The 137,765-nt window shown below is 40.5% G+C and overlaps 3 protein-coding genes and 1 long non-coding RNA gene across 18 annotated transcripts; 2 read left to right on the plus strand and 2 right to left on the minus strand.

Moving 5' to 3' along the window:
• The first annotated feature begins 23,911 nt into the window (after positions 1–23,911).
• Positions 23,912–27,281, plus strand: CCR4 (CRINKLY4 related 4). Its single transcript, XM_010243749.3, has one exon. It carries the CDS (start codon positions 24,717–24,719, stop codon positions 27,054–27,056), a length of 2,340 nt encoding a protein of 779 aa, XP_010242051.1. The 5' UTR covers positions 23,912–24,716; the 3' UTR covers positions 27,057–27,281.
• Positions 27,282–53,891: 26,610 nt separating this feature from the next.
• ECT11 (evolutionarily conserved C-terminal region 11) lies at positions 53,892–76,295 on the plus strand. 15 transcript variants are annotated; one of them, XM_010243736.3, is made up of 10 exons: positions 53,892–54,242; positions 55,401–55,520; positions 56,369–56,433; positions 56,707–56,860; positions 56,993–57,099; positions 57,266–57,691; positions 59,125–59,634; positions 60,466–60,678; positions 69,945–70,121; positions 75,812–76,295. In XM_010243736.3, the coding sequence occupies exons 2-10, from the start codon at positions 55,493–55,495 to the stop codon at positions 75,953–75,955; spliced, it is 1,824 nt and encodes a 607-aa protein (XP_010242038.1). In that variant the 5' UTR covers positions 53,892–54,242; positions 55,401–55,492; the 3' UTR covers positions 75,956–76,295. The 15 variants fall into 15 exon arrangements, with proteins under 15 accessions (XP_010242038.1, XP_010242039.1, XP_010242040.1 ...); XM_010243737.2 differs by having other exon boundaries at positions 75,815–76,295; XM_010243738.3 differs by having other exon boundaries at positions 56,993–57,069.
• A 7,733-nt stretch (positions 76,296–84,028) lies between these two features.
• LOC148791711 (uncharacterized) lies at positions 84,029–91,496 on the minus strand. The gene is made up of 3 exons (XR_016076673.1): positions 89,750–91,496; positions 85,378–85,560; positions 84,029–85,078 (listed from the first exon to the last, which is right to left on the minus strand). It is a non-coding gene; the product is annotated as an uncharacterized LOC148791711 (long non-coding RNA).
• A 4,034-nt stretch (positions 91,497–95,530) lies between these two features.
• Positions 95,531–106,488, minus strand: AMK2 (adenosine monophosphate kinase). Its single transcript, XM_010243735.3, has 7 exons — positions 106,103–106,488; positions 105,846–105,941; positions 99,474–99,602; positions 99,224–99,358; positions 97,490–97,636; positions 96,864–96,938; positions 95,531–95,915 (listed from the first exon to the last, which is right to left on the minus strand). Exons 1-7 carry the CDS (start codon positions 106,319–106,321, stop codon positions 95,757–95,759), a joined length of 960 nt encoding a protein of 319 aa, XP_010242037.1. The 5' UTR covers positions 106,322–106,488; the 3' UTR covers positions 95,531–95,756.
• Positions 106,489–137,765: the final 31,277 nt, after the last annotated feature.

The following is a 137,765-nucleotide window of genomic DNA, read 5'->3' on the forward strand; positions in this document are numbered from 1 at the left end:
TTCCTTTCAGACATGGAGTCACTCTCTCCAAGAAAATGTCTCCTATGACTTCTGAGGAGATTGAGGGCATGAGAGACGTTCCCTATGCCTCAGCCGTAGGGAGCATCATGTATGCCATGCTGTGCACTCGCCTGGACATAGCTCAGGCGGTGAGTGTGGTAAGCAGATTCCAGGCCAACCCAGGGCAGGAGCATTAGACTGCTGTGAAGAACATACTTAAATACCTTCGAAGGACAAAAGAGTTTTGTCTGGTATTCGACAGTAGTTCACTACAGGTTCTAGGGTATACCGATGCCGATTTCCAGTCAGATCTAGATGACAGAAAGTCTACATCTGGGTATGTTTTCACGATAGGATCGTGTGCTGTTTGCTGGAAAAGCAGCAAACAGGGGTCCACTGCAGACTCCACAACCGAAGCGAGTACATTGCCGCAAGTGAAGCTGCCAAGGAAGCCGTGTGGATGAAATTCATACACAAATTGGGAGTGATTCCGTCCAGCACATCACCCATCCCGTTGTTGTGTGACAACAATGGAGCGATCGCCCAGGCTAAAGAACCTCGGGCCCACTCGAAGTCAAAGCACATCGAGAGGAAGTACCATGTACTACGGGAGATCGTTGGTAGAGGGGACGTCCTAATTCAGAAGGTAGCATCAGCGGATAATGTGGCAGACCCATTAGATAAGCCACTGACACAGAAGGTGTTTGAGAAACACGTGGAAAGTATGGGACTCCGGCCTGTACCGGATTAGACCTAAGTGCAAGTGGGAGCTGTTAGACAGTTTTGTATGCCCTTAGCTTCAATCCAATTTGATGTACTTTTGTTATTTAGTGGAAATAAATTAAAGTGCATGTTTGATTCATGTTGTTTGGTATAATTCTGTGTAAGACCCTAAAACTGGACACTTATAGAGACTCATGTTAGTTTTAAATGTTCATAGCCATTGGACAAGTCTGGGGAGATTTATCCTGCCAAGGCTGATACTAGTGTGCCACCAAGTGTTGGGATGGCCTGTCTCGGCCACCAGGGTAAGACTCGAGGCACATGCAGCATGGGATTACTCGAATCCTTGAACCGGACCAGATTTCCAGTATTGCCCTGGACCTTAGAGACAGATGGGCAAAACTGGAAAGTTACACTTGACCCCTAGACTCGATTATGACACTTCACTAGGTATCGGATCGGGTTGTCTTTGATATGCCAATCAGTGAGATCCTTAGCGGGGATCAAAACCTGGGTATGTTGGGACAGTCCGAGAATTCATCTGAGTGGGTGATCATAGTGACAGGACCAGCCCCTTTGTCGGACAAGGGTAATGATCGGGAAAGGCACTCTCTCTGATGGAAACCAAACTACTGGAAGTTGATTTCAATCGTTGGAATTTTGTTTTGCAAAATTAAAATATATATATATATATGTGTGTGTGTGTGTATATGTACGGTTTCGAAATATTTGCAAATGGTTTTAATTCCCGGGATCCATGTGAGTAGAGAGTGTGGCATTGTTCCTTGCAGTCGAGGGAGAGGTCCTCTCTTGTCGAGCAGTGCTTGATCATTAAGGGCTGAGAGGTTAAGTGTAAGACCATTTAGGATAGTACCTGATGGGCTAATCTTGTACCTGCCCACAGTCCCTGAGTTTTTATAAAATGGCTTGGCCCAGGGACCACTTAATGTAAGTGTTGGGCCCATGGGGTCCATATGATGGGCTCAGGGGTTTACTGAGTTTTTCAGTGAATTTGGCTGGGCCTTGTAATAAAGGTTGGGCCGAACCCATGTGGCTGGTGTGTATATCAATGCTTGGGTCCCACGCCATACAAAGAAGCCCAACTGGGCAGCAGATTGGAAACTAGTTAAACACTGAACACTTAATGGGCCAAAAGCCCATTTCGAGCTGGGCTGATATGATCACCCATCTATGGGGCGAATCTGAGATTAATGTTAGTAAAAGGATTGGGCCTTTAACCTTATCCACTCTGGGAGACCAAATTCAAATCAGATTTGAATTTGGTAACCTCCTGATAAGATTAGGAGTAAGCTAACTTAATCTACAGATAGGATTAAGATAATCCCCTATCCATATACTGATTTGGATTGGGATAACTCCTAATTAGGAGGTTTCTTAATCAAGAAGAAAAGAGGAGAAACCCTACTAAGAAAAATACATCAGATTTCGAACCAGGGTTTTTTTGTGTGCAAGGATACATCCTGCGAATAGAGATCAGATCTCATACAAACTCCAGATAGAAGAGAAGCAGTTCAACCATCTTCGTCCCTAGAGTTCTCCTCCAGCCGCCACCATTCCCTCTTGCAAGATTTGATCTTTGTAGCAATAGGAAGTCAAGAAATCATTTCTTGACATCAGTCTTGCAAGAAAGACTGAAAAAGATTCAGTGTTTAGAGTTTCCAGAGGATTCTTGTGAAGGATCCAGTGTGTAGGACGCACCCTGCTGGTTCCGCTCCACCCACAGTTGTATCATCTTCAGCAGGAGCGGATCTTGGTGTATTCTTTGGGCGTGAACACCAACTTTGGGAGATACTGCTTCTCGGGATCAGGTATAATCCTCCCTTTTTTCTTTTTGGTTTAGATCTGGTTCAATTATGGTTCAAGTAGGATCCCAGTTGGGAGAAGGTCGGAAAGTTTTTGAAATTCGCCCACCCATTCCACAACCTTTATGGCGTCCATTAGATGGATCCTACCATTCTTTCAGAAATACTACTACTCGTAATACTATTTTGACCCGACCCAACTCTGGTCTGATTAAAATTAATTTTGATGGTGCAACATCAACCTATTCTCGTGTGTTAGTTGCAGATCAAAATGTGGCGAGATGTATCTTTGAGGGAGATGCTCATGTTCTCATCCGAACTCTGTCGGACGAGCATTATATACATTCCTCCATCGACGGTCCGACCACAGTTAGGCAAATTGAATAGCTCGCTCTTCTTGCCCATATCCCTCGATGCTCGGTTCAGCTTGTCCTTAGATCAGCAAATAAAGCTGCTCACCATATATTTTTTTTGGGACTTATATTTTCCTCTATATGTCACTATCTGTTGGAGTAGGTTTGATTGATTAATTACATGAGAAATTGCACTTGTACATTTGTTTTAGAAAACGGTTTTTCTCTTACTAAAACTAGTTTTATACTTATTCCATATTGGATATTTATAAGTTTTGTTTTATGTTTTTTAATAGGATCTGATTTATACCCCTTAAAAATAGTAGAAGAGAGTATAGAGGTTTGATACAACTGTATGCGGCGCAATCAGGCCTAAAAAAAATTGAGACAAGGATAAAGTCAAAATACCCGTAATGCAAATACAATGACAAAAAACCCTCAAAACATTTAGACTTTTTTTTTCATTTTCTGGAAATCCATTTTGACTCTTTCAAGATAAGTTTTGCTAGATTGTTATTTTGGTAGATAAGCGGATTGTCGATTAGTATTAACATAAAGCATCGGACTTAAAAATCTACATGACGTATGAATTTTTAGCGACTCTGTCTTGCCTGCGACACTTGCCGTTGAAATCGACGGGGCAATTTACATGACGTCAGAATTGCAAGCCCATCTCACGACAGCATAAAAATCAATTTTGATGATTATGATGGTCCTTTTATGTATTGCCAATAATTATTTAGGTCGTGTCTTTGATGGCAAAGCTGTTAATAAGAGACCGAGAGACTAATTAACTTGGACTCCAATTAACTTGATTGATAAGGTAATGGCACTTTGGCGTTAGACATTTCTTTCATTTCTAACTTGACCATAAGGTACTCAACTGAATGGTTCATTTTGTTTGTTTCATAGTTTTAGCCAATAAGTAAAATGGGTTGGGAGTTGGCTGCTGGCTATAGCTGAAGTTGAAATTTGATTGATTGCTATGTTATTGATTATTTTATTATATATAATTATTTTATTTATTAAGGCTCTGTTGAGAAGAGTATAAATACAAATATATTCATTAAAAACCTTATAATCATTATTTGTTATTTTAAACCTTATATTTGCACTGACTCGTGGCAATTGGGCGGGTAGGGTTGGGTTTGGTTTGGGTTGATCTTCAATCCATTTCATGTAGCCCGTCAACCCATTAATGACTCAATTATATAAAATTAAATGGGCTGGATTCAAATCAAACCCGCTTTAACCCAATCCGACCTGCCTAAACCCATTAATCTTATATTTATGGACTTAAAAAATAAACTCTCTCTTAACAAACAAGTTGGTCAAAGCTTGGTGGTAATTGTAGTTATTATTTACATAAGTGGTGAAGGTTCAAATCACATTACATGTATTAAATTTTTACATAAGCGGCAAAGCCATTTGACTATGTTTGGATTTTGGATTTGATTGAACCACTTAGGTTCAAACCGGTCAGACCAACTTAAACCACTTAGGTTCAAGGGTGGTTGAACCGTTTAGATCTAGAACAGTCCGGTCAGACCTGATCGGATCGGCCAAGTCAATGGTGGATTGACTTGGACCGGACCATATCAGGTTTGTGCATGGGTTTGGGACCAAATCTGCTAACCCGAACCAGGTTGACGTAAGTAAATCGAGTCAATCGGGATTCGGGTCGGGTGTGTGGATATTTGTTGGGCGGACGGTCCAGGTCGTGCAAATCAAGCAGAGGCAAAATCATCCCGCCCGAAACTTTTTGGATTCGGATCGACCCGGATCGGCTTGTACCGGGTCAAGTCGAACTGTGTGAATATTGACTAGACCAGACGGCCCAAATCAGATAGAGCAAGCGGCACCAAATCATCCCGCCCGGGGTCTATGTCGGATTCGGGTCGACCTGGATCGGCCTGTACCGGGTCGGGTCGAACTGTGTGAATATTGGCTGGACCGGATGACCTAAATTTGACAAAGTAAGTGGAATCGAATCATCCCACCCGAGGTCTATGTCGGATTCAGGTCGACCCAAATCAGTATATGCTGGATTGGGTAGGACCACATTGAACTGGTCCGGACTAGAGTCAAATTGATTTGGATTTATGTTGGGTGAAGTGTATTGATTCAAGACAAAACTAAATTTAGTCAATAATTAATAGAAAATTAATGCATTAATTATAAATTATTTAATTCGAATGAAGAAAATTAAGAAAAAGGCTAAGGAATTAATACTTATGTCTATAATGGTTAATCCAATGGTTATCCACAACACAACCCAACCCATTTAAATGGGCAGATTGGGTGATGGGTTGATCACACAATCCGCCAAGTAAATGGGCGGGTTGGGTGGGTTAGATACTAGATGGGTTGGGTGGGTTCAGCGGGTTGGGTTAAAAATTGCCACCCCTACATAGGGATAGGGATGTGACTTCGGGCGGGTTAATCTGAACAAATTCGAAAAAAAGTTCAGTTGGGTTGAAATTTATTTTAGAGTTAGGCCGAATTTGGGAGTAATTAAAATACTTATTCTAATAATCACTTATTTTGTACTGGGACCACACCAATAAGGTCTATTGGCATTTGGAAAATAAGTTCAAAATAAGTGTTTATTTTGAAAATAAGTGTTAATTCGAGAAATCCAAAATTTGGGCTTATTTTTAAGTGTTTATCTCCTTTTTGGCATGTCTTGGCCCACCACATCATTTGGAAAATACCTATACTACCCCTTTTTGAAATAACTGTTTTTCCAGCAAACGCTCATGAGCACTTATTAGAAGTGCTTATTTTTCAAATAAGCACTCCCAAGCTTAGCCTTAGATTTGAAAAACATGAATGTGACACGACTTCAGGTTGGGTCAAGGATGAGTCTTGGGAAACCCATCCCAACTGAAACCTAATATGTGTTTATATTTGCTTGTATAAATCTCATATATGTACATATTGGATTTTACGTGTGAGTAGTGTATGGAATGAAGAGAGTCTCATATTGTAAAGGAATGAAAAGGGCAAAGAAACTTATATATAAGAATAACCCATAACCCAATAGGTTAAGCTTTTGGGTTATTAGTGTGCATCTCTTGTAAACCCTACGTGAGTGTGTGTATAAGCCCCCATTTTTGGCAACTCCCCTCAATGCACAATAGTGGTATCGGAGCCAAAATCTAGACGCAAGTGTTGACAAATGCACGCAGTGACTCCCATGACTTCACTGCCTTCTCCATGATAGAGTAGTTGGTAAAAGCGGTTGCTCTCCATGTTCCCCCCGCCCCTTCCGTTTGAGGGAGAATATAAAGTTTCCAATGTGGGAGAAATTCACTAGTGAAGGGGAGATTATTGGAATTCACGTGTGAATAATGTATGAAATGATGAGAGTCCCATGCACATTTGACAGGAATGAGAGGTGCAAGGGATTTATACAAGAGTGACCCAATAGCTTAGGCTTTTGGGTTATAAGTGGCGTGTATTTCTCTAAGTACACAATAGTACATATGTATGTATGTATATACTGTGTTTGTGTTCATACAACTAAGAGCATCCATGCATCAACCATGACTTAGGTGGGTTAGGGTTGAACATTTGCTAAATTTTGAATGGCCCTAGCTCAAAGGCCTTGTCTTGATGGTTTGTTAATTCAAGTGAGGTACCAAACATGTACATTACTCATATATAAAATCTATATACTACTATTAAAACTGTGAATGAGAATGTTGAGTTTCTATTTAACTAAAATACCCCGAATTTTGAATTTGGTTATTATCTAATTATAATGACAAAAATGTAAGTTGAACAACCAATTTTCTCTTCATTAAAATCCCTCTCATTAAGTCTTCTACATGATATTGACTCTCATTCTTTCATTGTCCTATATTAATTAATTATATTAAAGAAAAATCTATGTAATAAGAATAATTGTTTTTTTAAGGATATAAAATACAAATTATAACCAACACAAATGTTTTACTCTTTGGTGGCAACTTAATAATTCAACCTTTTGAATGAAATGGGTAAATCCATGATATTATAATAATAACAACAACAACAACAATAGATGCAAAATACAAAATTCAAAAATTTGGTAACACATTAGTTCTTATCATCATCACCATCATAAAAAATTGTTGTGTGCAAGGCACATGCACACTTACTAATAATGTTAAAGCAAATAGTTAATATTAACTCTAAGTGATACAAGAGTAATTACCTCTGAAATCCCTAATAAATGTGTGACACCCCTAGGGGGGAAGCCTTGTCATTTCACAGGCCTCAAAGGGCATCCTGGTATTTCGTATCTAATCTTAATGGCAGATAACTCTTAGGGAGTTACGATCTCAATCGTTGTCTCTGGGCAATCAATGCCAGGGTAACACAAATGGCATGACACAATGTTTAATGAGAACTCACCTATAAATAGGGGCTATAAGTTACATGTAATCTTCTTACACACTCTACACTCTAGCTCTCATACCTGCTCTTTCCTATCTCACATCAGAACCTCGACGCTTGATTACCTCGAATAATTTAACCATCAGAGTCCTCACCCTTGGGATCACACCACAAGACTTTTGACGTATTTTTGTGTTGATAGGTGGAACCCTCGGCCTAATCACCTCAGAAGTTCCCAAATCATCCTTGTTATAATCCTTAGTAGCATTAATTGGTATCGCCTGTGGGATCGACAACATTTAAGTCTCACCTCAAATCATCATGGCCAATCAGTAAGATGACTTAATGATGAGGAATCACTCACCCCCTCAAGCACCTCAAAACCCTATTACCTAGGAGTAGTTCCAACAACTAATAGTGTAAGAGGCTCTCCTCACCAACAAGGCGCATCATCTATGACAATCGTTGGGTGGTAAATGGCCACCTCAGTAGGATGCCAAATAACCATATACCTTTGAGCTAGTGCCTTAACAGCCGCACAAAGGCTGAACATAACTCAAAGGTGGAAAGTAGTAGCCATATGGGTAGCTATCAATGTTCTTGCAGATACACTAGTTGCCACACCAGTTATCATGCCTCCGACCATCAAAGAAGTTACGATTGTCACCCTACCCCGTCCGTCCTAGTGTAAGACCTACATGAATATCTCAATAGTTTTCGCATTTAGAGAGTTGCCAACACGACAATATTGGGACATCCTATAATGACTTAGATCTTTCATGGGTCAAGGTGACACCTGCAACCAAGGTCTCCCAAGGGAACTAGGATAGATGGATCGACGACTTAGAAGCCTAGTCAGTGCTATTCACATTGAAATCAAAGAAGTAAAGGATGGTAAAATAGATGCCTCTTTTATTCACTATAACTTGACAAGTAGAATGAAAGCCTTCATCAATGAGATTGTCTCAAAACCTCTCCCCCCAAACTTCATAGGTCCTAACTTGGAGACTTCTGATGGCACCACCAACCCGAAGGACCATATTGAGAGCTCCCATGCCATCATGTTCCTCTATGGATTATTCGATGCCTTGATATGTTAAGCCTTCTAAACTACACTTGAGAGTGTTGCCCAGTGGTAATTCTTAGGTCTCCCTCCTCGGTCCATCACCTCAAGGACCAATTGACGAATCTCTTCCTCTCCCACTTTGTAAGCAGAAGACATTACCAAAAGACCTCAATCGTGCTAATGGCAGTAAAACAAAAACCCAAGGAAACTCTTATAGACTATATCCAACACTTTAATGCTGAGTCCTTGGAGCTTAAAGACTTCGACCAAGTTGTTGTTGTAATTGCCACCAACAACCTAATGTGATAAGCTTTTAGCTTCTCTCTCACAAAGAAACCATCTTGGAACATGATAGAATTCCTATCCCAAGCCAAAAAGTATATAAACACAGAGGAGGCTGAAGTGAACAAGCGCCTAGTTGGAGATAAACTGGCTAATAGTAAGAGGAAAGGTATAGACGAGCCAAGGCCCAGCGACTCACATGGCAAGAAAGATAAGTCAAAGCAGGCTCTACCAACGTATGAGAGCTACAATCCTCCCATACCTCCCAAAGTCGCATAATTATGCAAGTTAGGAAGGAGTACATGTGATGGCTAGTAAAAATAAAGAAAAATGCCAAAAAGGGCAATTAAGACAAGTATGCAAGTACCAATAGCGTCAACCATGACATGAATGAATGTCATGAACTAAAGAACAAAATAGAAAGCCTCATAAGAAAGTGGTATCTAAAGGACTTTGACCAAAAATACCAGGCCACTAGGTTAGCCTTGGAGCCAATTCACCCCCAGCTAACAAACCCTTAGTTGAAGTCATCAACATAATCTCTGGTGACCCAATTGCAGGTAGAGAAAGTGTTGGATTTTAATCTCATAAGAGATTAAATCCAATGGGTTTGATTGGTCAATTACATGAGAAATTTCACCTACATACTTGGTTGAAAAATCAGTTTTTCTCTTACAAAAAACTCAGTTTTGAACTTGTCCCACATTGGATAATTACAAGGTTTGTTTTCAGTATTTCAATAGGAGCTGATTTACACTCCTTAGAATTAGTAGAGGAGAGTATGGGGATTCAATACCATGCAACACGCGCGCACGCGTGTGTGCGGCGCAATGAGGCGCTTTAGAGGCGCACTTTGCTCGCACCCGCGTGGCTCACGATGGACGGCTCTGATTTTGGTGCGTTGATAACCGTTGATCACCGTTTATGAGATCAACGGTCACGATTCGATCGGGTGTGATCAAGAGGCATAATTCAAAGTTAACAGTCACCAACTGTTAACTACTTTTTAAACAGTCACAATGTTTGAAATTGTGATTGTTCAAAGTGCCTTCTCTAAACCAGCACCCACCTTTTCCTCATACCTCTTCACAAATTATTTAAGGAGCATGAATCAGACTCAAAAACACACAATTTCGAAATTCACTCTCTCTCTCTCTCTCAGTCCGGTCTGCTACAGTCTCACAAAAGGTTTCTTTGGAGACTCTTCAACTTTGCTGGTTGCAGATTCTCGCCCAAGGCTCTGTTGTATCCTGGGAACGAATTTTCCTATAACCCAACAGCAAACTCAGTAAAACTGAGTGGGGGCAAATAACGTTCTAAAGACAGTGTCTTCAGACGCGCCTCAGAGCTTCTCCTCCAAAGTTACAGTGACCCCATCTTCCCCAACAGAAAGCTCATTAACCAAGAAGGCCTACACCCGACAACTACAGATTGGACACATGCCCCAGAAGAAGGCAAAATTGGAGGAGGCCATCACCTTCTCCGATGAAGACTTATAGGGAGCCATCACTCCCATGACGATGTGTTAGTGATCTCCCTCTTGATCGTCAATTACAAAAAAGAATACTCATCGATAAAATCTCTTTAGCCAATATCCTCTTTTATGGCGCATTCAAGATAATAAGGTTGACTCCAGGTCGACTTTAGCCTACCAAATCTCCTTGGTCGGTTTCTCCAAGGTAGCTATCAAGCCAGAAGGAAAGACCACCATACTAGTCATGACAGAAATAGAGCTTGACACACCACCCTTATGATTGAGTTCCTATTAGTTAAGGTCGGCATGCCTTACAATGCAATCATCGACCAACCAAGGTGATGGTATCTTTGTACCACCTAGTTATGAAATTCCCTACGAACCATAGCATCAGAGCGGTAAGGGGTAATCAATAGCTAGCTAGGTAGTGGCACGTAGAGGCACTTAAGGGGAAAACTAAAGAAGTACTACTTGTGGAAGGGCTCGACCTTAGAGATGAACAGAAGACCAGTTGAGGCCAACCTGTGAAGAACCTTGTAGTTGTTCCCTTGGATGAGGCTAAGCCCAAAAGGATTGTACAAATTGGGTCCCTCTTCCTAAAGGATATACATTCCAAACTGGTAACTTTCCTAAAGCCAACACTAACATATTTGTTTGGTTTGCCACTAATATGCTAGGAATTTACCCCTTAGTCATGACTTAGAGGAACGACCAATTTTCACTTCATTAAAATCCCTCTCATTAAGTCTTCTACATGGTATTGACTCTCATTCTTTCATTGAATCCTATATTAATTAACTATATTAAAGAAAAATCTATGTAATAAGAATAATTGTTTTTTTAAGGATATAAAATACAAATTATAACCAACACAAATGTTTTACTCTGTGCCAACTTAATAATTCAACCTTTTGGGTGAAATGGGTAAATCCATATGTTATAATAATAATAACAACAACAACAACAATAGATGCAAAATACAAAATTCAAAAATTTGGTAACACATTAGTTCTTATCATCATCACCATCATAAAAAATTGTTGTGTGCAAGGCACATGCACACTTACTAATAATGTTAAAGCAAATAGTTAATATTAACTCTAAGTAATACAAGAGTAATTACCTCTGAAATCCCTAATGAATGTGTGACACCCCTAGGGGGGAAGCCTTGTCATTTCACAGGCCTCAAAGGGCATCCCTGGTATTTCATATCTAATCTTAATGGCAGATAATTCTTAGGGAGTTACGATCTCAATCGTTGTCTCTGGGCCATCAATGCCAGGGTAACACAAATGGCATGACACAATGTTTAATGAGAACTCACCTATAAATAGGGGCTATAAGCTACATGTAACCATTTTACCCTTCTATCAAGAAAAATCCTGATTTGATAGCCCACATTGATCGACATACTCCAAATCATGATTTCTCACTTTGACATACCCCTTGAGGCCATTAAACCCCATCATTTCCCTTTTCAAACACCTTAAAACCCCCTTGGAAAATTTCATTACAAAATTCCCCACTTTACCCCTCAATCTACAAAGATTCCAATTCGTGTGATCTCGTTGGTTGAGAAAAACCCTAATATCTTGAATTTTAATCTCAGCCCTTGAATCCTCCACATTACACCCCTTGGACTTGCCCTCTCATTGCAAAAACCCCATTTTTTTGTTTTTTTACTCAAGTCCCTTCACATTTCTGGAAATCACCCCAAATCCCTCACTAAACCTAGAATCAATTCTAGCCTTAGATTTGAGCCCCCCTTGCTTCTCCACCCTAGGATCGGCCTAACCATAATTCAACACCCCAAAACCCTAGCCATCCTCCTTAAAAATTCGACTAAGTCATTTTCAATTCAAAATTTGAATTTAAATTTGAAAACTCCCCCCATTCTAAGCATTTAAGGGAAGGAGACAAGGAGGAGAAAATCAAGGGAAGTTGTCTCCTTGCCTTAAATTCGGTCAAAAGGCAAGAGATTAATAAAGAAAGAATCTAGGAAACCACCATACCTTAGATTAGGATCGAACCATCCTATCCTTCCATCTCTTTTGAAAACCAAGCCAAAAACCCAAACCTCTCGCACTTAAACCCTAACCAAACTCTCCAAATTCGGTCCAAGTTTAACCAAACCCTAAGCTAAACCCAATTCAGTTCTAATGGAACTAAACCACCCCCCCAAACCAAACTAGGACCCTTCCCACTTTTTTGAAACAAGAAAAACCAAAGAAAACTAAAAAAAAAATCAAAGAAAAAGAGGCCATAAGACCAAAATCTGAATCTAACATGGGGGATTTTTTTTTCGACTCTCTTTGATACTCTTCTCCTTTCTCTAACACTCTTACCATTCTCCCTTCTCCCTCTCAAGAACCAAACTATACTCTCCTCCTCTCTCTCTACCTCCTTCCTCCACCACCGAATTCTCTCTCACTCATCTCTTCTCCTTCACACCCAACAACCAAAAACCCTAGCCTCCTCCTTTCTCTCCACCACCAAACTGATCATCACCCTCCATCTTCACCCAAGAAATGAGAGAAGAGGAAGAAAGAGCACCACCATTTAGTCACACGGCCAAGGGAGAGAAAGAAGAAGAGGGAACAAGGAAGAAGATAGAACCCCCTCCCATTTGGCCAAAGGAAGCAAGGAAGAAGAAGAAGGAAGGAAGAGAAAGACCTACTCCATTTCGGCCAAGTCAAAGAAGAAAGGAAAGAACAAAACCCCCATTACATCCAATCAATTTCAGACTGTCATTGTTTTAGCATTTCAGCACCATCAATTTCAACTCATCCCATCCATCACTAATTGTTTGTCAAAAGGCCACAAAGAGGTGAGCTTCTCATCTCATTCTTGTTTTTACATTTTCTTCTTGAACTTTGTTGATATCCTAGGCATTCTCTAATTTTAGCATGTGACCCTTTTCATCTAAGTGACATTATGTAATTTTTTTGAATAGTTTTCATGGTGGTGAGATGTAGGAATCATTAGAACATTTTGTTAATCACTTTGAATGAATATGCCTTGTCTCATAGTTTTTATTTTGGGCTGAATTTGAATTTGTTTCAATGCTGAAATCTATTCACTTTTATGGCTTTTCAATTTGATTTAGTCTAGGTTAAATTTTTTTTCTCCAACTTTTTTATATTGGGAATAACAATTGGAAGGGATTTCCATAGGGGATTGAATAATTTGTGGCTTTCCCTTTCCCATTTGCTTTGTAGGAGTGAGGGGAACCTTGGATAAAGAAAGAGAGTGGCATGTAGTTGCCAACTCCTTTGCTCCTTTAAGAGTTTCCCACACCCGTAGTGGATATCCACATGGAAGACAACTGCTTTGCAGATGCTTTAGCTTCCCTTGGATCAGCCATGCATTTACCTCCCAACATGGCAATAGAATCAATTGATTTAAGTTGGGATAGTGAGCCCACCTACGTGAGTAGCATACTAGCAACCACAATAGAAGATGAAAAGTTAGATGGTAAACTGTGATTTTATGACATCAAAAATTTCTTGGAGCATCAAGCATTTCCAAAAGGGGCAGATCCCAAGGTAAGAAAACTATAACTAGGCTAGCAGGGCATTTCATCATAGCAGGAAGGATATTATATCGAAAGTCCCTAGGATTACCTTGGTCGAGATGTTTAGATGAAGAGGAAGCACAAAGAAAGATGAATGAGGTATGGTGGTGATGTTGTGCAATCTAACTGTTCCCTGCTGGAGGTGATCTGGCTTCCAGTAAATGGCGAATTTGGTCGATTCTGCAAAAGAAGAATCAAAGAACCTGGGGTTGTTTGCCCGATGAGGTCGCTCCAATGTTTAAGTCAGTATATTTGGTTGCGAGCTGAAAAGCTTTAGAATGTAGAGAGCTAGAGAGTAGAGAAATTACGCGTACCATGGGCCTCCGGGGGTAGAGCCTTTATATAGGGGAGTCCTCGCGGGTTTCACGGAGCGGTTCTGGGATCCTCATCACGATGAGATCCATTTTCGCGTTAATGGGGGATAACTGATAGGGCTTATCAATTCCGCTCGAACCGAGCAGGGAGGAGATAAGGCTTACCGTTACAAGGCATGATCCCGCGAGGCTCGGAATCTGACGGCGAGATCTTCGGGGTTGTCATGTAGTGGTATGTCAGTATTATCCAAGCTAGCGCTCTTTAGATCCAACCTGGGGTGAACGCCGAAGTGCCTTGGGACTGAGGTGGTCCTGATGTGACCTTACACCGAGGTGAACTCGTGCACTTACACCGAGGTGAACTCGTCCCAAGGTGGTTTGACTATTCGAACTCGATATATTGTGGACTTGGCATGTCAGGTTGAGCTGTCATCTTACGAGTTAGGTCGTGTCCACGTGTCCCCCTATTACTAGGTCGGGCCAAATCACCCTTCATCAATTTGCCCCCACTCCCCGAGCTGGGGGTCCCAACCCGATGCGGGGAGTTCACGATGGGTCCAGGTGGATTTGGCACAAGGCCTAGGCGGTCTATCAAGTGGATCAGTCGGTTGGACTTGTTTGAACTTCCGGTTTAACCAGCAATAGCCCAGGTCGCGTCAGGTGTACGTGCGGATGTCACGCTGTTTATGGACTCCGTGGACATCAAAAATGCGCTCAACCAATTTCGTCCTTGAGCGCCGTGCGATCGGTTTTCACGTGAACCATTAGATCAAGTAGGTCCCAACCGTTGACCACCTCGCGGAGAGCTATAAATAGAGGGCCCAGGGGCCCTTCTTCCCAGCCAGAAGTTGTAATTGAGCACTCCCTAAGGTCGCGTTGGAGTCTTTCAGCTCGCTACTTCTTTGTATTCCGAGGTCGTCCTTCTCTTGGTGAGTTCGTGTTTTCCTTAGTTTGTTATCCTTTGTTTTTTAATCATGTCTAGCTCTAGTCTAGATAGGCTCTTAGGTGACTCTAGTGAGGTTAAGGGTGCCGAGGTGCAGTCCACGGCCCCTATTGGGGAGGTCAGCTCATCGCTGGGCGACTCCCCTGTTCGCTCTTTTGAGGAAACTTTTGTACTTAAAGATGGGCAATCTCGGCCTGGGGAGCCCAAAGCTCGGGAGGAGGGACCGACCTCTAGAACGGAGGTCCCGTCTTCTTCCCGAGGTCGGGATCCAGACGACTTTGGTCCTTTTACCTTGACCTCGGATAGGTTAATGTATTTAGTAGCTCGCTATCGTCTTCCTGATAGCTTAGTCTTTAGTGTTCCTCTAGGTAAGTATCCTTGGGCTCACGATCCTTATGAGCTCGTGATTTTTGAGGAGTCGTTCGCTGTTGGGCTGCGCTTCCTACTCCACTCCTTCATTATAGAGATAGTCAAGTTTTTTAACATCACCATCGACCAACTACACCCAAACTCTATCCGAAACATAGTAGGCACCATCTCCCAATTCCATGAGTACAACCAACCTCTATCCCTAGACGTCTTCAGTTCGATCTGTTCGATCAAAAAGAATTCCGCTTGTCTATGTGGGGATGTCAGACAAAGTTACTACATCTCTCCTTGGCCTGGGTTTAAAATCCTATTCAGCAGTCCGAACAAGGTTCTGGCCTGGAAGAGGAGGGCTTTCCTTGTCCGAAATCCGGAGGGATAGTCTTTTCCAACTCATTGGAGGGTAGCTATCAAGGATCCCAGATGTGAGCTTAGATGCGGAGACTAGGGCAGTTATCAACTCTTGGAGGGACCTCGGCCTGGAGATAAAAAATTTCTTGGCCGAGGGGAAGCTTGTGCGAGCTGTACTGAACCCTCCTGGTTGGTCTCCACCTCGGTTTTTATTTTAAGGTTTTCTTTAGTTCGCGGCTAACCTTTTCTCTTACTCTTGCAGTTACCATGCCGGAGGTCGATGCTAAGGACCTTCTCGAGAGCTTTCAGAGAGGGAAGAAGAGGAAGGCTTCAAAGAAGTCTCGTCGGGAGGCCGGTCCTTCTGCCCCCGCCCCATCCAAAGTCCTTGCTTCGGAGCCGATTTCTGCCGAGCTTCCTGAGGAGGAGGTCCGCCCTCAACCCCCCATAGTGGACCTAGACGAAGACTAGGGGGAAGGTATTCAGCCTCATGAGCCAGAGAGCACTTTCGCACCCGAGCCCGAGTCCCCCAAAGAAAGCATAATGACCCCTCGGCTCGGACTGCTCAAGAGCAAGGATGCCGTCTTTCCTGCCGAGGTCGCAGAATGGGCTAACATGCCCACAAGCCAGCTCGGAGGCCGGGCTGCCAGCTACTGTATGGTGGTAAGTATCTTACTTTACATTTTATTTCCTTGTCAACCTTTCAAACGTACTTACCTTGGTTTTCTTTACTAGGTGAACTCCATCATTCATTCGTTGGTCTACCAGTCTGAGGCTCGATCTAGCAAACTGAACCAGACAAAGGTAGGAGTAGGTGTATAGGTTACCCCGAATTTTTGAGCTACCGAGTTGGACAACAAGTAAGGATAACCAAAAATAAAATTTTTCTAAGTGGAGGTCACGCCAAACTGTCTACCCAGACCACTAGTAAGGGTAACTTCACGTAATGTACGCCAAGGTGAGCGACATTGCAGGGTATATACCTGACCTATCCACGCACAGGCTACTCATTTAGATGTTGGTTGTCCCTAACGGGCCCAACCCATTGTTATATGCCGAAGTGGGATAGACATCGCAGGGCTTATACCCGAGTTGTCTATGCCTTAGGCATTAGAGGTACTTTGCCTATGCCGAAGAGGCGACTAGGACTTATCTGCCCATGCCGAGGAGGCGACTAGGATTTGTTCCCCATGCCGAAGAGGCGACTGGGACTTTTTTTCCTATGCCAAAGAGGCGACTGGGACTTGTTCGCCCATGCCGAAGAGGCGACTAGGACTTATGTGGTGCTGAGGTCTTTTATCAGCTTGGCGCTTTAGTCCTTGGACTTCTGCGAGTGACTCACAGTCCGCTCTCCAGTTCGGCAATCACAGGTAGTATCACCTTAAGTTGCTGATATTCCATGCTCGAGGTACATGTTTTCCTTCTAGGGTTTCGAGCTCGTACGTACCTTCCCCAAGTACCCGTCTTACTCGGTACGGGCCTTCCCAGTTCGGTCTGAGCTTACCGACACAGGGCTCAGGTACCATAACTTTTTGAAGAACCAGGTCACCGACACGGAAATGTCGTTTCTTGACCCGGGGGTTATAGTACCAAGCCACTCTCTGCTAGTAGGCTGCAGTTCGAATGTATGCTAGGTCCCGTACATCTTCCACCAAGTCGAGGTTGGTACGGAGCTCGTCGTCGTTTGCTTCTTCATTGTATGCCTCCAGGCGTAGTGTAGGCACCTCGATCTCGGGTGGGATCACCGCTTACGTGTCATAGGTGATGTTGAAGGGGGTTTCACTCGTGGCGGTCTTAACGGTAGTTCGATAGCCCATAATACACTAGGCAGCTCATCTACCCACAGTCCCTTAGCTCAGGCTACGTGGGCCTTTAGTCCACAGAGTATGGCTCTGTTCGTGACCTCTTTTTGCCTGTTTGCCTAAGGGTGAGCCACCAAAGTGAAGTTCTGTTGTATCCCCATCTTGGTGCACCAACTCTGGAACTTGATGTCCTCGAACTGCTTTCCGTTGTCAGAGATAAGTACCCGAGGTAGCCCGAAGCGACATACTATATTCTTCCAAAAGAAATTTTGTATGTTGCGGGTTGTGATCATTGTTAGGGGTTCCGCCTCCACCCACTTTGTGAAGTAATCTACTACTACCACCAAGAATCTCCTCTGTCCTATCGTTGGCGGGAATGGGCCAAGAATACCGATCCCCCACTACGCGAAGGGCCACAGGCTGGTGAGATATTTGAGGTCAGCAGCAGGTCAGTGGTGGATGTTAGTGTGCCTTTGACACTTGTCGTACTTCTTGACGAATTCGAGTGTGTCTGCCTTCATTGTGGGCCAATAGTACCTCTGTTGCAGCGCTTTCTGGGCAATAGCTCTGCCCCCCAAGTGACCGCCACACAAGCCTTCATGAGTGTCACGGAGAATGAACTCGACCTCTAAGGGTCGCAAGTAGCACAAGTAGGGGAGCATGAAAGATCTTCGGTACAACTGTCCGTCTATGATGACGTACTTCACTGACTGGCACTCTACCCTCCAGGCCGCATTACGATCTATAGGAAGGGTCCCGTAAAGCAGATAGCTCGCGAAATGGGTCAATCCAACTCGGCTCTACTTGTGGTACAAGAAAGACCTCTTCTGCCCTCCCCCCCCCCCCCGAGAATGCTAGGCCGAGGCAGGTCCTCATTGTGTTACTACTTGTGCTGGCTAACCGGGACTGGGTGTCGGCCACAACGTTCTCAGACCTTGGGATCTGCCTGATGAAGTAGGATAAGAAGCCGCGCAAAACTTCTCTAACCTTGGCTAAATAGGCAGCCATAGTGGGGTCGCGAGCTTCATACTCGTCGTTGATCTGGTTGACCATGAGCTGGGAGTCACTACAGATGATGAGTATACCTATTCATGGGTCGGGCCAGGCTGGGCTTTCACTCTGGATTAACAGAATTTTCTAAGGCCCGAGCTCGAGCCTGGCCCGACCATCGGGCCTACAACTTGGGCCCAAGCCCAGCCCTCATAAAAAGCCCAAAGCCCGGGCCTAGGCCCGAGCCCGAAATTTAGTCCATACTGTTAGCGGCTGAATAGAGAGAGAGAGATTATAAAGAAAAGAATAAAAATGTATATATTAAATTATAAATATATATATATTTTTTTAATAAATATTATATTATTTATATATTTTATATGATATATAAAATACGTATTATATATTTTATGAAATATATAATACTGAGTCGGGTCAGGCTCGAGCCGGGCTTTTTTGACAAATCCCGAGCCCGACCTGAAACACAGTCGGGCTTCCTGTGTTAGGCCCGATGTCAGGCCCGCGGGCCAAATAACATGACCAAGCCCGACCGAGGTGCGGGCCGGGTCGGGCCAGGCCATCGGGCTACCCGGCCCATGAACAGGTTTAATGATGAGGTGTTTGGCTTTTACTTCTTTGGCTAAGGTGAGCCCGACTATCAACGCCTCATACTCTGCTTCGTTGTTGGACACTGCAAATCCGAACCGGAGCGCGTATTCCAGTTTCACCCCGCTTGGTCCGTACAGAATTATGCCCGCTCCGCTTCCTTGTTGGTTAGACGAGTCGTCGATGTGCAGGATCCAGGGCTCCTCGTCCCAAGTTAGTCATGCTCGGACCAGGACTGGTGCCGCGCTGGTTGAAGCTTCCTCCGCAAGCCCGAAGTCGGCTAAAGCTTGGGCCTTATTATTATTATTATTATTATTATTATTATTATTATTATTATTATTATTATTATTATTATTATTATTATTAAAATCCAAAAAAATCAAATACCATCACCAAAGATCAAAATTATCAAATAATCAAATATCAAATCAAATCATCAAATACCAAGTATCAAATATCAAAATCAAATCATCAAATTCATCAAATATCAAATCAAAATCAAATCATCAAAATATCAAATATCAAAATTATCAAATTATCAAATCATCAGATAATCAAATATCAAATATCAAAATCAAATCAACAAATTCATCAAATATCAAATCACAATCAAATCATCAAATATCAAATGATCAAATTCCTCAAATATCAAAATTACCAAATCATCAAACAATCAAATATCAAATTCATCAAATGTCAAAGTCATCAAATTCATCAAATATCAAAATCAAAGCATCAAATATCAAATGTCAAAATCAAATCATCAAACTCATCAAATATCAAAATTATGAAATCATCAAATAATCAAATATCGAATTCATCAAATATCAAAGTCATCAAATTCATCAAATATCAAATTCATCTAATCAATATCAAATCCCAAAGTTATCAAACTCATCTAAGTTATCAAACAACAAATTCATCAAATATCAAAAATCAAAATTGAATCATCAAAATATCAAATTCATCAAATATCAAAGTTATCAAGTTCATCAAATTCATCAAATAAAAAACCTCAAAATTGTCGAGTTACCAAAAAATCGAGAATAAGACTCATCAAACATAAAAATTTTAAATTAGAATTATCAAATTCAGTCAACAAAGATTATCAAAAAAGCAAGAACAAAGAAGAAACAAATGAATCAATGACTTCTTCTGGGATGACACTACTTTATTGTTTGTGTGATGGTTACATTTGCCTGCTAAGGCCTCGGATGGTATTGTGCCTCTCAGGCAAGGGTATTGCACTATATCAACTTCAACCTTGATTTAAATTCCAGCAGCAAAGTTTCCTCCCCTAACCTCTTGTCCCTCACAAAAACCTCTAGGTGCTTCTTTCTTTTTTCTTTGTTGTTCAGCAGCTCGCTACCTCCAACAAGGAGGGGTAGCTGTTAGTACCCGATTTTTGTTTTGTCCCTTGTTTGACCCATATCCTACATTCCGAATGCCCAATCAAACCATGCCAGTCACTTTAAAACATGCCAAAACCCTAAAAAACTAAATTTTAGCCCAAATGCCCATAAATTCATCATTAGATCTACATGATTCCCTTTTGATGGTCTTGATTATGCCACATCACTATACTTGATCCCCGATCAAACTCTATCACGAGAAACAAAATCCTTAAACAATCAATCACACAAAATTTTGACCCTAAATTCATGGATTTAGCCAATCATCCATCACAGACTTCATTTCGATGTGTATAATACTATGACGCTCCTCGAACCTAAAATCTGTGATCTTCACATACCTAACATGATCAAACCCTTCCAACAGCCTCATTATCCCAATCCATACCTACCCACCAAATTTTATTCCAAAATTCCCTTGTTTGACCCAACCTCAAGCCTTGATTCCGTTTTGACGAATCTTATTGATCAAAAGCTCACTTGTCACGAATCTCCATCATCCAAGTTTTATTTGAGCAATCAGACCATGCCACCATGTTTAGAGACCCAAAGAACCCTAGCACATCAAATTTCATGACCAAACACTTGCATTTAACCGTTTAAAAAGTAAGATTTTATTTTGGGCCATCTTGTTGATTGGAAAACTATAAGCTAAAACCATGATATGAAATAAATCAGTCAATATACACCTCTAATCAAAGATCCATCAATCTATCAAATTCAGGATGATCAAAAATGCCTACCCACCAAATTTCATTCCAAAATTCCCCTGTTTGACCCTTCATCAAACAAAGATTCTATTTCAGCAAATCATTGATCCGAACTTGCCAGCCATAGATCTCAATCATCCTGACCCTATTTGTCCGATCATACCTCACCACTTCAGAGACTCAAAAAACCCCAACACGACAAATTTCACTTCCTAAATCACCCATTTAACTGTTAAACTAGGACGATGCCATTTCGGCGCACCAGATTAAATCGCCACATCATCCATCCAACTTAAGATCTTAAGAGGGTGGGGGCTGATGTCAGCTCCTTATTTGACCCCATTAAAACACCTGGACCAATGAATTTGAGCCTAATAGGCTTAAAGGGCTCAAAATACCAAACAAGCCCCACTTAAAAGTAAGAAAGGGAAAAACCTCAATTAAAAGTTCATCAAATTTATGTTTTTGCCACTTTCAGCCCCAAATATGGGGTTGCAACATCTGGCACGCCCCAATCCCTTATTGGATGCATGAAATCCATGAGAAGACATCCAAACTTGAGAAAATTTATTACACCAAGAATGAAGGGTCAACTACAAGCTCTTATCTCTCAAAATATTTGCCTTTTTCAGTGAAAGAGATTTGCTGAATCACAAACACTGTAGCTGGGCGAATTTCAGATCCATCTCTCTCCATTTTCTTTATAAATAGAGGCCCAACTCGAACTTGAGGAGGAATAGGGCAATTTTCTAACTTCTGTAACACACCCATTCTACTCAAAATCCTGAAATTCTTGAAGCCAAGCTCAAGCCCCTCATCTCCTTCCAAACATAACACCAGAAACGCTCAGCCATCTCCGTGCCTTACTCAAGTTTCACTTGAAGTCCTTTCAGTTGCAGGAATGTTTGTTTCAAGGTTGTACACAAGAGGTAAGCCTCCCATTCCACCATCTCTCTGCTTTTAATTTGGTTTCAGATTGCTTAAAGTCCTAAAGTCCTAGGAAACTTGCATTCCCAACTTCCTCCAGATTGAGAAAAAGAGGTAGAGAGGTGAGGGTCTTAGGGAAACCAGTACCTAAGACCCAATGACATCACCTTAAATCAATTCTAGATGAAGTTAGGGACGTTTTTGCCAGATTTCAAGAGCTTTGAACAATCCTGTTAATTAGTGTTTTACTAGAATTTGAGCCTGAATTACTCCCGTAGTGGGCTGCTATAGCAGCTTAGAAAGAAGGGTGCCTAACACCTTCCCTCTCCCAATCTTTTGGACCCAAAACCTCTCAGCTCAGTGTCTTTCCCATGGAAGACGGGAGTCACTATCAAAGACTTAGTTCGAATTTTTCAAATCTGAAAATGAGGGCCCATTTCCTCTAAAAATGAGTGGGGGCTCCATCTCTTTGAGCCGGCCATGATCTTCCCAGAGCTCACAACAGGTTCTGATATGAATATTCAAATAATAATCATCATCATTTTTATTTCAACCAATACCTTTTCATTAAGATCTATAATTAAAGTATTAATTCCTATTTTATCTTAGTAAATCGCATATTTAAGGCATTTTTGTTTCTCACCATTTGAATTCCACTAATTTTGTATAAAAGATTTGTTGATGAAATTTATATGAGTATATATACCACGTAATTTTATTAGTATAAAAAACTATATTTTTAAATCCAACAAAAAAATGAAACCATTCTTTCATTTGTGTAATAGGTTGATGGTTTAACCATCTCACCCAAATCACAAATAGTTACCAAAAAATATTAAACCACAAATGAGTTAATCCATGATGTCATAATTAAATAGAAATTAAAAAAAATAAAGAAATGGGTAGTTTAGTGGTTCAATTGTCTAGGTTAAATGGGTAAGTCAATCCATGATGTCATAATAAAGTAATATATAATATTTTTAAAGTAAATATAAATACAAAAGATTATAAAAAATTAGGCATGACTTTAATATCATATTCATCATAATAAACAAAACTTATTTTTATTAATGATCAAAATGAAATAAAAATTTACAATCAACCATAAATGAAACCACTTTTATGTTGGTGTGGTGGGTAATCGGTTTTAACATCCAAGCTAAACAAGACAACCCATCATATTATAATTAAATAATAAAAATTTAGAATATATAAAAGACAAAATTTATAAAAAAGTGTATAGAAAATCTTGGATAAATCTCCATTTCTTCATATTTATACGTATAGTGCATGTGCCCATTTACTGGTACATAAAAAATAATATATGTGAAATTTGAAACCCGTGACAATTTAGTAAATACACGTAAATCAGTTTTTATTGGATAGGATATCAGTATATCCATATTGGATCCGGTTATAAATAAATGGATAAAACTTAGATCTCTCTTAATGGGGATCGGATTCCAATTAAAACACTCATGAATAGAAAACCATGTCAACTAAAGATTTTCAGTGACCCTACTTGATATCTTACCTTCACTCAGTCTTCTTCTCCCTACTTCCCTACCCAATCCCCCACAAACATCCCTGCCCTTTTCACGGGCTAGACTTTGGGCTAGACCGGCCCCATCCTTTAACAAACACCACCACTGTCCATGCCTTTTTCTTTCTCTTTCCAATCTATTTTCCCTTTCTTTCCATTCCATTTTCTTTTTAATACAGTAGTTAGGGAAATAATAAATAATTAAAAAACAAAAACTGTTCTCTTTTTTTCCCCAAGTATAGTAAACAGTTAGGTGAGAACTTTCCCTAGGCCGAAAGGTTGATAAATTTTGTATTCCCACGAAGCTTGACAAATAATTACCAAACAAACATATACAAATAAATGGATCCACCGACCCATCTAGGCCGCTTTTCTCTTTATAATATGCAATTAAGGGAGCATCTTGGGTCAGGTTCGGTTGAGACTATTAAATTACGAATGGGCCCAAACCCTCCTAACCTCAGCCTAATGTAGTTGAAATTCTTTCCTCCCATATATTCCAAATCCTAATTGCGGATTACAACGGGTCGGGGTGAATATTGTTGAACCCAAATTCAATCTGGCTAAAAAAATGGGGTACAAGCAGCCTGACCTGTCCTGCTACATTGTAAACAGGTGAGTGAGGTTTGGCGCAGGTCACCCCAACCCAAACCCGACAGAGACCTATTAAGGTAATAAGGTTGTCCCGATTCTAATAGGGTGGGGTCGCTACCACTTAACCCGACCCATGGCGTTCCTAGTCGGGTTCATCCTGATTCCGGAATGAATCCGGACAAACTGCTAGAAGCGATGTTTTGAAGACCAGAACAAAGAGAGAACAAGTAAAGAGAGACAGAAGACTGAAATTTCTACGTTTGACTTACACGCTCACAGTTGGCTATTCAAAACGACTTGGTCGCCTGTCCTCACAGGCTTCACACCCTCAAAACCGCGTCATTCTACTCGAAAGACCACACCCTTAAAAGCCAAAAGAAGAGAAGGACACAATCAAAGCTCTGAACTTGAACTTGTTTCTTCTCTTCCTCTTTCTTTCAACACAATGAAATTTTCTTTCTCCAGAAGCTTTCATCTCCTTCCATGGCTTCTCATAAACATTTCTCTCTTCTCCTTCTAGTAAGCCTCTTCTTTGTTTCTAATCTACCCATCCTTTCTTCGTCTCTGTCTACTGTATCAATCTCTGAAAACTCTAACTTCACCTTAATTTGTGCATTAGTGCCAGGACAAGACAAAACAGCATTACCATCCCTTAATTGTACTAGTTTTCCTAGTGGAATTCCATTTACCCCAGCAAATCCTAATTTTCCGATTTCTGCTACCGCCGCCGGAATTGGGTTCCTGTGTGTTCTCAGGACATCCCCTAGTTCTTCTCTCCTTTGCTGGAGATTCTCCGGTAACGGTACTGTTACAGATTATAAAAGAATATACAAAGGTCGAATGCTCGATGAGCTTGACGCAGGGGAATCTCACATCTGTGGCCGAATCAACGGATCAGGTAGAATACAGTGCTGGCAATGGCGTGGACCCAATTTTCCCATTGATCGAAACCTCTCAAGAATCGCCGTGGGAGGAGACTTCGCTTGTGGGTTATCAGAAACTGGAAAAATAGACTGCTTTGGAGACAACCCCCGAATTAATCAGTCCAAGCCGATGGCAAATTACAGTTTCGTTGCTGCCGGACTCCAGCACGCATGTGCAATTTCTGTAAATGGTAGTATAGATTGTTGGCCGGGAGAAGGAGTGGGGAACAAACCAGTGGGAGAATTTACTTCATTGGCTTTGGGAAACAACCGTAGCTGTGCTATCCGTGCTGACGAAACGGTTGTTTGTTGGGGGGAGCACAATTTCAGTCTTCCGGAAAGTTTGCAGCAGCTCCAATTTGTGTCGATTACAGCTAAGAGCAAAGTTTTCTGTGGGGCTTTGAAACGGAACTATTCTTTGTTTTGTTGGGGAAATGACAGCTTCCAGTCTAATTACCAGGTTTCCGAACGTGTATTGCCCGGCGCTTGCAGAACTGATTGTCCATGCGAATTGCCGGATTCCACCAGTTTCTGCAGTCAAGGAGCCATCTGTGCACCTTGTGGAAGCAGACCTCCAACTGCTCAAAATCCACCTGAAACTCCACCTGCATTACCGCCACTCGCTCCTGAATCCTCTCCAAGCACACCAAGCAATGGGTTGGGTAGGGCAAGGGTAGCTTTCTTTGTTATAGGCTGCATCGGGACGGTTTCCTTGGCGTCTGTGCTCGGTTTCTGGATCTACCGATACTGCAAAGGAAGAGTATGCCGGGTTCATGATTCAGGGCGCTTGGATGAGCCTGGCCCTGGTGCCACTCCTGCAGCGGGTCCAAGCCAACGTCAAACGCCAGACCCACAACCTCCACCGACGAGTCCATCTTTTGACAAGAGACTGAGTAAATTGCTAAGCATGGGCCCTGCTGGTAGCATAGAAGAATTTAGTCTGCAAGTGCTAAACCAAGCCACGGACAACTTCTCAGAAGAGTTTAAAATAGGGTCAGGTAGCTTTGGCGCGGTTTATCGAGCCACGCTCGAAGATGGGCGGGAGGTTGCGATCAAGCGAGCAGAGCTATCAGCCTCGTCATCGTATGCAGGCCTCACCAAGCGCCATGAGGACAAGGAGAACGCCTTCTTGTCGGAGCTTGCACTCCTATCTCGTCTCAACCACAAAAACCTCGTGCGTCTTCTGGGCTACTGCGAGGAGGCCAACGAGCGTGTATTAGTCTACGAGTTCATGGACAACGGTACACTTCATGACCATCTCCACAAGCTAGAAAGCTCCGACCTTATGTCATGGCCTGCTCGGCTCAAGGTTGCGCTAGACGCGGCTCGGGGGATCGAGTACCTCCACAACTACGCCGTTCCACCAATCATACATCGCGATATCAAGTCATCGAATATATTGCTGGACGCCACTTGGACGGCTAAAGTCTCTGACTTTGGTCTCTCCTTGATGGGCCCCGAAGATGAGGACTCACACTTGTCGCTTCGGGCAGCTGGCACGGTGGGGTACATGGACCCTGAATACTACAGGCTGCAGCAGTTGTCGACCAAGAGCGACGTATACAGCTTTGGGGTTGTGCTGCTCGAGCTGCTGTCTGGACACAAGGCAATCCATAGGCAGGAGGAGACGGGAATGCCAAGGAATGTGGTGGATGTGGTGATGCCTTATATTGTGGCTGATGAAATACATCGTGTGCTAGACCGAAGGCTGCGGCCTCCAACGCCTGTTGAGATTGAGGCCGTGGCCTATGTTGGCTACTTAGCGGCTGATTGCGTTGGGCTTGAGGGGCGAGACCGCCCATCCATGACCGAGATTGTAAATAGTCTAGATAGAGCATTGAAAGCTTCTTTGGTTTCTCCTAATCTTTCTCGGTCCACAACCGGGTCATCCACAAGGTAACAATGTCTGTATGAGTATGTAAGTGTATAAAGCACGTGCTACAATGTGTGCCACATATTTGCCAATTCTTTTACCACGTGGTCCCTTCAGAGAGAGACCCACCAATCCATTTTGTTCATGCATTTTTTTTTTAATTTTTTTTCAATATTTTTGTATCATTCATTGATTAAATTGAGGTTCTAATGTGAATGATATTATGCCTACCAGACAAATGATATTGTTGGCTTACATACAGCTCGAGGGGTTTTGGCTTTGTTTTGATTTCTTTTTAAGATTCTAATTACTTGTTTCGCCACAAAGTCAAAAGAAAAGTTTGAAACAGGGAAACTAGAGAAAATCACATGAACCAAACTTTGCTGTCCTGCACCTCCCCATTCATAAACAAGGTCTGACTTTCTTTTCCTTTTTTATATTTTAAGAAAACCCGTAGGAAAATCCATTTTAACAAGGGTTTATTGTATCAATGAAATCATCCAAACAGAGCAAGGAGAGAATAAGGAATTTCATCAAGTAATAGGATTAGATAATTAACGCATCCTCAAACAATTGGAGTAATTAAAAAGAATAAAACCACGTGTTTCGAAGAGATCTAGCGTATAAGCATATCTATCAACCAGGCGGCTGATATTGGCTGGTGCACGAAGCTCTATCTGCTCCTTCAAAGCCCGTTAATCTTAGTTTAGCATCTCTTTTTTCCCCTCTTTTTTTATTTGTGTTGCTGAAGTTTGGGGACGTTCTTCCCCCCGTCTTGGTTAAAAAAAAAACGTGAAAATATCAACTTAAGTCACTGAATTAACTGAAAACTTTTGGATTTGTTAGTCAGCTGTCCCAACCGAAGTCCGTTGTTTATCCTCTTTCATCCATGAATAATACAAACATCTTCTTCGTTTTTATATGGTACTAGTGGGAACCCGTGCCATGCCGGGATTTATAAAAAAATAGTAAAACAAGGGAAACCAATAACTATTATTAGGAAATGTAATGTTGTCTAAAATAATTAATCTTGCCTTCAAGAAAATAAGGAAAAATTTCTTAAATTACTCTTATGGTTTAGCTAATTAACTAAGTATACCGCTACTGTTTGACTACTGTCTAATAATATCCCTATTATTTTTGACAATTGACTAACTTTACCATTACCGTTAGGATTCGTTAATATTCCGTCACACATGATATATTATTTTCTTGAAAAACCCAATTTACCCTTCATCCCTCTCCTCCCTTCTTCTTCTTCTTCTCCTCCTTCATCGTCTTCTTCAAGAGACCCACTGGCACCTCCTACCAATCTGTCGATGAAAACCAAAAGCTCCAGGAAATTCTTTCACTGCTCTTCTTAGGTGTTCCCCAGGAAGCAACGGTTTCAAGGATTTCTTTGACTGCTCTGCTCGGACTTCCGGCTACTCAAGCAATGGAACTCCTCCAAAAGCCACAATTCGCGAGAGTTGCAGATCTTGAAGTTAGTTCTCTGCTACCTTGGCAGGACTAAGAACAAAAGTCACGCAAGCGGGCACTGGACAACGACTCCTCCATATCTTAGCGGTATTCTCTCTCTCTGACTCCGTTATGCTGGGTTCTAGTTCTGGTTGGTTCTTTGAGCAGAGCACCTCCTCTCCAAAAAGAATCCCACCATCTCTTATTTTCCCTTGAAAAGATACCCCCTCCACCTCTTGAGGTATAAAAATCTCTTTCTTTACTCTCTCCAACACAATTTTTGAGATATTCTCATGGAGACCTCAGTTGAGCCATGGAATTCCTCCAACGGGAAAGGGGAAGAGATGAAGATCCTGATAACAAGTCTCCTGAAGAGAGGGAGATGAAGCAGCCCGAAACCATCAATAAAAGAGGAAGTGCAAAAATGGTCCAACGTAGAAGAAACCACCATAGAGAGGATTGGGTGTGGCTTAACTTGGTTGTGTGGAGCTTCCTGCTCCACGACATTTCTCCTCTGAATTGGTGAGATAAAACGAAGTGGATGGAGAGAGAGAGAGAGAGAGGTTGTGCAGAGGGGTTCATCGCTGCTACAGGTTGCAACAGCGGTGGTAATGAAACAGGGGCAAGAAGGAGAGGGGGCGAACAGAGAGAGAGAGAAAGAGAGGGAGAGAGAGAGAGGGTCATGTGGAGGGATCGCTGCTGCTACAGGTTGCAACGATGACGGTGATGAAACAGGGGGTGAGAGGGAGAGGGGATGGATGGAGAGAGAGAGAGAGAGAGAGAGAAAAGATAGAGAGAGGGGGACCGTGTGGATGGGTTCGCCATTGCTACAGGTTGCAGCAACGACAGGGATGAAACTGAAGGGATGAGAAATCCATCATATGGATGGCCCAACATACCCAAGATTCTAAACTGAAGGGCTGATCCTGTCACTATGATCACCCACTCAGATGAATTCTCAGATTGTCCCAACATACTCTAGTTTTGACCCCATCTAAGGATCTCACCGATTGGCATATCAAAGACAGCCCGATCTGACACCTAGTGCAGTACCATAATCGAGTCTAGGGGTCAGGTGTAACATTCCAGTTTTGCCTATCTATCTCCAAGGTCCAGGGCAATACTGGAATTTGGTCAGGTTCAGGGTTTCAAGAAAACCCACACTACATGTACCTCAGGCCTCACCCTGGCAACTGAGACAAGCCACCCCAACCAACTTGGTGGCACATTAGTGTCAGCCTTGGCAAGATAAATCTCTCTAGATCTATCCAACGGCTGTGAAGATTCTAAACTAACACGAGTCTCACAAGTGTCCAGTTTAAGGGTATTACACAGAAACATACCACAATTACATGAATCAATTATGTATTTTATTCTTTTACAATAAATGTCGAAAGATACATCAATCTAATTGGAGCTAAGGGCATAACTGTCTAACAGCTCCCACTTGCACTTAGGTCCAATCGGTTATAAGCCAGAGTCCCATACTTTCCACGTCTCAAAAACTTTCAGTTTTAGTGGCTTAGTCAATGGATCTACCACATTCTCCGCCGATGCTACCTTTTTAACATCCAGTGTTGTCACAAAACAATGGAATGGGTAATATGTTGAATTCCAAATTCTAGAATGAACACCTTCATTCATTAGGCAGCCTCACTTATGGCAATGTGCTCAGCTTGGGTTGTGGAATTTGCTGTTTTTACTACTCAGGGGTCCATCGTGAAGATGTAACCAGATGTAGACATTCTACCATCTGGATCTGACTGGCAGTCGGTATCAGTATACCCGACAATCTGTAGTGAACTACCATCGAATACCAGACAAAACTCTTTTATCCTTCGAAGGTATTTTAGTATGTTCTTCACAGTTGTCCAATTTTCTTGTCCTGGGTTAGACTGGTATCTACTTACCACTCTCACTGCCTGAGCAATGTCAAGACGAATGCACAACATGGCATACATGATGCTCCCTATGGCTGAAGCATAGGAAATCTCCTTCATGCCCTCAATCTCTCCGGGAGTCTTGGGAGATACCCTTGGAGAGAGTGACTCCGTGCCTGAAAGGAACATTTCCTTTCTTGGAGTTCTCCATACTTTATCTATTGACAATTTTGTCAATGTAAGTAGACTCGGATAACCTTATTTTCCTCTTCGATCTATCTCTATAGAGTCGAAGTCCCAAGATATAGGTGGCTTCTCCAAGATCTTTCATGGAGAATTGCTATGAAAGCCACACTTTCACCATAGTTAACATTCCTACATCATTCCTAATAAGTAGAATGCCATCTACATACAGAACCAAGAACGTAACATTATCCCCATTGGTTTTTCTATAAACATAGGGTTCATCTGGATTTTGCTCAGAGTCTGTTTGATAGTAGAGTCAAACCGAATGTTCCAACTTCTATAAGGTTGCTTTAGTCCATATATGGATTGATTAAGTTTGCATACCATGTGTTCCTGACCTGCAGCAATGAATCATTGTGGTTGCTGCATGTAGATATCTTCAATAACATCTCCATTTAAGAATGCGGTTTTGACATCCATTTGCCAAATCTTGTAGTTACGGTATGCTGCTATAGCTAGCAAGATCCTAATAGACTTCAGCATAGCCATCGGTGAAAAGGTATCCTCATAGTCGATTCCCTCTTTCTGAGTGTACCCTTTCGCCATAAGACGAGCTTTATAATTCTCAATGCTACCATATGGGCCCTTCTTCCTCTTGTAAATCCACTTGTAACCAATTGCTTTCACCCCAGAGGGTGGGTCTACAAGAGTTCAGACATTGTTGGTCTCCATCGAGTTCATCTCGGCTTTCATGGCATCTACCCACTTCAGGTAATCTATGTCCAACATAACTTCCGCATAAGTTGTGGGATCCTCCTCACTCGTCGTGGCTTCCACCAAATAACTTTCTTGGTCATAGCCGTAACGAACTGGATGCCTGGATACCCGGGTAGACCTTATAGGTTGAGTATCTAGAGCTTGTGGGACATCTCCCACTACTCCTGGGCTCTCCTCATCAAGAACAACTTCTTGCTGAAGATTCTCCAAGATGTAATTTTCTTCTAAGAAACGGGCATTTCGACTGCAAAACACATTTTGTTCTTTTGGATCATAGAATAGGTAATCTATAGAGCCTTTGGGGGTAACCTACAAATAGGCAATGGATGGTCTTAGATTCCAATTTGTCAGCACTAGTTCTTTTAACATGTGCCAGACAACCCCAAATTTTCAAGTGTCTCACACTTGGTTTCTTACCGGTCCAAAGCTCATAGGGAGTCTTCGAAACAGATTTGGTTGGAACCCAGTTCAGCACGTAAATCGCAATCTCCAATGTGTATCCCCAAAAGGATGTAGGTAATTCTGAGTCGATAAGAAGTGATCGGACCATATCCAATAGGGTCCGGTTCCTCATCTCTGACACATCGTTTAATTGTGGTGTAGTGGGAGGGGCTAATTGTGACACTATCCCATTGTCCTTTAAGTAGTCCATAAATCCGTTAAAGAGATACTCACCACCTCGATCTAATCGAAGGGCTTTAATTTCTCTCCCTAACTATTTCTCGACTTCTTGTCATAACCTTGCACACCGTGATTAGATAGATAACTCATAGTAGCCAACACTCTTCATAGGTGGTCAGTCCACTCCTAGCTTCATGCATATTTCTTTATTTGCTCGGGTGTTCACCCCATCTGGTTTATCGGTATCGCACGGTTTTCACATAAATTTTGCATTATGCATATCCCACCTTGGCTGCCTTAAAGTAAACCTCCCCACATAGATCCCAGCTGTTTTTTCACCCCCCTCTAGTTAGTCAAATAATTTAATAAAACCAAAAGAGCAAATAAAATAGATACTACATTGATAAAAGAAAATTCATCATTAAAAAGAGCAAGGACAAATAAGATAGATTTGTTAGCCACCTTTCTAAATCGAAGGAGTTTCTTCAAGACCATGGCTGCCAATTCCAAAATGGATAGTGATGAATCGATTTTTTGTGATGTATCAATTTTTTTGTGCTAAGTACCTCGTCATTTGGTTTGCTTCCAAGTGGTCGATGACTTAGAGGCCGAAGTTAACTTCTACTGGATGAGGACCTGGATGCCAAGCTGGGGGCATATTAGGTGCCGAGTTAACTGGGCCGAGTTGGGCATGTTAGGTGCCGAACTAACTGGGTCGAGCTAGGCAAGTTAGGTAATGAGCTGACCAGAGTGCCGAGCTGACCAGAGTGTCGAGCTGCGTATTAGGTGCCAAGCTGACCAGAGGGCCGAGCTGCCTATTAGTTGCCGAGCTGACCAGAGTGTCGAATTGCCTGGTGGCGAGCTGGATTGATTATTGAGCTTCGTAGTTCTTTAGAGACTTGCAAGGAATCAATGTCAAAGGACCTAGGGTGGCTAACCCGGCGAGGTCACTCCAATGCTTAAGTCAATACTCTCATACTAGACTATGAGCTAAAAATCACAAAGTATGAGAGCTAGAATATGCTTACTTGCCCCCCTATGCCATTGGGGTTGGTGCCTTTATGTAGGCATAGTTTGGCGTTGCCTTCACACACCACATCCAAGATTTCCGAGAAGTCATCTAAGTGGTCCGAGATTCCCTAGCCATGGACGTTGACCACCCTCCGGATTGTTCGGCATGTGGGCCAACTTCCAAGGATCATGGGAGTGTTAGGATATGCATGCCGAATTTTTCGGCGAGCACGTCTCGCAGGTCGCCAGGTCGGCACCTGTGCCAGGCCGCCAGGTGGGACACCATCAACTTGGCTAAGGCAAGTTGTTGCCTAAGTGGTTTCGGGTGTCACCTAGTTGTTTCGAGGTGCCATGTGTCCCAATATCATTGGAGGGCCAAATCCGCCCTCATCATTTGCCCCCCACTCCCGAGCTGAAAGTAAATCAACGAAGGGAGTAAATTGCTCATTTTGGCCGGAAATGACTAATTCGATGAGCTCGTAAGTGTCGATTCAATTCCTTAGGCTCTGGAAGAGACTCGCAGTCCACTCTCCTTACCCTTGATTTTGCCCATGCCGAAGAGGCAACTAGGTCTTATGTGGTGCCGAAATCTTTGCCAGTTTGGCACTTTAGCCCTTAGGCTCTGGGAGCGACTCGTAGTCCACTCTCCTTGATCTTTAATTTTTCCCATGCCGAAGAGGCAACTGGGTCTTATGTGGTGCCGAGGTCTTTTATCAGCTCGACACCTTAGAGCTACGGCTGTGCTGCATCAGCCTCGTTAGTGACATCGGTTACCCACTCCTACATGAAGCTACTAGGAGCTCGACCTACGGGGGCAGCACTACTGACTTTAGGTCACCAGCTCGCACGGGAGCCTTGGAAGGCTCGACCGGTAGGGGTGTCCATGCAGTCTGTTGGCCACCTACTTCCGTGGAAGCCACAAAGAGCTCATCTTTGTAGAGGGTACCTCGCGAAGAGGACTGATGAGGCTTTATCTGAGTTGAAATAAAGTTGGTAGAGCTGCTTAGTCTGTTGGTCATCAACTTCCTGCATAGTCTTTGAGTTCACAAAAAATGGAAACTAGAAAGTGAGAGCTTTTAGTTTCTAAAAGGTGAGAACTTAGCTTTCTAGAAAAAGAGGACTTAGCCTTTCGGAGGATGAGAACTTAGCTTTTTGTAGTGTTTCCCACAGGCGGCGCCAATTGATGTTTCAATTTTTTGGTGATGTATCAATTTTTTGTGCTAAGTACCTCGTCATTTGGTCTGCTTCCAAGTGGCCGATGACTCAGAGGCCGAAGTTAACTTCTGCTGGATGAGGACCTGGATGCCGAGCTGGGGGCAGATTAGGTGCCGAGTTAACTGGGCCGAGCTGGGCAGGTTAGGTGCCGAACTGACTGGGTTGAGCTAGGCAAGTTAGGTGACGAGCTGACTGGGCCAAGCTAGGCAACTTAGGTGACGAGTTGACCAGACTGTTGAGCTGCCAATTTGGTGCCGAGCTGACCAGAGTGTTGAGCTGCCTATTAGGTGTCGAGCTGACCAGAGGGCCGAGCTGCCTATTAGTTGTCGAGCTGACCAGAGTGCCAAGCTGCCTGGTGGCGAGCTGGATTGATTGTTGATCTTCATAGTTCTTTAGAGACCTGCAAGAAATCAATGTCAAAGGACCTGAGGTGGCTAACCCGGCGAAGTCGCTCCGATGATTAAGTCAGTACTCTCATAGTAGACAATGAGCTAAAAATCACAAAGTATGAGAGATAGAATATGCTTACTTGCCCCCCCCCCCTATGCCATTGGGGTTGGTGCCTTTATATAGGCATAGTTTGGCGTGGGCTTCATGCACCGCATCCGAGATTTCCGAGGTCATCTAAGTGGTCTGAGATTCCCTGAGGTAACCACCATGCATGTTGACCACCCTCCGGATCGTTCGGCACGTGGGCCAACTTCCAAGGATCGTGGGAGTTAGGATATGCATGCCGAATTTGTCGGCGAGCACATCTCGCAAGTCGCTAGGTCGGTGCCTATGTCAGGCCACCAGGTCGGCGCCTGTGCCAGGCCACCAGGTTGGCACCTGTGCTAGGCTGCCAGGTGGGGCACCATCAACTTGGCTAAGGCAAGTTGTTGCCTAAGTGGTTCCGGGTGTCACCTACTTGTTCCGAGGTGCCATGTGTCACAATATCATTGGAGGGCCAAATCCACCCTCATCAGTTAAGATAGAAGACTCAAAGAATCGTCGGTCATCAAGATCAAAAGACTCCAGGGAGCCATATGTTGGGATAGAGAATCAACATCAGTCCTTAGTAAACACAGCATTGCCACTAAGTGTAGTGCCCATTTGTGAAGATATAGCCAAGTTAAAAGAAAGATCTGGAGGAACTAAAGCATATTCAGTCCCTTCTTATGCCAAATTTCAAGAATTTGTGCATATACCCAGGGTTGAAATTGCCAAAAAGGGTTAAAATTCCAAAGTTTGAGAAGTATAATGGAAAAAGTTGTCTCAAGGTGGATCTGAGCACATATTGTGGAAAAATGTTTCAGCTTGGAGTAGATAAGAGGATCCTCGTTCAACTTTTCCAGCAAAGTTTGGAGGGTGAAGCACTAGCATGGTTTGCATTACTTGAAGTAGATAAGAAGAAGACTTGGAATCAAGTGGCCACAACTTTTCTAGAATGGTTTGATTATGACATGGACTTGGCTCCAACTAGAGGGATAATGGAAGGCATGCAAAAGGCACCCAAAGAAAGTTTTGCCGAATATGCATACTGATGGAGATCTGTTACTGCTCAGTTGAAGACTCCCATCCCGTTGGAAGAAATGATCAAGTTCTTTCTAAGGACCTTAGAGCCACCATTCTCTACATTCAAGAAATATCATTATTTCAAGGGAATAGTCATTGTTGGAAAGAGAATTGAACATGACTTTCGATCGGGAAGTTGTGGTCTGATTGTCAACCCTTCACCGTCTAGTGAAGTAATGAAGTGTAGGCTATTGTTGGTAACTATCAAAGAGTTGAGTCATCAGGTCAGAATTGTCCAGCTTCTCCTTCCCAATCAGATAGAAGAGTTAAGAGAAAGCTTACTCCGCTCTCAATGCCACTTTCTCAATTACTTCCTCAGCCAGTACAAGAAGGTTGTTTTGTTTTGCTTTAACCAAAACCAGTTCCAAATCTGCATCCTCGAGGGTTCAGATTGAGTACATTCTACAATTATCATCAGATGCCTAGACATCTTACTAATCAGTGTGTACCTCTACGGCTTATAGTACAAAATCTTATCGATAGTGGAATCTTTCAGCCTTAGCGGCGTACCACGAGTTTTGGCCATTTGGTTTTGTGTTCCTTTTTCATCTTGCTTATAATCAAAGTTGTAAATAACTGGAACTATGATCGATCTGATCCCTTACGAGGGAGGGGTACGTAGGCAACTTGGGTAGTGGCGCTTGGGTTTGACCAGGATAATAAAATAAAAATAAGGTTTCTTAATCAAGTGAAATGGCAATTAATCATCTTTTCATTTTTTTCAATGCAATACTTCTCCGTACCTACCAAATAACCCTAGAATGCCTCCCTTATAGGTCCTTGATAGTGTGCGTAATTTCCATATTATTTGTATTTTTTCTTATTTAATTAGTATGTTAATTAATGGATTTTATTGTGTTTTATTTAGAAAATCACAATTTGGGAAAGAAAGTTGAAAGAAGATTGCAGCATAGCCCCAGCATGTTGGGAGAAGACCAGCACGATTTCAACATGCAAGAAGTGGGCCCCATCAATCCTAGTAGGATTCAGCTGAGTTGGAGGCATGAGTCATCAAGAGTTTTTGTAGAGTCTATTTCTTGCTGTACTTCTAAAAAGAAAGAAAATCAAAGTTCATCTTAGTTAAGAATTTCTATTTAGAGATAAGGATAAGATTAGATCTGGATTAAGCATTATCCCATTAGGAAATTGGACTTTCTATTTTTGAGAAAGAACTCTTAAGAGGTGTTGGAAACAGCCCCTCCTTCGAAGGCTATATAAAGGGGGGTAAACTAGCACTCAATCACTCAATCAAGGAGGGAAGAAGTAAAGGAAGGAAGCAGAATTTGACCTCTCCATCTGGAAGCTGCGATCTCTCGATGAAGTTCGATTAGCTTTTATTTTTTGGTTGAAGGTTAAGGAAGCTTTGGTTCTATAAAATTGTGAGATCTAATTGATTTTATTTCAGTTCATTGTTTATGAGTATTTATATATTTTCTGTGATTTATTGTTTAAGATTATTTTATTGATTGAGCAACAGGATCCATTGTTCAATCGATAAAATAACCTATTGCCCATTAGATCATCAAATTCGTATATGTTTGTTAGATTTAATCTTTGTGGCAAATAACATAAACCGATTATGGACAAGTTTTTGGTTCATGTTATGAAGATATATAATCTTGTTTAAACGATCCGAGCTTGTGTGTTCGTTGACTAGAATTGGGTCTCTCCAATTCTTAATGTTGTTAATAGATTAAATCCTAAGAGTTTGTTTAGGGTTGTCTATTAATAAGAGAAGCAATCAAAGAACTTGTTTTGATTGCCAAAAATACAAGTAGAGATTGGCTATTAGAGCTTTTTAGTAGCCATAACCAATTTACTCATAAGCACCTGAATTCATCCTTGCATCAATGATCAATTGTAAGAATCAAGGCTGAACTTATCCCTTCAACCGGATGTTTCCTTCCATTCAATAAACCTTTATTTTTTTTTTCTTATCTTTATAACAACCCTCTACTTCGTTTTCTTGAAAATAAATCAACCCAATCCCTGAGGAGATGACATTGCTCATCACTATATACAAAAATATTTAATTCGAGCAGGATTTTTATTTTTGGTCGGATTCGACACCCACTAGTCCTACCCAACCTCAACCATGTCATTTATACCACGTTTTCTCGCATTTAATTCACTCCACCAACGCGCACACACACACATGCACAAGTTTTCCCTTTGTAATGTTTCATGCATGTGTTATCTGTGGTTTGAGGTTCATTGCTACTTTAAGATGAAAAACAATAGGAGAAAAGCCAGAACAAGATGTGGTTAGCCTAAGGATTCTAGACATGTTGCCAATGTTCTATAATCAAAATAGAAGTGACCATTTATTAGATTACTCAATTATGCTAAAAAAATCCTTTGTTATGAAATCATCTTTCCTTTTTATCCTTTTTTGTCTTTAGCATAATAAGTTCAAATTCTTTGGTCTAGTGTTTTATTTAGAAAGATGTCTACTTATGATGACAGTCATTTTGTAACCCGCCAAGAATTTGACAAGCTTAAGAAAATGATGGTTGCCTTAGGTTCCAAGATGGATTGGCCGATATCTCAAACCGGGGCAAACCCACTTCACACACCCCATCAGACATACCCTTGTCCTTGCCATCCTTCATAACATCCACACCTACACCCACAAACATTAGGCTATCATCTCAACCAACATCCATAAACATTAGGCCACCACCTCAACCAACACCCACATCTTACAAACCATCAATTCATGGATGTTCATTTGGTGCACTCATAATGGCCAAGAAACCATTTGTCATGTCAATCCCACATCTGATGACTTTTCTATGTACATCTCCAATATCCATGCCCACTCTTGCAAACTTTAGACTACCACCTCAACCAGCATCTTTATCTTCCAAACCAACCATTCAAGGATGTTCACCTGGTGGATCTACATTTGCCAAGAAACCATTAGTCATATCAATCTCACCTCCAGCAACTTTGTCTCATGCATCTTCATTACCTAAGCCGGCACCACAAACTCCACTACTTGCTCCAACCCAAGCAACCCAGCTTGACCAACCACCATAGAAGAAAGAAAGAAGGGTACTTACCCAAATACCATGCTCTCATGATCAGTTGTTACCATTTCTTGTTTCAAAGGGATATCTCCGGTCATTGAAATGGAAACCACCTCCACAACTGAAGCCAAGTAAGTAGAATGAAAATGTGTTTTGTGCTTATCACCAAGGGCCTAGGTACACTACCAATCATGGCATCGCCAATGCCCAAGATCTCATCGACGAGGGTGTATTTGATCCCACTTGGGAAGATCCAGACATGGTGTCGCCAATCCCCAAGAAACCGACCCATTAGAATATCTCATCAGTTTTGTTTCATTGCATTAAGACTCATTTCAATTATTCTGTTCTGTTTCGCTTTCACCTTTTGTAGTTTGGAAATGAATGTAATCATTAAACATCTCATCTTTTGTGTTAATGAAATTTTTACTTAGTCATTTCATTTTATTGTCCTGCCTTCTGCACTTCCAATAAAGTAATAAGTTTTAATGAGGGGACTTCACAAATTTGAAAAAGAGATAAAGTTACCACTTCCCTTAGGAGGATTGTGTAAACATGATTGTCTTGGATCAAAGACTTGGGATAAGCCTTAAAGGCATAACTGTGCAAAATAATGATTGTTGATCAAAAGGTCATGGCTAGAAACACCCAAGGGAGGGGTAATCCCATTAGTCCAAAGCAGCAATATCCATTCCCAAGCATGTCCACAAATATGCTCACCATTGATAGCTCAAATTGGGGCAAACATAAGGTTGAAGTCATTGTGATGGGATATACACTCCTTTGGATCTGTTTCATAAGCCAACATAGAATGAATGTGTCATAACAACCTAGTGCTCAACTGATTAATCATGGAAAGGACTAAAGACCATTATCGATCATTTTATGTCCCATAAATCCTTTGCCACTATCAATATAGCTAGTTAGCCCATTGAGCGGATTTGTCGGACTTTCTTCTTTATTAAACCAATTAAATTTTCAGGTTGCTTCTTCCCAAAGGGCTAGAAAAAAGTTTTAAAAAGAGAAGAGAAAGAAAAAAGAAAATAGAAAAAATAAAGAACATACAAAAAAAGAGTAAAAAAAAGGAAAAAAAATCACCCTCATTCAAGCAATCTCAGAGCATGCAAGTCTTGAAATTGTCAAATGACATAAATACCCTTGAGCCAGTTGATTTCAAATTGTGCTCAACATGTAGTTCTTCCTTGGAAGTTATGAATTTAAAAGAAAAATAATGGGAGACCATCTTTTGGTCGATTGCTTTATCCATTTTCATTAAACCCTCTATATTGTTCATTTCACTAGTTATCCCTTTGAGCCTTTGTAGGAATCATTCCTTAAAATAAACACTCATAAGAGGTAGGTGTTAGATGTTGTGCATGTGCATGCCAGTCGGTTTTAAAAAGAGAGAGAGAGAGAGAGAGAGAGACGAAAAAATTAATGAATATGAAAATTAGGGCAAATGCACAAAATAAAGTTAAAAAACAAAAACAAAAATAAAAATAAAAATAAAAACAAAGGAGCACAAAGAAAGGGGGTTACAAAGAAAAACTGGGGTAGTTAATTGCTACAAAGAATTATGAAAAGAGCAAGCAAAAAAATTGGGGCAAACAAGGTAGTCAAAGTGATAAATTGTTCTCTAGAAGCAATATATGTCTTTATGCCAACCTTACCTATTTACAATTCACCCTATAATAAAATCCTCCCTGATCACCCAGGTGCACAACCCATAGTATTGAAAGACATGAAAAGCTTTGTGTTTCAATTATGATTGCAAAAGTATTTAATTGAGAAAAAATAAGAATACAAGAGCATAATTTTGAATAAAGCCTTAAATTTGGATTCTAGCATGTGATACCCATTATAGTTTAAGTTTCTTAACTCTTTTATTCATTGTTTTAGAACCCTTGTTCTAAGCCATGTTTCATCTTAGTCAGAAGTCCTCCTCGATCCTTAAGAAATTGGTAAGTAGAACTAAACAAACCTATTGAAATGAAATATATCTTCGTTATAAATACCTTGCATCAGAAAGTTGAGTAATCAAGCAAGTGAAGTGATTAATTACTTGAATTGTAGTAGAATTACCACTTAACCCAATTCGAGCATGTTCAACTCTACCCCTCATTTGGAGTTCCCCGTGCATACCCATTTTTTGGAGAGATCATCAACTTTGCTCCCTTAAATTGAGCAACCAACCCCTTTGCGTTAAATTATCTTTTATTGATCCAAACTGGGGCAGTCCCCCTTCCAATAAGTGTTTCTCGATATGAATCTTTGATTGGCAACCATTGTACATCAAATGTTTATGTTTTTGAGATTTGAAATATATTGATTATTATTTTCAGAGAAGGAAGTGGTTGATTTTATCTCTTATTCAAATCTAGCAAAAATCCCCGGTGGAACTTTATCTTTGAATATCCATTGCTTTGAATCATTTTAATATAACATCTTGCATTGTGTTTTTCTTGATTAATTGATTAGTTAAATTTTTCCTTTGAAATCCATTCATTATATAAAGAATTGTGCTTTTTAGTTAATCATATCGTGTTCTTTTGAAATCATCCAGCTTCCAGAAAGTCATCATTTTCCCACCCTATGGCATATATATCATTATTTGATCATGTTAATCACATTTGTTTTAAAGTCCGTTGTGGCAACAAAGCCCTTTGTGGTAGTAAAGTCCTTTATGGCACCAAAGTCCCTCACGGCAGAATATCAATGTTTTGTGAATAATTGCATCATGGAATAGCATGGTTTTTGTGGATTTGTTTCACAACATAGCATATCCTAGATACATAAATTGTTATTGTTCCATTTAAAAGTCATTAACTCCTCATCAAGTTTCAGTTAAAAAATCATTAATCTCTCATCTGAATTAAATCCGTTTCAAATCCCTTCATAGCATCCAAGTCCCTTGTGGCATTAAAGTCAGTTATAACATTAAACTCTTTCATGGGACCAAAGTCCCTTGCAGTAGAATATTAATGTTTTGTAGATAATTACATCATGGCATAACATGATCGTTGTTGATTTGTATCACGACATAGCATATCCTAAATATAGAAATCATTACTGCTTCAATTAAAGATCATTACCTCATCAACTTTCAATAAAAAAATCATTCATTTGAGTTAAACTTGTTTCAAAGTCCCTCATGGCATGAAAGCTCCTTATGGCATCAAATTCCATTATGGCACTAAAGTCCTTCATGGCACCAAAGTCTCTTGAGACAAAATATCAATACTTTGTAGATAATTGCATCATTACAAAACATAGATGTTCTTAATTTGCATCGTAGCTTAACACACATTAAACATGGAAACCATATGTTTCAATCATTAACTTTTCATTTGAATCATGACAATATCATAGTCCCTCGAGGCAACAAAGTCCATTATAGCATTAAAGTCCTTCATATTCCCTTGTGGCATCAAAGTCCTTTAAGACATTAAAGTCCCTCGTGGCAAAAAAAATTAATGTCATTTTCTCGCTTTTAAGCATAAAATCATTAATTTGTCATTTGAATTATATCAGTATCAAAGTCCATCATGGCAGCAAAGCCCTTTATGGCATTAAAGTTCTTCATGACACAAAAGTCCTTCATGTCACCAAAGTCCCTTATGGCATTGAAGTCCTTTAAGGCATTAAATACCCTCGTTGCGGAAAAATTAAAATTAGTTTCTCACTTTTAAATATAAAAAACATCAGTATTTCAATTAAAAATCATTAACTTCTCGTTTGAATTGTTAATATCAAAGTCCCTTATGGCAATAAAATCTGTTATGGCGCTAAAGTCTTTCATGGTAGTAAAGTTCATTCAGACATTAAAGTCACCAGTTCTTTCATTTGAATTATATCTAGTTCAAAGTCTGTTTCGACACTAAAGTCTCTTGTAGCAACAAAGTCCATCATAGCATAAAAGTCCCTTGTAACATTAAAGTCCTTCATGGCAAATAAATTAATATTATAATATGCTTCTTGCTAATTTTTTGACATATAGTGAATTATTGATTGCATCATGGCATAACACACATTTTATTATCATCAGTATTTTTATTTCTAATTGCAGCACTTATCGTGACTCAAAAAAATGATAGAAATAAAAATGAAAAATAAAAATGATGACAATGATAACAAAAAAATGATAGAATCATTACAACCTTCAACTATCCCATTATTGTATTGAATTTGCAAATCCCCTATCACTGCCAAGGAGCACAAAGGAAAATAACAGCTTATGACATCATATCAATCATGCATCATTATCTTGATGATTATTGTTACGCACTTGAAAGCACAACACTTTGCACCATCGTTGTTTTTATCAAGTGTTTCGTCCAAGTTTTCGAGCATAGACTACTCTTACATGGAAATACGTCTCTTGCCTATCAAAAGAGCAGTTACATTATATCAACTACAGGACCTCTATCAAGTTTTTAAAATGTTTTACTAAGGCTTTTAAAATGCTTTCTAAAGAACATATGAGTTTATGCCCTGATTACGCTTTGCAATAAGCTTAGTATTCTACTCTTGAATTACTTTTAATGTTGTGTTTTGACTGACTTTTAATACTTTTCTTTAAAAAAAATTGACACTAAATCCCTATGGGTTTTACCTGGGAGGGGTCTTTTCCCAAAAGAATAGTAGTTTTCAATTTTACCCTGATTCAGTAAGGTTTTTACCCAAGAGGGGTTGTTTTCTCAAAAGTAGATTGTTTACCCAAGGGGGTCATTTTTCCATAAAATATATAGTTTTCTCAAGTTTACTCCTATTTCGTAAGGTTTCTAATACCTAGGAGGGGTTACCTTGGCAAAAGTATTTGTTTTCACATGATAATTTGCTTTTTATCGCTAATTTTTATTCGCTTTCTTCCTTTTATGGCAAATGTACCAAGATTTCAAAGGGTGTAGATACCTAGGAGAGGTCATTTTGCCAAGAATAAAATATTCTAAACCTGATGAAACGATGTTGCACAAGAACTCTTCTTCTTCACCTCTCCACTCACAATAATCTTCCTTCCTCGTCTCGCCCCTCTTCCAGGCCTACCCTTCATAAAAATTTCTTTGTACTTTTTTTGTCTTTATTGTTTCGTAATTTCCTACCTCACAACAAAGAGGAGCAGTTGTCTGCACTCGATTTTTGCTCGGTCCACCGCTTGAACCCCCAATTCACCACAAATTCTCAATCAGACCCTTCTGATCCATATGAAGCACTTTAAAACCTAAGAAACCCGAATTTCACCCTGAGAATTTCCAAATTCACCATTAAATCTACCCAATGCCAATTCAATGACCCCAATCAACCCCCATATAGGCCTTAATCCTTAGATTAAACACCACAATTAAACTCAAAACTTGCTAAAATACCCACCTAACAAATCTCAAGTCAAAATTCCTCCGCTTACCCTCCCATCAAATGAATATTCCATTTCGACCCCTCTCGTTAGCATGAAACACTCATAACCGAGATACCTTTGATCTTAACACATTTGAGCCAATCAAACCATGCCATTAAACTCCGGATACATAAAAACACCTGCCTATAAAGTTTCAACCCTAGATTCTCCCATTTTCCCTTCCATCAAATCAAGATTTCATTCTAGAACATCTCGTTGACCCTATTCCTATGATCTTGACCCTCCAAGACTAATCAAACATCACCATCAGATCTCGGACACCTCCAAATACCCACCTATAAAATTTTAGCCCAAAATACCTTTTTTTGCCCTTCCATTGCACCAAGATTCAGTTCTGATGTTCTAGATTGACCAAATCAAGCCCTTTCTAGATCTGCCTGATCTGGGCCCATTTGGCTCCACCAATCAACTTAGAATGTCCAAAAACCTAGCCCTACCAAATTTTAGTCAAAAAATACCCTTATTTACTCATCCATATGGAAAGATTCCATTTTAGCCAATCTCGTTAGCCTATACAAGCAAAAACCATGTCTGTACCCAGAACCCATCTCAACCCTTTAATCATCGACCCAAAACCCCCCATCATCAAACCAAGACCCCTGGTATAACCCCTTAGACCCAGTTTGCCACAACTATTTCCAAATTACGAAAATACACCTAGACTTACCCATTACTCGAACAGAAGAGGCGGTAGCAGAAAGGTCTCCCACTTCCGATCTCCCTCTCACCCGCTCTTCTTCTTCTTCACGCCTGCACGTGGAAAAACGCGGCACATAAAGACAACCCAATGGGAGCGCCACGCAAAGTAGAGGCTGGCGTGCAACGTGGAACCAATTGTGTGACTGCACGCAGCAACCTCAGATGGTCATGCGACAAGGCCGAACTATATTTTGGTCGTCTGCACCCACCTACTTCCAGGCGGTCTCGAGAATAAATAGGGGGTGACCCCCCCCCCCCCATAAGGTGAGCATCTAGACTCTTTACTACTGACAACTTCATTGCCTCCCTTGTGGCCTCGTCTGAGCATCCCAAACTCAGGCCTCGTCCACCTCTCGTCACACCCCTACTAACTTGACCATCGGAGTCCTCACCTCGGGTTAGCACCCGGGGCCTCTGACATCTTCTCTCTCTTCACAAGACTGGCCTACAGGCCCTCGGCCACAGAGGACCTCGGACTCGTCAATCAACTCTCAACTCAGAAGCAAATTTACTTTGTTTCCTTCAGCCCATCCAAGGTACCAACAATTGGCGTTGTCTGTGGGAATGTCGCTTAGACTTCCCTCAATTAAGCTTACACTTTAAAACTTGTCTTAAAATTAACTCCTAAGCTTCAACCAAGATGTCAAGAAACACAAGGAATGCTTATAACTTGGTTACGATGGACCAATTCCAAGCCATCCTCAACCGGCTTGATAACCTCGCGCAAAGGCTAGATGAGGTGGGGCGCCCAACAAGAGACTGCCCTCAAGGTAGCCTCCCCACTGGGATCCTGGGGCACCATAGCAGACAAGTGTCTCCAGACCCACTAGCCATAGGCCCAGTCAGACCCAACAAAGTCGACCCCTCATAATCCAACAGTAATTGACGCACCAGTCAGCCACTAAGAACCTCACGACCCCCTAGCCGATGAGGGGACGAATTAGCATAGTCTCGCGATCACCACTAAGACCAAGGACATCGCCATTGACGATAAAGCCCCGGGACGAAGGCGGGCGATCGGGCCACCACAGCCCCCTTCAAGGGCTGAGGGCCAACCCCATGCCTGTCCCTTTCGTGTCTTAGACCTCTAAGAACTCCTGAACGATCGGCGGGCTAGAAGGAATGGAAGCGTACACGCATCAGAATACTCAGGGAATAGGGCTGACCCGTTCCAGGTCCGGGAGGACCAGGACGAGGAGGCCTCGGCCATCGACCGCCAAGAAGGAGAGGCTGACCACCAATGCAGAGACCCGGAGAAGATGAAGAAGAGAAATAGAGACAGTCGCAACAGTAACAACAACAACAAGGACAACAAGAAGCCACCGACTTCGACCCTGGCTTATAATAAATATGCGCCACTCAACTCCACCCGAAGATAAATCGTCATGCAAGTAGGGAAGGAGGAGTTTGTGAAGTGGTCTGAGACGATGAAGAGGAACCCCAAGAGGGGTCACCTGAAGAAGTATTGCAAGTACCACCGTGACACCAGCTATGATACCGAGGATTGCTACAACTTAAAGAATGAGATCGAGTCCCTCATTCACAATGGTCACTTGAAACAGTATGTGGGTGGCAAGGTCGGTGCCTCGTCCTCGCAATAATAACAACAACAGCAGCAATTAGTAGGCACATCAGGGGCAGTAGCCATCATCGACATCATCATCGGGGGCACGGCCTCGGCCTGAAAGACCTACGTTAGGCAACTAAACATCCAGGGGTTGGCTCCCAAGAAGCCAAAGCAAAGCGAAGCCTTCACCTTCATGAAAGAGGACTTGAAGGGGATCTTAGTCCCCCATGACGACGCACTGGTGATATCAGTTGTCATCATAAACTTCATGGTGAGGAGGATACTGGTCGACAACAGCTCCTTAGCCGACATCCTCTTATCCAATGCCTTCGAGAAGATGAAGCTAGCGCCCGAGCGCCTCTAGCCCGCCAACGTGCCACTCGTCGACTTCTTCGAGAACATGTGAAAACGGAGGGAAGAATCACCCTACCAATCAAAATAAGGACAGAACCCCAGTAGGTGACAAGGATGAATGAGTTCCTGGTCGTAAAGATCGGCTCCCCCTACAACGCCATCATCGGGTAGCCGACCCTCCACGCGATTCAGAAAGCCATCTCCTCTTACCACCTCAACCTTAAGTTCTCCAAGGCAGTCATCTCCTTTTACCACCTCGCTCTCAAGTTCCTGACCGAACATGGCGTCGAAGTCATCGAAGGGGATCAACAAATCGCCCGCCAGTGCTATGTGGTAGCACTAAAGGGCAAAAACAAAGAGGCCTTATCATTAGAGGGCCTCGATCTCAGGGAGGAACCAACGAGTCAAGTCTAACCGGCCTAGGACCTCGTCTCGATGCCCCTGAACGAGGACAAGCCTAAGAAAGCAGTACACATCGGGTCCAACCTTCCTCCAAGCAGCCTTTCCGAACTAGTATGTTTCCTCAAAGCTAATGCCGACGTCTTTGCTCGGTCTACCGCTGACATACCCAAACTTGACCCTAGTCATTACTCACAGGCTAAGCGTAGACCCGAGATCTAGGCCAGTTTGGTAGAAGAAGAGGATCTTTGCACCGAAAAGATGGAAGGCCAAGGGGAGGAAGTTGACAAGCTACTCAATGTCGGTTTCATCCGAGAGGTACATTACCCTAATTGGTTGTTTAGTGTAGTTATGGTAAAGAAAGCTAATTGTGAGTGTCGAGAAAATAGGCTCACTTGCCACTTAAGCTGAAAATGGAATCACCACCCATCAAATACGAAATTGGAGGTGATGGGACCTCCGGGATTTACATTGAAAAACATTTTGATTTATTAGTGACTCCAAAGCCCAAGGCACTAGCTAAACCAGTCCAGGTAAGACTCGGATGGGAGAGGGAAGGGATTAGCCACCCCTCTCTCGGGTCCAATAGGTGGGGCCCACATGGGAACTCAAGCAAGCATAAACACAAAATACAAATAATAAAGCAAGAACAAATTACAAGAACAAGCTAAGAAAAATCCTTCCTTTTTTTATTCATATTCTAATGAATGGATTAGTTTCAGTAATTAAGTCTATAGTACATCTCATCACCCAAGTAGGAACAAGCTTACATTCATCTTTAACATTACATAAGGTAGATTTTAATTAGGGGAAAAAGGATAAACTAGTTTATGAAAAAATGAAGGAAAACAAACTGATCTACCAGGATTTCCAATATTTAACATCTTATTGAAGTGAAATAGTGAAGTGAAATGTAACTCTATCAATAATAAAAGAAATTGAACATAACGGTTATTTAACATGGGTAAACTAAGGAACTCTACTGATAAACATCAGGAATATTGATTCAAGTGAGACAGGAAGATAGAAAAAGAAATCAGTAAAACTAGAGACAAACTTCTAAATCCTTAAGAAAATTGAGAGTAGAACTGGGTTGGTACAAAGAGTTACAAGAGCACATTGATGAGCCCAGTCTCTCTCTTCCAATCTGCAGATTCCACGGAGCAAAAACAAGAAAAAGAAATAAAGAACTAAACGCAAAGAAAGCGGGAATTGACCTTACTAATTGAAATATGGCCTGAGATTGAGATTGAATACTACAAGTAGAAGATCCAACTGAATTTGGTTGCCTCCTTTCTTGATCGACGATGGCAATTAGTGAATGCAACTGATGGTGTCTGACGTTGAAGTTAATCGATTGGACAGGGAGGAACGGAATCGTGGTGTCTTCTATTTACATCTTCGAGCTTTTATAACAAGGACGCATGAAACTTGCAAATGGGAGATCGACTTGTCGACTCGGTTTATGGCTGCTGCAATAAATTCCATGTTTAGGGCGGTGAATACAGAAAATAGGGGAGATGGGAAACAGCAGAGAGAAGGAGAAGGCGAGCGAGAGAGAGGAAGAGAGAGAGAGAGAGAAAAAGTTGGTTACTGCAATGCTGCTGCAACCAATTGCAATGGGTTCAGATCAGCTGCTGCAATGTTGCAACCAATTGCAACGGTAGTGATGAAATAGAGAAAACGTGAAAAATAAAAAAGGGAGTGGGCAACCACAAGGAAGAAAAAAAAAAGGAAAAGGAAGAATAATAAGATCAAGAAAGAGAGTGGGAGAGGGAGGCCGGGCGCCGGAGATGGTTGGTTGCCACCGCCACCGAGTTGGGTTCAAACGAAGGGGAGATGAATAGTCTGAATGAAGAAGATAGGATATTATTTATAATAGGGTTAAGGGGTAGTTTTGTGAATTTAGGAAATCCAGGGGTGTTTTGGTACTTTTCAAAAAGTTGGGTTAAATCGGGTCTAAAGGGTTCAGGTCAAGTTTTCAGTTCAGGGGGGGGTCAAAATGGAATATTTCCAGATGGAAGGGTAAATGAGGGCATTTTTGGCTAAAATTCGGCAATGTAGGGTTTTTAGACATTTTGGGTTGATTGGTGGGGTCAGGTTGGCCCAACTAGGCCCAAATTGGTCAGATTTGGAAAGGGTTTGACTCAGTCAATCTCAAACCTCGGAACGAAATCTGTATGTGATCGAAGGGCAAACAAAGGTGTTTGGGGCTGAAATTTTATGAGTATTTGAAGGTTTTTCGAATCTAATGGTGATGTCTGATTAGTTTTGGGGGGTCAAGTTCGTAGGAATTTGGGTCAATGGGATGTTTTGGAAAGGAATCATAGTTTGATGGAAGAGCAAATGGGGAATCTAGGGTTGAAACTTTACCGGCAGGTGTTTTGATGTCTGGAGTTTAAGGATGTGGTTCGATCAGTTCGAATGTGTCAAGGTCAAGGGAATCTGGATTCCGAGTGTTTAGGTTAACGAGAGAGGTCAAAATCAAATCTTTGTTTGGTGAGTGGGTAAATGGGGGAATCTTGGGCTAAAATTTCATGGGTGAGAGTTTTTAGAGGTCCTGGGGCTGGTGGTTGTGTCTGATCTAATGGTTGAGGTGTAAGTGAGGTTGATCGGGGCCATTAGGTGGGCATCAAGCAGGTTTAACAGTGAATCTAAGGGTTTTGGGGCTAAAAGTTGGGTTTTCTGGGTTTTTGGGTGTTTTGGAGAAGTCGAATGGGTCTAATCAGGTGTTCAGGGTGAATTGGAGGTTCAAGTGACAAACCGAGCAAAAATCGGGTGCTGACACTAATGGGAGGTGGTGAATCTGTATAGACTTTACAGACATCAAGCGATTTTGTAGTCACCGCAAGGGGTGTCAAAGGTATTCGGAAATCCAATTTCGAAATAGATATCCAACATAATCGAATCGAATTCGAATAATTCAGATATCTTATTGGTTGAATTCAGATATCCTATTCTTATCATATAGTTAATCGAATTCGAATTCAGATATAACCTGATTCGATTCGATAAACATCCAAATTCGACCGATTATTTAATTCTTATATATAATATATAAAATATTTTATATAATAATTAAGTTATATAAATAATTTATATATTTAAATACTTTATATCAATAAAATATTTATTGTATATATTTATTAATTATCTAAAATAATTAATTAATCGAATTCAAATCAAATATTCGAATATTTAATCGGTTTCGAATTCGGATATTAATTTTCAATATCTGTCGGATATCAAATCGAATTTGAATATCGGGTTTTCTAATCGGATTCGAATTCGGATATTGCCTGATCTTATTCGAATTCGATCCATTTACACCCCTAGCCACCATAGGGTATGAGATGCTCAGCTTTATGGATGCCTTCTTCGAGTACAACCATATCAAAATGCACCCCAAGGACGAGGAGGATACCTCATTCATCACCGAGCATGGCACATACTGTTACATGGTCATGCCCTTCAACCTCAAAAACATCGAGGCCACCTACCAATGCCTAGTGAACAAAGTCTTCAAGCATCAAATGGGGAGAAATGTCGAAGCCTATGTAGACGACATGGTGGTGAAAAGCCTGAAAGCCGAATAACATACATCGGACCTAGCTGAAACCTTTGACGCCTTGCGGAAGTATAACATGAAGCTTAATCCCAGGAAGTGTGTCTTCGGCGTCACCTTGGGCAAGTTTCTAGGCTTTGTCATTACGCAGTAGGGTATAGAGACCAACCCAGAAAAGATTCGAGCTATCCTTGACATGGCACCACCTTGGTCAATGAAGGGGACTCAGAGACTTATCGACCGAGTAGCTGCCCTTAGCCGTCTCATGTCGAAGTTGACCAATCACTACCTACCCTTTTTCTAGGCCATCAAGAAATTGAAAGACGTTCAGTGGACAAAAGAATGTCAATGTGCTTTCGTAGAGCTGAAGTCCTACCTCTCCTTCCCTCCCTACTCACTCGGCCACTTCTAGGAGACGTGTGGTAACCTGTTGGCATGCTGTCGTAGGCACCCAAAAATAAAATCTATACTCTCAAAAACAAATGCAGTAGTGCGAGTAAGGATCGTTCCCACAGAGTATCTAGCCTAGTTTTTATGTTGTGTGAACAAAGATGGAGGGGGGTTTGAGTATATAACGAAAACTAGAATTAAAAGGAAACAAAACAAAATGAGAAGCAATGCAAATCAAAGTACTGAAATTAATCAAAAGAACGAGTCTTGATCTAAGTCAACATCCACCACCAAAATTTCAGTACTGCTCATCGATGCAAAGATATATCAATTCAGACATTGAATATTCATCGTAGGAATTATTTTCCTGTATCTCCCTAATCACAGTTAATCGGAAAACAAGCGATCCTCCTAACCCTTACTACTGAACAATCCCTAAACAAGCATTAAAGATTTAATCTAGCAGTAGCCTTAAAAATTAGAGATCGATGAAGCTAAACCACACAAGCACAAGCGGTTGCATTTAATTCAGTCGAGTGTTCCTCCTAAGATCTAACAATTTTTGACGTAGCAAATCATTAAACCCTAATTGCTTTGCAGATTAGAGGGATCAAACAATTATGGATCTGATATCTAACCTAGCAGTAGATTGCAACGAATAATAAACTACTAGGCCTCCTACCAATCAAACGAAACAATCATAAACATGAACATAAAAAAACATTTGATATTCAAAGCATAAATCAAATAATGAAAATCAAATTAGATCTCACAGTTTTGTTGATTCTAAGGCTTCTGTTTCCTTAGACCAAGTATCAGAATTTAGCCACGCATGGTCATGGTAAAAACTCTAGAAAAATCAGAGAAGAGAAGAGATGTGCGGTAGCCTAGGTCTGATATTCTCTTTCTTGTTTTTCCTCTCATTTCCTTTCTCTCTACTTCCCCCAAGAGAAGCCTACAAAGTCTCCTAGAATTTCTCTAGATAACAGTCTCCAAGTCTGACTTGTCAAGAAAAAAATTCAAAAATGAGATAAAACAAAGTTCTAATGTAACTGGGAGAGTGGTGATTTCGCATATGAAAACTTGCATGCTAAGGAACGTTTTCAGCACGTCAATAATGCGGTTACAGCTACTTAGGGACCGATTTCGACCTCGATGCAGTCAGTATCTATCAAAACTCAAAACGTGAACTCAATCGGAGTTCGGATGAGATAATTATGCCCAAATTACGACGCAGTGCAGAAACTGTCCAGAATTACCCGATTAGCTTTGTTTTTCACTTGACGCCTCCATTTGTGCCCTAAATCAAAATATAAGAATAATGAGTTCATTTAGGCACTAAATAAGTATAAAAAACTAAACATTAATGGCCTCTCAGCTGGGGACGAGGCCATTAGTTCGATATTGATAAGAGAAGATGGACTACAGAGGCCTATCTACTATGTCAACAAGGTCCTCTTTGATGCCAAGACCCGCTACCCCAAAGTGGAGAAATTGGATTTTGCCTTAGTGGTCTAGGCCAGGAAGCTCAGACCATATTTCCAAGCCCATAGCATCACGGTCCTTACCATCCAGTCCCTTAGGGCCATCCTCGCCAAGCCAAAGACTTCGGGGTGGTTGACCAAGTGGGCCATCAAATTGTCTGAGCTCAACTTGCAATTCCAGTCGAGGCCTGCAATCAAAGCATAAGTCGTAGCTGACTTTGTAGTTGAATGCACCTTCAGCCCATCCCTCAGCTAGGCTCCAGAAGAGACAAAGGGACCTCAACCGACCGAAGAACTTCGACCGACCTGGAAGCTTTTTGTTGACGGATCCTCCAACTCAAAGGGAAGCGGAGAAGGTCTCATACTCCTCGCCCCAGACAACTTTATCGAAGTAGAGTATGCATTGAGGTTTGACTTCTCGGCCTCCAATAATGAAGTCGAGTACAAGGCCCTGCTCGCCAAAGACCTCGGCTCCCAACACATTGAAGTCTTCAACAACTCTCAATTAGTGGTGAACCAAGTTAGCGGCGATACGAGGCCAGAGAGCAAAGCATGGCCCAATACCTGGCCAAGGTCCAAGAGCTCGCTAGCCACTTCCAACACTTAACTTTGCAGCAAGTACCACGGTCCGAGAACATGATGGCCAATGCCCTATCCAAGTTAGAAAGCACCTCAGGTGCAGTCCTCAGCCGCATGGTCTGAGTTGAGAAGTTAGAATGCCCCAACATCGATGAAGTCCAATTTGCACCTCAGGTGCAAATTCGTGGTTGCAGGTGCCTAGCAGATTCAGTTGTAATCTACATAGATCCTCGATTTCTAATCATAGGCCTAACCGCCGGTGATGGATTTGTGTGTGGGCTTCTAATGGAGTCCAACCAGATAGAGAGGGTGTTTTTGGAACGGAGGTGGGAATGTGTTTTTAGAATTTTTTATCAATATATCAGTCACACGATATTAGTAACAGAAAGTTAACGATAAGAGTAGACTTGGTCAATTCCAATTCCAATTATCATTAATTTAATGATAATCAATTCCAATTTTCCCTTCCTAGAAAATCGGATCGTTAACAAATCGTGATTCACTAAAGGCTCAACTCTGTACCGTTAGATTATAGTCACAGATCAATATTTTAACCCAAATTCCAGTCGGACGTGCAAAACGCAGCTACGCAGGTTCCGTCTTTGAATCAAATTCCACAGAGAGAATCCACTTTCCTTTGGTTTTTAAATGGGTGCTTATTACCCGCCTCGTCCATCATGTCATGCATCCATGCCCGCCATCAACACACATTTCATTCCTCCTTTTCCCTCTCCTTTCTGAATCTCTTGATCGACGGTTTATATTCGTTTTCACGAAAGTAGGAGAGCATCTGGCCCGTCGGATCTCGAGGGTTAGACTCAATGCTCCCTTTTTAACTTTTACTCTTTGCTCACTCTCACTATTCAGTCTGCTCGTTTTTTCTCAATCTCAAGTCGGAGATCATTGTCTCTGGCGATCGGAAAACCGCTTTAAAGTGGTTTTTCTTCAAGCGGAAACCGCTCAGGAAGCTGATCTGGAGGATAGACTGTTGGGATTATCAGATCTGAAGCGGTTTTTGGCGCTTGAAAGGTGCTCTCATAGTCATACTCCATTCATTTTATGCTCTTCAACTACTTTTCGAGCTATTGTTGGTTATAACTGATTTCTGGTTATGTAAGCGTCAATGAGTGAAAAATGGTGGATTTCGTGAAGTCTTTTTTATAATAGAAGCTCTGTTTTCGATCGGCTTTGTATGAAAACAGAGATTTTGACGTCAAAGTGCGACTTATGGTGTGGGTTCAGTTCTCTTCTCTTAGTTTTTATAGTAATTGGAGATTTTAGAAATCAGAAAGTTGGATTGTCGCAGTTTTACTTGCTGAAATTAGTTATTTTTAATAGTTTTTCCTCTCAAAAGTGAGATCTGGATGAATTTCTCATCACTTAAGAATTTTATTCTTCTTTTTCAGTTCTTGCGTTATTTTCCTTGTAATTGTTTGCCGAGACAAATGATCTTTCACCTCGCAGAATGACATTTTTTTTTCTGAACTCCTGTTTGCTGTTAAAATACGTTTTTTTTTTCTTTTGTGGTTAAAAAGGAATTATTGTTTTGCTCTAAATAGAAATTCAAACCCGGGTCTTTCTCGGAAGGATCTGTCTTCCGTGGATTCTGATATTTTTACGGAGAACAATATCTTTTAGATTCTTTTAATAAAAAATATCTTGGTTTCTTTTATTTTTCTGGCGTGGGAATTTCGGACTTTTTTTTTATTCATTCTGCGAATCTCTTTCCTCCGAAAGAATATTGTTCTTTCTATCCTTTCCAAACGAATCGAATATTTTTTGTCATAGTCTGCGGAATACAGAGACCTTGTATGCTTAGTGCACATCAAGCGTATACTCATTTAGTGTAGTTCTGGTGCTGCTATACTGCGCTCGTTGCCTACAGGCAATGGTTTCCCCATATCACTCTGTCTCTGTTGAACTACATCTGACAAAAGAAATTTGACTTCTATTTGAACTCTGTATGTGTTGATATTCTGTATAAAGTATGCGGAATTATTACAAATACTATTTGTTTTAGGAAACTGAATTGGATTTTTTTTGACCAGCAAACTGAATTGGAATTTTAAGTAGAGACGCTGGGGTTTTTTCTGTGTTTCATTGGCAGTCCAGAGTTACTGTTATTCTCTATACCACGCTTATTTCTTTTTTCCTTCTTTTCTTCTTTCTATATCTATATATTTGCAGGTTCGGTTGGTGTCTTGGTGTACCATTCTATTTATTGTTAAAATTATTTTTGGCTATTGAATTGGAGAAATTTGTAGTCGGGTACATCTGCAATGGCTGATGGCGATAAAGTCGAGAAGTGTATCTTTCTATTCAAGCCTTTTGATTCTATACATTTCAGTTTTCTAGTCAGGCTTTTTGGTTGAACTTTGTTGAGTATATTCCTCGTATAAAATAGATGCAGATAGCCAGATATTGATCTTGTATTCTCTTTAGTTGGTTTTTGTAATTTGTCAAAAATAATATATCGTAAGAAATGTGTAGATTTATTGGTTTCTTTTGCTTTTAGTAGGGATTTCCACTAAAACATGTGAACATCTGAGCTTGTTTAAATTGTAAATTTATGTGAGAGCCAAGAAAGCAATAAGATTGAAACGTTTCATCTAATTCTAAACTTGGTGACTGCCTCGTTGCCTACTGCCTAGTAGCTTCTAAACAAAATTCATTATAAATTGTATATGATATGTAACGTGTTATAAATTGTACACATGTACAAGATAAATAATCATATATAAGTGCTTATAACTTATTATATGGTTATTACATTATATCATTGATATTATATTTACTTAGGAAGTCAATTGCCTATACTATAAAGAATGCCTTGGCATCACCTGCATTTGACAACACTGAGATGCTCATTGACTTACCAAGGAAGTCTACCTTATCCCTTGTGAAATACCCTGGTGCCTGCAGAACTCAAGTTTGGCAACAGAGAGATGCTCATGGAATGGGCCCAACTTACTTTAGAATCACATTATTGTGGTGATCCTGGTGACAGTAAGCTACCAATTTGGGCTGTTATTTGTAGAGGAACAGTTTTTGAACGTGTAATGCTCTTTATCTTTCAGGATATCTGACATCCATAGGATTTCTTTTATGTAATAAATCTAAGTATACATATGTTTCTCTTAACCATATTTATCCAGCTAATGACAAGGTGGATACAGCAATGAAACCAATTCCGCATGCCAATTTGGGCAAGAAAGATCAGGTAATCCAACTGTATAGTTTGGAAATACTAATAACAGCTCTGCAATTACCTTGTTTAGCTCCAATATATTATTTGCAATAACATTCCAAACCATTATCTAAATTACATGACTTTGGAAGAAAGTTAATGACCATTATTTGTGTGTGGTGATGGTGACTTTTTGTGTGTGGTGATGGTGACTTTATGCTTGAAGTCCAATGTTATTTTACTCACTGAATTGTTATAGTTCTGTTCCTTGTGTTTACTTAAAGGTATTTCGACCTTTCCTCTCAGGCTCCTAGAAAAGATGGAAGCCTATCTAATTCAACTTCTTCCATTACCTCATCTGGGGATGCTACTTCTAGCATCAAAGGTGAGGCTGATCAAAAGCCTGTTGCAGATCAAGGTTATTACCCACCCACCAGCTGTTATGGTTACTACTATCCGGGTTGGTGTTTTTGTTCATCCATTTTGTGTACATGCATGCGTGTACTTCTCTGGATGTGCTTCTATTAAAATTATCTCTATGTTTAGAGATTAATGAGTTAAAAGTATTTGGTTGTCTGCTTAATGGTTTTAGGATATGATGGTGCCTACTCTGAGTGGGATGACCGTGGTTATTTTAATGCAGGAGATGGTTCAGGAATGACATACCCAGTAAGTTCTTTAGACATTAATTATTTGAAGGTGAAAGTTCCTTGGTCTCTTTTTGGCTACCTAATAATGAATTAATCCTCTTCTAGTTTTGTTTTCATGTAAGGGAATAATTCAATCCCATTTCATCTCTATAAACTGTTGATCCACAAAATGTGGCTTAACTGTGTGAAGCTTCTCATTCTTTCATTTATATCAGGGTGTGCAATCAGATAGCAACTCGCTTGTTTACTATGTGCCTGGCTATAATCCATATGCTTCAGGAAGTTTGATGGGTGTTGAAGGTCAATGTCTTGGTCAACAACCATACTTTTCTTCAGGATACCTCCAACCACCAATATCATATGGGTCAGAAGCTGTGTCACCTTACTCATGGGATTCAATGTCAGTTGGGGATGCTCCAAATGGAACTGGTGCTGTACTTGCAGGTCCAAAGCCCACTAGTACCGGTTCAACTCCTACTGCTGCAGTGAAACCGAAAGCCTTGAACTCAATAAAGACAACTGGTGCTGTTGATGCAAAAGTTTCTGCATTTCCATTGGATTCAAAATCATGCCTACCTACAACCTCATCTAACTTTTCTAAATCTGTTCCTCCAAGCCAACCTCTTAAGCCATTGAATAAGGTACTAATATATTCATAACAATTTTTACAATGAAACATCGTAATTTCAGAAGGCCTGTCAGGAAGAGATCAAAATTCCTCTGAATTAAGAACAAAAAGTATTCAAGATTATTTAAGTTTTCATGTCAACGGACATCTATAGGATTCTGCAAGCTTAGCAACTTTTAGGTTTTGTCACGAGGACATGATTGTTCAATAATTTCATGGCTAAGTTCATGTCAACTGAACAAAGAGAAATTGTGGCTACAAATTTGGGAAATATATTGCTTTTATTTTATTTTATTCCTGTTCTTGTGCTTTTTTGATAAGGAAATAGAGTCTGTTTCTCATAGCTTAACTTTTACATGTCATTGTTGAGGTGCAGTAAATCAATGAATGTAGTTAATGGTAAATGAATATTACAGTAGTCCTATCACTGGATTCAAAGTCCGGAGTGTAAGTGCCAAGAACCAACCACTCTTTAGGACATTGGATTTTTTCCCCTTGTGCAGCACATCACTGATCTTTCTCTCGAAGGATTCTATTACTGTAGTCAGCGGACAATCACAATAGGCAGGATGAAAGATTTGGTGCATGTCCTGTTCTTCTGGGGGCTTCGTGTGTCTAGGGGAGTCATTTTATATGGACTTTGGTCAAGTCGGTGCACAACTGTTGAAAGAGAAAATGGGGTACTCCTTGTTCTACTACTATGTTGATGGTATGGGACTATTGTTTTAAACATGAGTCCTACAATACCATCTGAAGCTTATCTCTGAAATCAGGAAAAGGAATTTGGAAATTCCTTTATCTTATTGCTGGGGGTAGCCTTGTAGTGCTTTGATTTGAAATGCTATATTCGGTGACCACTTAAATTCAAGTTCTTTTCTTTCTCTGTGCAATGGAGCATTCTTTCTATTATTTTTTGCTACTCCACTTCAGATATAGTGATGTCATTAACCCTATTATTTCTACTGAATTATGTTTTCTATAATGTTTGTTTGAATTAAAAAATCAATTTTAAGGGCCATAGTGATCAACAAATTCTATGAGGTCACTCGACAATGTCTCTAAAGTGACTGAACTGAATAATTTATTGCTTTGCCTTTTAGATATAAGTAATTTAGTTGTTTGTGAACCCCTTAAGCGTTGAATGATATGTTTGGGTTATTACTATGCTTCTAAATATTCAATTATTTACAATTTTATCCACTAAAAGACAAAGAAATAAGTTATTTGTTTCAGCCATCCACTCTTACCAAAAAGCCCCTAAAATATATGCATTTATGCATAATTTGAGGCATTATAATTTTTTTAACGTTATTTGAATGAAATGACAATATTGATTTTTTATTGTTTATATTTTTTCCTTGCTAAATATTATTTGATATTGTCCAAGGACTTGTGCTTCTTTTAATTGTTTTGGCATGTTAGTAACACAAACATGCTAATTGTCAGGTGCCACAGTTGGGGTCTAATTTTCAGTCAGCAGGGTCTGTGAAAGTATGTTACCCCATGAGAAAGTTCTTTCCTTTTTCTAACCAGGGACAAGGATTCTCTCCACGTAATGGTCCCATGAACTGCAGATCGAATGGCCGGACCTGGGTTGGCAATGATAGGATGAAAGATAAGTTTAATAGGAATGGAGAATTTGAAGCCTCTGCTGAGCTAAATCGTGGACCTAGGACTCACAGAGTTGGTACTCCTATCCAAACGTCAGAGAAAGATCAGTTGGGGCTCACTGTCAGCGGAGACCAATATAACCTACAAGATTTTCAGACTGTATATGAAAATGCCAAATTCTTTGTTATCAAGTCATTTAACGAAGATGACATTCATAAGAGCATCAAGTATGGTGTGTGGGCAAGTACTCCAAATGGTAATAAGAAGCTGGACACAGCATTCCATGAGGCCGAGACATGGTTAAGTGAGACAGGCAACAAGTGTCCAGTCTTCCTGTTCTTTTCTGTGAGTTTAAAATATACCCTTTGCCAAGACTACCTTTCCTTTTATTTTTGGTTAAGTCTTTTCCTGGACCAATTCATATATTAAAAATTGATATGTATGATAATTCTACACCAGTAGTGCTACAAGGATCTTTGAGCCCACTGAGACTTTTTATTTTTTACGATGTGCCATATAGAGTTGAATACTTGTTTCTTGGCAGTGATGTTGTTAAAATGTTTCTATCTTTCCTTTAGTCAATCCATTGATTACAATGTGCCAAATAAATCCCAGCCTATAGGAAAGAGATATGCAAGATTTAAGGTATGCTTCTTTTTCTAGGAATCTGTAGTTATTGGGAAAAAGTATAGTAGAGTCATATTTTGGTTTTGTATTTGGGCAATGTGGAGTGTGGACCAAAGATTAGAAAAAGTTTTCAATTTCATGCATCTTTTTATGTTTCCAAAATGTATTAATTGAATAGAAGGGTTATCCCAATATACCAAGTGTTTTAAATTATGAAAAACTTCTTATGAATTCTATTTGTTTAATGCAACAGTATTCTGTTTCTTTGTAGAGTTTTCAAGAAGCTGGATCTACCCTCCTTGTCCTGCTCAGTTATCCTACCCATCAGCTTTTCAAATAAGATACTTCTCTATCTGGAGCAGTAATTACTTTAGAATGAACACTATTGCTTTAATTCGAAAGCCCAATTGACCAGTAAATATTTGCAGAGCAATCATATGCTCTTCTCAAATATGGAAAGTACTGCTGGTGTAATTTTGACATGCATCTTCAGTATTCTGAAACTCATTAATTTGTTTAGCAGTCTACCTTTTCCTTTTGTAATTTCAGGTAAATGCAAGTGGGCAGTTTGTAGGTCTAGCTGAAATGATTGGACAAGTAGATTTCAATAAGGATATGGATTTCTGGCATTTGGACAAATGGAGTGGATTTTTCCCTGTAAAATGGCACATAATAAAGGATGTTCCCAATGCACAGTTGCGGCATATCATACTTGAAAATAATGATAACAAGCCTGTAACTAATAGCAGGGATACTCAAGAGGTACTTAACCTTTTCCTTTAATTTACATATTGTCAACTTATAAAACCACAAATGGTGTTTTGATTTTGAATATGATACATTATTTTGGATTGATTGGTGTGGATTAACTGAATGGAACAGGGTTTCATAATGAAATCATTGGAATAGGAACATAATGGATGTAATTCAAAAATAGTAGTATGTAAGCAATTTTCTAGGTTATTTAGGTCCATTGATTTGAATTATTATGTTCTCAAAATAAAGAAAAATGTAGAGCATTCAAGGAACAAATTTGGGATTAAAAGAAATAAATTTCTTGAGCCAGAGGGGTTTAGGGTAGGGTGAATATGATTTAGGGTTTGAATAGGCTTGAGGAAATTGGTTACTTTTTATGCATTTATTATAGAACTCTGTTCAAATTCAACATCTATAACAAGATCAACAAGCTGTTTGGCAAGTCTTTCTAGGTAGACCTTTCAACAGCCAAGTAGACAAGAAGATGCACTGAGCTTTTGTGGTCTTGTCTTTAAAGATCAAGATTGTTTTGTTCACACCATGGTCTACCAGGATTTTAAAAACACTTGGGAAGGCTATTTTTAGTATGGAAAGACCAAAAGCTTTATTTGAAGCTTCCTGATTTTTTTGGCTTTTTTGGTCTTTCTATGTGTCTGTCTTCGTGTCTTTCCTCTCTTTCGTTCTACATGATACCAATTGGAAAAAGAACATTTTTTGGTCTTTTGGGCTTCCCATAGACTGAAAAGCGCTCCGAAAAGATGCACCAAACACACCTATTTAATGTCTAGAATCTAGAGTTGAATTTTTATATCAATAAGTAGAGTTACAATACAGGAACTGGAAGTATGAATGAAGAACTATAGAGATCGTCGTATTCTATAATCTATGAATCTGTCCATGGGTGAACTCCAGTGATGCATTTGGTATACTCTTGTAATGCATCCTTTATCGGGTGGATGAAGGATGGTTGCAGAAACAATGATTATTATTTCAAGTGGATGAATGACTATTCTAAGTTATAGGAGAAATAGAGATGGAAGACCTTCAAAGGAGTTGGATCTAAGATGGAGATTGAGAGATAGTTTGTTGCAAGGGGGAGTGTGGCTAATGGAGGAAAAGTGCTTATTTAGGCATCGGAGGAGTATGACTTTCATGGAAACAAACCTTTATGGAATGGTGGCAAAGGGTGATTTGCTCCAAAATTGTCTTTTTTAAATAATAATAATGGTTTTACCAATAATAAGGAAAGCATTGTACAAAATTCTATGCAAATGTTGTAGCTAAAGTGTTGACCTCACACTAGGGGGTGCAACCTGGGTTAGATTCGGTTGGGAATTTGTTAAATTCTAAATGGGTCCAAACCTTAAATTCTGCATACAATATATATTTTTTTACTTTAAGTTTAATTTTTTATACTAAGAATTAAGATCTTGAGGCTGAAAAGGCATTTTTGACAAGGTGCAACTCATAGGATAAGAAATATTACCCAAAATTAAGAAAAGATACCCCAATCAAATCACCAAGGTGCAACTCTAGTATATCCATATAAATTGTAATTTGCAACCCATGACCCACTGACGAAGTCAACCCAGTCAACAGTTCCACTGCTAGGTTCACAGTTTTTTTATTAAGTCAATGGGTTTTTTTACATATTCTAGGTTTGAGGTAAACCTGGACTGGGATTGATGTTGGGTGATGGTTTGAATGATTTCATTGCTTGGGTCAACAGCAATGTTTTTTTTTAAATTTTTTTTAAGTGTAATTGTGTAAAGTAACTTTATTAGAAAATGATCAAGAGATTACAACAGCAGCCTCAAAAGAGGAGCCGGACATACAAGATCAAAGCTCTAGATCACATTACAATTCTAACAGACTTCTGGTATTCTGCTTAGCCCCAAGGACCGAGGACTGGAGACCTTTTGCAGCTGCAATCCAAGGGACCAGCTTGCCAAAAGTATAAGAAATTACAGTCTGAATCTTTAATGCTATTCTGGAAAATCCTTATATTTCTTTCTGTCCAGATGGTACTAATCACTGTTGCAGGAATAGCCAGCAAAACACTTTTTGCCACTTGGACAAACCTTGGAGCTCCCAACTCCCTAACAGGTCCAACACAGAATTCGGCATGACCCAAGATAAGCCCAGGGAAGATAAAAAATGCCCCTAAATAGTAGAGGAGACAGTGCAATGAATGAACATGTGATTGCTATCCTCTTCTACTTGGCCACACATCACACACAGCAGGTCCTGAATCTGTAAGCCTCTTCTTATCAGGCTCCTTTTGGTCAGGCACCTATCCAGTGCTGTTGCCCAGACCAAGGCATTCACTTTGGATGGGGATATTGGATTCCAAATTTTAGCAGCAGGAAGTTCAATTTGATTTCCTTCTGCTAAATCCTTGCAAAGGACTTGACAGAAAAATACCCATCTGCACTGCTTTTCCAGATTCAAGTGTCATCTTCTAATAGGATCTATGGACTTCCTAGACAGCAACTCCAACATCTCTTCCAGTTGATCAACTTCCCAATCTTGAAAGGGTCTTCTAAAGGAAGGGCTCCAAGAGATGATATTACCCCTCACATCATAACAATCAGCCATTAACCCATTCTGATTCTGTGCAATTTGATACAGCTGGGGGAATAATTCTGCTAAGGGTCTATTGCTGCACCAGTTGTCCTTCTAGAAACTCAGCCTAGTTACCCAACTTTGCTAGGAATAGGAAGAGGTTCCGTGATTTTTGATGTAGGCGCTTTAGGCAGGCCTTTGGCGCGTCGACACGTGGCCAAGGGTGGAGCCAATCAACACGTCTTGCAGGATGGAGGTCGGTGCCCAGCGTGGGACCAATGGCGCGACCCCATGCGGTGAGCTCGGATGACCACCTTGTCAGGGTTGGATCGCATCTTGACCGTCTGCATGTGTCTGCTTATAGGCGGCCTCAAGTATAAATAGGGCATGCCACCCCAAGGTAAGGGGTCTCTCTCTGGCCACTAGACTTTCATCTCTCTAAACTCTCTTGCTCTCTAGCTTTTCGACGACCTCGTCCGAGCTCTTCGGGCCTTGCCTGCCTTCTCTGCTATGCCCTCATTGACTTGACCGTCGGATTCCCTGCCTTGGGTTATCACCTAGGGCCTCTGGCGTTCCCTTCCTCGTAGGTACTCGGCCTCGGCCGACCTTAGGCAGATTTCACCAGCCCTCGACTGTAACTCCCTTCGGGTCCCCCTAGCCCTCGACCACAGTGCACTCTGAGCTTTAGTGGCCCTTGGCCTCGGCACCCCTTGGATCCATCCTCTAGCCATCTCATACAGGAAGCAGAGCAAATTTACTGTGTTGTCCTCCGTCAATCCAAGCATCAACAATTGGTGCTGTCTGTGGGAACGACTGATGAGCCTTCCCCCCAGCACAACAACTCAACTTCCAACGGAATGGCTAGAAACAAGAGAACTCCGTAGAACTTGGTCACCAGGGACCAACTCCAAATGGTCCTCGACTGGCTTAACCACCTCACGCAGAGGTTGGACGAGGTGGGGTGACTGGCCACCCCGCTAGAAACCTAGGGCATCGTCGCGGATGCCCTTCGTGGGCTCTGCCATTTAAGTGCCTGTCGGACCTTATCGAACCGACCCCTCAACGTCTGGCGGAAGCGGCCAAAGTGAGTCAGTCGTCGAGAACCCTCCAACCTCTTGGCTGATGGAAGAACGAATTATCATGGTCTTGCAACCGACGCCGAAGCCAAGGACATTGTCGTCGACAAGAAACGCCTCCTTCACCAGATGGATGCTTTCATTGCCGTCATCACCTCGGATCCTCTTCCACATCATTTCAAATCTCCCACACTAGAGATTTACGAGTTACAATGGCACCTCGGACCCAGACAGACACCTGGAGCTTTTGAGCACTCATGTTCTTGTACTGGTACTCCGAAGCATTGATGTGTTGAGCCTTCCAGGCGACCTTCAAGGGGGCAGCTCAGCATTGGTTTACCAGGCTCCCACTTTGCTCCATTAGCCTCTGGGACCAGTTCGCCAACCTCTTCCTCACCCCCACTTCATCAGCAGTCGATTATGCCAGAAGAGCGTCGTTTCACTCATAGCCATCCGATAGCGACATGGCGAGAGCTTGCGGTCCTACCCCGATCGCTTTAAGAAAAAAGAATTTGAGGCCCACGACATGTATCAATCCAAGGCCTCCTCGGGTCGGCTCTTAAGTGCTCTGTCGCCAAGACACTGCCCTAGAACCAAGGTGGAATTTTTGAAAAGGGTGCAAAAGTACATCGTTGCCAAGGAAGCCTCGGTCAATGAGCACCGAGGTGGATAGGCTGACCATGATCATGGCGACCATCGGTATGAAGACAGCTGCGACAACGACAATAGTAGGAAGCTGCTGGCCTCAACTAGTACACGCCACTCAACTCCACCTGAGCACACATCCTCATGTAAGGAGGGGAGGAGTATATGAAGTGGCCTGGGAAGAGAGAGAGGAACCCCAAGAGGGGTGACTCAACAAAATATTGCACGTTTCACTGTAGAGCCGACCATGACACCGAAGATTGCTACGACCTCCAGGACGAGGTTGAGTCCCTCATCCGTCGCGGATATCTAAAGCAGTCTGTTGACACCAATGTCATTACCTCGCCCCAGCAACAACGGTTGTAGTCAGCCACTCATCCTTGACACCTCGGCCATGGGCATGCCCATAGGTTGGACCATGTAACCTCAAAAGCTCGACCTCTGTTGGCCATTTAAACATTTTGTAATAAAGCAAGTCTCCCTCGTCGCCTCAAACCCTTGGCATATAAGTTTTCGTCTCGATCGAGAGACCCTTTGCAGCATACAACCTTTGCCAATGTTACACGCTCAAGACCTCGGTCCAAGGCACACGACCCTTTGAGGTCATACACCTAGTTGCCAGGTCCCCCACCTTGGCTGATTGGTTGGCTACGACATACAACTTTCAACAAGGTTATACGCCTGGACTGGATGTCAACCTTAAGGCATACGACCCTCTGACAACAACACGCCCTCGGACGACCGGTTGGCCATGGCATGCAACCTTTGCTAAGGTTAAACGCTTGGACCGGATGTCGGCCCCAAGGCATACGGTGTGTTGGAGGTCACACGCCTGCTCACCCCTTTTGACAAGGGATCTAATGAACCTCAGCTGCAGTCGATGGGGCAGCCTGTGATTTTGGCCTTGGCTTCGAGGAGACCCTCCAAGCGAGTGAGTTTCATCCTAGCTCCAGAGCTGGCATCGACCCTCCGCTTGGGACAATTTATGGCAGAATAGACATGCTGAAAGGAACAACACCACCCTATTGAGACCAAGGCGGTTTGTGGTGTCGGCTGAGCTCCACACAGCTTCAGCCGCGTACGGGTTCACGTGCCCTGTCCCCCATGGGATGGGTAGCCATGACAGTTATGGCGTGTGCCTCCCTTTCCTTCTTGCAAAGGAAGGAGGCCCTATGTTTTCAGCGGCGAAGCTAGGCCTCGGCCTTACCCACCTAGGTGCTTAAGCAGATGGGTTATTGAGTAATGGAATTTTTGCAACTTGCAACCTTTCGGAAGGGGGCATTGAACCCTACACAGAAGAAATGCAACTGCAAAAAGGCACAAGATACGTAAAAATCACATTCCATGCTAGATGACTCAGAATGGGTTTTAGACCTCGACTACTTCCTTGGCAACTTGGCTTGTCGTTCGCACCTCGGTGGCCCCTCTTCGCTCGTGACATCGCATCAGCTCAGAACATCCTCATCGCAAACGCCTATCGTACCTCGTCTCCTTTGCTTCGAAGCATCATCACCTTGGGAGACAACCCCACCTCGGCAACTCTCTGCCCGCCTCTCGATGGGTGCGCACTCCTCAACTTGAGGTAACGTCACCTTGGACGCCTGTCGCCCTTCTCGCACAGAAGCCGCAAGTTGATGACATGACAAGTAATCTGTAGCGGTCGAGGTATTCTCTTGGCCGAGGTACCCTCTTGGTTGAGGTGCCCTTTTGACCTGTCCGTTGAACGGGCCTTTACCATACGCCTACTCAAGCAACACGTCCCTGGCGTTCAGCAACATCCTTATGCAAGCACGAGATAACCGATGCTTACCAACGGGAAAGTGAGCCGATGTGTCGAGTCGACAACAGGAATCCTCCTACCTAGGCAAGCGAAGTCGAGGCCAACCCGTGTCAAAGCTTCCTTCGCCATCTAAGGCTCAGCTTGGCTCCCCACCAAGTTGACCTGCATGACTAGACCTTTGTACTAGATACAAGGAAACACCTCCACCGTCTTGTGTACTATCACGACTCGATGCCCACCTCGGGCATGGTCCAGACATTCAACGCCGAGAACCCGTCACATGCGGGGACAACACCCAGCGCTAGAATTCATCTCGTGTGTGGCCAGGACACACCCACTTGTCATCTACACCTTACACGAAGTCGAGGCTAGCGCCTCCGTGCTCTTTGGCCCTCCACAACCTCGTCAAGGAGCAGGATCAGCATAGCAGCTAACGAAAGCTCGTTGAAGCCAAGGGTGACGTTTACACGCCCATAGGTTGGACTACCTCCGAGGCCTTGGCTATTGTCTATGTCTCCACGCTCCCAAATTGAACTATCCTCAGCAACTCCAAAATCAGGACCAACACCTCCACGCCTGAAGACCACTCTCTCCAACCTACCTATAGCCGAGGTCCTTGCCATAGAAGGCCACTCAACGCCTCCCAGTAAGAATGACACCCTCTTCGGTTGAAGTCAAGGTCCTCAGCTAAGACCTCCACCACGGCCTTGAGAGTGGGGAGCAAATGATGTAGGTAGGCCTCTGGTGCGTCGACATGTGGCCAAGGGCGGAGGTCGGCGCCTAGCGCGGGACCAATGGCACAGCCCCACACGGCGAATTTAGATGATTGCCTTGTCAGGGCTGGATGACATCCTGAACGTCCGCATGTCTCCCCGCCTACAGGTGCCCTCAAGTATAAATAAGGCATGCCACCCCCAAGGTAAGGGGTCTTTCTGTCTGGCCACCAAAATTTCATCTCTCCAAACTCTCATTCTCTCTAGCTTTCCGTCAACCTCGTCTGAGCTCCTCGGACCTCGCCCACCCTCGCTGACTTGACTATTAGAGTCCCCGCCTTGGGTTATCACCTGAGGCCTTTGACGATCCCTTCCTCGCATGTACTCAGCCTTGGCCAATCTTAGCAGCCCTCGACTGTAACCCCCTTCGGGTCCCCCTAGCCTTCGGCCACAATGCACTTTGAGCTTCTTTGGCCCTCGGCCTCGTTACCCCTTGGATCCATTCACTAGCCATCTTGTATAGGAAGCGGAGCAAGTTTATTGTTTTGTCATCGGTCAATTCGAGCATCAACAAATTTTCTTCCAAAGAGAACACCCCAAAGAAGGCAAATGGAATGTAGTTACCCAATCCCCTCTGTCAGTATCATATTCAACAACAATTAACTTCCTTCACCAATTGTATTTTTCTTTTCAAACCTCCATATCCACTTTCCCAATAGAACCACATTAAATAACTTCAATTTCCCTACTCCCAAGCCCCTTCTTGGGAGCACAAACTTGGTCCCAATTGACTAGATAGATCTTTTTTTCCCCCTTCCACCCTCTCCAAAGGAAGTCTCTCTATAACTTTTCAATTCTTTGAGCTTCCTTTGCTGGAATTGGAAACAAGTAGAGGAAATAAGACTGTAAGATGGAAGGTTGGATAGATAGCTCTTTAGGAGAGTGATTCTACCTCACAGTCGCAGGGATAGAGAGCTCTTTAGGAAAGTAAGCTTCCTTTACACACACTCCACTACAAGATCCCGCACCAAGGCAAAACCTAGGTGACAGGGGAGCGCTTAGTTGCCTGGTCGCCTAGGTGCCTGCCTAGGCGTTGCTTAATGTCAAAAGAAAATATAGAACAAAAGGGGGATGAACCCCTATTTTTCCATTGCAATAGAAGGGTAGAGCCCCTATTCTTGTCTTAGAAGAAAGAAAACATGAAATAAAAACCTCACAAATCATGGACAAGAAGGGGTGGAGCCCCTGTTTTAGTTCAAAAAATGATGAAGATGAATCTTTTTTCCAGAAAAAGAAAACTAAGGGGCAGACCTCTGTTTTTTTGTTTCAGGAAGAGGAGTGTTTTTGCTTCAAAAAAAGAAAAAGAAAAAGTGTTCTAGACTTCTAGTTTGCTGATATTTTTTGTTCCATGAAGAAGTGGAAGAGAAAGGAGGGGCAGAGCTCTTGTTTTTGTTCAAAAAAAAAGAAAAAGAAGGGGCAAAGCCACTGTTTTTGTTTCAAAACAAAAAATGAAGAAGGGGCTGAGCCCCTATTCAAAACAGAAAATGAAGAAGGGATGGAGCCCCTGTTTTTATTCCAATACAAAAAAATGAAGAAGGGGCGGAGCGGTGGAGCCCCTGTTTTTGTTCCAAAACAAAAAATGAAGCTGCTCCTTTTTTGCTCGAGAAAAAGCATACCTTCTTCTATGATTGATTTCCCTTTCTTGTTCAAAGATGTACAACTTGGAATCCTCGAACTCGATTTCGAATATCATACCTCTTGAATTCATCATCAAATATTATTTATTAGAAACCTTGACAAGATAAAAAATTAATATAAAAAGCTTATTATCTTATGAAATAAATAAAGTAATGATTCAGTGCATCATGTTCATGTTTATATTATAGACTTAGAATATAAAAATATTAAATATACAAAACTTACAATAGGTATATATATCATATGGCGCCTGGGTGAGGTGAGACCCAAAATGCCCCTACACGCCTAGGTGTCGCATTGACAACTATGCGTGTGCATTTCGAAAATGCTGCGCCTAGGACCTAGGCGAGGCACATACCCTAAAATGTGCTTAGCCTGTGTGCCTAGGGAGGGGGTGGAGTGAATACATGCCTAACATTTTACATTTTCTTTTTTATGTAAGTGGCTTTTCCCACTCCCCCATGTACTCATGCTTGTCAGCCAAGGATTTTACCATTTCACCAAGCAATGACCTCTAATCTTAGGCCTTGAGGCTTAAATATGAAACATTTTTGCAAAAGTTGTTTCTGATATTACTATTGGATTTCATTTTGATTGTCAAAATTATGAAAACCATTCAAGCTAAATGTTACAATGGCAATATCAAATAGCCATTCAATAATGTGATCCTTATTAATGCTGTCTTGCTGATTGAATAAAAAAGGAAAAATGTTCCGTTGTTCATTCTTTCAGTTGCTTCCGCTACTCGAATACTTTCCATAATCATTTTGACTTTTTATTTTTTGCTATTTGCAGATTGGATTTAAGCAAGGTTTGGAAATGCTGACTATTTTTAAGAGCCATACAGCAAAAACATCAATGCTAGATGATTTTAACTTTTATGATCACCGCGAGACAACTCTTCAGACTAAAAAAAGTAATAAGCTTGGAACTTCTCTACAGATGGAAATATTTGGGAACAGTGATCTGCCGGTAATTAAACGATCTTTCTTCATAGTTAAATTTTATTATACATCTTCTAGTGATTAGTCATTTGAAGTCTTTCTTACATCTGAAGTCATAATGATTTCAAGTTTTTATATGAATGTAAAGATTTTCAAATTATTAAATAGGAATTTACAAAAGATGTCTCTCAGTTTTGTTGTTGATATACATAATTGGTTTTTTCGATCAATAACCAACCATTTTATTAATTATAAAGTATTAATGTACATATATGCATTCACCTTATGGAGTAAAAACTTTCATCTCCCAACTCTCTTTTCTTACAATTATGCCCATAAAATTTCATCTCTTCCCTCCCTTTGTTTTGCTAAAGTACCAATGGTAATAGTTGTTTTTCCCTTAGCTGTTTTATGTTAAATGCCATTTTGTAATATTGGTTCCAACTACTTGTTTATTTCTTTATTTTTTGTTGATTCCGGCTATTTGGGGTCTTGTGAGTGGTGCATTGGACATATGTGTAGGGGAAGGAAAAAATTTCATGAACTAGCCAATGGAAAAAGGAAAAACCTAGTATCCAAATTGGAAGTGAATGGGCTAATCTTTGGTTCCCAAGAGGGGATAGTCAATTGTTTTATTGACCACTTCAATCCATTTCGAGGAGGCCACTAGGAACTAGAGTGGAATTGGAAGGTGTGACTTGGTAGAGGCTTCCAGAAGAGAGTAAAGGCTGGTTGGAGAGGAATTTTGAGGAGGAAATTAGACAAGCTATTTTCTCTATGAACAGATCTAAAGCACTAAGGCTGGATGGGTTTACTATGGCCCTCTTGATTCCCAAGAAGAAAGAGGCTAAGCATCCAAAGGATTTTAGTCTTATTAGTTTGGTGACTAGTATGTACAAGATTGTGACTAAGGTCTTATCTCTAGGGATTAAAAAGGTGCTCTCATGCCTTATCAGCCAAGCCCAAGGTGCTTTTGTTTAGGGGAGACAAATAGTTGATCAGATTCTAATAGAAAATGAATGTGTGGAGGAGATTAGGTAACCAAGGTTTATTTGTAAACTGGATCTTGAAAAGGCTTATGATCTAGAGGATTGGGGCTTTTTGTTACTTGTGCTTAGGGAGTGTGGGTTTGGGGGATAGATGGTGCAAATGGATAAATGGTTGCCTAACTTCCTGCCATTATTCCATCTTAGTCAATGGGGTAACTAATGATTTTTTCCTAGATAGTAGGGGCTTGAGACAAGGATATCCCTTGTCACTTTTCTTATTCACTCTAGCAGCCGATGCTTTTAGTAGACTCCTATCAGAAGTGGATACGGCTGGGTCATTAAGAGGGTGGAGAATAGGCTGAGACAGTGTTCTAATTACCCATCTTCAATTTGCAGATGATTTAATAATCTTTTGCAGATGACGGAGGTGGTGAGTTGAAGCAAAAAAAGAGGTCTAGGGTTAGGGAGTGTAGTGAATAAGCACAAAGCTCTTTTAGTTAAGTGGCTTTGGAGGTTGCCCCTGGAAAGAGAGAGAGGTTATGGCGTAAGTGGTGAAGAGTATCCATGGCTGTTCTAAATTAGGTTGGGACGTTGGGGTATCTCAAAGGGCTTTGCTCACAACACCCTAAAAGGCAATTTTTGGCATTCCCCCAAATTCCTTAGTTTGTAAGGTATGATGCTTTCTTTGGAAACTCAATTCTTTTTTGGGAAGATATTTAGGTGGGCACTCAACCCCTAAAAGATTGTTTCCCTTCCCTCTATTCTATCTCCCTCTTTAAAAAGAAACCTATCTTAAGGTTCCTTCTCCCCCAGTTCTCCCTTTGACTTATTGGGATTTTGGGTTTCGAAGAGGTTTAAGGGATGATCAATTTGCTTGTGTTTTAGAGCTCTTGGTGCTTCTAGACTCTGTGTGTTCGACCCCCTAGTCCTGATAAAAAGATTTGGTCTCTAACCCTGGTTGGCTCTTTCACTTGTGCATCTTTCTTTAATCCCTCTGTTCCACTCCCTCCTCTCAGGTCTTCCCTGTTAAAGAAGTCTGGTCAAGGCCAATACCTCCTAAAATAGCTGTGTTCTATTGGAAAGTCTTTAATGGTAAGATCGATATTGTGGAAAACTTACACAAGAAGAAACCTTACATGTGTGCTTGTCCCCAAATTGGTGCTTTATGTGCAAAGTGAAGGGTGAGGACGGTAACCATTTGCTGATATCTTGCTCTTTTGCTGCCAATATTTGGAAATGGGTTGTGTCGTTATTTGGGTGCAGTAGGTGGAACTTGCCCTCCAAAGTAAAGTTGCTGTTTACTCTGTTTGCCTTTGGGAGATTGACAAAGAGAGGGAAGATAATGTGGAAGTGTATCAGAGCTTCTAGCTTCTGGACTTTTTGGGAGGAGGAGAAAAATGCTAGAATTTTCCAAGAAAAGGAAAGAAGTCTTGCTGAAGTCAAGGAGTGTATAATGATAAGGACAGCCTCTTGGCTGAAATCTTCAGATTTGTTGGTGGATTACTCCTTTGATGATTTAAGGAGAAATTGGGCAGCAGTGGTATCCACAACCTTTACAAAGAACAGACAGCAAGCAGATAGGAAACCCCCACCGAAAGGATTGGTAAAGTTGAATTTTGACGGAAGTTGTCAAGGCAACCCTGGGCCATTGGGCATAAGAGGGATTCTAAGAGATAGACAAAAACATCCTTTATTTTCATGACCAGTGGGTGTCGGTGATTCTATAATGGCTGGGATACTTGCAGCGGTACAAGGCACACAACTGGCTAGTCAACTTGGTGTGGAAAACTTCATAGTTGAGGGGGACTCCAAGGAAGTATTGGGCTGGATGACAAATCCAGAAACAATTTGTTGGTGTTACAGAGATCTTTCAACGAAAGTTAACTAGTTGACAAGAAACATGACGGTTAGGATTCAGTGGGTTAGACAAGGGGTATCAAGGGGAGACATTTTTTTGGTTACCTTATAATTATAATTCAGGCTTGTATGTGTTTATTTGCATATTGTTCAGTCCTAGTGGGAGGTAACACCTTGTGCCTCCTCTTAGGCTGACTGTATACTCTTTGTTTAATAAAATTGCATTCATTTATAAAAAACAGTGATTAATAAGGAGGTAGAGGTGAGTAAAACATTGGGTTTATTTTTCTTGGGTGGAGGAGAATTTGCTAGAAAAGCCATTAAGGAAGTGGTTTTGACAGTAGAGCATGATTTTGAGAAGAATGCCCATCTTAGCGCTAGAAAGGATTAATGATAATTACGGGGAGTGGAAGAGGATTAAGGCCAATCCTTTTGCAATTAAAAGATTCAAACACCAGAATAACTGTAGATCTGTGATAGTTTCGAAGGTTTTTGATGGATTGAGGGGAGGCCTATTTGGGGTTGGCATTAAGAAAAGTGTAAAGAAGACAAGAAGGGCTTTGAAGAGAAAATAGACTTTACTCTTTCAACATAGGAAGGTCTGAATGAGTCTTAATACTTGCTTCGGGATTGGGTCTTTGTCGGGGTGGTATTTTAGGCATGACTCTGGTTGTTGGGAGGAAAGGATAAGTTGGGGGCCTTGGTTGCGTATCTTTTGGGTTCTTGGTTTTGGCTTTTGGATGTTGGTTGTGTGTTTGAATTACGGTGATTATTTTGATTTATAGGTTTGGGTGATGTCTTATCACCCTTTGTATTCATTTCAATAAAGTACCAGTAATCAAACAACATTCTCCCTCAAGTTGAGTTATATATGTCTATCATGCCCAACTTGTCACATAGTTCATTGTGCTGCAAGTATGGAAGTCCTTTTGTGAGAACATCGGCTAGCAATTCCTTGGAGTTGGACATAAGGAGTATATAGTGAAGTACTTGCTCCTATTATGAAGGACAGGGTTAGTTGTAAATTTTTTGGCTGCCTTATTATCACAATAGAGGGACATGGGACTGTTAACATTGAACCCAAGCTCCCCTAGGAGATTCTTCAACCAAAGTACTTGAGTCACCCCATATGCCATGGCCCTAAACTCAACTTTGGCACTAGACCTTACTACTACACTCTGTTATTTACTTCTCCATGTCACGAAGTTTCCACCCACAAATGCACAGTAACCACTTGTGGATTTTCTATAAGCCACAACACCTGCTCAATCGACATCTGTATAGGTTTCCCCCTTCAGATGGTTATGTTTGTTGAATAGCAAACCAGTCCTTAGATACTTCTTTAAATACCTGAGAATCCTCTCTGTAGCCTCCATGTGTTGTACCTTAGGGTGTGTCGTAGGAAGGTATAACAATCTTCCCACTAATCTTTGAAACTATTTTACATCTTTCAAAGGTTCCCTGTCACAAGCACCTAGTCTATAATTAACATCAGTAGGGGTGTCAGCTGGCTGGCTTTGCACCTAGTTTGTCTGTGTCTTGTAGGAGAACTTGCAATTATTCAAATATTGAGAGCATTTGGAGGTGTAGTTTGACACAAAAGGATGAAACTCTGGAAATGTGAAGCTTTTGGTTTTTAACATAGGTTCAAAGAAAACATGTTTGAATTGATTTGAAATCCTTTTGGGGTTTTGAATGAACTCCTTTGAGGAAGAACTTGTGGACTTGCAGTTACTCAACTTTTGATTTCTGTGATAGCCACTAACAAAATTTTTGAGATGGAGTGAGAAATTGCAGTTACTCAACTTGGATGGTTAATGACCTTTTGTTTTATAATTGTTCAGAATAAATTCCATTTCTAAGCCAAGGTAGAGAGACTTGTAATCAATCTAGGGACGTTGGTTGGTTGGTTTAAGTGTTAAGCTCGCTTTGACCCAACCCAACTTGTGCCAAACTCAACCTGTTGACAATGGTTGCTTCTCAAACTTGTAAATAGTCTTCACTAATAACAGTGGTACTTATCATAGTATGAGGTGGATCATGTTTGGTAATTCCATTCTAATTAGTAATTAGTTGGGCAGGTTTGGGTTTGAATTGGGGACTTGATAACTCCCAAATGACTGAAATTTTAAACTCAACTTAGGACTAAAAAAATCGAATGGCAATGCCAAACCCACAGATAAACCTGTAAAATTACTAAATATCTCTAGTCCCCTGTAAATACATACAAATTTCAAAACCCCATATTTGCGCTTTTTAATTCCTGCATCATACTCCCATCCACTATAAATAAGCATGGATTTGAGGGTTTTCCTTTTATTTTTTTACCAAGGCGGAATTGATGTTTGAAACATTAAACCACTGTACATACTCTTTTTGATGGATCAATGTGCATACATACTCTTGTCCTTTCTTGGATCTGGGGAAACTTCTAATTTATATGTTGCATTGCTGCTATTTACCAAGGACTTTCTGTGACCCCTTTACAAACACCATGTTTGCTGATCATGGCATGTTTTTGGGACTAGACCCTTTTACAAGCACCCTACATTATTGGGCCTCCTTGTTTGTCATTATCAGTTTTCAGGGTCACCAATACTCTAAATACTAAGACTTCGGTGATTCATATGTTTTAAATGTTAAAAGATGATCCTGACATATACATTGACAAATTACCAAACCCAAAACTTGATACACAATTTTTATGTATGGAGAGTGTCAGTGTCCATGCTTTGAACCATGATTTTGATCTATTAACAGTCATTTCATTTATTGTAAGAAACTTTTATTAGTTATTGATTTTTAATGTAGCTGCTATTCTACACTGGTAACATAACAATCTTGATTATGCAATTCGGCTTTCATCTTTCAGCAGAACCATTTGGAAGCAGTAGATACTAAAGTCGAACAAGCATCAAAGAAAGTACAGAAAGCCTCTGATCCTAAGACAACACTTGTTACACTTGCCAAAAATCTCTCTCTCAATTCTCAATCACCTAAAAAGAATTCTGTTTAGGCTTCAACCAGAGAATGAAGTTTTTACCCCTGCCAGCCTGAGGTTGAAACTACCAATGGTATCTGGGTTCTAGACTTTTGAAATGGATTTTGCCGTCAGAACTGTTGCATGGTCAAATGGTTTGGGTGGAAACTGCTCCCTCGCTGCTGTACAAATACAATATCAAGTTCAGTTTTTCCTTCGTTTGTGTTCTTTTTTAATTTTTGTGTTTTTTATTTTTCATTTTTGTTTTGTTTTACCAAGCTGAGTAGAGCTATTTGTTGATCAGGTAATGTACAAGATTCAAAGTTAGGATGCAATTTGTCAAGTGCAATGTTATTTCACCTTTTTCTTGGAATTATCTTGACTGTTTCATACTTTTCAATACTGTATGATCGTTCATCAGGTTTGAAGTCTGTTTCAACGTTTATGATACGTATCCCTGCCATTAATGGAGGTTCAAAGTCCTGCTGATGTGTCAGGACCAAGGTTAAAAGTCCTATAGGCGTATCGGACTGTATCAATACTTTTTTTTTAGGTTTTATTTATTTATTTTTCAAAACTGGTTCAGAGGGGTCGGTTTAAGGCCCAACTACCCTCTGAACCAATGTCCGACCTGATACAACCCCTGGAGGGGTGTCGGGAAGCTATAAGCACGATACATGTCGGTCAATACAGACTGATACGTATTGATACTTTGAATCTTGGCCAGGACCCAATCCCAAGGGCTATAGTTATCAAGGATCATACTAGCCATTACTAGGGCTGTCAATGGATTGAATTTGGGTTGGACCCTATCAGAACTGTAACCAATTGAACCGGTCTTGATGGTCCAAATTGTTCTTGAACCGGTTTGGATGGTCTGAATTGTTGCAATGGATTGGATTGGACTGGTCCGAAATTTCATCGTCCAGTACTTTAGTGTTCCAAATAGAATGGACGCAAAGGTCCGTTCAATAATTTCTCTCTTTCTCTCTCACGTGGATTTATTTCATCTTTCATTGTGGGATTGAAGGCAACTGTTGCAAAAGCTTGAAAACTCATCAATGGTAGATAGCCTATTTTTTTTCCTGTTCTTAATCTCTACGAGCCCTGCACATTGCCAATTATATTGATAGTTCTTAGCCTCTTTCTCTGTTCGTTTTTGGGTTCACCGAACATGGGTTTTTCTTCAGATTTCTTCCCCTAGTTTTATAAAAGAATGTATCATTTTTGGTTTATTTGGAGCTTTGACATTTGCCAAGTATACTCATGCTTCTGGGTTGTTTAATTTTTTGTACTTAGTCAAGTTCTCTTAACCATGAGGCATAAGTTTCTTATGATGCTCACTTTCTCTATTTCTGTGCCTTGACACGCTCCTCCTCTCTCCCTGCTTCCCTTGATGCTCACTTTCTCTATTGCAAGAACGATTAGCAAAAGAGGGCCGGCATACTAGCAACTTTCTAAAAAATAATGTTTGTAGTAATTTGGGTGGTTTAGATGTAGGTAGAGTGTCCCCAAAGAATTATTTGATGTGCCTAATTTGGCTAAATCAAATGCGGATTGTCTGAATAATTACTTGAATTTCCAATACTCTGGAGAGATTGGTATTGGTAATGCTGCTTCTGCAATAATTGGATTTTTGTTCCGCTGAACTGTAAATTATTTCATTGTTTCTAACTTTGAAGTTTCCCTTGTATTATGAAGTATCAGGAACTTGTACTATGTATATGAAGTTTGATTTTAAGTGGGCAACACTTGAAGTTGGTTCGTTGAATCTAAATCAGTTCTACAATTAGGAGAAACTAGCAATAAACCCATGCAATGCATGGGAATAGAAAGAAATTGACACTGAAAATAAAAATAAATGATTTTTGAGGGTGAAAACAATGTCACTCTTAAGTTCTAATACAAAAATATTAAAAATATTAAAAATTTAAAAATATAAATCAAGATTAAACCCAAATGTTAATTTATCCTTCTTTTTTAATCCAAAAATAAAAAAAATAAAATTAAAAGCAAAACTAAATAAAATAACTTGTCTTTTCTAAAATTTTCAAAAAAAAAGTATTTTTTTTTCTGAAAAAGCTAAAAATAAATAAAATTTTCCAATCCAAAAATATTAAAAATTAAAAGTAAAATTAGAATAAAAATTATAGCATTTCTTGTTCTAAATAAAAACAAAATAAAAAAATTAAGGTAGAAATAAAACGATGATTACTTTTCCAAATAAAAATAAATTTAAAAAATAAAATAATAAAAAGAGTGATTGTTACAGAGGCTTCTACTCTTAAGGATTTTTTTTTTTTTAACTTTTTGCTTTATCTACTCCAAAAAACATTAGCTTTACATACCAATAATTATTAGAGCTTTTCTGAGATAGTTATCATTATAGAGGCATCTCTAGGTTTGTTTGTCCTAGGAATGTAGGAAGGGGAGCACTTGGTATGGCCTCCCAACAATGTTGCAGCATGGTTTATCGGTCATGCTTTCCATGAATCCCCCATCTAGGCAGATAATTGATTATAAATTAATTAGCAGAATTATTACCATTTCATTGAAGTCAAGGAATCAGATAATTTTTATGGCACCATTATCAAAGTACCTTATTTTCATTTTCAAAAATATCATTACTTCTTTTATACCAATTCTATCACTTTTTTATTTTTTATTTCAATAAAAAATGTCAGTCTTTTGATTTTTGAGACACCTGTTTTAAAGTTCTAATTTTGACATGGGTTGCTTTGCAAAATGTCTAAAGCTTAGAAGCCCAAATTTTCGGGAATAATAATGTAATTTGATTTCTTCAAGTTTGCTGTACCAGTAATCTCGAACCCACCTCAGCTTTTAGATCAAATTGAAGATGGAGATGCATATCTCACTGCAGTATTTGTCCTTGCGTGCAAACTCAATGGTGGACCCGTGGTTGTATGGAAAATGGGAAATTTGAAGATTATCACAGGCACCATTTTTGGAGGCATCCTTGCTTTATCATATGCACCGTGTCAAAATCAGCATTTCGATCCAACCTTTCCTAACCCATTTAAGACTAGAAATGATTCAAGAAAATCAAGCATAAATGCAAGTCAAAATCTTGTTTATTATTGAATTTTTTTTTTTTTTTTTTTTTTTTTTTTTTTTTTTATATCTTTCGAAGGGTTATACAAGGGGAGTAGTCCATCCCCCAACCCATAACAACCCCCAATCCAGGTGGAGTCGGGATTTAATTCTATGTCTTTGATACAACCAGTACGAGATCTTACCAACCAGCTATTGGCACTTTACTGGCTTGTTAGATAGTGTATGCTCTGATCTCTAATTGGATTGATGTATAAATATATTTAATATTAAGGTTTAAAGTATCGATACGTATCGGTTGATACGTATTATTTCGGGACCCCTCCGATATGCCCCTACAGTGGGTGCATTGGGGGTCTGACTGGTTCAGGGGGTGGAGGAGCCCTAAACCGGCCCCCTTAAACCGGTTACAAAAAAAAAATAAAAAGGCACAAAATGCAGTATCGATTCGCCCGATATGCCCCTATCGGGCATATCAATATTTTGAACCTTGTTTAATATAAATGAATAAAAACGTACATTATTATTTATGTTGATATTGGTATGTTTATGTGTAATTACCCCTTAAATTAGACACTTATGAGACTCGTGTTAGTTTAAAATGTTTTCAGTCGTTGGATAGACTTGGGGAGTTTATCCTGCCTAGGCTGACACTGATGTGTTGTCAAAGAAGTTGGGGCAGTTTGTCTCAACTGCTAGGGTTAGACCTAAAGCACATGTAGTGTGTGTTTGGATGAAACACTGAACCTAGACCATTTTTCAGTTATGCCCTAGACCTTGGAGATTAATGGACAAATATGAAAAGTTACACATAACCCCTAGACTTGATTATGGTATTGCACTAGGAATTGGATTGGACTGTCTTTGATATGCTAATCAGTGAGATCCATCAAGGCTCAAAACCTGGGTATGTTGGGGTAGTCTGAGAATTTATCTGAGTGGGTGAACATAGTGATAAGATCGGTCCCTTTGTCGGACAAAGTGAATGATAGGGCTTACACTCTTTCTGATGAAAACCTAAATTGCCGATAGTGGATTTCAATTGTATTTGAGATTTGGTTTTGTAAAATATATTTATATGATATATATTAATGTTTTATGAAAAATGTTTGCAAAAATGTTTTAATTCTCAAGATCCATCCGAGTAGAGAGTGTGACACTGTACCTTGTAGCTATGGGAGAGGTTTTTTCCTATCGGACAGTTTTGTGATCATTATGAGTCGAGAGGTTAAGTGTAAGAAACCATTACAGGGTTGATTACCTGATGAAATTCATCTTACTTAAATCCATTATCCTTGGGTCTTTATAGGATGATTGAATTCAAAGATCATTTAGGTGTAAATGTTGAGCCCATATTGAGCCCATAGTGATTTGCTCAATGATTCACTACATTTAGCAGTTAATTCGGCCATGCCTTTTTACAGAGGTTGGGCCGAACCCATGTAGACTTATGTGAGGTCATTGTGAAGTCCTATGCCATACAAATCAGGCCTAAGTTGGCCATGCAACATCTTGGGTCATCAATCTTTGAAGTAAATGAGTCTAAGGCCCATAATTAATAAGATTAAGTAATCTGCCATATGACAACTTAAATGTGCTATGGGTCAAATTTGGGTTTGGAAATAGGTATGGAGAATCCATCCTCTTAAGAGGATAAGTCTTATCTCTTAATAGAGTCTGGATCCAAATTAAATTTGGATAAACTCCTAATTTAATTAGGATAGTGCTTCATAAGGAAATAAAAGAAGATGGCGAACCAGACTTGAACACCACTCTCTCTTGTCCTATCTTATTCTCTTTTGTCTTCCAAGAAACCCTATCACGACCTAAGCTTTCAAGGACTGATAGAGATCAAATTTTTTCTGATTTTCCAAAAAAAAAAAAAAAAAACAAAGCAATTTCAGGCTCACCTTTTCCAGTTCGATTCAATTAGTTGGGTTGTAGTTTTGTTGAAAATGTGTTGCTGAATCAGCTTCACCTATACACTGTGCCATGTTCAATGGGGGCTGATTTTAGGATTGATTTGGACGTGAACTTCCACCTTGGGATATGTATTTGTAGTATCTGTATTACGTATAAATCTTCCTCTTTGTTTAGTTCCAAATGTGGTTTGATTCTATGCAAAACCGATCCAAAAAAAGGCAATACATGGGGCATGGATTATACGTTATACGAACTCTAAACCTGGTAAGAAAAATCCCCTACCACTGTTTATCTAATGAATGATAAGTTATTAAACTGGTAGTGCACAAATTGTTTAGCTAATGACCTGTACTTGCACATCTTTTTCTCCAATCCCATGCAAGTCGGTCTTTATTATTGCAGCAAACAGATCAAATTTTATGAATTAGGAAAATCGTTTAGAAATACCAAATTATATTGTATCCCCCAAATTGGAAACAATAATAGTTGTTATTCCCTGTATCAAAATTAACAAAATGGTTTCATCTACAATGTATTATAGTATTAAATAAAGAGAATTATAGCATCAATCGATGCTTCAGCTGGGCTTTTAAAGAAGCCAAGAGAATTGTTAATGTAGCTTCTGTAGCTTGTGCTGGATTAATGGGACTGATAATCATCTACCTCTGAGATTACTCTTGGAACATTTTGTAAAGAAAGATGGTGATCAAAAGAGAGGTTTTTTCAGAGCAGCTGTAGTTGGCTATTGAAAACCCCATAAATCCGATCACCACCAGATTGCCCGAGTGGCAAACAGTATAATATCCCAAAGGACACAAGAGAAAAAAACAAAAAAACATGAGATAAAATAAAAAGCTTCTATTTTCATGTGTAGACTTAGAATCATACCCAACTTATCAACGTTCTCAACTACCAACCTCAATCTTATGGTAGGGTCACCAACACCATAACTCTGAAAAGGTCATTGAGAAAAAGAGTTCTAACAGTTGCCTGAAAATTCGGTATTCCAGCAAAGCTGCAGATGGATAGACAACAATCCAAGGAGAAACATTAAACCAATGCCCCACCATTCTTCTTCAAGCTCCACCATACCTAATTAGAAGAGCTATCACTTGAAAGCAAAAACAAATCTGCAAAGAAAAAAACATAAAAGAGAAAAGGAACAGACAGTGAATTAAAGCACTATAAAAAGGAAAAGAAAGTATGAAAAAGAAAACAGTCAGAGGGGAGGTTTTAAATTGTAAGGGTGCATTTACATAGGCGTAGATGCAAATAACCAGAAATTTGCATTTTGCATGCAACTATTATTTGGACAAAGTAAAGGTAAGGTGAAAATCGAAAACTAGAGGCAAGGGATAAAAAGGAAAGTGCCAAAAAGCATTTGGTTAAAGCAAGAACCCAAGGAATGAGAGCAATTGCACTTGGGATTGCACATGTGCAAGGTTAGAGGTCTTTGCCTCTACACATTCCTTTCTTATATAGATTATGGATATGGATGTAGTTTGGACTGATTGAATCTAATTTTGTGTCTTTGTGAAATTTTTATATTTTTTTGAGTTATTTATATAATTTTTTAAAGTGGTTCAGACTAGATTGGGTCCAGTCCATTTGCAAATGGACCCATATTGGATTGGATCGGATTGGATCAAATCCAGTCCAACTGATACAATGACACCTAGTCATTATACCTAACTCCTCACTTTTTATGATAGAATATTCTTGTAATATAAGTTCTATTTGTTGCGTGAGAAAGGTCGACTTCCCCTTTGCAAGCTGCTTCACTATAGCTAGAGGGCAAATGGGAAGAAGTTCAAGACAATTAGGAATGTAAATCTCCAAATATTAATCAACATCAGTGTACTTAGTTGTCAATTACATTTTGAATAAAAACTGTTAATTACTTGCGACTTGTGAGTTAAGAATATTACATTAAATATTTGTTTGATACAATATGTCAATTTGATTAATTTAGGGGGTGTTTTATAGTGTGGTTGAGAAATTGGATGGTGTTCTCAACCACACTACACCTGTTGTGGTGAGGTTGAGGCTATACCACACCATAGTAGAATAGGTGTTTTGTATCTGTAGTCAAAATTTGGTAGCATGAACCACACCACACCCATATAAGCATTCTACAAGGTGTGGTGTGGTTTAGGCTACACTCTGTATTTTGATTCCATGTATCTCATATACACAACAAGGTGATCTATGCTAATATTTTTTGGTGTTTTTAATCAAAATACAAATAAATAATATGAATTAATTTAACATGTGATAAAAAATTAATAGTAATATAATTAAAAAATATACAAATTTAAAAAAATTAATAATTATATTGATAATAAAATTAGTAAAATAACAATTAAAACATTAATAAAACTACATAATAAAATTAAAAATAATAATATTGATAAAAAATCAAAAGTAATATAAAAAGAAGGGTAAATTACAAAGACTCCCCTTATACTATGGGGTTGGTGACAAAGTCCCTTTTGCGACAAAGAGCCCCCCTGAACTTTAGCCGTTAGACAAAGACCCCCTTGATTGTCAAGTCCGATAACAGAAAACGTTAAATTATCAAAATACCTCACTAAAATTTTTCCTATTTTCTTTTTCTTGCCCTTTTTCTCTTAAAACCTGTTTAACCTCGGAAATGGATATCTGATCCTGCAGAATGATTTTGTTTGTTTTGATTGTTGGTCTTCCTTTGTAGCCTGAGCATTCCACAAAGTTCCGGAAACTACGACTTGGGAAGAGAACCTACCAAAGAAGCAGACAAAATCTTTGGGTATGTGGGTCACAGTATCTTAACAAGCCATCAGTCCTCTGTAAAAAGCATTGAGACCCAGTGTCGGATGGTCCTACCTTGTACATGCTCGGTGAAAATTCAGCATTACAGGAAATCATAACCATGCAATATTACTGCATCTATTAAGATAATTGAGAAAAGTCTGTCTTCAATTAAAACTATACAAAAAGAAAAAAAAAACCCAAATTAGACGGCTAAAAATAAGAATTTTTTTACATGCATAGTAGCCAGGTTCCAATTCTTGAAACATGTAACAGGCAGCAAGTTATTGGGGCCCCAGATCCACTGTCATCTGTGTCCCCAGACCTACTATGCTTCCTAAAGATGATAATCACCTAAGGATATATACTTGATGATTTGAGTAAGTCTTGAAATTCTTACAAAATACGGTCTGAGTCTTCTGTGTGAAAAAAAAAGGTAGTCAATATGCTTTCTTTCTAATAAGCAAACTTGAAGAAATGCAAATACACGCCACACCTCCCGCCAATTAAAAAATAAAACTAAGGAAATTAAGTTTCTTCATCAGAACTGGAATTATCCTTCCGTCTTGATGTTAGGTGGTGGTTCTGGTGGAGCAGGCGGTTGACCGGAATCAGAAGAAGATTGCACATTGATGGTGTCTTTGTTGGCATTTTTGGTGATTCTTTCACCTCTTTACACACCTTCTCCAATATTATAATTAGGAAATCCCGGACAATCACAAACAAGCGTAAGCCTTCATCCTTGCCCGCATGCCCATGAAAGTAATCAGCAGTGCTTTTCACCAATGTCATAATCCTTTTTTCTTCCTCCAGCAAGCGTGTGATGTCCTTCTCTGCGTGCTCTACAAAACTCTTGACTGTGCGGCGAAATCCACTGTCCTCTTCTGAACTCTTCATTTCTGTGTTCAGTAACTCCTTGGTCTTGATCAGCATATATATGTCCGAGTTTGGCCACTGTTCCTGTTATATTATCTGCTTCCAATACTGCTGCGGCCTTGTTGACATTCTCAAGCTCACTACCCACACCCGAAACAACCTGAAGACCAAGGCTACGATAATGGTCTTCTGTTTCTTGGGGAGTATTCTCCTCCAATAGATCTTTTTTTTTTTCACGCTAGAGATGCTTGGGTTCTCTCTGGCCATACAGACAGCCCGTATGTCTGCCTTCAGAGCGGATTATCTCCTGAACAACAAAGTGCAGGAGAGTTGTCTTCCCATCAGCTCCTTTGACATCTACCAGTTTCAAAAGCGTGTCAAGTTTGAATGCCTGTGCACCACTACGAAAGACCCATCATTCATGCGATTCCATGCTTTGAGTACAGCTTCTAAGAGTTTCAGGAACAGTCTACTGTTTCTTACTTGATTGCAGGCTACCTGCCAAATAAGATGAGACGATGATAACATCAGGACTTGCTTCAACCATCAGGACACCCAGACCCAGTCATGGCCCACCACCAATCCATCCATATCAGGGCCCCTCAGTTCACTCCCAGAGAACACCAGATGGGTCGCACAGGTCTCAGTTCTCTGGGAGTGATCTGAGAGGCCCGGAATGGCACAGGTGGCCGGCGATGGTTGGATTTGGGATGGTGTGAGAGTGCTTGAGGTTAGTTTTGGAGGTTCAATGGAGAATACAATCAACAATATAGAAAGGGTAATGTTGTAGTGAAGACCATGAGATAAAACTGTTGCCGCTGCTATTTTGGGTGTGGCGACTGGCGAGGACCACACCACGATATACGATATGGTGGGTTTCGGTCCATGCTACATCACAACCGAATGGCTGAATGGAGTGTCGCTTGATTCCGTTAGTATCCAATTTTTGCATGGCTTTGCTCCTTTAGAAAACTCTACATCTTGAAAACACAACCAAATCTATTAATGAAATTAAGAATTAATCATAAAAGCACTATAACGATTGCTTGCCGTAAGCATTATACAAAATTATCTCTACATTTCATGAATTCACCATTAAAAATGGAAAGATACCCTTGTGAGGATAAATTAGGATGATCAATCAAAAATTGACAAAATTGCTATTTTTTTGTAAATTTTAATATAATATAATTTATTTTTATTTTCTTATTTAAAGAAAAGTTATCATTGTTGTTTTTTATTTATAGATTGGAGTGGAATTGAAAATAAAGTTTTTCTATTAATTTTTATAATACCAGTAATAATGGTTAAGTAATAAATATTTTAAACTCTCAATTAAAACATTGTTTAAATGGTAAATTATTTCATATTATATGTGCATGCCATATCTTAAATATATATGTTTAAGATATTTTAAATATTATTTCTTATCATATTTCTAAAATTAGAAATTATATTATGTCTATTATAAGTTTTGGTATCAGGAAATAAGAATTTAAATATTTATGTCAAAAATATAGTCTAAAATGTAGAAAATTTGTATTAGATGTTCAACGTAGGTGGAATTCCGCCTATTCTATGTTAAAGAGTTGTATTTCATACAAAAATGTTCTTACTAATTTTTATAATGAGAAAATGCCCTATGATATTTTAGTCAATTATTTATTTATGATTAATGAATGTTTTTCAAAATATAGAAGAAATTTAAAATTTCAAAATATTATTGATTTAATGAAAATTAAATTTAAGAAAATATTGGAAAAAATATTTCTCCTTTATACTACTTAGATACAATATTAAACCTTATGATTAGAAAAGATGGTTTAGATGTTTACTTGAATTTTATTGTGAAAATATGAAAATTGAACTTGGAACAAAAAAAAATATGAAATTATAATTTATTATTGGGAAAATTCCCGATAGGTACCCTACCCTGTACTTTAGGCTGAGTGCCAATTTAGTACCTGAACTTTAAAATGCGACAATCTAGTACCCGAACATTCGTTTTGCGACAATCAAGTACCTATCGTTAATGGACCGTCAGTTATGTATATCATGTGACCTCATGTGCATTTAAGACTTTTAAAATGTCAAAATTACCCTTGGACATGTTAGATAGTTTTGTATGCCCTTAGCTTCAATAAGAATGATGTACTTTATGAGTTTATTGTAAATGAATAAAAGTGCATATTTGATTCATGTTCCCTTGGTATGTTTCTCTGTAATACCCTTAAACTGGACACTTAATGAGACTCGTGTTAATTTAGAATGTTCACAGCCAGTGGATCGGTCTGGGGAGACCTATCCTGATAAGGCTAACACTGTGGTGCAACCAAGTCAGTTGGGGTGGCCTGTCTCAGCTGCCAAGGTGAGACCCTAGGCACATACAGTGTAGGATTAATTGAATCTATGAACTGGACCAAATTTCCAGCATTGCCCTGGACCTTGGAGATTGATGGGCAAAACTAGAAAGTTACACTCGACCCCTAGACTTGATTATGATACTGCACTGGGTGTCGGATTGGGCTGTCTTTGATGTACCAATCAATGAGATCCTTAGCGGGGGTCAAAACTTGGGTATGTTGGGACAGTCCGAGAATTCATCTGAGTGGGTGATCATAGTGACAGGATCAGCCCCTTTGTCGAACAAAGGTAATGATCGATGATGCACTCTCACTGATGGAAACCAAGACTGCCGACAGCCGGTTTCAACCGTTGAGATTTGTTTTGCAAAGTATATTTTATATGTTATATAAAAGTATATATATTATGGTTTCTAAAATGTTTGCAAGAAGGCTTTAATTCCCGGGATCCATATAAGTAGAGAGTGCAACACTGTTCCTTGCAGCCGAGGGAGAGGTCCTCTCTTGTCGGGCAGTGTATGATCATTATGGGCTGAGAGGTTATGTGTAAGACCATTGAGGGTAATACCTGATGGGCTAATCTTGCATCTGCCCACAGTCCCTGGGTGTTACAAGGTGGCTTGGCCCAGGGACCACTTAGGGTAAGTGTTGGGCCCATAGTGCCTATAAGATGGGTTTCAGGGGGTGCACTGTCCATAACAGTGTATTCGGCCAGGCCTTGTAACAAAAGCTGGGCTGAACCCATGTAGCTGATGTGTAGATCAATGTTTGGGTCCCACGCCATACAAGGAAGCCCAACTGGGCAGCAGTTAGGAAGGTTAAGTGAGTACATAAGCTTAATGGGCCTAAAGCCCATTTCGAACTGGGCTATTTAATTAGTTATTTATGGGGCGAATTCTGAGATAGATTAGCAGATAGGATAGGGTCTTGATCCTGTCCACTCAAAGAGTCCAGATCTGAATGTGATTCAGATCTAGAAACCTCCTAATGAGATTAGGAGAAAGCTAATCTGATCTACAGATAAGATAAGGGTTTATCCTTATTACCTGAAGAGAAGGCTGATCCAAATATGATTTGGATAAGCAGCTCCTAATGGGATTGAGAGCTGATCCTTTAGGTTAACAAAAAGAAGGAGGGGGCGGCAGCCCTTAGATGAATGAGACATTCACATCCTCTAGAGTGCTGAAATCACAAGAAGAGAGAATTCTGCACCATGCGAATACTCTCTTGCCGCCTCCTCACTGTTGCCGCCATTGCCTTCAGTTCGATCTCCAGTTCTTGGGAGAAATCAAGATCTGATCTTGATTCAAATCTTTTGGGAAAAGATTGTTTGGAGCTGTACTCACAACCCATCCAGTTGATTCTTGCGAAGGGTCAAGTTCTTTTCGAAGAACATTGCTGATTCTGCTCCATCCTGCACTGCGCCATCTTCAGTGGGAGTAGATTTTGGATCCTTCCTTGGGCGTGAACACCTCCATTGGGAGATACTGTTTCTCCGTATCAAGTACATCCTCCCTCCTACTCCTTTTGGTTCAGATCTGGTTTGGTTCTTGGTTCAAGATTGATCCTTGAAAAATATGTTTTTCTAAATAGGGAATGCGATTCCCAGTTGAAGGGAGAGAAAAATTTTTGAAATTCGCCCCTTATTCCGCAATCTTTGGGCGTCCATACGATGGATGTCTCATCCCTTCAGGACACTGTTCATCATCTTCTTTCTCAAGAAAATGAAGATCAAGTTCCGGAAACCCAAATCTCTTGATGGAGGTGAAGCCTCCATCCACTAGGGGTGAGCAAAAAAACTGAAAAACCGAACCGATTGAAACCGAACAAAAAAAATTGGTTAATCGAACCGATCAATTCGATGTTTTAAAAAAAAAAAACTGATAGTTTTGGTTCGGTTTCGGTTAACCATTTAAAAAACCGATGGTTAACCGAACCGACCAATATATAATATATATTTATATAATATTATATATTTTTTGAAAATCTAATTAAAAAGTCGAACTGAGAGTGGTCAAACATTGAGGTTTCAGTTCACCAGTCTAGCAGACTGGTAGCCAGACTGGTGAACAGCTTGTTTGACAAACTGACACTCACCGCGCAGGGAGCCAAGGACTTTTCAGTTTTCCCTTAATCCCTTTCTTTCCCTTTCTCCCTCTGAGCTCTCTCTCTCGGATTCTCACTTTCTCTGACTCCCACTCTCTGTCTCTCCCTATTCTCTCATCTCTGAGCTCTCTCTCAGTCTCTCTCTAAGCTCTCTCTCTCTCTCTCTTTGAGCTCTATTTCTTTCCCTTTTCTCTTTTCCCCAACGGACTCTCTCCCTGGGCTCTCTCTCAGTCTCTCTCTAAGCTCTCTCTCTCTCTTTGAGCTCTATTTCTTTCCCTTTTCCCTTTTGCCCAACGGTCTCTCTCTCTGGGCTCTCTCTCTCTCTCTCTCTCTCTCTCTCTCTCTCACTCACTCTCTCACTCTCACTCTTTCTGACTCCCACTTTCTCAATTCTCTTCTTCCCCAACAGACCGACGGCCTTCAGTGTTCCGCCCTTTGGTCGAATCACCGACGGCCTCCAACACTAGCGATCCCTCTTGCTTCAGCGATACTAGAGGTTCAGCTGCATTTGCTCGGCGACACTGGCGATCCCTCTACTGCATCTCCAGTTCTCTTTGATTGTGTTTTTCTCTCTTTTTTTTTTTATTTTGAGGGCATAAAAAAATTGAAAAACCGAACCGCAATTAACCGGTTACATCGGTTCGGTTTCAGTTCGATTAAATGTAAAAACCGAACATATCGATTCGGTCAAGAAAATTACCTCACGGTTCAGTTGGCACCCTTACCAGCCACCACCTTTTTGTGCGCAATTAACCGGGTATCTAGGGTTTCCTTCTTGATATCTCAACTAGTGCAAATAATGTCCCGATTCACTTCGGCTCAGCTTCGTTCAGTCGAAGGAGGTGAGGGGGCCGAAGAACTTGCTGTTTTTGCTGCTATTGATGAGGCTCTTAAGCTCGACCCGATCATCAGAAATGCACCGTACACGGAAAAAGTCACGGGAGGTGGCGAGGAGGTCAGGCTTTTTGCACTGAAAATGGTCTTGGTGGAATCGTCGACCCGGTGGAATCGTCTTCTGGCACTTCAGTGAGGAGAGAAAATGAGGAAGATGGCGATTGAGAATCTTTTCAACAAATTAAAGCCAAGCCAAAGACAGATTTGAAGAGTAAGCAGAAATGGGATACAAATCTGACCCATTTCATTGGTCAAATCTCTTCTGTCTTCTGGCACTTCTTCAGTATCAGCCGTGAAGAGTAAGCAGAAATGGGAGATTAGAGATTTGTATCAAGCGAGAGACAGAGATATTTATTCCTCACGGATGCCAGATGGCGTCCTTTCAATGTAGTGTGAAATGGATGTGAGACCAGAGATGCGCTCTATGGGTATGGCCGGATGGGGAGCAAATTCGATTTCATCCCGGAAAGTTGGAAAGTTGAAAAACTTTCTCTGAAGTCTGGAGCAGGGGAACTCTGGAAAGTTGAAACTCTTTCTCTGCAGTCTAGAGCAGGGGAGCTCTCAGAGTTCAACTGCCATTGGCAAATGCCATTGGGAAAGAGAGATTAATATTAGGGATATAGGTCTGCACTCTGCACTGCATTCCGAGAGTGATATTACCACCACGTTACTACTTACCATTTAAGCCTAACCTACAACCTAAGGAGAGCTTAGGCAAAAGGCAGCCGGTGGAAGTAGATGCACAATGGCGGGGAACAGTGGCGGTGAACAGTATTCATAGACCGGAACAGAAGCGGTGAATAGTGGCCGTGTTTAACGAAAGAGAGATGAACGGTGGCGGTGAACAGTAAAAATTAATAAAACGTCTCATGACACTTGTAGTAGATTGTCCAAAATAAAAGTTTGGATACTAAATTGGCACTCGCCTTAAATTACATGGTAGTTATCGGAAATTTTCACTTTATTATTTGAAATCTACAGTTTATATGAAATTAAATTTTTAAGACATAGGATAACTTGTATAGCCTCTACTACTAAAACATCTAATTCTAATAGTGAAAAAGATAAACTTTAGCCTATAATAAATAAAAGGCAAAATCATTAAGTTCACTTATTGAAGTTAGTTTTTATTTAAAAAATAATTTTACTGATTTAACATATTCCCTCAAGTTGGAGAAATTAAATAATTTTGATATTTTAGCATGTTTGACTGAACATGAAAAAAAGTACCTAGTTCTTGCTGCTATGATACGTGATCTACTAACCCTTTCAGTGTTTACAATTCCATAGAGTCTTACTTTAGTGCAGATATTACGGTACTAGACAATAAGAGAAGCTACATGAACAACGGAAGCCTGGATATGTGTATATACTTAAAGGATTGACTTGATGTTGATGATAGACTACAAGATCAAGGAGGCTTGGCACTTCACATGATGTTTCATCAGAAGCAGGTGATGTAAATCAAGATGAAGGTCAAGAAAGATGAGGTGGAACTTGAAGAAAATAATGAAATCAATATTTTCTTTGTATACTTAATAATTGTATAACATTTTTAAAATTATTGTAAAATTTGTTTTTCAATTTTATTTAAAAGTTTTTACTTATTTGTGATTTTTTTCAATACCATTGTATAATTTTATTTTTAATTTATTATATTATTTTTATATTTCATTCCAATTCTAATATTCCATTATATTTTTTCAATTTATTTTTTTACTTTGTATTCATTAAATTCAAATGAAATAAAATTTCTGAAAATTTCTTTTCAATTTGTTGTCTATTTTGTATTTTGTTAGTTTTTTTTGTTAAATATTTATTTTTTCTAAAATGTATATCATCTTTGACTTTACTTATCAAAAAGTGAAAAGAATAATAAAGAAAAGACAGCACAACTTGGCCTAGGCCCATGCCCCGGCTTAGCACAAGCCCACATGGGCTCCATGGGCTATGTCTGGCTTAACCTTTTAGGGTTTTGAGCCAGGCAAGCACAACCCACTCAAGCCTGCATGTTGGCAAGGGCAGCTTGCAAAATCATGTCATGCCGACACAACACAACTCACTTGACATCTCTAACCTAATCTATTTACATCCTTAAGTGGAAAGGCCAAAAATCGACATTACTCCATCCATATCCATGGTATCATTTGATTGGTTTGTGCTAATCTTATACTAGTGGGGATCTATGCTATGCATGTTATTTATAAAGGGAAAGTGACAATAGAAACTGATAACTATTATTATAAGTAAGGTATGCAATGTTGTTTAAAATAATTAATATTTATTTTAGTAATTTATTACAAAAAAATAATTTAGTAATTTAAAATAATAATAATAATAATAATAATAATAATAATAATAATAATAATAATAATTTATAACAAAAATAATAAGTTACTACTAATTTCTTACCAATATAATTATTTTTCCACATTATTTGTTAGTGTTTTATTTCCTTTATTTTACTTTATTAATGATTAAATGTTATAATTTATTACAAATATTACTTAAATATTAGTATATAAAATTAGGTTGTAGTCATAATTAAATTAATTTATAGATTAACTTTTTTAGCCATAATTAAATTAATCTATGCCTAAGCTCAAGGTTTAGAACTTTGGGTTAGGCTTGGATTGAACCTCAACTTGACCCAAGATGCCCAAGTTGCACCCCCTAAGAGCAATGTGACATTCATAATTGGAATGAACACAGAGTACAATCCATGCATGCATTATTTTTGGGCTTTTAACTATTTTTAGATAAGAATTATTAATATTGAATGGAGGAGCTATGGGATGGGCTACCCCCATTGTACAACCTAATGAATCAAAATAAATAAATAAATAGTTAAAAGATCTCATGCTAGGTTTTGATAATGTATTAATAGTTTTTAAGGCTGCGTAGCCCAACTTGACCCACACCCCAATATTGCTTGTGTTAATTATAAAATGATGATTTTTTATAAATTAAATTTTTATTTGATTTTAGTGTATCATAAAAAATATATAAAAAACTATATCTAGGGCTATTTGCTAGGGCTATCGATTTCAAATCCAATTATCCCAGATTTGAATGTTAGAACTTGCATTGATCCGATTAAAATTCAAGTCTGAGAATATATATATATATATATATATATATATATATATATATATATACATATATATATATATATTATATATGTGTGAAATATAATTATGTATATATATAGATACTATGTATAATTATATAAATTTTATACTTGATAAATTTAATATTTAATATTTATATACATTTATTATACAAATATACTTCAAAAGGTTAGTCTTTTAAAACTTTTTTTTTTACTTTTTGGTCATTTCAAACACAATAAGATGGTTTTGGATTAAATTTGAATGATCTGGAATCCAACATAATAATGAAATGCGGATGCGGATGTAATTGGATTCGATATGAATCCAATCCATTTACAACTTTACTACCTACATTAAAGATGTTTGGTTCCATTGGCATTTATTGAAAAAACGCTGCCACATCAGTGTCACATGGGCATTTATGTTTATTGCATATGAAGTCACTATTTGGTTTCACCATTTTATCAAATAAACACTAAGAAACTGAAATGCTTGGTTTTTTTTTGTGCATGGAGCATTTGGGGAAACGCCAAATTTTTGTTTCCCCTAACACACCAACATTCCCTGAAACGAAATGCTGATGTCACATACACTGATAAAAAAAAATGCTGATCCCACATGCTTTTATTGGTGTTAATCTGAGGTGGAAAGCAACAAACCTTTAAAATGATGCCCAACCAAACAAAAAAAAGTAAGAAACATTTAAAGCAAGATAGTACAAATAAACCTTTAAAGTAATAAATGGCTTTATTGTAAACTCCAACGAAACCAAACATATACATTATGTGTGAGCTTGGTGCATATTTGAGCTTGCCCTAGCTCAGAAAAAAATAGTTGCTTGAGCCTAGAAATGATCATCCCTGAGTAAGTTTCTTATGACATTTCTAATTGGCCATTTTAATTATTTTTTAAAATTTTTATATAGAAATTCAAATGATTGTTTTATTACTTTTAATATTTTTTAATTTGTTTATTAATTTTAATTATCCTATTAATATCAGTTGTTTTTAAATAAAATTCAAACATATTATATTTTTAATTATTAAGTATTAATTTTTATTAAATTCTTAATTCTTAAATGTTGCTAGATAAAAATTTGCTAAAATTTAATATTTTTATTAATTTTAGTTATTAGGTTTCAAATTATAACTTTTTTTTGAAAATTAACCAATTAAATAGAATTTGAATATAAAACAAATAATAGATGAGAGTGAAATTTTCTCTTTGGAATACAATGGGCTAATAATGGAAGAGCCTATAGATATATGCTAAAATAGGTTAAATGATGGAAGGGGTGGGACCTATGCCATAGATTCCCTCTCACTATTTTTAGGTGATTTTTATCAACTAATTTTTAAACTATTATTTATTTATGGGTTAGCTAGGCCATGTTGGCCTTAAAGTATTAGGCCAAAGCTTGGCCCTGAAATTTGTGGGCTTAATGTAGGAAAAAGCCTGAGCCAAACTGAATTGATCACCCCTAAGAAAATTGCCTTTGTTTTATTAGATTAATGAGGAGAGGAGAGAGAGAATAAAATAAAATAAAAATGGAAGAGTAAATTTTAAGCAATTTAATGGAATAATTGAAAGAGAGAATTAGTAAAGTGAGTTGGGAGAAAGTGTTCATGGAATGATTAATGAGTGATAATCAAAGAGATAATGAGACAGAGAAGAGAGAGATAATGATGACAAAGAGAGATGAAAATTTTAAATTGGTTACTTGAGTTATTTTGTTTAATTTTAAAAGTAAAAATTAAAAAAAGCACAAAATAGATTATGATAGGGGAGAAAGGATAGCATGCTGAATTATTAACTAACACATTAATTTCTACATTTAGCTTCATTAATTCCTATTTCAAATTCAAAATCTCTCTCAAACACATCTTTCCTAATTAATTAGCTCCCCTCATTAATATTCTTATTTACCTCCATCTACCCCTATTCATTGACACACCCACCAAAAGGCCAAACCAACATATTTGTTGCAATTGTATGTATTTTAAATTTTAACGTTTGGTTATTTTCTTGGTGCATATTTATTAAAAATATAAAAATAATTAATTATTAGCATTTATATATACCTATATATCTCCAGTTCTATACTTTATTAACATAAATGTGTTTCCTGTATGTACATACCTTGCTTATAATCACGTAAGACTTGGATTTAGTGCCCATCGTTGTGTTCTTTTAGGATTTATTGGAGTTTCTCTATTGCATACATTTTTTTTTTTTTGTGCACTGTAACCACTTTGAAGCTTGGATAAGAAGTATCTTTTTTTCTTAGAATGGCTCTGGAAGTATCAGACCTTATATTGGCAGGCTTGCCACATACTAGGACAAATGCTAGTATGTGGAATCATATGCTATGGGAATAATTTAATTGTGCCTTATATTGGCAGGCTTGCCACTTAATGACACAGACCACTGGGTCCCACAGAATTGAAACTGCAGCTCAGGTGGAGGTACATGGATATGGAAAACTTCCTGTTCTAATGATTAAAAAATGCAACACGTTGCACTGAATTTGAAAGAATTAGAGCTAATTCCACTTCTAAGGGCTGCAAGCCCCAGTAAATCAAAATATAACGAGGAAAAAAAAGAGGCTCTAAGGCCTACACCCACCAGCTTTGTAGTACGTATTTTAATGGCATTTATTGCCTCAACCAAGCAGGTTACTCCACTCTTTACAACTTGGGATTAACACGCCACTTGCTTCAATGATTCTGTACCCTCAGAACTTGGTGAATCATGTCGTACACCAGCCAAATCTGAAGCAGCCTTCTTTTGCTTAATAAGTCCAGTCAGTATACTGTCAATTTGTGCAAACACCTCCTCCTTTGGAACATTCCCATTGACCTGCAATCAACTAATAACTAGTGAACTTGGATATTTTGGGAGCGTACAGCAGAACCTACAATGGTTTATATCTATCATTCATGATTTTCTACAAAATTCACTCTGCAACTGGCCCTGTAGAAATGAACGAGTTTTTAACTTTAGAACAATAAAACAACAACTACAATGTAAGATGCCAAGGGAATTTTTGCAAGGGCTATACACAAAAAAATAAAAATGGTAGGGAAAGAGGATGATGCTACTGGATTTTTCATGAGTGAAAATGGTCTCAGAAAGGCACCATATAAATTGGTTTAATAGTAAATGAAAAAAAAAAAAAGTATAAAGCAAATCCATCACCACAATAACCTAGAAAAGAAATGAAAATAAATAAAAGAAATAATGAATGTATTCACCATCCTATTAACCATTGGTCTTCCTCTACTTGGGCATATACAAGAGTAAATTTTCTAGCAAGCCACCTCCCATAGAAAGAGGCTTGACTTGAGCATGACTTAAACCTCCATAAAGATCACATGATTCACATGAAGCAAAAAATCCACATTAAAAGGCACCTGAAAATTTTAAATTCCATGAAATACCAGAATACAAGTAGAACACGAAAGAAAATTGAGAAGTGAAACTATATAAAGGCCTGCAAAGATGGTGCAAATTGCAACCTACCAATGGTCTTCTCAAGACCTAATCATAGTCCCTAAACAGCTATCCATCCTTCACAACTGATCAAGTGCCGAAGGCACGGTAAAGCTTTTTGTTGCCTTTTCTAGAAGAATGATGGTGTCTTAATCCACACATGCACAGAGCCACAGGCATAGCAAGAAAGAAAATGATAACAAAGAAAACGGATCATAGTAGTTATATACTACTTCCAGTTTATTTCTTTTATCCTGCATTCATATTTACATTTATATTAAATTGCCAACTAAATATGGTGTTATTTTCACATGCCTTGACTGTTACACCTTCATATCTTGAGAGTACAGCCTCGACATTTTGATGATGAGTCCTCAGTCGAAGTTTTACCTGGATCAAGCCAAAAAGGGTAGAAGAGAAGTAAAGTTATAAAGGATCAAGGTTTGCTCCCGAGTATTTTAATCAATAGAGACAAGAATATGATCTACATGCTGGTTGTAAACTGAAGCTTGCTCCTGACGTGTGTGTATATACAACAGAATATGTTTACACATCATGACTTCATGAGTGCTAAGCTAGCAAAAAGAGAGTAGAAACTAAGATCCACTCCCCCTCCATTGACTTGCACATGTCCATCCAAAAGTTTATCTTGTTCTTTTAACATGGGTAATGGAGGTTGTTTTAGTTATACATTTAACATTGTGGAGCATGTGTGAAAGAAAATGCAAGAGTAGGCCATTATTCCTACTCCTGTCAGCATTATTAGGTCGACAGTTGGCACATAGTTTAGGCCAACACAACATCCAGATGGTTAACAACTAGATTTAAAAGAAGCAGTAAATAAACAAAAAGAGAATCAAAGAGTACTATGGAAAAAAATAATGGAAGAGAATATCTACTAAGTAGAGGGGCATTTTTAACAAATAGCAGCTTAGTCATGCCTTTTCTTCTGTATCATCAAACCGTTGTGTAAGTCTTGCAGCAATTTCTTCAGTTTCTGGAGGAGAATACTTTAGGTGGTATATCTTTCCAGTAACTGGATCAAGTCTTCGGCCAACAACTCTCTCAACAAGGATCTCTTCAGGGACCTGCAAACATCAAAATAGCACATGCAGAAAATTTATAAAGCAAAGTTCAAATAAATGATTAAGACTATATGAGCAGAAGCTATGTGGTTTAACAATATGTAAGCTCTTTGACTCTTTTTTTAAGGGTCAAGAGATATCTCAATGCGACCTCTCTTGCTACCTTGGCTCAATAATCAATATCAACAGATTAAGAACGATAAATTAGAACATGGTTTAAAATACCCATACATTTCCTAATATTTCCACGACATATTTCCATTTCCATGGGTAGTGACATGAATTTTTACTGGAATCAAAATATTCCCCAGTGAACACAACCAACACCACGTGGAGTGCAAGAGGTAGTTTCCACGACATATTTACATTTCCGTTGATAGTGACACAAAATTTTTCTGGAATCAACATATTCCCTAGTGAACACTAACAGCACTGAGTATAAGAGATAGTATTATGGTGACAATATTGTAGATATGTATCAATAGTTTCCACTTTGAGCCAGCTTGATGTTCATTTCAAACATGCAGTCCATCATGTAATTTTGAATCTTAAGGTTTATGGAACAACTCCAAAACATATGCTTTTGTCCAAAGCATAGTTTCCACTTATGCTTCTTTTATCATTTCATGAAGTATCGTTATATTTTTTTGCATATTTTACAATGTTTCCACTATTCCTATATTTTTTACAATATTTCCGACATGTTTCCTATATTTGGATGAATGACATTTCCACCAACACCGATATTTTAAACCTTGATTAGAGCAGGATGGACAAAAAATGGAGGAACGCATCTGAAATTTTATGTGATAGGAGAATACCACTAAATGGCTAAAAGGAAAATTTTATAGAAATGTTATTAGGCTAGCAATGTTGTACAGAGTAGAGTGTTGGGAAATTAAGAAACAGTGTAAAAAAAAAAGTGTTGTACATATGCCAATGTTGAGATCAATGAGTGGGAAAACTAGAAAGGTAGTAGACTAAGATAGTTTGGGCACATCCATAGACCATCTACAGCAACAGTGAGATGTGGTCTATTAAAAATTGAAAGGGCCAATAAGAACCAGGGGCAGACAGAAAAAGGACATGGGATGAAGTAGTGAGAAATGATTCAAGGGTCCATATATAACAATGGATATGGTATTGAACAGAATGGAATGGTAGAACTGGATTCATGTAGATGACACCATAGATGGGACAAATAGTAGAGAACTATAAACTAGAGGTAATTGAAAGAATGTTACCATTTCTTTTGGGCCAATAAATCTATTTCTTGCACACTGATCTATTTATGGAAAAAAATTCAATATTTATTATGCTGTTTGGCATGATCTCAGAGAATTAATTCTGTTGAATTTTGTTAATCTAAGAATCAGCTTTAAATCTGGATGATTGAATGTATGAAACTTGCTGAAACTAAAGCTATTTAAGGCTCCAAACTCATTCTAAGAATAGATTCTTTGGAGTTAAAGTATTTAGCTTCAAAAAGGAATTATTATTATTATTATTATTATTTTTTGCTCAAAACTCATTCTTTAAATGGTGATTCTTTTGATCAGGGATTTTAACCAAGAATTGTCTATTGCTTACTTCTAGAAGAATAAAAAGGTCTGGCTGGATGCCAAAGTCTTCAAGAGCCTTTGCTTGAGATAAGCTCCTTGGATATCCATCTAAAAGCCAGCCACTTTCCTGAGAATCTGGCTGCAACAAGCGCTCCTTCACCATCTAGATAATAAAAAACAAGTAAATAAAATCCCATTGATGAAGTAAAAGGCGAACCAAAATCACAAAAAGGGAAAAATGGTAAAGGTAAAAATAAAATAAAAATAATGAAAACTACCATGACAACTATTTCATCAGGAACCAACTGTCCTTTTTCCATATGTTCTTTTGCTTGCTTTCCATTTTCAGTCCCAGCTGCAACTTCTGCTCGTAGTAAATCTCCAGCAGCAATGTGCACCAGTCCATACTGCAATTATAACATGAAAAATCCATTAAGTAAAACTGGTCATCCACACAGATTCCCAAGGCATGAGAAAGTTCATATAGAAAGATTACAAGATGAGTACATAAGACCTTTGAACATCCAGGGAAATAGGTAAACATGCAGATTCTGTCAAGTGTCAAAGCCAAAAGAAGGCCATTACCCAATGTTGGTCCTAACTATCTGGGGTATTGGGAGAGGCAGACTGGGTATCGTCAGTATCTTTGGCACTTTTTTGCATAGTAACCACTCTCAGACACGACCTGCATTCTCACACTTGCCAGCCCGAGATTTTACCACTACACCAAGTAATGGCCCCTATATGTTGTCAAAGCCATAAGCCATCTACGCAAATGGCAAGATAGTCATTTCTATCACTAATTCACAATATCATTATGACAAAACCATAAAAGGCACCATTCACAGGGATGAACAATATAATAATAGTTTCTATAGATCCATCTTTTACGAAAGAGCCAGTGGTCAAATATGGAATTGTCTGAAATTTTATGTTTTTCATGGAATATTCTGAAATTGTTATGTTTTTTCCTAGTTCAGACAGCAGGGATATTTTTGTTGGATTATAAATCTGTAGGTCTGACCATAGGGTCTGATATGTCTGTCTATTTATAGTTGGTTTATATTTAAAGTTTCAAGTTCATTGCAAAGTAATTTGGGATTTATTCAATTTCCATGAGTCAAAGTAGGACTAGCAATTCTGTAATTTTCTGTTTTTTAGTTGCATGACATTTGTTGCTTAGTATTCCAATAGTCCATAAATTCGTATAGAATGTTTTAAACAATGAAATAGATTATGAGTTCATGCAACTTATATTAATACCGTTAAGTGATTCCAATAGTCCATAACTAACATGGGTTTTATTTCACTTCTTTCTATCTTCTCTCTAATTCTGCAAACATTACATCCATAAAGAGCCCACAAAATTATTTATTAAATCTTTTCATTTGACAAGGACTGAATGATCCAAATACATTCTTCAATTTACTTTAAAACATGAAAATTTCCCACTTTAGCAGCTTTCGCTCTTTTCTGCCAAACCATCTTGAAATGCCCTCATGTTAGGTTGCCCCTAAAAGGTATATTACCCAAGGTTCAAAGTATCGATACCCAATACACACAAGCATGCATATTGGGTGTTTCAGTACTACAAAAAACCAACTTTTTTCTTTCATACTTTAAATGTTATTTAACATTTAAAACCGACCGTTTTGCGAAAGGCCTTCAAAATGGCATATTGGCCACCTGCCAATATGATATGACACACCCTATGTCAGACAATATGGGCCGTATCGTGTCAAAATTTTGAATCTTGATATTACCCTTGGTTCTACCAAATTTCATCCCAAAGCTTGCCCTGGAATACTTGGCCCCCCTTAAAGCAGATATGGAAGCCAAGAAAGAATCCATGGAGAATTAAATCAGTTTTCCAATTCCTACACCAATTTCAACCTTACTATTTATAGTGCTTCTTTGTAATTACTTATTAAACTCATTATTTATCTTTTGTTCCTTTACACTAAGTTAGTTTTAGTAGGATTAGTAAATTTTCATTATAATCCATATTGGAGTGTTCCTATGCATTACCCATGAATTTGTCTTAGTATTTAAGTGATTAAAAGTTGATTTAGGTCAGTTTCCTAAAGTAATTAAAAGGGGGTGAGAAATGGGAGGAAGGTGAAGGAAACGTCAGATTTTGTTGAAGAAGAATGAAGGGAACTGAGGGTTGCAGTGCAGGTGAGAGGGTGACTTTCCATGTTGGTTCCAAGGCTCAGCTGGTTGTTCTAGAGGATGCTTCAAATTTTGGGATGCTGGTTTTTTCTAGTTTCTTTTGGGTTGATTGGGGTGTAAGTCATTTGGGGGCCTTTTTTTTGGGATTTGGGTGTCTGTTGTTTATTAGCTCTTTTGGAGGTGTTCCCTCAACACCTATCTAGGTTATATTTGTTTTTTCTTTTTTTTTTATTTTTCTTTTTACTTATAAAAAAGGTCAGTTATTTATCAAAAAAAAAAGGTCAGTTTCCTAGTCCAATTTGGAGTCTGTAAAGGCACATCCGAGTTCATAAGTTGTGTCTATAAATACAGTCATTGTAATTGCATCTAGAAAAGAGCTTATTTGATGAAATAAAATTTGGTTTAGTAAATTCTAGTTATTTCAAGGAAATGTTCACCTTTTTTCCCCTCTTTCTCACTTATTTCTTCTTCTAAGTATCTATATCTTTGTTGTTTACCCCAACAGAAAGAGTTCTCATCCTTTCTAATCTTTTACTCATTCTTTAGTGGACAGAAAACTACCAACTTGCTTTAATTACTCCTATTCTTCATCTTTAATCACCCAAAGCCCCACCTTCACCCTGCAAAACCCACCACCAGATCTTAGCCTCTCCTTCACCCTGCAAAGCCCATACCACCAGATCTTAAGTTAGCAGGACTCCTACCTTGTCCTACATCAGTTTGGTTTCAGAGCCACAACTAGAAGTATCTTGGGAAAACATGACAAACCCTAACGTGAAAGAATCAATGCCAAGCTTGAAGATTTGGTTCATAGCCATAAAGAAGAGAAGGATCAACTTCATCATTGAATTGACTCTTGCATCTAGAGTCACTTATTTAGAGTTCTTTTTTTTTTGTGAGCAACATAAATTCATTATTTTAAAAAAGGAAAGAAACACTTCAATAATTATGGGCCAAATAAAAAGAGTAAAAAATGAAAAACCAATAGGGCAAAGCAAGTTCTATTAGTTTCTCTTGGTGTTTTAAGAGAGTTAAATGCAAAAAGGACCAATCAAGTTCTTAGTTTCTCTTGGATAAATTGGTATTTTTTTCTAGTTCTAAATCTAACACCCCAAGTGTGTTATTTTTCTCATTTCTTTTCCTAATGGAACCTTTTTCTTTTTATTGGATGACCATAAATCTAATATCAATTATATGGATCATTCTTCATATGTTTCCTTTCTTCTAAATTGGTCATTTGAATTATTTGAGAATTTTGCATATTTTTATTTTATCAGCAAAACAAATAATTTCATTAAGATTAGAAAATAGGATTACAACAAGAGGTTGTGAAAAAAAGAAAAAAGAAAACAGAGAAAACACAGATTCAGTAGAGCTGACCCAACCCAAGTATTACAATTGAGCCCAATTCAAGGAATGTCTTTGTACCCCTTGCTTAGCTAAACCATCTACCAAACTGTTTTCAGTTCTCCAAAACATTTAACTTGGATCATCATGCCTTTTGAAAGTCATTTAAAGCGCCTGAACTCATTCCATAAGTGCCATGCCACTAGGGATGGCAATTTTCCCCATCCCCGACGGGGATACGACTTCCCCGACCTGATGGGGTCAGGGATGGGGATTGTTTTGGCGGGGTGGGGACGGGGATGGGGACGGGGATGAGGATTAATAGGAATCTCCGATCAGGGTCGGGGTTGGGGATGGGGATTGAGGTCCCCATATATTAAATGTTATTTATATTAAATATACGATTATAATATTTATATTATATATCAAAATATATTTATATCCATAATTGTCTTCCTCAATCACGTCAAGTATGACCTGGTCTCGGGTCAAAAGATTAGGTTTTAGGAAGACATAAGGGTTGGAAAAACCCCCTTATTGGAGGTCTTCCCTTTTCTTTATGCTATCTCCGACTTTAAAGGTAGGCCGATGGCTGACTTCCTTTACTCCTCTCCCTCTCCTTTTGATCTAAACTAGAACTTGGGTTTCATTAGGAACCTAAGAGTGTCAGGAATTCCCCTTGTTTTTGCTTTGCTCTCCTAGTTGAATTCTGTGGTTCTTGGAGACAGGGTGTAGACAATAGGGTTTGGACCCTTACTCGGCTGGGACTTTCACCTATAAATTCAATTCCCTTGCAACTTCCTCTCCCTCCCCTTCCCCTTCATTCCTAGTAATGGTACGTTTGGTTGCTGCAATTGGGATGGGAAAATGGGAATATTCCCATTAGATTCCCATTTTCATGTGTTTGTTCATTGAGATGGGATGGGAAACCGTGGGATGTTGGTTCTCAAAACCAAGGATGTGAGGTCGCGCTGAAATGGTGCGACCCTGGTGAGAAGAGAAAATTGTGAGAAAAAAATGTTGAGACTTTCGACTGAAGCTCCGCAGCCATCCTCTCACCGTTTCCCTGCGTCTACAGCAATCAAGTCTCCGGCAGCATTCTCGATGATATCCGGCCAAGATAAGACCAGATCCATGACCATAGAATACATGCGACTATATTCTTCACGTTTTTGGCATCATCGATCTCCTCATGCCGTCGGGAAAACATGGTCGTTCGTCGGCTAAAATCCATTGTTTCCAGCGGTATAGAGGTAGATGTTTTACAGATCTACACTTGTGCTTGTAGAGCCTTGAACGAACATGGTCGTTCGTTGGCTAAAAAACATTGTTTTCCCGTTAAAACGTGCCAAGGTGTTTATGCCATTTTCTGGGTTCAAACCCGCTTCAAGGTAAGAGTTTTCTTCCCTCAAATCAGTTTTTCCCATGAGATATGTTTCTCTTCCCTCAGATTTGTTAAACCAGGTCCCAATTATTCTTTTTACTTTTTTCTTAATTTATTTTTATACGTTTTCTCATTGGGGTAAAGATTGGAGGCAGTGAGAACAACTCCAGATCTTGCTTTGCCCTTGTATCCTTTGCAACTTTGAAGGTGACAACCCTTCCTACATGCTGCTGAAGTATTAATTTATAAATATATTATTATTTGGTAATTTTTTTCTGGGCATTCTTCTTTTACTAATGAGGGGGAGGTTGGAACTCGCCTCGTCCACGCCACTGGTTTGAGTTCAAAGGAAGACGATGAACAATAATATTCCCTTCTCAGCAATCAAACACCAGAATGCCAAAATGAGAAAATAAAATTTTCCTTCTCGTCCCATTCTCTCCCATCCCATCCCTTCTCAGCAACCAAACAGACTATAAAAGAAATCTGGTGTCCTCCCATTCCCCCTAGATTTAGTGCCTTCTATTGGGAAGTGTTTCACAGTTGCATTAATATTTGTGAAAACTTCAAAGAAAAAGGCCAAACTGGTGCTTGTCCCCCAACTAGTGCAGCTTGTGCAAGGTTAATGGTGAGACTGTTTTTCATCTTTTAATCCCTTGTCCCTTTGTTGGCTTTATCTGGGAGTGATTTACCTCACTTTTTGGTTGCATGTGGCTCTCTATTAGCTTGGGAGGGTTGTTTAACCCTTCTATTTGTAGGTGCACTACTAAAAGACGTAGACTGATGTGGATATGTACAATTTTAGCTTTATGTTCTACTACTTGTAGTAGCAGTAGTAGAAACTGAATTGTAAAATTCAAAATTAGTTAACATTTATTGATTATAATATAATTTGAATCAACATTTTAAAATGTAGAGGCGTGACACGAGGAGTTCCACTACCTAGAAGTGTGAGGCATGGTTCAGAACGCAAGAGGCGTAAGCCTCCTTAAGAGGAGGGGGGTTAGGAGGAAGGGGGTTAGGAGGAAGGGGAGGAGGGTGAAGAGGAAGGGGGGATCTCATTTTTTTCTTTATTTGTAATAAAAATCTTTTATGTTAAGAAGAATAAAGATGCATAACATAGGCATTTTCTATTTACTTTTAACTATTTATACTTTTATTTTTATTTTTATTTTTATTGTTATTATACATTTTCTTCTTTTGTTGCTTTTATTTTTTATAATAAAAGGATATTTCTATTAATAACAGAAGAAAAGTACATTCAGGTGATGAGCTGGCACCAACACAACACAAACAATAACAAACATAAACTATTGCATTGCATAGGCATTCAACCTTATCCCAAAACCTAGACCCGAACTTTGCCCCATTCACCTCTTTAAACAAAGGAAGAGTCACAATCCAATCCATAATTAGATTGCCAATGACAACACATTTTTTTGGATGAGATGTCAATACAAATTCTTTCACATTGACCATCATAATATAATTTGAATTATTTTTATTTTATTTTCTTGTAAATATGTCATACTTTTATTTTTGTTTTAATTATTATTATACATCTTCTTTTATTATTGTGATTAAGATCACCACTATCATAACATTACCAACCTAATCAATCCCAGAACTTATTATTTTCAAGAATCTAGTAGATGGAACATTGAACATGACCACTGAGTTCCAGGTTCAAATCTAAAGATTGGCATTCAACACTCAACATTTAAGAAAAGAGGAAAAGAAAGCTTACTTTCTTCGTGATTTGCTCACACTGTGTTCCTTTGCCAGATGCCGGAGCACCGGATATCATGATCTTTAAGGGCTCTGGTTTGACAGAAGCTATTACCTGATGGAAACAAAAACAGAGCTCGCTCCACAGACAACAAATATCAACCAATCTCCTAATTCTAACCTATCGTATAAGACATATCTAACTAAAAACACAGGAATTCAACAATGAAGAGCGAACCAAACTAAAGCAGATGACAAGAACATCCAGTTACATACCGGGACAGCTAAAGCGGTGACGACAGCCGAGCTCTTCTTCGAACCGCGGACTTTTAGGGTTTCATTCAGACGAAGAGAAGCTCCAGAAATGAATCCAATAGATGGAAGTGGCGAAACAGAGGTGGAAAGCTTGAGGGTTTTAGTAGGGGAGGGAATAAGAGAAGCAGAAGTCTGAGATATTGGCTTTCCCGAAACAGGAAAATTGATCGAGCAAGCCATTACTTTGGTCCTTTCGCTCGCTCGGGTTTCCTTTCTCTCTCTCTCTCTCTCTCTGGGTAGAAGTAAAGGGGAGAAGGAATCTAAAAGTGGAAAGAAGTAGACTGCAGAGAAGTTATTAGCTCCGGTGTTCGTTCCGGCCAGTGGCGTTTGATTAAATAAATGAGGAGAAGGTATTCTTTCTGTAAGGCCACGTACGTTAGTTTCGGATCTTTTGCGGAATAGTATTGAATGCATATCATATCATTATTATATGATAGTACATCTTTATCCTCAAAATCTGGCCGTCATTTGTAGATCTTAGACCAAATTAAGTCAACCCGTTTGGGAGGAGCCCGGATCTACTGCAGTTGGTGCGCCGAACTAAGGGCTATTAGCCTATTACCCGGTTACTAACGAAAACGGCACAGTATTCAGCGCCTTTATCCTGCCGAAATCATAAAAACTGCCCACGTATCGATTGCTATGATTTATGAGAATGGACCGAGTGGTGGCTTCCGCTGGCTAGCCCCATAAATGATGGAGATTACTTTGGCTGTTTGGGAAAAACAGCCAAGGCTGTTTTGGGAGCCTCGACTCATGACACCGGGTCGGAATGTAGTAGGGACTATAGCTAAGCACAATGACTGAGTGAGCACCTAATTTGTTTCGTTAGGAATTATCTATTATCTTATTATTTTTATCAAAATAATTAAAAATAAAAAATAATAAAAATGGAAAACCTAAACGTGTTGGAAATTGGAATTTATTGGACTCTCTCCAACCTTATGTTGTTTAGGTTTTTCTTTCCGATTCCTACCTTCAATTGTGAGGACGACAATTCAACCCCCAAGTACTTGACTCTCAACCATACCCCACTCAGCCCTGAAACCCACCAGGAAGTGAATGGTGTGAGAAGTAGCATCTACTCTGAAAGGCGTCTCTTCCCTTCTTCAACGAAACCGAGTGGATAAGAAATCTGAAGAAGTCACATTTGTGAGTATAGATAGAATAATGATGACTGGGAGTGTGAAGTTGATATTCATGACAAAGACAAACCGGTGCTCTCTGGCGTATTGGAGATGTCTAATTGGTCTCCACCGATAGGCATAATCTATGAAAGATTCTCCAGGATTATGAGTCATGGACTCAAGATCTGCTTGATCTGGCACTAGTTCCTTTGGGCATAGGGTGTCGCAGTTTGGATGCCATTTCACGCCACCGATAGGCATAATCTATGAAAGATTCTCCAGGATTATGAGTCATAGACTCAAGATTTGCTCGATCTAGCACTAGTTTTATGTTATAAGAAAAGTGGTCTAAAATATTATTTTCCCCCATTTCTCCTTCCCTTGCCTAAGATGCTTACTTATAAGAGAGTGATTAGTCCGTTCAGAGCTGTCTACCCATAGAAGAAGGTAAAGTTTGCCTCTTCTCAAAGTCCCAAAGCAAGCCTGAGAAAAATTAATTATTGATAAAGAGCTCTATAGTTGAACTTCCTATTGACCTCCCAACCCGTAATAAAGCCATCATCTTTTTCCAAACTAGGGCATAACTACAACTGCCAAAGCATAATACATTCCCTTTGAATAATGCCTGAGTCGGCATAGAACAAAGGCATCATCCTAACCTAGTGCATTGTCGATTAATCACAAAAACGACTGGAGGCCATCCTCAGTCGTTACTCTTTCCTTAATTATCCCTTGAATTCAGAAAAAGTCGCTAATTAGCCAATTGAGCTTATGCACTAGACCTTTTTTCGATAAACTAGCCAAACCCATAGGATGCACTTCAGGGGTTATCAAAGGGATAAAAAAATAATAAAAAAAGAGAGAAAGAAGAAAAAAGAAAACAAAAAAAAAATGAGAGATGAAGAAGAAGGAGAATGCCCAGTGGAGCTTTGCTTGACCTATGCTCAACATATGCTTCTTCAATAAGTGGCATGCAGTCAATGATGAAATGAAGGGAGGCCATCATTGGCTTCTTGTTTGACCTTGTGCATTCAATCCTAATAATGTGTAATAATATCTCCTAGTTAGTCCTTTAAGCCTCCCTGTCAATCTTTTTTTCACAATAAACACTTTCCAGCGAGTGGATGTCAAAACAAGCAGAAAGCGATTAGAGTAATTAAGTAAGAGCTCAAAAAAAAAAAGAAAGGGGGAATGTACTTTTGGTAGCTTTGTTAAGAATGAAATACTCAAGTAAGTGGGGCAATTATCAAGAAAGGTCAATGCAAGAAGTGAAATGGCAAATGAAAAATCAAGAAACTGTTAGAAGAAATTAAGGCAATTAAGATGATTTTATCCTTATAGGAGCTTTTATGATGACACCCACATGCTAATTTTGATTTTCCCTACCCATTTACATTTCGTCCCAAAATAAAATCATCATTGATCAATAAGAAGGCATGATTCATGTTGATGAAAAATATGAAGAGCAATCTCCATCCATATGGCCATGAAGAGAGCGTTGACAAAAAATCAAAAAAAAAAAGAGAGAAGAAAGAGAGAGAGAGAGAGAGAGAGAGAGAGAGAGAAAAGAGAAGATGAAAATATGATGATAAAGAGTAGACCTTGAATTAAATCCCTGGAATGGTGATTCAAGCATTTGATGCCTATATTAATTGTTATTTGGGCCTTTTCAACTATCATTTGTAACATCCATCTTATACCATATTTCGTCCTAATGAGCAAGACCTCATTGATCTTTAAAAAATCGGCAAACCAGCACTGGATAGACCTATTTGGCCGACAATGAAGGACCATAGTTGTCACTCGCTCCATTAAAGTATCAACTTCATAACCCACCATTTTTATTAACCAAAAAACAAGAAAAGAAGAAAAAAAACTAGGGCAAACCCCCTATGATAAGGCTTTTCTTACAACAAAACTCTTGTTCAACAACTTACAATTCCATCGCACATATTTTTGAATTCAATGAGTTTTGAGTAATGACCTTGAAGAGAGGATATACACTCTCAGCTAATGTGAACCAGACATAGCCCATTTGGACATAATTACTCTCATATGAGTTAAGGTTAAAGGCACTTTTTCCCTTGAGTCTCAAAGTTTTTTCTTCTTATCATTCCCATATTTCATGTCCTTATGCATTGCTTGATAATTGAAAACTTCCTTGTACAACACTTTAATGAGATGTTTTGACCTTCTCAGTACATACCCAGCTTCTATATTGGCTTTAAACACATCATATCCTTTTGCTTACTCAAATTCCATTTGTCATGTCAACCTCTATACTTTGACCCATGTCAAAAATCCCGTTGGTCATTGTCAGCCTCTATGCCTTGACCCGCGTCTATCTTCCATTGGTCATGTTAGCCTCTATACTATGACCCACGTCTGAATTGAGTAACTGGAGATGATATAAACGATAATAAGAAAAAGAGAGAGAGAGAGAGAGAAAGGAAAATAAAAAAAGAACAAAATGAAAAGCAATAAAAAAAAGGAAAGAATGATAAATAGTGATATCTAAAGCTTGACAATGAGTTCTTCACATTGTGCTATGTCAAAGAGCAGTTATACTATATCAATTTCATAATCTCTATTAAATATTTGAAACATTTCACTAAACTCTTTAAGAATTGTAGGAAATCTTTTAGTGATTGAACATTTGCCTTGCCTTGCTTTTAAAGATTTATCTTAAGTTATTTCTCCTTGACAACAGGTATACCTTGACTCCGTATGGTTTCTAATACCTAGGAGGGGTCACTTTGCCAAAATAAATGATTTTCAAATTTTGAGTTGTTTGTATTGTTTTCTTTACGGCAAATGTACCCTAATTCCAAAGGTTCATGATACCTAGGAAAGGTAACTTTGCCAAAAATAAAATGGCTTGAACATGATGGAAACGATGTTTCACGAGATCTCTTCTTCACTTTTTCCCTCACAATAATCTTCCTTCTTCGTCTCGCCCCTCTTCTACCTCACAACAATGAGGGGCAATTGTCAGCACCTGATTTTTCTCAATCCTCTGTCTGAACCCCTAACTCACCCCAAACACCCTATCAGACCCTTCCAACCTCTTCGAAACACCTAAAAACCCAAGAGACCCAAATTTCACCCCAAGAGCCCTCAAATCCACCATTAAATCTAATTGATACCAATCCAATAACCCCGATCAACCACAACTTACGCTTTGAACCTCAAATCAGACATTACCCTTGGACCCTAAAATCACCCTTCCCTCATTGTCGAGTTACCAAATTCCCAAAATACCCCCTAACCAAATTCCCAAATTACCCCTTGCACCAAATCCCCAAAATACCCCATGGGTTAAAATTACCAAAATACCCTTGCCTTGCCCACGCTCCATGATCAAAATGTGCAGTCTCTTGCTCACGCTCAAACTTGACCATAAGAACCCTAGGGAGCTGCTCTTGCACTACAACAGAAGGCTCCTACTCCTATTCGTGATCAGCAAGTATGGCATCCCCATCACGAGCAATGCCTCCCTAATGAACATTTGAGGCAATGACCATATCACCCACATTGGATGACTCTTGCCCTTCAACAGGAGGCTGAAGAGATTTTAGATCCTCCATCAAACACCTAATGACAGGCATTGTAGGCACACTAGCCAAGTCCACATCACAAACTCCCTATGGGAAAACGAACAATGCATCATGAACGAAAGCAAAAAAAAAGCATATCAAAGGATTGAACATACAACTTACTTATACACACCTCTTTATTCATAGCACATTCATATGGCACTTGAGTGGCGACATACTCGAGGCAATCTTTCCCCAACTTCCACCTATTTCAACACATAAGACTATAATTGCACATTTAGTCTAGGAAGAAAAGAAAATACTAATCGAAACATGCACTGAATCAAATATCAAGCACACTTACCAATTCAGAAACCTATGACTCCTTTCTCTGAGCACGGGGAGCCATTTTAATCACCCGTCCACCGGTGATGGGAATTGTCACAATGGCAGTGGGAGGGACTAGAACCACTAACTACACCAACTCCATGTGGGTATTCTTCCCCACTTCAGGCGAAGGATCTAGGTGATCCTAAGCAGCATCTCCAGAATGCTCCTATGAAACACCTTCGTCAGCAATAATATGCTCTTCTGCCTGGGGCACTGTAGCATCAAATACGACCACCGAATCACCGACAAGCCCCGTTATTGCTGGCCAAAAAGAATGAGCAATCATCATTGCTCTGCACCTCTTATGTAGAATAGGGTGACTACTCTCACCCTCCTCAACAGCAGGCCGCTTGCCCTTGCGATCAGCGTCCAGAGGCCCCTGCTCCTCCATAGCCACCTAAGCAACCCGGGGACCACCAACTTTTGAAAGGGCTTCTCCACCTTGCTTAGCTGCATGGCCTGGTGGTGGGGCCATTACATGTCAAGGGTGGGGCTCGATCACCATGAACATCTGCAACCCGACAAGAGTGGCACATAAATGGCCCATGTGTATAGAACCATGAACTTCTATACGCCTATAGTTGGCTAATGGGTAACGAGTGATACCAGGAAATGCTAAGCCATGATGATGCTGCCAAAAAACATCTTCATCCCCAAACTTCAGAAACTACGAACAGGGTGATACGCCGTAACTTGTGCTTGTCCGGCACGATCAAGATAAGTGACCACACCAGGCCACAGAATTAGACACGCAACACGAATGACAGGGTTTTCAACATCCACAACACACTGCTGGTCACCACCATCGGGAACATTAATCCCGATGTAAAACGGCATGGTGTGACAGACTGTCTAAGCATGTGGGCGTAGAACAAAACCATCCAAAGAAGAAAATCTAAGCTTAACCTTGGTGACCCCAAACTGCTTGCCCCTCTTGGCACCAAGCCACTGCTTCCCACAACAAATGTCAAGAGACACATCCTCTATTCGATCACCCTCCAAAGTCACCATGCTGACTGACAAGCGGGACAATCGGCGGGGAGTGATGCTCAACTGAAAGTGTTCACAAAGATACATAAATAAGAATGGGGCAAAGATGTAAGATGAGCGGTGCTTGCAGCTCGGGTCCATTATCTGGTGGACTGTGTCATCCATTTGGTTGTAGAGATAGTTGAGGAACATGGACGCAGTTTGGACTCCGAAGTTAGAATTCTTGGAGTTTCGCAGCCAACGATTGAAGGACTCTTCAGCCACAAACCACATTGCGTGGATCCCAAATTTTGGCAAGCACCGAGGAACACCAAGTGGACCAGACACTCAACCAGACTTCAACTTGGAAGTTGCTCAACCGAGGAACAAAGCATCCTACCGCTCTACACCTCGGCCAAACACTTCATTCCTCGACTTCAAAACTGGGGGATTGGTGTTCGGGTCACCGTTGAGCTGGTCTTAAGAGACACGTGGCAGCCTGGTCATCCCGGCCATGTCGGCATAGCTCAACCAACTCCGTGATATACACCGACTCCGTGGCTCTAGCCGAGCTATGCTATTACTGTGGCCCTCCATCTTATCCTCTCAGCCATGCCAGCTACACGTCACGCGGGTAAGCACAACTACAGATAAGAGGAAAGAGAGAAAGACAACTCACTGGGAAATAAGACTCTATCCCAAGGACCTCGGTGGTTAACCTCATTTCGACAATCTCGGAAGCCCAATCCGACCAAGACAAGGATCTTCGGCTATAAAGAGGTATTCCCGCTCAAGGTAAGGGATGGAATTTCTAGCACCCATACTGTTACTCTAATTGGACCAGCACCCTCATTGCTCGACCCAACCATCCACTACCTTCTATTGACTTGATCGTCGGAGTGCCTACCCGACGATAACTCCTCAAGCCTCTGACTTCCCTTTTTTGATAATAGGTCTTGAAGCACGGCCTCATCCTTCCACCTCGGTACCACCCTGTTGGCAAGGATTATTTGACTTCCTTCCTCAGTTCGTGCACCACCTTAGATCGAGTAGCATCGGATTGGCGTCGTTTGTGGGAAACGCACAAAAACCGTCATTTGTGCACCACCTCAATTCGAACGATTAACATGCTGATCCCCATCTCGGGAGTCTCGGTGTCGCAGCCCTCCACACCAAGAAATCCCTTAGCCTCTAACCACGGTTGATCTTGCGTAGTTCCGGGCATTGCAGGAGAAGGTCGATAAGATCTTCAAGATAATGAAGACACTAGGATCTACGGCACCGCCCAGCCAGGCCGTCCCTTCTCACGCCCCGACGCATACAAAGGATGACCCTTGCCCCAAGGACCCCAAAATGTGTTGGCCGAACAAAAGGAGAGTGCAATCTGACCATGAAAAGCAAGACACGACAAGGAAATCTGCCTCAATAGATCGCACTCGTGAGCCTGACAACCGCAGTAGGACGCATCAAACTACGTGGATCCCTGCTAAAGAAAGGCTCGGCAAGCAGACGCCACCTCGTGTGGTCTCTGTTGTTGAGTCCAACTTAGAAAAAAGACCTCTCCGCATGCCCCAAGGAGAAAGCCCCGCATACCGCGGTCCCGGACAATAAAGACACCGAGATTCGGGAGCTCCAACAATGCTTGGAGGAGTTGGAGTGCAGCCAAATTCAGAGAAGCACGACACTACCTGTAGATTAGTCGGTGCAGCCAGCTGTATCGACCGCTAAAGAATCACCATTCGTTCAAGAAATCATAGACGATGTGCCTCCCATGGGGTGGCGAGCACCTCAGCTCGACAAGTACAATGGGAATACCGACCACATCGAAGCACTAAAGGCTCAACTGATGTTGCATGGATCCTCTGAGGGCCTGATGTACAAAGCCCTAGTGGCCACCCTCATAGGTGCAGCCCTGACTTGGTATTTCCTCTCTACCCCCACATTCCATAGCGTTGTGGGAGCAGATGTAGACCTAGTTTTGTGCATAGTTCACGGCAAGCCAGAAGCACTAGAAGACTTCGGCCAGCCTTATGCAAGTATTGCAGAGGAAGGCAGAATCTCTCAAAGACTACCTGGTGAGATTCAACAAAGAATCACTACAGGTTAGGAACCTGAACCAGTATGTAGCTGTCACCGCTATTCAGCACGGGCTCCGCCCCTCACCATTCAACTTCTCCATATCCAAGAACTCTCCGTAGACCCTACCCGCGCTGATGAGCCATGCCCAAAAGTACATCAATGCAAAAGAAGCACAGACACAACTATGGGACGAGGAAGAAAGGCCTGACAAGAAGAGGAGAAATACCGAGGAGTGGAAGTCAGAAAGATCAGATTTGGATCAAAGGATCCATCATACTTATCCAAGGAAGGAAGCTTGAAGTCCTTTGGCATAGGGACGGCAAGAAGCTTTGGAGATAAGGGGGACAGAACTGAAAGGAGAGGAGTGGATTTTACTTCCCCTGAGCTTACCTCTTTCTTACCCTTGAGCTCGGGTAGATTGTGAGTTGCGGTTCGGCGAGCTCGGCAGCACCTTCGTTGCTTCTTTGCTGGCTCGGAATTGGTACTGCTTGCTTCTGTGTTGCCAAGTTCGATAGGCCCAGGGAGAGGCTCGGACGGCTGCTGATAGTTGTGAATTGAGGTGCCTTGCCTATAGTCCATGGCCAGGACCTCAAACTGGTTTTCAGCGAGCGGAAGCTCGAACTATGAATGCTAAGGGGATGTGGGTCTGACTGGCTGAGAGGCCCTCAACCTGACTACAGGCTACGAGGCAGGGATAGCTGGTCTCTCCTTCCTGCCGTGGGATGAGACTTGACTCTGGAGAGGGTTCTGAGTCTAAGAGGTCTCTCTCCGGTGAGAAGGACGTTCACTCTGACGGCGGGGACTGGCTTGCTGCGTGGCCGGGTGCCGAGGAGGAAGTGGCTACTGGGTTCGAGGGAACGGAGGAAACTGCTGCTGGTAGTGATACTGAGAAACTTGGTGCAGCACTTGCTGCTAATAGAGTTGAAACTGCTGGAACTATTGCATTTGAGCTTGCATAGCTCACATGCATTGCACCAGGTCTTCAAGATGGTTTTGACTGGTCATCGGAGGAATAACAGAGGGCTCAGTGAAGGTCGCTTCAACCATTAAAGGGAGTGGAGCATTCACGGGTGCCATTGTTTGGGGCACATTCAGGATGGGAACTCTGTCCGCAGAGAGGGGGACGATGAACTGTCCAATGCACACCACTGGGACCTGGAGTTGCCCCCCGGCGGCGTTCACTTATGCACTGCGTGCGGCATTGCTAGAAGAAGCCATAGGAACTGACGTCTTACTGAAAGTTTTCGGTGTTTGGTGGAGGAAGGCTTTTTGAAGCGATTCCCACAGACGGCGCCAAATGATGTAGCGGGATCCGGTAACTTATAGCTGGTAGGGACTTTGCTCCTAGCTGGCAACGGTCAACACCTGAGAAGGAGAAGAGAATGAAGGATTCCCGGGGAGCTCATCCGGTGGGAACACTCCGATGATTAAGTTAGAACTCTGAGAGAGCTGTAGAAAATGCAGAAAGAGATAAGAGTGCAAATAGCACAAGATCAATTCGATTCAATTACCTCTACCCCTTGGAAATCGGGGCCTTTAAATACTGATGTCCTGTCAAATCGGACGTAACCATCTCTGGCCCTCTGTCGCAGTCATTTTTCATCAGGGCTGCGCAGGTAACCGTTGCAGGGTACTGCCCAATCAGGTGAAAGACGTGACCCATAAAGGACAGACATGCTGCCACCTGTCGAGAGACGTGGGCGCAGGCCACTAGTGCTGGCAGAGACTGCGCCGTTAGTCAGGAGACGTGGGTGCAGTATGGTAGGTACGGTCTTGTCAGATAAGAAGCTTCCTAAAAACGCTGCGTCACTTAATAGCGAGTTGCCTTGTAGCGAGCTACTTGATGCGTCCCGAGGTGATTCCACCTGAGGTCTTCGAGACGGCCCTCTTGCCTAAGGATTGGAGCGAGCTGATTGTCCTAGCTCGTGAGCTAGGATAGACTTAGCTTGGAGTGTTCCCTTTCAGTCATACCGGCGTGTTTGAACTTGCGCTATAGCGAGCTTGTTCTGTAGCGAGCTAACCCGCGAGGGCTTTAGTGAGCTTGTTGCACCGAGTAGCCAGGCAGTCACGTTGTGCTGTCACTTATGTCAAGTCACGTGCACGTGTCACCTTTTCAGGAGGTCCGATCAAATCACCCCCCATCACCCATGTTTCTGGAAAAGCAAACGAGCTCCTGGGAACTTATTGAGGTATCTAAGGATTCTTTCTATGGCTTCAAAGTGAGTTAATGGTTGGGTTCAATGGGTGAATCAATTAATTTCACTCCCAACTTGCCTGTATCCTCTAATAGATCTAATACATATTTTCTTTGGGAAATAAAGATGCCCATTTTTGAGCGGGCAACTTCAATTCCAAGAAAATAACGTAAGGGGCCTAGATCTTTCACCTCAAATTGAGTGGCTATGAATTTCTTCAGCTTCTCTATTTCAGCCCTCCAGTCTCTTGTGATTACTATGTCATCAACATAGACAATTAAAGCTGCAATTTCCTTCATCTTTTTTCACAAATAAAGTATGATCTGACCGGTATTGTTTGAATCCCATATGTTGCACTAGTAAATGAAACCTATTAAACCAGGCCCAAGGTGATTGTTTCAACCCATATAAAGATTTTTTTAACTTGCACACCTTCTGCTCACTACCTTTGGCACAAAAACCTGGAGGTTGAGTCATGTGAACCTCTTCCTCTAGGTCACCATTCAAGAATGCATTCTTGATATCCAACTGATGAAGTTCCCAATCAAGGTTAGCTGCCAGTGAGAGGAGCATTCTGATTGAATTCATCTTGGCTACTAAAGCAAAGGTCTCTACATAGTCTACTCCATACACTTGTGTAAACCCTTTGGCCACCAATCTAGCTTTGTACCTTTCTACTGAACCATCAATTCTATGCTTTATTATGAATACCCACTTGTAACCCACTGGTTCCTTCCCTTCAGGAAGATCTACTAACTCCCAGGTGCCATTTTTTTGTAAGGCATTAATTTCTTCCTTCATTGCATATGTCCATTCTTAGGAATAGAGACATTGTCAATAGAGGAAAGGAATGCATGGTATGAAGGTGAAATATGATCATAGGACACAAAGTGAGAGATAAGATGATTAGTAGTACAAGACCTAACACCCTTTCTCTAAGCAATAAGAACATCAAGATCATTAATAACAAGAGGATCAATGTTAAGAGATTCAGGCATATCAATGGGAACAAGTATACCTGGCTGATGAGGAGTATCTACCTCTGAGAGTTCAATGATATTGACTGCATAGTTTCAGGTTCCATGGCTCTTGAACTCTGCTGGCTCTTATGGTAGCGAAGAAAGACCCGAAATGGAGAACGATCGGGAAGAGGAGGTAGTTGAACTAAGTGTGTTTCTCCTCAACCCTACTCTCCCCCCAAGGAGAAACCAAGAAGAAGGGTTGACTCTCAAAGAATGGTACATCCAAGCAGACATAGTACTTGCGTGAAGCATGATCATAGCAACAGTAACCCTTTTGAGATAACGGATAACCAAGAAAACACAAGGAGTGGCATGAGGATCAAGTTTACCACGAGTAGGAGATAAGTCATGTACGAAGAAACGACACCCAAAGACATTCATTGGAATAGGGGACGATGGATCTATAGGAAACAAGAGTTGATGTGGGGCCTTATACTCTAGTAACCAAGAAGGCATACGATTGATGATATATGCAACAGACATAACAACATCCATCCAAAAATATTTCAGAACATTCATATGAAGTAATAAACCACGAGCTACCTCAAGTAGATGATGATTTTTCCTTTCAGCAACACCATTTTGTTGAGGTGTCCTGGCGCAAGAGTTTCAATGAAGAAATCCATACGAAGCAAAGAACTCCGTGAGATCACTATGGAAGTACTCTTTTCCATTGTTTGATTGGAAAATGTGAATTTCAGTTCAAAATTGAGTGAAAACCATTCGTTGAAAGTTTTTCACAATCTTTGGTACTTCATCTTTAGATCGCATAGGATACACCCAAGTATATCTACAGTAGTCATCGATCAAAGTAATGAAATATTTATATCCAATCTCAATAGGTAGAGAAAGAGGGCCTCACACATCAGAAAAGACTATGAAAAGTAAATTCAAATATTTTGATTCTTAAAGGAAAGGAATTTCTACAATGTTTGCTCAATTAGCATGTATGATACTGCAATTTACTAACTAACAAAGACTTAAACAACCCAGGAAGAATAAGTTTTAAAGACTTAAACGAAAGGTGACCAAGACGATTATGCCACAAGTAGGCATGATTCTCACTAGAAGAACTTAAAGACTTTGTAGCCACAAGACTAGCTTTATTTTCCAACACATAGAGGCCATCCACCATGTTTCCTCTACCAATCGTCTTCCCCGAAGTGAAATCCTAAAACACACATGGAGAATGAAAGAAGGTCACTGAATAATTTAAGGAATGAGTAATACTGCTAATGAAAATTAAATTGATAGGTAATTTAGGAATATGCAACACATAGAGGAAGGGAGATGGTTCCTTGACCGGCAATGGTGGAATAAGACCCATCAACCAATTTCACCTTATCTCTCACAGAGAGGAGGTTATATGCCTGAAATAAGGTTGACTTACCAGTCATATGGTTTGAGGCTCCATAGTCAATTATCTAAGGGGAATTAGATGTATGAGATGACACATGGAAGGTAGTGGTAGTGTTACTTGATGTAGATGCAAAGGAGGTAGAAGGAGTAGGGTCAGAATCCATCTGGCGAAGTATCCTACCATATAATTCCAAGTGGTCATGGAAGGAGTTGATGATCTTTTCCTTGGGGTCAGAACCAGAGTGTCGCTCTTGGGGTACCATGGGACTAGTCTCTTGAGATGCCGCATTTGCTGAGTTATATTTCTTCTGACTTAGCTAGGTTGGCATGTTACTCAGATCAGACTTCTTACTCAATTCCTGAGCCCATTTCGTCTTTCCATGAAGATCCCAACATGTGTCTCTAGTGTGCCTGGACTTTTGATAGTGAGTGCACCAAAATTTGTCTTTGTCCTCCACTCTCTTCTGTGAATCTCCCTTTTTAAATTAACCTCCAACATTTGAACTCGTACCCCCTCGAACAGCTAGTGCAATCGGTTCCCCTTTTATATAATTCATCACACTTCTTCTGCTCTCTTCAGACTGATCTAGGGCATAAACTTCTTGGACTGACGGTAGGTTCTTACTTCCTAAGATTTGTACCCTCATGGATTCATATGTAGGATTCAGCCCCAAAAGAAAGGCAAATACCCATTGCTGCGAAACAAGTGATTTGTAGGCCTTTGCATCCTCATCGCACTTCCAATTTACATTTTGATAATGATCCAATTCCTTCCAAATTGATGTCAAGTCTGAATAGTACACCAAGAGGCTCCTCTCCCCTTGCTTGCAAGTGGAGGATTCTACTTGTAATTGATATATATTTGCATAGTGTCTCTGTTCTGTATAGGTAGATTTTGCTTGTTCTCATATTTCACAAGCTGTTTCAGCCCACATAAAGGTTGTCCTTACTTGTGACAGCATGGAAACCAAGATCCATGACATCACCATGCTATTTTCTTGGTACCATCTATCATGTTCAGCACTACCAATCTTTGGTTCCTTGATTTTACCAATAACATACCCAATTTTTTCCTCTAGTAGTAATATAAAGTTTAATTCCCCTGGACCATTCAAGATAGTTTAGTCCATCAAAGGGGATTACAGCCATGGGGAAACATATATCCATCCCCCTACTCATTCCATTTTGACCTCCTGAAATTCTTGAAGTTACAAAATTCTTAGAGGACATGATTCAAACAACTTTCAGACCTTACACACACCTTATGATCCCTCCTATCACCAAACAAACAGTCCTAGAAACACGAAGGATGAAGCCCACATGCACACACTGTAATCTAGACACAATCTAACTAGAAACCAGCCCAGATTGTCCAAAAAAGGCATGATTTTAGGGTTATCTCAGAGCTAATATGACCTAGCAGTCACACTCCACCAACTTCTAGACACCCCAAACACATCGACTGCTAGGAGGGGTCATAAACCAATATGGTTACACCACAAGGGTTAAAAGATCAGGTCATCCACTACCTATAGATCTGAATTCTCAGACATGGGATCACACGATCCATAAAAAAAGAGGTTCGAACCTCACAACTTCTCAAAAAACATTCAGTAGTCTGGAGTCACATAGTTTCTTCTTGGTACACAACCAAGGAAAACGAAAAAAAACACAAAAAAAAATTATACCAATCATAGGTCTGCACTTTTTTATCTCAGTTGAAGAAGACAGCCGGTTGAAGCTTGTTCGATCTATTCACAGGCCTAGCAGAACCGCTCTGATACGATATTAACAGCTGAACAGAGGAGAAGAGAGGTAGGAAAAGAGAAGAGGAAGAGAGGAGAGAAGATAAGAGATAGATTTGGAGTCTGCTACAATGCCACTACTGCGCTGGCAATGCCAGCTTATATTAATATATATAGGGCAACCATAATTAGAAGGGAAAGGACCGTTATGCCCCTACTTAAGTTGCAACAAAAAAACAAAAGAAAAAACTGCTTTAATTTGTCCAAACGGACCTAACTCAGCAGAATACAAACATAATAAATAAAGTTAACATTCCAACAGGACCTTATTGCATGGCCTGAAAACCTGATTGGACCAGGCCAAGGGAAGGTGGGTCGAGGAACTATCGAGCATTCTTTGGGCATAGAGGACTACTCCGCAGATGGCTACCGGAGAGACAACCTTCAGCCTGACCTATGGGGCCGACCCATGTGACCCGTGGAATTTGGCTCCCCAACTCTCCGGACCAAGCTTTATGATGAAGACTAGAACGACGAGGACCTCCGCGCAGAGCTAGATCTGGTAGAAGATGCCCAAGACCTAGCACATGTCAAGATGGTAGCATAGCAACAGAGGATGGTGAAATACTACGATTCCAAAGTCCGAAGATGCGAGTTCAAGACAGGTAACCTCGTCCTCCGCAAAGTCATTATGCCCACGCCAGGAGAAGGTAAGCTCAGATTAAACTGGGAAGGGCCATACATAATCACCAGGGTTCTTGGACCAAGCACCTACAGGCTCGAAGACCTTGATGGCCGACCAATATTACGGAGTTGGAACACAAGGAACCTTCGAATGTACTATCAATGATTCGATGTTAATGAAGAGTATCTTATTCAAGCCATGTGTTGATTGCCCGACACACTGCACACGCACGCACCCTACACAATGCCACACTACACACACATCACTCAAGCCGCGCAACACACGCTTAGCTTGGCACACTTCACTGATTCGGCTGATCTTCAAATGGCCTGAGCCCACAATGCGTAGTGTGGCAGTGTATCGCCAACCAAGTAAATTAACTCGGGTGTCCACAGCTAGAGCCTAAGGTGGAGAAGAATGCCTTCACCCATCAAGGCTTGAGGGCGGTCATTGAACTCCACACACCCACTAACTAATAGTTAGCGAGAGCTAGTCGAGCAATGGCCAACCCTTGAAAAGCCAAAAAGCTCCTGAGACCAGTAACCGAGCACCCCAAAGATGAGAACTTGGAGCATACTCTGGCCCTACTAACCTGAGACCGAAGATCTTGGCCAACCCCAAACCTCGACCGTAACAAGAACGAGGAACACAACAAAAAGATAAAAGAGAGAGAGAGAGAGAGAGAAATGGTACACAAGTTTGGAACAAAAGAAAAAGTACATTCTCATTAAGTTAGCATGCTCAGTACATAATTCAGAGCTCGCCATACCGAGTCGTTAGAAGGAGAACAAAAAAAAAGGCAAAGGCAACCCTACAACAACTCAATCCTTGGCGAGAGGATCAACAGCCTCATCTCCCTCCTCATCAACAAGGTTATCTGAGGCGGGAGCTGTCTCATCATCATGAGCATCCCAGGTCTGTGCAACCTCAGCCAGCTCGGGACAATGACACAACGCTCTCCACCAAAAGATGTTGAACCCTGCCTCGTAGGAGCTCGAGGCATACTGATCCATTTCCTGCTGATACTCTACCGAGCCCTTGTATTGTGTCACCACCGCTTCGGTGGCCTCTTGTCTCAATCACTCCCTTTCCACCTTCAGCTCGGTAATCTGCTACTTTAGGCTGTCCACAAAATTTGCCTACTCGGCTATTTTGGCCATCTACTCGGCCACCTCCGTTTCTAGCGCTGCAGTCTGCTCCCCAGCCGCCCAAAGCTCGGCCAGCTGAGCCTTCAGGTTCAGGTACTCAGAGTGTTCACTCCCGTACATCCCACATAGATCTCGGAGTCGGTCGACCAAAGCAATCGCCAAGCATGCATTCTGTGGACAATAAATGGTGGTACCATGAAAGAACCTACTTAAAACAAATGAAGCAAGTACAAACATACCAGAGCCACAGCCCAGATGAGTGAGCATTCCAAGGCTCCACTACTAGTGCTCGCGACCTCCCGGGTAATTGACGTTGTCAGCATTCTGATGAGACTAAAAATTATCATATTTTTATCCCTCAATATTCACTCTTTTATACATAATTAGTACCTAATTGGACTCACTATTCTTGTATTTCGATTTAGGGCACGAAAGAAGGCGTTAGGAGAAAAACAAGGCTAATCGGGTAATTTCGCACAATTTCGGCGCCACGTAGTAATCTAGGCATAACTCTCCCATCCGGACTCCGATTGAGATTATTCAAGATGCATTGGAAAGATAAGAAAACACTCTACAAATCGGGCCCAAAGTTCAAGCGAGTTCATAGAGAAGCCCAGTTCGCAGCAGAAGCCCAATTCACAGAGAAGCCTAGCAGCGGCCCAATTCGTTGAGGAAGCCCAATACGAATGCAAGAACAAGAAACATCAAAGAGTCCTATTGAAGGGATGGGATATCCATCGTATGGACGCCCAAATCTTGCGGAAAAGACTGAGCGAATTTCAAAAATTTCTCCCATCTCTACTAGGAATCAAATTCCCTATTTTAGAAAATTCACAATTTTAAAGGACCTATCTTGAACCAAGAACCGAACCAAATCTGAACCAAAAGTAGTAGGAGAGGAATATACAAGATACGGAGAAATAATATCTCCCAACGAAAGTGTTCACGCCCAAGGAAGGATCCAAAGACTGCTCCCACTGAATATGGCACAGTGCAGGATGGAGTAGAATCAACAGTGTTCTTCCCAAGAATCTAATCCTTCGCAAAAATTACCAGGATGGCACGTGAGCACAGCTTCCTATCAGTCCCTTCGCAAGAAACTGATATCAAGATCCAATCTTGATTTCTTCCATTGAACTGGAGAACAAACTGGAGGTGTGGCGGTGGCAGGAAGGAGGTGGCAAGAGATAATTTTCGCAAATGTGCTGAATTCTATCTTCTGTGAATTCAGCTCTGAAGACAGGATGTGGTGTTCTTGTGTCGAAAGGCTGCCACCCCCTCCTCCTTTTATAGACTTAAAAGGATTAGCTCCTAATCCCATTAGGAGTTCCTGATCCAAATCATATTTGGATAAGAAGTCCCTTTAAGTGATAAGGGTGAGCCCTTATCTTATCTGCAGATTAGATCAACCCTCTCCAAATCCTATTAGGAGGCTTCCAGATCTAAATCTTATTTAGATCTTGGACTCTCTAAGTGAATAGGGTCAAGGCCCAATCCTATCAACTGATTTAATCCCAGATCCGCCCCTTATTAAACTGATCAAAATCAGCCCAGTTCGAAATGGGCTTTTAGGCCCATTAAGGACATGTGATCACTTAGCCTTCCAAACTGCTGCCCAGTTGGACTTCTATGTATGGTGTGGGACCCAAACAATGATCTACACATCAGCCACATGGGTTCAGCCCAGCCTTTGTTACAAGGCCTGGTCGAATACACTGTTATGGATAGTGCATCCCCTGAAACCCATCACATGGGCACCTAATGGGCCCAATACTTACCCTAAGTGGTCCCTGGGCCAAGCCACCTTGTAACACCCAGGGACTGTGGGCAGATGCAAGATTAGCCCATCAGCTATTACCCTCAATGGTCTTACACTTAACCTCTCAGCCCATAATGATCAAACACTGCCCGACAAGAGAGGACCTCTCCCTCGGCTGCAAGGAATAGTACTGCACTCTCTGCTCACATGGATCCCGGGAATTAAAACCTTTTGCAAACGTTTTAGAAACTGCAACATATATAAGTATATCAGTATATAAATATATTTTGCAAAACTAAATTCCAACGATTGAAATCGGTTGCCGGCAGTCTTGGTTTCCATCAGAGAGAGTGCACTCCGGATCATTACCTTTGTCTAACAAAGGGGCTGATCCTGTCACTATGATCACCCACTCAGATGAATTCTCGGACTGTCCCAACAGACCCAGGTTTTGACCCCCTCTAAGGATCTCACTGATTGGCATATCAAAGACAGCCCAATCTGACACCTAGTGCAGTATCATAATCGAGTCAAGGGGTCAGGTGTAACTTTCCAGTTTTGCCCATCAATCTCCAAGGTCCAGGGCAACACTAGAAATCTGGTCCGGTTCAAAGATTCAATTAATCCTATACTGCATGTGCCTTGGGTCTCACCCTGGCGGCTGAGACGGGCCACCCCAACACTTGGCAACACACCAGTGTCAGCCTTGGCAGGATAAATCTCCCCAGACTTACCCAACGGCTATGAACATTATAAACTAACACGAGTCTCATTAAGTGTCCAGTTTAAGGGTATTACACAGAAACACACCATAGGAACATGAATCAAATATGAACTTTATCCATTTACAATGAATTCATAATGTACATCATTCTGATTGAAGATAAGAGCATACAACTGTCTAACACCTATCGGATTTAATTTCCTGCTGTATTTCTAGAAAGATAAAAGAGATTAGGATTACTAGTTAAGAGATAGGAGTAGATTAGATCTAATCTAGGCATTATCTATTAGAGAACTAAACTCCCAATGGAGAAAGAACTCCTTAGAGGAGCAAGAGACAACTCCCTCCTAAATCTATATAAAGGGGGCGGACTAGCACCCAAGGGTACCATCAAATCCTCCAAGAGAGCTTTAGCCTTCAGAGAGAGACATCAGCAACCAAGGAGGAAGAAGTAGAGTTCGCCCCCTTTGATTCTATAAACATTGTGATATCTAATTGATTTTTATTTCAATTCATTGTTTATGGGTATTCATATGTTTTCTGCGATTAACTGTGAAGATTATTTTTGTTGATTAAGCAAAAAGGCACCCTTGCTCATTCAATGAAAATAATCTATGGCCGATTGAACCTCCAGTTTCGTATATGATTGGTAGGTTAGATCATGGTGGCAACTAACAAAAATTGATTGCAAAAAGGTTTTCGATCTATGTTAGGAAAATGTATGATCTGGTTTAAACGGTCCAAGCTTGTGAGATCGTTGACCAGAATTGGGTATCTCCCCACTTAATGCTATTAATAGATTAAATCCTAAGAGCTTGTTTAGGACTATCTATTAATAAGAGAAGCAATCAAAGAGCTTGTTTTGGTTGTTGAATAATACGAGTAGAGGCTGGCTATTAGAGTTTGTTAATGACTATAACCAATTTATTCGTAAACATATGAATCTATCTTTGCATCGAGGATCAATGATAAGAATCAAAGCTGAACTTGTCCCTTCAACCGGAAGCTATCTCCCATCGATTTGATCCTTCCTTTCTGTTATTTTTTGTTATTCTCTTTATTTCATCTTATTTTTCTTATCTTCACAACCCCCTACTTTGTTTACTTGGAAATAAATCCACTCAATCCCTATGGAGACGACCTTGCTCATCACTATATACAAATTATTCAATTCGAGCAAGATTTTTTATCTTTGGTTGGATTCGACACCCACCACATTCCGCGGAGCAGCTGCTCGGGAACCCTTGGCATTTGAAGGTCGTTCTCGCTATGGACCGACCATCGCGACACTTGTATGCTCGGGCTACTGCCCCCGACTTCAGTTTGTGGTGGAACGGCAGCTAGGCGAACTTCCTCTAAATCCACCACCACCACATCCTCATCATCATTGCATCGATGTCGAACCCTCTTTTAACGACGAGACATCCAATCAAAGGACCTCGGCGGGGGAATCACCTCCGGCCGAGCCTGAGGCTGTGCACCCACCCGGTTCGACCTCTACCGATTTTCCTTCATCCGGCGGACAAACTCCTTCTCGCTCGCCATCTCCACACCTGCACCGCGGAATTGCAACAATAAGCACGAGATTGAAAATAAAAAGAAAAGAGGGAAAATAGGATTCGACAAGTAAACTGAAGTGAAAAAAATTGACGGGCCACCCTGCGCATCAATCCGGCGAGCATCAACATCTCAGAGCAGGTGTACACCACCATAATTATCTCACCGATCATGCTCAGGGCCGACCTCTCCTCCCAGGTGAGCATAGACCATTGGGGCTGTAGCACCTTCATCATCGGCAGCTGTAGCAAAACCGAGAAGGGGAGGGCCCCCAGGACAATGCATGAACAAGAAGGTCTCCTTCCAATGCTTCACAGAAGAGGGGGCCCCAACTAACAACTTGGTGCTCTTCCTAGTCGAGAAATAATAGTAGTCATGCTAGTGATGTTTCAACTAGAGGAGGAAGCTCACCATACCCAGGGTCAACTCGATGTCGCGGAGGGCACAATAAGACATGAGGCCGAACAAAACTGTAAAGGAATTTGGCATCAGCTGCATTGGCAACACTCGGTACCATCCAAACACCCCGATGACCCCTTCATTTAGAGGAAACCTCAACCCGGCCTCCAAGCTGCTCTCGTACACGCATACTTCACTTGGTCGAGCATCCGTTGGCATCTCGCCGGCCTGTAGACACCTCATCCCGAACTCCTCGAGGATGTCATACATAGCCCAAATCCGAGCCATGTCCCCAGGGGTCAAAATGCAGGGGATGGTCCCGAACCGATGACCAGCCCATAAGGGATGCTTTACTTCTACTCTAGAAGGACCAACCTCGGTAGCCTCAAAGTCCCCGACCTTAGACACATAATAAGAGCCACTAGAACTCGAAGAGGAACAAGAAGAGGAAGAAGAGGAATAGGAAGATGGGGAAGACATCTTACTGGACTTGAAGCCACGGAATAAAAAATGAAAGTCGAGCAATGTGACAACCCTTCGCCGAGCTATCTAGTAGTTCCTCTTGCAAATGGAAAAGGAGAAATGCCCATCCACCCCTTCTTATAACCCTTGGGAAAGCAAATCGAATCCAGAACAACAATGGAAATCAAGCGCTGCTCTAAGGAAGCTCGGGAAGACCAATCGATGCGACTGTCACCATATGCGCAAGGCCTCAGGAACCGAAGTGGTGATCTTGACAAGCAATGGTTAGGGCATTAATTACCTCAGTCTGCCCTAAAGCGTCGGTCCGACCAATGTCATGGACACCCAAAGTTCACCCAGGACCACCGGTCCAATTAGCTCCTTGGGTCTCCTCAAGATGCCCAACAACGAACGATGACCAAAGGAGGCCGCGCTGCCCCTCAACTAGGAATTCTACTCTTCGACTTCGGAACTGGGGGAGTGGTGTTCGGATTCCGAAATTTTAAGAACAAGTTCTTCAGCCAAAGAACAAAGAACCCTTCCTCGGCGCAGCATTGCCAAACATCAGAGAGGCCCAAATTTTGGAGCTTAAATCAACACCTCGGCGTAGCATTGCTGAGCATCAGAGAGGCCCAGATTTCAGAGCTCAACTCAACACCTCGACACCTTCCTCGATGCAACATTTTTTAGCATCAGAGAGGCCAAATTTTTGGAGCTCAACTCAACACCTCGGCACCTTCCTCGGCGCAGCATTTCCGAGAATTAGAAAGGCCCAGACTTCGGAGCCTAACTCCACACCTTGGCACCTGCCTGAGTTAAATGACCACGTAGTATTTTAGCCGAGGAACGAAGAGCCCTTCCTCGACACAGCACCACCGAGCATTAGGGAGACCTAGACCTTGAAGCTTAACTCAACACCTCAGTGCTCAACCGAGCTAAATGACTACGCAATACCTCGGCCTCCTCGGCTCTAGAATTGGGGGAGTGGTGTTCGGATTGCAAAGTTTGAATTCTTGGAGTTCCACAGCCAACAATTGAAGGACTCCTCGATCAGAACCCACATTGCATGGATCCCAAATTTTGGCAAGCACCGATGAACACCAAGTGGACAAGATGCTCAACCAGACTTCAACTTGGAAGTTCCTCATCCGAGGAACAAGGCATCCTACCGCACTGCACCTTGGCTGATCATTTCATTCCTCGACTTCAGAACTGGGGAAGTGGGGTTTGGGTCATGGCTGAATTGGTCTTAAGAGATACATGGCCGCTCGGTCATCCCGGCCATGTTGGCATAGCTCGGCCAACACTGTGATATAGACTAACTCCACGGCCCTGGTCGGGCTACGCTATTACTATGGCTCCCCATCTTATCCTCTTAGCCACGTCAACTACACGTCACGCGGGTAAGCACAACTACGGATAAAAGGAGAGATGAAGACAACTCCGCTAGGGAATAGGACTCTATCCCAAAGACTGATTAGAATAAATTATCATATTTTTATCCCCAAATATTCTATCTTTTATACTGAATTAGTACTTAATTGGACTCATATTTCTTGTATTTCGGTTCAGAGCATGAAAGAAGGCATCAAGAGAAAAGCAAGGCAAATCGGATGATTTTTCACAGTTTCGGCACCGCTAGTAATCTGGGCCTAACTCGCGTATCCGAGATCTGATTGGGCTTATTCAAAACCCACTGGAAAAATAAGAGACAAAGCTACAACTTTCATGTTTTGGGCTTTCGCATATTCGGCCTGCATCGAAGTCAAATCTGGGCCTGAAGTCAGGGCAAATTCGTAGGAAGGCCCAATTCGCAACTGAAGCCCAACTTGCAGAAAAGCCTTGCAGCAGCCCAATTCGCAGAGGAGGCCTAATACGAATGCAAAACAAGAAACTGAGAAGATTCTTATCAGATATAAAATTGTGATGTATGAAGGGATGAGAGATCCATCGTATGGACGCCCAAAACTTGCGGAATAAAGGGGCGAATTTCAAAAAAAAAAATTCCCTCCCTTCAACTGGTAATCGCATTCCCTATTTAGAAAATCATATTTTCAAAGTTCAATCTTGAACCACAAACTGAACCAGAATTGAACCAAAAGGAGTAGGAGAGGGTTATACCTGATACGGAGATATAATGGATTTAAGCATGGCCACAGGCAAAAAGGTTTCCTCATAATCGATGTCTTCTTTTTGAGTGTACCCTTTCGCCAACAGACGGGCCTTGAAGGTCTCAACCCGACCATCGGGGCCCTTCTTCCTCCTATAAATCCATTTGCAATCGATTGCTTTTACCCCGGAGAGCGGATCTACTAGAGTCTAGACTCCATTGGTCTTCATTGAGTCCATCTCTGCTCTCATGACCTCCACCCACTTCTGGGAGTCTATGTCCAACATATCTTCCGCGTAAATCACGGGATCCTCCTCACTAGTCAAGGTTTCCACTAGGTAACTATCCTGGTCATAACCATAACGGACTGGTGGCCTGGATACCCGAGTGGATCTTCTAGGTTGGTCACTACCTGGAACTTGTGGGATCTACCCATTTTCTGGTGTGTTTCCTCATTACTGAAGGACCCATCCTCATGCTAAGGATGGAAGGCCTTTAGAGAGTTCATCATATGAATCTCCCTATCACATGCACTCATATTAGCTGGAAGGAACAACTAATTACGCTCTAGTTTGATCTAGGTCAAACCAAAGTGGCTCCCACTGACTTTCATAAAGCTAGATTTCAGTGGGCCTAAATCGGCTAGGGTTTCGCACATAACCTCTTGATGAGGTGTGGAGCCCACCACTGAGGGAGGTCATCCAATGACCAAAAAGGACACCATGGCAATGATGTGCATTCAACCATGGTGTGCGCAAGAGCCACTATCGATCGAGCATGGACCAAGTACTTATGGTCCATGTACGTAGCACATCACACATCCAAACATCGCATGCAAGGATAAATTGATCCAATCAATTAATTATCTGTAAAGCCCATTTGAAGCCCATTTTTAAATCCATAATATTAACCATTTAATATAATCTAGGTATATGGGCCGAATTAGGGTTGATGGGTTCGGCCCATATAGCTTTATCCGTAGAGTGGGCTTTTAGCAGTTTTAACCATTTAAAACTGGGCCTTTACTGGTGGGCCGAATTAACCATTTAATTAAATATCAATCCTCAGGCCCATTAGTGGGAAAATTAGGGCCGACTTTCAGCCTTGATTAAACCCTAGATTCGGTCCAAACAATTTGAACCAATCTTGGTTCGAATGGATCTAGGGTTTGATCTTTAATTAAATCTTTAATTCAAGAAAATAATCTGAAATTAAATACTGATAATAGAAAAGCAATAATCAGTCAAGCAGATCTGTTCGCACAATCCATCCTGCAAAACAGAGGTTAGATCACAGTTTGCAGTTTCATAAACAACAAATCGCAGATTGTGATTCTCCCATCTGCGAAATCTTCTTCCTTGCACCGCCATCTTCGATCCAAAATAAATAGAAATCCTAATTTCTATTAATTATTACATCAAATCGAATACCTATACATTCAGTCTAAAAATAAAAATAAAAATTATTTTACAGACCAAATGTAATAAAATAATCCATAATCTGCAAAATCGCAGGTTCCCTGCGCAAATCAAGATTTCGATCTCCTCTTGTACGAACATCCCATAAATCAAGAAAAACATAAAGAACAATTTTAAATAATAATCAGATTTAAATAAAATTTAATTTCAGATTATTCGCCCATAATTTTGGGAACAAATTTCCCAAAACTCATATCTACGTAAATTGGGTAGAACGCCTTCTGCCCATTTGCGTAGGTTCAGATCTGAAACAAATTAGTTCAAGATTTAAACTTGACTCTGATACCACTAAAGGGATGAGAGATCCATCGTATGGACACCCAAAACTTGCGAAATAAAGGGGCGAATTTCAAAAAACCTTTTCTCTCCCTTCAACTGGGAATCGCATTCCCTATTTAGAAAATCATATTTTCAATGATCAATCTTGAACCACAAACTGAACCAGATCTGAACCAAATGGAGTAGGAGAGGGTTATACTTGATACAGAGATATAATATCTCCCAACGAAGGTGTTCACGCCCAATGAAGGATCCAAAGACTGCTCCCACTAAAGATGACGCAGTGTAGGATGGAGCATAATCAGCAGTATTCTTCTCCAAGAATTCTGTCCTTCGCAAGAAACAACAGGATGGCATGTGAGCACAGCTTCCTATTGAAGGGATGAGAGATCCATCCTATGGATGCCCAAAGATTGCGGAATAAGGGGCGAATTTCAAAAATTTTATCTCTCCCTTCAACTGGGAATCGTATTCCCTATTTAGAAAATCATATTTTCAAGGATCAATCTTGAACCATAAACTGAACCAGATCTGAACCAAAAGGAGTGGGAGAGGATAATACCTGATACGGAGAAATACTATCTCCCAATGGAGGTGTTCACGCCCAAGGAAGGATCCAAAATCAGCTCCCATTGAAGATGGCGCAGTGAAGGATGGAGCAGAATCAACAATGTTCATCAAAAGAACTTGACCCTTCGCAAGAATCAACTGGACGGCTTGTGAGTACAGCTCCAATCAATCTTTTCCCAAAAGATTGAAATCAAGATCCAATCTTGATTGCTCCCAAGAACTGGAGATCGAACTGAAGGAATGGCAATGGCAGGAAAGTGGCGGCAGAAGAGAATTCGCAATATGCAGGAAATCTCTTAATCTCTCTTTCTTAAAGAGAAGAATGCTATTGATGTTATTGTGTTCTTCAAGGCTGCCGCCCCCTTCCCCTTTTATAATCTTAAAGGGATCAGCTCCTAATCAGATTAGGAGTTGCTAATCCAAATCATATTTGGGTTAGAAGTCCCTTACTGATAAGGGATAATCCTTATCTTATCTGCAGATCAGATCAGCTATTTCCTAATCTAATTAGGAGGTTTCCAGATCTAAATCTTATTTAGATCTTGGACTCTCTGAGTGGATAGGGTCTAAGCCCAATCCTTTCAGCTGACCCACTTCAGAATTCGCCCCCTTTAAATGACTGATCAAATCAGCCCAGTTCGAAATGGGCTTAAGGCCCATTAAGGTTATGTACTCAAAAAACCTTCCCAATTGCTGCCCAGTTGGGCTTCCTTGTATGGCGTGGGACCCAAGCATTGATCTACACATCAGCCACATGGGTTCAGTCCAGCCTTTATTACAAGGCCTGGCCGAATGCACTGCTGAAGACAGTGTACCCCCTGAAACCCATCAGATGAGCTCTATGGGCCCAACACTTACACTAAGTGGTCCCTGGGCCAAGCCACCTTGTAACACCCAGGGACTGTGGGCAGATGCAAGATTAGCCCATCAGGCATTATCCTCAATGGTCTTACACTTAACCTCTCAGCCCATAATGATCATACACTGCCCGACAAAAGAGGACCTCTCCCTCGGCTGCAAGGAACAGTGTTGCACTCTCCACTCATATGGATCCCGGGAATTAAAACCTTCTTGCAAACATTTTAGAAACCATATATATTCTTTTATATCTTATATAAAATATATTTTGCAAAACAAATCTCAACGGTTGAAATCGGCTGCCGGCAGTCTTGGTTTCCATCAGTGAGAATGCATCCCCGATCATTACCTTTGTCCGACAATGGGGCTGATCCTTTCACTATGATCACCCACTCAGATGAATTCTCGGACTGTCCCAACATACCCAGGTTTTGACCCCCGCTAAGGAGCTCACTGATTGGTACATCAAAGATAGCCCAATCCGACACCTAGTGCAGTATCATAATCGAGTCTAGGGGTCGGGTGTAACTTTCCAGTTTTGCCCATCAATCTCCAAGGTCCAGGGCAATTCTGGAAATCTGGTCCAGTTCAAAGATTCAATTAATCCTACACTGTATGTGCCTAGGGTCTCACCCTGGCAGCTGAGACAGGCCACCCCAACCGACTTGGTGGCACCACAGTGTTAGCCTTGTCAGGATAGGTCTCCCCAGACCGACCCACCGGCTGTGAACATTGTAAACTAACACGAGTCTCATTAAGTGTCCAGTTTAAGGGTATTACACAGAAACATACCAAGGGAACATGAATCAAATATGTATCTTTATTCATTTACAATAAACTCATAAAGTACATCATTCTGATTGAAGCTAAGGGCATACAAAACTGTCTAACACCTATCAATTCTTTCTCAAAGAACTGATGTCAAGATAGAATCTTGACTTCTCCCACAACTGGAGATCGAACTGGATGTCTGGCGGCTGCAGGAAGGAGGCGGCGAGAAAGATCTTTGCAGGGATTGCAGAAATATTTCTTCTGTGATTTTCAGCTCTAAAGAGGATGTGAGTATCTCTTCTCTAAAGGCTGCCGCCCCCTCCTTATTTGTAACCCCAAAGGATCAGCACCTAATCCAACTAGGAGTTGCTGATCCAAATCTTATTTGGATCATAACATCCCTTTAGGTGATAAGGATAAACCCTTATCTTATCTGCAGATTGGATCAGCCTTTTCCTAATCTTATCAGGAGGTTTCCAGATCCAAATCACATTTAGATCTGGACTCTCTGAGTGGATAGGGTTAAGGCCCTATCCTATCTACTGATCCATTTCAGAATTTGCCCATATTTAACTTATTAAATGGGTCCAGTTTGAAATGGGCTTTAGGCCCATTAAGCTTATGTGCTCACTTAACCTTCCTAACTGTTGCCCAGTTGGGCTTCCCTGTATGGCGTGGGACCCAAGCATTGATCTACACATCAGCCACATGGGTTCAGCCCAGTTTTTGTCACAAGGCCTGGCCGAATACACTGCTATGCACCCCCTGAAACCCATCAAATGGGCTCTATGGGCCCAACACTTACCCTAAATGGTCCTTGGGCCAAGCCACCTTGTAACACCCAGGGACTGGGTAGATGCAAGATTAGCCCATCAGGTATTCTCCTCAATGGTCTTACACTCAACCTCTCAGCCCATAATGATCAAACACTACCCGACAAGAGAGGACCTCTCCCTCGGCTGCAAGGAACAGTGTTGCACTCTCTACTTATATCGATCCCGGGAATTAAAACCTTTTACAAACATTTTACAAACCATAACGTATATACTTTTATATCTCATATAAAATATATTTTGCAAAAACAAATCTCAACGATTGAAAAACTATGCTCTACTTCTTAATCCTCCATGTGAAAAGGTTACCCCCAACAAATGTATGGTACCTTTAAGTCGACTTCCTGTCCCCCATGGAACCTGCCCAATCAACATCAATAAAGCCTCCAATTTCAAATTTATCATGCATGCTGAATAATAAACCCTTTCCGAGACAAGTCTCAAGTATCTAAGGATCTGTTCAGTTGATTTCATATGAGAGATCTTAGAAGCATGCATAAACTGACTAACAAGATAGACACATAAACAATGTCTGGTCGAACCGGCAGTCTTGGTTTCCATCAGTGAGAGTGCATCCCCGATCATTACCTTTGTCCGACAAAGGGGCTGATCCTGTCACTATGATAACCCACTCAGATGAATTCTCAAACTGTCCCAACATACCTAGGTTTTGACCCCTGCTAAGGATCTCACTGATTGGTACATCAAAGACAGCCCGATCTAACACCTAGTGCAGTATCATAATCGAGTATAGGGGTTGGGTGTAACTTTCCAGTTTTGCCCATTAATTTCCAAGGTCCAGGGCAATACTGGAAATCTGGTCCGGTTCGAAGATTCAATTAATCCTACACTGTATGTGCCTAGGGTCTCACCTTGGCAACTGAGACAAGCCACCCCAACCGACTTGGTGGCACCACAGTGTCAGCCTTAATAGGTCTCCCCAGACCGACCCACTGGCTGTGAACATTCTAAACTAACACGAGTCTCATTAAGTGTCCAGTTTAAGGGTATTACACAGAAACATACCAAGGGAATATGAATCAAATATGCACTTTTATTCATTTACAATAAACTCATAAAGTACATCATTCTGATGAAAGCTAAGGGCATACAAAACTGTCTAACAATGTAATCCTACAAAAATAAACAGATTGAGTTCAGTAGATAAAGAGATAAGAGTAGGATTAGACTAGGACTTTCTATTCTTGAAAGATAAACTTCAAGAAAGAGTAGGAGACCACGCCCTCCCCTTTAAGCTATATAAAGGAAAGGGGGGCGGATAATAGAGGTATCATGAAGCAGAGGAGCAATCAGTCAAGAAAGCAAGAAGACTGCAAGAAGGAAGTGGCGGCAAAGAGAAGAGAAGACCTCAGCTCTAAGGGCGACACCATGAGTTCTTTCTTTCCTCTTGTTTGTTTTATTTCCTCAAGTATGAATTGATTTATCTGTAGCTAGGACTGTGGAAAGCCTAATCATATCAATGAATATATTTTTATTCTGATTTATCCAAGGTCGTGATTTCCATATAGTCTATGAATTACCTTGCTTGATGCTATTACGAGTGACCATCTCTTAATTGATTAGGTTTATGTGAATGAATCGAGAGAGGAATTCATATAGCATACCACATAATTCATGGTGTGAATTGAATGGTATATAAGGGTATATACACATGATTCATCTGAATGTAATAGTTTTTCCTTGAACTTAATGCACTTCTATCTTGAGAACTCTAGTCGAGAGATCGAAGGGTTACTTGATAGAAGTAGTTTTAGTATATCTCGAGAGAGAATATTAAATAAAATTGGAAAGGCTTCAGCTTATGGGAATGACAATTTATCTTGGGTAATCTCATACGTTAATATTCATAGGAATGGTTAGGTGGACCAAAAGTCCTAGCAAATTCAATCAATCGTTACATACTTCAGCATTGGTTACTTCTGCTCTTGTTTTCTTTTTCTGCTTGATAATTAAGGAAGGTTGTAGCTCTAATACTTATTTTTTTAAATCCTCATGGGAACAATATTTTTATACTACTTGATAACTAGTGCAATTGCTAGGGTTATAATCATAACTATCAAGGACCTCGGCGATTAACCTCATCCCAGCAACCCCGGAAGCCCAATCCGACTAGGGCATGGATCTTCGGCTATAAAGAGGTATTCCCCGCTCAAGGTAAGGGATGGAATTCCTAGCACCCATACTGTTACTCTTCTCAAAACAGCACCCTCATTGATCGGCCTGACCATCCACTACCTCCTACTGACTTGAGCGTCGAAGTGCCTATTCGGGGATAACTCCTCAGGCCTTTGACTTCCCTTTCTTGATCAAAGGTCTTGAAGTGCAGCCTTGTCCTTCCACCTCAGCACCTTCCTATTGGCAAGGATTATTTGACTGCCTTCCTCGGTTCATGCACCACCTCGGGTCGAGTAGCATCAGATGCCAAAGGCTGCTAATGACCACCAGTTGCTAAGACAGAGAGGAACTATAACTGTACAAAGACCATTGTTGGGATTGCCATGGAACAAGAATTGCAATACAACATTGAGGATACAAGCTGCAAGGTGGCACTAGCTATCAAGCTTTTGAACCATAACATCATTTGAACTCTTGCCTTCTAACCAGAAAGCAATCCATGCATCAAGAGGCCACTTCCCACGAAAAGTAGACTCGTCGACTTTCACCTTGAAAATACTAATCTCCTCCACCAACTCCACATATGGCTTAGAAAGAGTGTTGGGGATGGACTTAGCATATTGGCGGTGTTGGGAATAAACAACACCACCCAACGGAAGCGCAAGTAGAGCAATGACATCTTCCAAAGTGATGCTAAACTCGCTGAAGGCACGAACAAAGGTATGTGTCCAGCAGCATCAATGGGAGAGGAACGACATCATGTAACTGATTGCTTCTCTGTCAAGGAGGTCCAAAAAGTAGTCCATGAACCAAAGAAGTCTAGCGTTGTGGAGCAACCGACAATACATAGGGTTCTCTTGTATAAAATGTGCCCATGTCGATTAGTTTACAGATGAATTAGAGGCATCTGTCTTCGATTCATGGCACTTGAAGTTTTATCGATGAGACACAAGTTGCATGCCCATTTCTCACGGTATGGTTGCATGTACCTAATGAGACACAAGTTTGAATCATTTGAAAAGGTTAAGGAGTTCAGACAAGATGTTGAGAAATAGTTAGGGAGATAGATTAAGGCCATTTGATCAGATCAAGGAGGCGAATATCCCTCTGACGAATTCAAGAACAACTTAAAGGACAATGGGATTGTATCACAACTAGCTTCTCCTGCTACTCTATTGGATATGGTCCGTTCACTTCTCGTCCACTCAGAATTACCTATATCCTTTTGGGGTTACGCAATAGAGATTGCGATATACATGTTGAACCAGGTTTCAACCAAATCCGTTCCTAAGACTCCCTATAAGTTGTGGACTGGTAAGATACCAAGTGTAAGACACTTGAAGATTTGGGGTTATCCGGCACATGCTAAAAGAACAAATGCTGACAATTTGGATTCCAAGACTAGTCATTGCCTATTTGTAGGTTATCCCAAA

This window comes from Nelumbo nucifera, chromosome 5, assembly GCF_055504915.1.
Source record: "Nelumbo nucifera cultivar China Antique chromosome 5, China Antique-T2T, whole genome shotgun sequence".
Classification (NCBI taxonomy): domain Eukaryota; kingdom Viridiplantae; phylum Streptophyta; class Magnoliopsida; order Proteales; family Nelumbonaceae; genus Nelumbo; species Nelumbo nucifera.

Excerpts from the sequence above, each read along its gene's own strand:
- CCR4 (XM_010243749.3), top strand. The coding sequence starts at position 24,717 with ATGGCTTCTCATAAACATTTCTCTCTTCTCCTTCTAGTAAGCCTCTTC.
- ECT11 (XM_010243736.3), top strand. The coding sequence starts at position 55,493 with ATGGCTGATGGCGATAAAGTCGAGAAGT. Across the intron at positions 55,521-56,368 it reads TGGCGATAAAGTCGAGAAGT|CTAATGACAAGGTGGATACA; the intron begins GTATCTTTCTAT and ends ATATTTATCCAG. Across the intron at positions 56,434-56,706 it reads ATTTGGGCAAGAAAGATCAG|GCTCCTAGAAAAGATGGAAG; the intron begins GTAATCCAACTG and ends CTTTCCTCTCAG.
- AMK2 (XM_010243735.3), bottom strand. The coding sequence starts at position 106,321 with ATGGCTTGCTCGATCAATTTTCCTGTTTCGGGAAAGCCAATATCTCAG. Across the intron at positions 97,637-99,223 it reads ACCTTTTTATTCTTCTAGAA|GTCCCTGAAGAGATCCTTGT; the intron begins GTAAGCAATAGA and ends TGATGTTTGCAG. Across the intron at positions 95,916-96,863 it reads ATGAAGGTGTAACAGTCAAG|GTCAATGGGAATGTTCCAAA; the intron begins GCATGTGAAAAT and ends AGTTGATTGCAG.